Consider the following 144,179-nt stretch of genomic DNA (forward strand, 5'->3'; position numbering starts at 1 on the left):
TTGTGTGTTTTCTTCTTTAGTAAAAATTTCTTCTTACACGTACAGTTTTATTTAAAATATTAAGAATTAAATATTTGATTCTCATATCAGTACAGGAGGTGTAAGCCGATTGTTAAAAAGAAGTATAAATCGATTTTACATTATACATTTATAAATATCCATCCATCAGCCTTTTAAGGTCCACTGCTGGACATAGGCCTCATTATAAATATACACTCACACAAATAAACCCCAGCTTAGACCTGTACTATACTGTACTATAGTATACTACAACGAGAATAGTATAGAAACATAACGTAACAAAATCCATGGTACGGTAAATCTATCTAAACAAGGTAGAATTGACTTTGCATGCATTTAGCATAAACGGGAAACATCGTTAAGCTGTGAGGTTTGGGGATTGAAGATATCTATTTATATATACAGAGACTATATTGGCATGATCCTTATATAGTTCGGACGAGTCTAACTGACGTCATGATTGTTAAAGCTTACATTTATATGGTATACTAGCGGCCCGCTCGCGGCTTCGCCTGCGTGATTATTAATTTCTGTCTCCATGAGTATCTACGTCCTATAAGTGACGTCCATGCAAAATTTGAGACTCCTAGCATTTGTAGTAACGAAGTTTCATACAAACTTTCAACCCCAAAAACAACCCCTTAGAAGTCAAATATTGCAAATTCCCGTCTTAGCGAGCACCTAAGTCCTCGCGAAAAAAAATTTTGAGATTACTAGCACATGTAGTTTCTGAGATCTCATGATGAGTGAGTGACCTTTCGATTTTATATAAATAGATATATAGATAGATTTATCTAGTAATTATATTATCATATAAATTATCTTATTATATTTATATAAATTTCATTATTGTCCTTAGAATATATATATATTTTTTTATTTATTTATTATTAGCGTATACAAACTTACTTACACTAATAATATTATATTACGATCTAGCCATTACGTTGACTAATGAGTAATTTAATCTTAACCTACTTTTATGATAAACAATACTATGCTAAGATTGTGTCCATCGGCACTTTTCTTATTGTCTCTATTTAAGGGGAAGTCACTTAGGTAATGTGTTCCTTTAGAATAATGTCATTGTTTTAGGACGAGCTGGCGCAGAGGTACAGAATCTGACTGCAAACTAAACGGTGATTCCATTTCCATTCAGGAGGACGGAATTTTTAATGTTTTTCGTTATATAAATAATTATAAATATTTTTAAATGTTCGTTCTTTATATTTTTTTTTAAGACTACTCGTATAATGACTCTACTAAAGTGTTTGTTATGAAAGTTTAATCGATAATAAAAAATATAAAATTATCATTCAGAACCTTAGGTAAATTATGATTCTTTCAGATTTTTTTAGAAAACACGTTAGGAATAATGGCAGTATATAAATAAAAACACAGACAAAAGTATTTACTATATTTATTTGTCAAAGTTACCTTAAAACTAACTTTGTTACAGAACCCTTCTTTTTCTCTACAATAATAATTTCGTTATTTGAAACATTTCATAGAATTTCGACACCTTATAAAATATTTTTGTCAATCTCGTACAAGTAAATAACTTGTATATTACCTTAAAACAAATAATTTAGACGTGATTAGCCTGAAGACTAATTTATGTACATACTAGCACAAAGGATTCATATTTTTTTCAGTTTTACACATAATTATGGTAGGCAACGAGAGTGTCATACTCTATTCTCTACTTTTTGTTCGACTTCGAAAAGTAATTCATTGATTGGCGGAAGTCTACGCTGGGCTTTAAAAATATAATTGAATAGCTTTAACTATTTATTCCTATAGTAAAAGCTAGTAATATATTATATTATTTTACTAGCTTTAGCTATACGATGTTTATTTAATATTTAAGTATATTTAGATTAAATTGGTGGTATGATTACCTATACTATTCGTAGTTATGGTAAATAATATCTATTTATTTTTGCTCGCAAAAAATTTTGTGTTAATAGAAAGACACACGTTAACGGCAGATTTTTCCTCGTAAATCTCAATCTCGCGGGAAATCCGGTATAAAAGGTAGCCTATATGTTTGCTCCACTACCTTTTTCTAGTTCTTAGTTAAAGTCCTATAAAAGTCCTATGTTCCGGAGATTAGCAAGGACAAGTAGACAGACAGACAATATTTTTAAACATTAACTATGAAAATACATACTTATCTTGACATCACAGACAGACATTTTATGTATCTATATATAATAATGGTAGCATTTTTGACAAAAATATTTTACAATGTGCCTTTTCATAAGTGTGAAAACAATATTGCCATTTGGAAACAATTATACATTTAAAATTTAATATTTACAATATATTTACAACTCTTATATTAATTAAGTTTATCAAATAAACATTAAATAAATCTAAATACCTAGCAAATGAACTACAATTAATACGATGGTGCTATTTCGAACAGTGATTCTGTGTATAGTTTAGTAGATTAAACAGACAGAGAGACAGACATGTATATACAGAAAGTTATATATATATATAAAAAAATGCAAAAGACTTGATAATCTCGTCGGTGTTTTTGTATAATCATATTTATTATTTAAGTATTTCCGTCCCGTCCCTTTTTAATTAACATGTATAAAAGATTAAAACGTACGAAGTGTGCATATATTTTTTCATGTTAGGTTAGAAATAGAAGGCCAGAATGGAATGAAAATCAGACACTGGCTGTTTTTAGAGTAATTAAATGTGCTTTACACTTCGAATCGTGTGTTTTTTTTTTTCACCCAAAATAACAGAGTGGCGGTGTGCATGTGAAAATAAGGTGAAGTACAGTACGGGCAAAGTGTCGTGGCCGCTGTGTTACGCTTTCTGAAAGTTTGCGCATTATACTCTTCAAAAAAGAAAAATCAAAAGTAAGAAAAAATAATATGTGCTAAAAATTTTATCTGAGCAGTCTTCCATAACTAATTTCAGTGCGGCCACAACTCGTTGACCGTACTGTTTTGCATCTACATGTCCTAACCAACCAAACATAAAGGAATCTACAGAGTTCTAGGTCATGTTTAAAATATAATTTATTATTACCCACTTCATTTCATAGTCTTATTAAAAATATTTCATTATTTGCAACGCCATTTCCAATAAAATATTTAAACGTTATTATTCTTCAAAGAAGAATATGAGAACGAATATGATTGTAAAAGTTCGGCGACATATCAAGTACCCATTATTTCGTCTATACAAGAATATCGAATTCACTATTTAAAATAAAGAAAAAGATATTGTGATCTTTACATTTCTACAGAACCTTCTTGTTGGTTTTTTCTTTGAACTGTTGCCTTTATTTCTTTTTTAGTAAAAAGAACATTATTTTATCATTTCAATCAACTTTTTTTAATTAATTATAAAAAAAATACAGGGTGGAATTGTCAGCACCACTTTAAATGAAAGTACAGTTTTAACTACTCTATAAAAGCCTAATATAATTCAGAAAAAAAATTATTCCCAAAAATGAAAAAGTTATTTTTTCAAACAAAATAAATAATAAAATTATCGTTTTAAAATAAAACGCCATTTGTAAAGTATAACATAGGCACGCACACACTTACCTGTCAAATCGGAAACGTCACACACGTATGTGTGCGTCACACCAAATACAGGTATGGATAAAAATCGTGAAATGAAAAAAAATCTTACGTCCAAACTGTTGAGGTACCTTGATTAATTTCTTAGGTGTGGGTTTGAAATATATTACCCTATATGCAGTTACAATAAAAGAAGCGCTGCCTCTTCCACTCTGTATACTAAGACCTTTATTTCAATATTAAAAAGTTAAAAAGAAATTTAAATTGATAAATGTGTTGCTAAATGTTTCTCAATTAGAAGAGAACTCAGGGACTATATTATTATGAGAATGGAAAATAACCATTTACTCTTCAAGTCTGCTCGATACGTGAAAAATCTACTTATAAAAAAGTTTACAAAATATTTTATAATAATTAGGAAGAAAGTTTTTTTTTTATTTTAGGTTACGGGATACAAAAAATATGATAAAAAAAATTGAGATCGAATCTACAACGCTGTCCTGCTTCTCCCCATCTCCCTCCAGTATTAACAAACTGCAGTAATATTCATATTCTCTAAAATAACACATACATTCGGAAATCCTTTTTAGTTTTGTGAAAGATACGTAAAGCAAAAAGATAAAATGTATTATATTTTACGGGATTGATTTAAAATGTAGCGCCCGTTACGTGTGGTCCATTTTCTCATGGATCTAGTAGACTAGTAGATTGAATTTAAAATATATGTAGCTTTATAAAAATACATTCATTTAGTTCACTTGAAATTAAATAAACTTTCGCAATTTATACGTATTTTAAATGTATTATTTATATTTTTTATTTAACCGGATTAATCACGTACAATTTTGACTATTATATATTTTTGAAAACTCGACGTTTAGAACACTGCAGAAGTCCGTCCGATATTACTGTATTTAGCATACACTCGCCAAAATTAATTAAGGAAAAAGTCACTTTTTATCATTACGTCATTGTTAACCAATAATTTAAAAAATCGCTTATTTACTGTCCTAAGTGATCTATATATTATATATAAAGTGAAAAAATCTTTACAATATATCTATATAATTTACATAATATTCTTATAAGTTTTTGTGTAATTTTCATCTAAATCCATCAATAGTGCTAGTGTAGACAGTCGCGAGGGTGCAGTAGAGGGAAATGAAAAGGTTGACTGACAACGCACAAGGCGATGCTGTGTTAGCATTACCGTGCTGCATGGCGGCTGGATGTTCACCTGGAAGAAAGAAAAATATGTATAGAATGTTCAATGAATCTAATAAATAATTATTATATTAATAACATATTAGTTCCGCGTACCCAAAAGGCTTAACCAATAAAATATACTCCATTTTCATCATAAGCTCTTAGAATGTTTAATTACTTGCAATTATGTAGCGTCGTTATATAAAATGGTGCCCGACTCATTCGTAATGGGCTCATCTTCATTCGTTATCTTAAAAGGAACAAAATAAACCTCGCTAATGCTGTTTGCTATAATGAACGTAAAATGAATTGAAATCCGCGATTAATTTTGACAGTGTTTTAAAATTTCAATTTAATTTTCTTCTTGGGGATGTCTCCGGATTTGGCATTTTATGAGTGTAAGTGCATAAATTGGTAGTAAATATCTTTATATTGCATATATTTTTAATCAAATTAATATTCATTTCTTTTCACTTTTCAGCACAAAGGATTGGATCAAGGAATTGTTTTTGAATTATGGCAGATTGTAATATCTCATCTAAGATTATAGTTAACTAATTATAGTACTTAGATTTTCAATAATATAAATGTTAACTTTAATATCTTCTTCCTTAAATTATAAGGATTATTCGTACTATGAAGTTAGATTTTTGTGGTTTCGAGTTAAATTTAAAATATTGTAGCAACCATGCAATCAATATCCGCAAAAATAAACATTTTAACGAAAAAAAATACAAAAAAAAATCGGAAGGATTTTCAACGAATCCATCCATCAGGCGTATTTGATTTTTCAACATAAAACATTTTGTTTTGAAAAAAGCTTACAGACCTCTACTGTGTAAAATCCTTTGTAAAATTGTCGAATTTCCCACCTATTTTTTTTCTACAATTCGTATTTAAAAATCTGTCTGTCTAACAAGGTAAAGCGCGGCGTTAAATTCCGCAATTCAACACACAATGGAAAATTCAACGAGAGAAATGAAGTGTCTATGCACTAGGTTCGCCGTACATCGTTCCGTTAGCTCAGCGTGAAGCTAAAAAAAACTACTCTACTAATATTTTTTCCATACATTTTTCCATACAATATAATAGTAAAATATGTTTCCCTTAATATCCTTACTATAAAACTTTTACCGGATCCCGAGGAAGAGCGTAAGTCTATTTCGCAAGTTCCATCACTCCACTGACTTTGTGCGACGTAACTTTTATGTACTTATTTCTTACAAAAGACATCGAAGATATTATATCTAAAGTAGTTTATTTATCAGAGACGTATTTTGCGAACAATGGGGGATAAGTTGGAGCTCTCAGTTGTAAATAAATAAGGGAATTTTCTTGTTATAATTCTTTATAGTAATTAGCATAAAGCCAGTCAAATGTGCCAAACGTGTGACTGTAAATACGACGACTGTAGGTTCGATATCCATTAAGGGGAATGAATTATTACTTATTTCAATTGTCATTTTTTTAGCTTTTTGATTGAATAACAAAATATTTATTTGTGGTTTAAACAAATAAAAGTCATTTTAAATAAAAAAAATATTGAAGAAAAAAACAAAACTCGGATTGAATAAAAATAAAAACGAATAAGCAGTTCATTGCAAATATCTACTTATATACTCATATAGTAAAGCTGAAGAGTTTGTTTGGTTGAAACTAACTCTAATCTAATCTCAATCTAATCTCAATAACTACTGGTCTGAATTTATTTTTTTGTATTAGATAGTCCATTTCATCGAAGAATGCCATAATAGGCATATACATTATTAATTATTTCCATTTGTCCAAGCGGGCAACGCTACATGTAAAAGCTATAGTATAAATATAAATATTTACAAATTATATTTACCATTTATAACGTGAACGTTTACAGATGCCGCTTCAGCCATCGTCGGCACGCAGCTGTAGTTCCCGCTGTCCGCTGGGGTTAGTTTCTCGATCATCAAACGAGACGTTAATTGTTCAGTCCATTCTGTTTTAAGTCTTAGCCTTGGTTCTTCGACCACTTCATTTGCGTCTACTTCCTTATATTCTATTAGTTTTGATCCTGAAACAAAAATGACTATGTAATGGTTCGTTATAGTAATCTTAGCTTTTGATTTTTTTTTTATTGTTTAATTTTAAACCTTTCAAACAATTATTTAAGTATATAAAAATTGCGTTTAGTATAGATATTTATAAACACTAGTAGTTTTAGTAAGTTATATTTTAGTTATGTACCTACTCGTAAGTATCCTATGAAGTATTTTCTTATAATCTGTCAGTCTCTAGTCGAAGTCGTAGAGATCGAAGAAAAAAGTATAATATACATTATTTTTATATGCTCATTTACATGTATTCTGAATATCTATATATATATAAAATCGAAAGGTCACTCACTCATCACGAAATCTCAGAAACTACATGTGCTAGGAATCTCAAATTTTGCATAGGAGTTACTTATAGGACGTAGGTGCTCGCTAAGACGGGAATTTGTAATATTCGACTTCTAAGGGGTTGTTTTTGGGGTTGAAAGTTTGTATGAAACTTCGTTACTAATGACATTTGTCTTTGTCATTCGTTACTAAATGCTAGGAGTCTCAAATTTTGCATAGACGTCACTAGGACGTAGTCATGGAGACAGAAATTAATAATAACATAGTTCACGCGGTTGAAACCGCGAGCGGGCCGCTAGTTTATTTATATAATAAAGTTAAAAGTAACACGAATAAATAATTGACTTCCACAATACAGCCTAAAAATATTTTATAACAAAAATTACTTTTCCATCGATAGCGAACATGATATTTGTTATAGAGAAATAACCAATGCTGTAAGTGTTATGATTCATAATAAAACGAATTGGCGAATGAAAACGGAAGTATTGCAGACAATTGAAAAATTGTTCGTCTGGTTAAAGCGTAATAGAGCAAGAATAAAGAATGAATCTACGGTAAAAGGAGAACATTTTATAGATAGTAACTGATAGGCAATTTGCCAGAAGATACGTGTTTCCGTTCATTTAACGATCTAGAAGAATCATTTCGGTTATAAAAGTGTAAAATGGATTAAACTGGAATCGGAAAGATACAATTAAAAAGAAATCATAAGGATTTTCAAATTGAAATTGGGTCAGAGCATTTAGTGCCTGGTCATTTTTGAAGAGTAATTGCGAGTTTCGCAATGGAGTTTTATTGCTAATTTATGAAGTACAGAAAGGAATATAATCATAAATATTCTGCTGGACTTAAATTCCCAGCAGCTTCATGTTATACCAGCGTAGACAGAGAAAATCTAATTTTAAGACACTCTGTTCCCCAGTTTCCGACAAATTTTCAGGACATTTTTTCACGTCAGGATACTGCGCTTTGGCTTGTTGGCTAGAGCGAGAAAAGGGAAATGAAAATAATTTATTTCCCCGAGAGGGAATCGAACCCACAACTGTCGCGTTTCTAGTCAAACGCTGTGAAACCGTGAATCCTCCAAAGCCTCGAAATCTTTATTAATCTATTTTTTTAATGAATTACGATAGTTTAGATTACCTGTACATAAAAAAGAGTTTCAAAATTTTTGCAAATTTAGAAATTTACAATTAAATACATAATACATTATTTTAGGCTAGTCTGATCTCCTTACCTTTATACCAAAATATGGTTCCTAAATCATGTGGACCCTGACTCAGGATGCATGTTAGTGAAAGTAAGCTGCCCGTTTTGACATACAAATCCGCTGGACCGAGGACTTTGGCTTTCGCTTCTGAGAACAAAAATGTTCTATTATATAAAATATACTTATTTAGTTTCTCAATATGTTAAATAATAGAAAAAAGAATTTATCTATAACCTTATGTAAAATAACAACATAGATAATAAGAAATGTCTTTGATTGTTAGTGTAGATATAAAAGAATATTTAAAAGCAGGTTTTTTCTTTTGAAAATTTTTGTAAATAGTCAAAGCACACACGTATGTATAAATTAGATAAGGAATAAACTACTTTATCACCAAATATGTCAACATATACTAAGGATTAATCGATTCCTAAATCCTAGATATAACCAAAAAGATTTATTACTCGCTATAAATATTTCTAATTAATCTTTCTCCCAGAATTAATGTCCTCGCCGTACAATAACCTTAAGAAAATAAGTACTTTATTACACTGGAGCTGGTTTAATATAATTTTGGGTTCCCTTTAATATGTATTTAATAAAGAAGAAAGTTATTAAAATACGTTGTTTAATCTCGTAAAGCACGTAAGAGATATAAGGTAAATAATATGCTAAAACAAATTTCAGATTAAATCCAAGTATACAACGGCCTTCAACATTTTTATTCGGAGATCTAATCTTCTCAGTGCCTCCAAGAATGCTTTCGTGCGACTTTTGTAATACCTTTAAGTTGATAGCTATTGAGGAATCTGAGAAAAAAACGAAAATGGTTTTTTCGTGTATCAGCTAGTTTGATCGTCATATTCTTGTCTACGTCGACATGCTGGTGTAATAAGTTGTCTTATTAAATGTGATTTTTGGGTTCGATTCGATTTCTTGGAGTTAGGTGAACGTTTATTTCTAGCAAGATAACTAGGGTGATTACTAGACAACGGGTAACTGAAACTAATGGGTAGAATCTGCCAACGGTATGCTCGTAGGTTCCTTTGAGATTCTAGTAATAAGTAATAATATTTCTTAATATTCTTACGGGAAAAAAGTCCAATTCATAATACGCAAACGACGTTACAGACATCGATACGATTTAAATATTTTTGCCTTTCCTGAATTTTAATCATTTACATGATGTCATTTCTACGCAATGGACGGGAAGCTGGCCAAAGGGAGAATTTAATTAGGTGGATAGACTAGTCTCTTAAAATAGCGAAATTATATTTGGCTATGGCCTCTTACTAGTATCAAATGCTCCGAAAAAAAGTTTTACTAAATAAAATTTAGCTTTTAAAATATTGAAATATTGAATAAATAATCAAACAATAATTTTAAATTATACTATAGGCAAAAATTATGTAAAATATACAAGTAAAATCTTCTGTTACTGTAAAACCACTTCTTTACCAGATATAGAAAAGATTACACAGACACAGCAATAACACTGTAGCGACACCACTCGTTTAGTTTTTATTGCAATATAATATTATTCTATGAACCATTTTATTTTCAAGTAGCAACTAAGCGTACTTTAGATTCTTATAAGATGACTTTAGTTTTTCAAGGGTTATATGAAATATACATAAAATTTTTTTGCCAATAATTGGACCACACAAAAGGCAATGCCTCCATAATTCGGCGGAAAATGGGGAATGTCTTAACACTCACACCTCTGCCTATCCTGCTTTAAAAAATATTTTTTTATAGAATACATATAATAACTTAGACAAATAGTTTTAAAAACATTATTCATCTCGTACAAAAGGCTAGACGCCAAGTAAGGAAGCTGGTAAATTGCAAGTAAAGACGGTAGACTGCAATTATGGAGTTTGCGTCTTTGAACACAATGAGGCTTAAGATTTAGTCTAAAAGTTTTAATGGTTAGAAAATTTTCGTTGTAATTCATTCCAGTGCTCTTGTTAAGTTTCCAGATCATAGAAATTAAGTGATGTTAACATAAAAGGATCCAGAATTTAAGCTTCATTTGTTTTTTAGCTTTACGTTGTCAAGACGCTAATCTCTCCACTTTGTGCCCTGATGCTGCTAAATCCCACACATAGAGAGTAGGCAGAAAGAAAATAGTAGTAAGAACAAAAAGATGGAATATGCTCAAAATAACTCTTTAGTATTAAATGTAGGTATGCTAAGAATTTTACTACAAACACATAAAATCTTAGAAGGAACGTGTGCACAGACGATGGCCGTATACGAAGAATTAGTGGATGTTAATATGTTCTTGCAAAATATTTTAAGTAATTCAGCTATTTTATGATGTACAATGAAAAAAAATAGTGTTATAAAGCCATATCTAAAGGAGTTGCTGTGTCTATTCCTACTTTTAAGCTTCTTCGTTATGGTAACGGGGCAAAGCGGCGTTGAGTTTCGCTAATCACTATTATATAATGCCTCCGGAAGGGAAAATTCGCCTTCAGCGGAAAACTAGGTTCCCAGATATCTCCCTGCCTACCCTGCTATGTGAGGGATACAGAGTGAAGATAAAAAAGCGTGGCGTTGAGTTCAGCAACTCAAAATATAATGCCTCCAGGATCCAGCAGAAAATTGGGAACGAAAGTGTCTCAACGACGGAGTGACTTCCCACTAGGTTCCCAGAGTTACCTCTGCTTAACTCTGCTATGTTCGGGGTAGAAAGTGAAGCTAAACAAAAAAAATGAAAAATTATTAGTTCCGAAATTTGTTCGCAAATTTCTCTTAGCAGTTACGGTATGAGATTTCAACATAACAAAGTAAATGATGTAACTGCAACAAGCGAGCTTGCATTACATTCCGCATAACGACTTCTGAACTAACAGTGCATAGACCATATTAACTTTAAGTTTTATATCGAACTTTGTTTTCGCAAACCGAGAAGATTGTATTTCAAATCATTTACAATTATACGAAGTTGCATAGGTTTTTACAATTTGGAAAATTTTAGATTTTATTTTTTTTTCCATTTTGGAAGATGAAAATATTTATCTAAAATATTTCCTCGAATCAACGAATTGAACCCACTACCTATTCAATTTACAGTCGCAAGCTTGTGCTTCTGGGCCAGGACTACCCTCAAGATCCAAGGTGCATTTAATAGCAAACAAGCAATGTAAGATATCGAAGTCTACCTACCGTATAACGTTCTTTTATCACAAACGACTTTAACCTTCGCCCAGATAAAGCTAATCTAAGCCCTATACAAGGTAAGACGCCGGCCGGCATTAATTAGTAAAAGAATCAGAGTAAAGTGCCTACTTGCAATGTCACGCTTTTACAAATCTGGCTACAAAATAAATTTTAAGGCCGTCTGGCACAGTGGCACGGCGTGTGGGTACAATCGTGACGGTTATGGGTTCGATTCCCACTCGAGGAAATATCATTATATAATTTCATCTCTACGCTCTATTGATAAGACAAAGCGCGGCTTTGAATTTCGTCACTCAACCATCTCTTGAAAACTCGGCGGAAATTGGGGACGGAGTTTCGAAACCCTAGTTTCCCTCTGTCTTTCCTTTCCTCAATATATTATATTATTATATAAAATTGTATTAAAATTGTATTTTAGCATTACCGCAAAGGCGTTACACTTTTAATTATTCATTTGAAAACATAGCCTGGAGCGAAATGACCTGATATAGCTCGTCATATTTCCTAAAAGGGATGTTTATTCAAATCCAGGCTATCTAAATTATTCAGGTTATCTTTGCGGCCTTTGACTTTTTAATTACTTTTACACTCAAAATGCAAATACTAGTCCAGTGAAAGGAACATCATGATAAACTACTGTACTCGTACTCTGTCACGAGACCACTATACAGTACTAACGAAATAAATAATATAAAATTTTAGACATCGAATTAATGACCTCCTAAATATAAATTTTACTATAAAAATAAAAATAAAATTAAAGAATCAGCTTCACGCTGTATCCCGCACACAGCAGAGTAGGCAGAGGGAATGCAGTGTTAAGAAACTCCGTTCCCCACTTTTCTCTGAATTTTGAAGGCATTGCGTGTTGAGTGGTGGAACACAACGCTGCGCCATGCCTGTTGAGGTTGACCTAGTGTTGACTAGAGCTTCTATCTACGGGATGTGTGCAGGATACAGCGTTTCAGGTTTATATAACTTACCAACAACATTGAGTTGGAATGCTAATGACATCTTGGGTTCAGTATTCACTTGACACTCGTATATACCAGCATCCCGCTCTTGCGGAAATTTTATTTGTAGTGTCCAGTTTTCTGATTTGTCTGGTCTAATTACCTAAAAAGAAAATCCAATATTATAATTATATACAAGTATTTTTGAGGTTTTACAAAAGAAAATTTATAATGCTTAATGGCCAGATCTTTGGAAAAAGGTTCAGATCACGTTTTTTTAAATATTTATACGTTTTCTAAAAAAAACTCGCTCCTCTTTACCCTCTTTTGCAATAAAAAGTCGTCTTACATTATATAATTAGATAGAATAAACTTTCATAAAATAAATATATGCATTAGTCTTGATAGGAAAAACCCACAATTGTTCCTTCTAAAACATCAGCGTACAAACTCAATTACGCCGATAATTCTCGTTAATATTTGACATATCGAACAGCCAACTGAAAATGTTTCCAATAGTTCCAATAGTGAATTAATCAAATAAACTTTTTCAAAGTGAATTTTAATTACAATAATGTGAGCAGCGTCATTCGACATGAGTTATACTCTTCATATTAATTCACATGGCACACTCTACTTTATAAAACAAAAAATATAGAATTTTTATTTATACCGTTTTTTAAATTATTTTTGATGCCAATATAGGTAAATGAGTACAGGTTTATGTCACCATACGTCTAATTTTTTCTACGTTTCCTTAGTATGTTACTTTAAAAAAATTTAAAATGTTACACGAAAACTGGAGCTTTAATTACCATGTTAGTTTCATTATAATGATTCCTAATTCTACTCTTCGAGAATATTTCAATATGTCTGTTCTATTCATTGATTTTGGCGTTATGAGCGTGCCAATTGAACACTAATCAATTCCCTAATGTTATGTTGTATGAAGAACACACAGAAACAGAAGAAGGCAGTACGGTAAAAAGAGAAATTATATTTGTCTAGAAGAAGAATGATAGCGTGACATCAGTTGACGTACTCTGTGATCCATAATATTTTTTATAAATGCAAAATGCAATAAATGATACAGTAAATGAAGGGTTGTAAAATGTGCGTTTATTTTACCTGAAATCTTTGGTCGGATGTGTAAGTTAGAATTCCGGCTGTTAATATGTGAAGATCTCGTTTTCTTATCCATGATACCTGTAACAAATAGAAAATTCTCTTTGATTTTTCTTCACTTTAAAAATATATTTAAAAAAAATGTGGTAGTAGTGTGTTTCATGTTATCAATAAATTTCACATACATAAGACAAGAAGGTACGTGTTTCATACAAATTGTTTTATCCTAGTAATATTCTTAATGTGAAAGTAAGTGAGAATGGATGTTTGTTCCTCTTTTACGCAAATATTACTGAACGGATTTTGATAAAATCTTACAGTAATATAGCTTATACATCAGAATAACATACAAGCTACAATTTATGTAAAAAAATGTATCTGTAAAATCTGTAAATTAGATAAATATCTTTATATATCTAAATTAAAACCAAGATTACCTTTCATCTCATAATATATTTTAGCATAATGTTTTTGTTGCAGTATAATCGTCGGGTAATGACCGTTCTTTCAGCGGCAGGAAGTGGAGCGGAAACTCCTACCTACTTACGTACAGATAAACTATTGTAACGTCTTTGTTTGACGTCAATTTATAAGTCATATTTTAAGTAATATTTAAGTTAAATCTATATAGATTTAATAATTATAGATATATACTTATAATAATATTGTAATTGATCGATGTCTCCACTAGAAAATAATTAAAAGGAAAAATGAAAGTTCTAAAATCAAATCTGTGCAGCTATCTAAGGTTAGTTTAGTGAAGCCACAACTCGTCGGCCGTACTGTAGCATCATATGAAGTTAGACCATGAATTGCAAGTAATAAGGCCACTTAGTATTTACATACAATTTTGTAGTTATGTCACATTGCAAAGTAAACGTAACATAGATGATAGCTAAAACGATTTTTCAAGGAAAATAGAAAATGGTATTATGTTATTATATTTCGAACTTCATATTTTTACTTTTATCCTATCACTAAAGAGAAAAAGTGATATGCTTTGTTTATTTAGGACTCGCACCCTTTTTAGTTGAAATGTCACTATATTTCTAATATTCTTTCTATATATTTCTTATAGTTTGTGAATAAAATAGGCTTTTTTATCATATTAAATTTGCCTATTATAATTTATTATATACCCATATCAATATATATCCATACTTTCGTATATCCATATATATAAAATCGAAAAGTCACTCACTCATCACGAAATCTCAGAAACTACATGTGCTACGAATCTTAAATTTTACATAGGAGTTACTTATAGGACGTAGGTGCTTGCTAAGGCGGGAATTTGTAACATTTGACTTTTAAGGGTTTGTTTTTGGGGTTGAAAGTTTGTATCAAACTTCGTTACTACAAATGCTAGGAGTCTCAAATTTTACATGGATGTCACTTATAGGACGTAGGTACTCATGGAGACAGAAATTAATAATAACGTAGTTCACGCAGGCGAAGCCGCAGGCGGGCCGCTAGTAATTATATATAACATTGGTTTCTCTATATAATATCGTACAATGTACGCAACACCACAGTCCCTTGCTTTATAAATTACTAACTATGAATACTTGAGTATTGATCATGAGCTATTTTCGACCGTCACCGTGTACTAAAATAATAAACTTACCTATAGCTGTTTCAAAGGTAGCTATGAATACATTATGAACGTAAATATTCCTTTAGAATTAATCTATTATACTTTGTATTGTAAAATTATCCAGATGTTGTATTTTCCGTGTCATTAGTAAGCGAAAACGTAAACTTTTACGTGTTAAGAATATTTTTTTTCAAAATCAAATTATTTGTAGAATTCATTTGTAGAAACTAGACAGACGAGAAGTGAAGAACAATGTATCCCAAGGTCTTTCTCTGTTTATAAAAGAAATATAGATTATACGTGACTACATAAAAAAACGTTAGGTATATAGTTTATCCAAAAATCTCCAGATTAATTATAAGTAGTAACATATTTCAAAACACATAAGGCTTACTTACCGCTTTATCGCCAAGCTGTTCAACCCTACAATGTAAGAACGCGGTCTGTCCGACCACGGTCGTCACATTCCTGGGGACGTTGTACTCGAAGTATGGGAACGAGCCCACACTGTCCTCGCCGTAATGCGCCGAGCCTGCAACATGAGTAACGTTGTTATAATGTTAATAGACTCATTAGTCCACATCGCTTGTACTTCGAAAATGTTACCATCAAATTTCGAAGTAAATTTTAGCTTAGAATATGTGTGCAATTTCATAAAATACTTGTTTAGAAAATAGTCTATTTAATTTTCGGTAAAAGCTAAAGCTTTCTGGCCTCTGGTTATTATTATTATTATTATAGAATCATTACATAACTCTACACGTTGCTAAGAGAATTTGCTAAAATACAATCGAAATTAATTTCATATTTTAAAAAAACCACGGAATAAATATAAATAACTACAATTTAGACAATAAATACTATAAGCATTATCAGTAAAATCATTTGTGTCCAATAAAAATTAAAAGCATCATATTTCACATACAGTCCGTTATTTAGCAGCGGATTAAAAATGCAATTGGAAAATTCATATATAAATATCCAATAACTCCGCGTACATTGTACAACAATTAAGGTGACGCTTCTCGCGTTATACATAAATAATGTGACAAAGCTGCAGCGAGGGTAAATCTGAAAATAAATTTCCATACATGTTTGCAAACCATTTACAAGGCAATGTTTTTTGGAATTCCGTTTGTAGCTGAGCCCAAATAGAATGGCAAATGACACAATTAGCGTAAACAAAGGTGAGTTGATTAAGAAATTATTCGGCCTGCGACAACATCTGAGCTCTAATGTGGGTTGCTGGCAGAATACTCCCAAAATTTAGGGGTTACAAGACCCCTTTTTACATGGAATTGATGGCAGAAACTTTGGACACGGCAAATGAGGGTTGACTCAATTTTTGTTTTGACTTTTTGCCCTCGAAATTTGAGTTTGTACATTCTAACTTTAACTTTTAACCAAAGTTTTGTAAGCAAAAATGAAATTAACAAATTAACGCTACAGCTGTACCTCGTTTTGTAACCATTTTGACACGTGAATATGTTTTTAATATTAACCTCGTCCAATAATAACTAAGAATATTTTTTCGAAGAATACCTATTTGGATATGTAAAACATTATTAAAATACGTAAACATCAAAGATTTTTCAATAGAATACATAATATGAACGTAAAATTTCAAGAATTTGTCTCATCGCTTCTACAGGTGACAAGCTGCCTCGATTTTTGCTCGAACGGCATTGGGATTCAAGAGAAACGCGTAGCGCGCATACTTGCTACCGTTCCACGTATAGGTAGACTATCTGCACAGTGTATAAGAATGTCTATTTTAACTATGTAATCATATATTATATATTTTTTTTGTACTTTATAGATGAGTGGTATAGATTTTTTTAATAACATTGTAATTTTGTGGTAAAATTACATAGCAGTTTATGATAAAATAGTTTCACTATATGGCTTGTAATGTTATCGCTGATTGTAAAACAAAAATAAACTAAAGACATTTTTAATATATATAAAATTTTGTTGTTTCATTAATTAAATTGCAGTTAAAACGATGCTGCTCAGTTATTTTAACGGTACACCGTAATATTGACCCAGGCTTTTTCTATGATATACCACAGTAACTCTAAATAAAAGAACTTAACATAAAAAACAATACTTCAAGAATAGCATTTCTAGAAGACAAAAACATATATTTTCAGACATTTTTTCTCATTTCATTCGCTATGAATTCACTAGTCCGTAATCGCTGCCTTTTCAAAGCAAGACAGAAGATAGAAGTGAAGATTTTAAGTGGCAAGTATGCAATTAGACTGCAATGTCAAGAAGGTCAAGTGGGGACGAGCGTGGAACTAAAAGAATGTTTCGTAATGACGATTAAACGTATTATGAGAAATTTCTTTTCATTATAATTTCTAGACAAGATTGTAATAATTAAAATGGATATAATTGATACAATTTTGGTGATTATTAATAATTATCCTATCCTATCCTATCCTATATCTTATAAAACAAAGTCGCTTTTCGTGTCTGTCTGTTGTTTCTAACTCTTCTTCTTCTAAACCACCCAACGGATTTTATTGCGGTTTTCACCATTAGGTCGAGTATTTTTCGTAGAAGGTTTATATATAGTTTATTATTTGTACATTCTTATGTAAATTAACATAAATACGAAAAATATGAATAAAGTCCTACCCGCTGAGACACTTTCGCGCATGCGCTGCTTTAATGGTAAGTACTACATGAAAAAAATGTACTGGAGTATTGTTCCTCTCAATGAGATCTACAAAAAAGTCCGCGAGAGCATATTTTTATCTTTTAAGGATAACGTGTAGTGATCATATTTCTGTCTAAAAATAATAATTTCAATATATTTTTTATTGTGAGGGATATTTTTCCATAATGGTATTAATCCTTATCCTTTAAAATACTTTATTAATTTTCTACGTTAAACGAAGATAAAATTTGCTTTTACACAATTTCGAAATTGCGAATAGTTTAAGAGAAAAACGCATTTAATTGTTGACACATCACGTCGTTGACACTTCAGCAGTATCGACTCAAGTTTTACTTATCCCTTACTCTCAGCATATAAATAAGTATATTAGTTACGTTGGCCATTTAATGTAGATCAAAACTGTCTTTACTGTTTTTCATTTTAATAAGTACTTTAGAAGTTGTTACAATATCAAAAAATCCTTGGTGCGAAACGGCTCGCCACTCGCCATGCGTCCGCCGCGCCCGCCTGCCTTACACGCATCGGTGGTTCAGTGGTAGAATGCTCGCCTGCCACGCGGGCGGCCCGTGTTTGATTCCCGGCCGATGCATTCTATTTAATTTTCCTCACAGGCAGCCACGTAGTGCTTGCTTTTCATCAGGGACACAATACCCTCTTCAGCATTAACCACAAGCAAAAAAAAAAACCCGCCTGCCTTTGTAGCAACGAAGATTTAGATGCGTTTGCACGTATTGGATAATTAGAGTTGAATGTATTATTTCAGCGCGATATATTTTTTGTAGTAGTTATTAGTAGGTAGGCTTTTGTTTATAATTTCTTCCGTTTAAAAATAGTCATTTAACTATCTAAAAATAGTCATTTAAATATATTTTAATAAGTACTTGAAAAGATTAGTAGCACAGATTTAAAATTACGGTACCTACTAAAAAATCCTTGCTGTGTAAAACAATTGGAAAATACTTATTGAAACTACGGAAATGCGGGTTGCATTAGGGTTTAATTAATTTTCACATTATCTTAAGTGCTTTGCAAACATACATTATATGAATAATCCAGTAGTAAAAGCGGGCGAAGCCGCAAGGGGGTCGCTAGTATATAATAAGACTATTAAATTTATCATAAATATTTAAAAAATGTACTTTAGAAATGTTAAAAATATATATTTATTGTAATGCTTCTTTTTCAGGGCAAGACAACTTCTACTATTTATCATATAACTTATATCCCACTAAATGACTGTTTCTTTTTTTAAACTGAGACAGTATCCAACTATAGGACGTTACTGATTCAGACGAGTTTTCTATGAAAGAAACCCTAGTACTCGTACTTGAATTGTTTAATACTTCCATTTATGGTCAAAGAGGTAATTTCACTCAAAATTCGTAAATGACTAATAAAAATGCTAATTTTCTATACAATATAAAATGTACATACAGAAGTTATGTCAATATTAAGCACAACAAACTAACTTCCCCTACAGCCATCCAAGTTAGACATCAGCCTGTAAGCCACCGTCATTTAGCCAAATTGTCAGACTGGAATCGCGCGGTTCACATCTCATTTACCCAGTTTTTACGATTTCAGAGGTGTTTTAAAGGGCACCTCGAAAATAATAGCCATTGTCTCGTGAAGTATACTTTTGTGGGATTTGCTCGTTTTCATCCGTTTTATATTTTACGTTGTTGCTTAAATGTAATATGCATTGAGATTTTTATTTAGATATTAAAAATTATTTGGTTGTAACATATTTGTTTTTTTTTCTTGTGTGAGATAAAATGCTTTTTTTTAGTTTCACGCTGTATCTTCTCACTAGTATTCTTATCACTAAGTTCCCAGGTTCCCTGGAAACTTAGTGATAAGAAGAACTCGAATTCTCGAGGCATTATACTGACCTCATCTATATATATAAAATCGAAAGGTCACTCACTCATCACGAAATCTCAGAAACTACATGTGCTAGGAATCTCAAATTTTGCATAGGAGTCACTTATAGGACGTATGTGCTCGCTAAGACGGGAATTTGCAATATTCGACTCCTAAGGGGGTGAAATAGGGGTTGAAAGTTTGTATGGATTTTTTTTTAAATCGCCACCGATTATTATAAGATTTGAAATTTAAACTCTTAAAATTATTTTATTGAACACGTGTTTCATGGTTTATTAGGATTCACCCCTAAAATTGCAAATAAGCGGGCGAAGCTGCGCGCGTCCGCTAGTGTTATTATATTTTGATTAAGTCACTAAAGCAATTTATTCAATTACATATTGCACAAACTATTAATGTAGGCGTAAATATAATTGGCCAAGTAACATGAAAAGAACTGAAAATAACATTTCATTATTAAAGCTGCTATAAAAATGCTTACAAGAATTTTCTTAGCGTTTAAAATAAACAACGCTGTGTAAAACCGCGAAAGAATTTACTTCTTCTAAACGAAATTAATTAAGGTGGTACCTTAATTAATTTGCTAGTTTATTTACATACCTTTAGAGTTTTTACTGTGAACTAAAAATAACTATCCTACCTATATATACATTTAAATACTGGGAAAATACATGCACAGTATATTATAACATTATTGAATATAATGATTTTTATTATTTCTTTATACGATTTTTGATTGCAAGAAGCGATAGCGATATAGCGAATTGCGATTACCACTAAGAAGAATAGATGCAATGAGTATCTTCACAGTAGTTTTAACTGCTTATCCTTCTGTATGAAGGATGCAGCGTAAAGCTGATCTCATAAGCTTATGCATTAAATAAAGATTTTTCATCAGAAAAATTCTAGTTGAGTTTTATTTATTATCGTCCTTCTCTGCTTTAAAAATTACAGCAGAAGAAACATCTCATGAAGCATATTACACTTATAGTTTCGGAAATGAAATGGATATGCAAAATTAAAAAAATAAATAAAAAATAATGGTAATATTGTTACTAGTAATTTTATAACGCTAAAAGAAAATAACCAAAATCTCACCTCAAACACAATTCAGGTTATTTGCACAATAATGTAAATTTAAACAAGTATAGCAATTAAACCTTATTCTAGTCCAGCTAATTCCCTTGTGCCTGGATTATGTGGGCTTTATTTTCCACTTGCTAATCTATTCCAATAATAACTATGTAATACGGACTCTCATGGCATGTGAGAGGCGTAATTCGTATTATTATATTAAGCATACACTACGCTTAAGGTTGTGAGTTCAATCCCCACTTAGGGAAATGAATTATTGTTTTCATTTCCTAGGTCTCTTTCGTATGTCTTGAGTTGCGAGAAAAAGAGTCTTTTGTCACTAGATCTTCTCTCTTCTTATCTTGCTATATACAAGATAAAATGTGAAGGTGAAGGTGAGAAGGTGTTGGAAATAGAAAGCGGTTAACGTTCCTTTTAAAAAAACAAGATAAAAACACGTATCGTCTATATGTTTCTAAATTGAAAGAGATTGTGATAATATATATGAGTTTGCTAACAATAGTATTAAAATATATATTTATTTAATACTGAAAATAGTACATTAGTTACTCTTTTTAAGTTCCACAGTTCAGGAAATACCGATGTGTAAACAAAAAAAAATCTTAAATAGGTTTATCCGATTTGGCCACTTGGCTATTTTATGTTATTCCCAAAATAAATTTTAAAATGTACTATGAAACCTTATAACATTATGTTAGTATTTGCAACCAATATTGAAGACTATACTTACATATTATATATGTAGGTATCTTTACATATTATGTATGAAGGTATCTTTACTTAAACACGTCTAAGAATACTCAAGATTACACAAAGCGTTTTAACAAAGCAGAACACTAAAATGAGGAGTGGATCCATAACAAAAGGAGCAAAATGTAAGCCAAATGAACCGTATCTGAAAAACATTACAAATTACCATTTCTTTCCTTGGATTATTCAAAGAGAATAGTAGTAGTTAGAAAATAGTATACAAAATAATGGTTATTGCTTGTCATTCTCATATTTTTACTACATTAGTAGCTCCACGCTTCTTCCCAGGGAGAACTTGATGTTAAGACACCGTTCACCAATTTTCCAAATTTGGGAAATTGGTGAAAGGTTTATTGTGATAAAAATATGACACCATTGTTGAAATCTATAGTCCATCTATATTTGACAGTTCGAGCGTCATTTGGGGTAGTGTTTATATTTGTATTATTACCATTATCAATTTTGATAAGACGAAGACATAGAGGCTCAATAACCAACATACATTTTATATGACGGAAACGACAATAAGAAAACAGAGAAAATCAACACTGTATCTAAATATAGTGTTTTCTATATAACATTGAAATATTGCTTCAGAGAATGCATGAAAAATATAGTTTGTTATACAATACTAGTTCCCATTAGCCAAGAACACAAAGAGCTAACGTTGAAATCGGCCAACTTCCAAGACCTAATCGGCTTAGCGGGTCAAGTGGTGCGGCTTCTAAGCCGGCTAGTTACATTATACACGCACTGCGCTCATACTGTATAACATTTTATATGAATTCGTAATATTTTTAACGTTTGGCTAAAAATTAATAAGTACGTAGGTAATTATATCATCATCGAGAAGTTATAGTGAAACTATTTAAAAGTGAAGGTAATAGATTTAAATTTAGTACGGAAGGATTGAGATACGGAAGAAATTGTATGGAAAGATATATATGTTATTGATGACAATGTAGTTTCATATTTATATTATTTAAAGTAGAAGTTTGCCATAAAAATCCAGTTAAGTGCGAAACGTACTCGGACATCGAACCCATAACCGTCGCACCTACAGTCAAATAGTCTAATATCGTATAAGTGATATTAAAATATTATAACTAATATTGATATAATATGTATTTATATAAATATGTTGGTAGATTTTGTGAAATTTTCTATGGGGAAGGAAAGTTATAATTTAAGCAGTTTATCGCTTAAAGCGACGTGGTTATAATTTATTTGTAGCTATTTAACGCTTGCTCTAAAGAATTTGCTTTGCAAGATTTTGTAAATGAAATAAAGTATTTTAACGAAAATTTAGTAATAAAATTAAGCTTGTTAATGTTAAAAGATAATGTTTGGACGAAAGCTAAAATAAAATAATTTATTTTTTGATTATACAGAAATGAACACGAGTGGTGACTCCGTATTCTAATATCTCTAGTGGGCACAATGTACAGAAGAGGGATTAACACATGTGTGAAATAGTACCTACTTTTAAAAATCGTCCTCATTAATTCCTGTTTTTTACATTTTTTTAGCTTCATGCTGTATTCCGCATACAGCAAGTTATTTATTTCCTCAATGATAGACACAACCCGGCGAAGAGTTCTGCCACTAAACACGAAACGTATAGAAAATTCCGTTTAATTTTCTACACTATTAATATTTGCGGAATACAAAAAAAAATTTTTGTATTAGCAAAACCACTAATTCCAATTCCACTAAGTGTATTACGCCAAAGTTGCGTCTATATATGATAATATAAGCTAAACTTCAATAATTTATTTTTTTAGATATTCAGAAAATAGCAAAAAATATTTTAGTACAACATTTATTAGTATATTTCAAGCCGGACTGACTTCATTGAAATAGTTCTAAATTAGGGCGCCTGTCACACTGCGGTTTTAGTTTGAATACTTTGTTCTAGAAATTTACAAACTAGACTACAGCTTCGATTTTATAACAAGTGAAACACAAACACACACATACATTAATATATAATAGTGAATCAGCATATTGAGGCCAGTCCTGGCGCAGAGGCAAAAAGTGTGACTATAAACGCGATTGGTTGTGGGTTTGATTCCCACTCGAGCAAAAGAAATATTTATTTCAATTTATATTTCCATTTCCTCGCTCTGCTGTCAAGGTAAAGTGCGGCGTTGAGATCCGCCACTTAATACATAAGATAAATAAACTTTCCTTGCTTCCTTCTCAAGTTTTGTGTTACACAGCTTTGTCTAGTTGAAGCTAAAACTATTTCCGACTAAAACATAAGCAGCTTAATATTTAGACAGTAATGTAACTATCAGCACTTCCAAGCGGTTATGCTTAAGGCTAAATCAGAAAGTCATAACGAAAACTGAATATACGACTGAAACATTTGAAGTAATCAAATGTTGAAAATATACGATTGTTAGTTATGCTATTATTATTAAAAATCTTATTATTATATAGGGTAATTTGAAGGTCGCCGAAGTCTGGAGGCATCTAGGCAATGTCTTCAGAATTTAGCGGAAGTGGAGAGCGGAGTGCTCCCTCTGCCTATCTCGTACATATTATACATACTAGCTCGAATTTAAACTTTGTCATTTTATTTTAATATGTTTTTAAGGTCTCATTTGTAAATAACTGGTAATTGTAACATAATATTCATTGAAAATAGCTTTCTGCCATAATAGTATTATTTAAAAAATACAACCTACCCTATATGAATGCATTATAATTTGGCAAAAAGGGGGAATTTATGAATATAATTTGCAACCCTAATTCGCAACGAATAAGCCTTTTCCATTCAGCATTGCGTGTGACAAGCGACGAATCTAATCTCTCTACATCAAGGATTTTACATGAAAAATATTCTGGTTTCTGGTGACATTCCAATGTTTGGATGATTGATGGTGTATTAAATCGGACAAGCCATTCTACATGACATGTTTAAGATGTATTAAGAAATATTATCTTTTAAAAGAATATTATTATGGAGGTTTCCATTCAATTTGGTATTGATAGTGATATAATTATGTACCTTTACTCTCTTGTATATAGCAGAGCAAAGAAAACTCTACACTTTCCGTCAAATTTTAGAGAAATTACGTGTTGATTAGCAAAACTTAATGCCGTGCTTTGTTTTCAGAGCGAGAAAATTAAAATAACTTGGTCCTTCGAACGGTAATCGAACCATTATCTTCGTGTTTATATTTATCCTCTGAGCCGCTGCGCCATAGCCTGGCCTCATTACAGCCTAAGTACATTTGTATTAATTTTCAATTTAACTACCACATTTTGAAATGTGGATAGAGAAAGTTCATCTTTAATATTAAAATTTAATGTTGTCTTTGTTTAATCAGATCGTGTTGCTTAGGTATAATAGTAAAAAAAAACATATTTTTTACTCAAATTTAACTTTATCTACAGTACTATCTATAACTAGAAGAATAGACGGATACATCTAAACTGTACCAGCTCGATAATCCATATATTATATTCACACTCACCAAATATATGCCACGACGTAAGCATAAGTTAAATTTTATTCCCAAGACTTCTATTCCTTCGATTTTATTGCGATGTTTAAAATATGCGGAAATATGTGCAAAGAATTTCCATAGTATTACATTGTACATATTTCAAGAAATATATAGAATCGAATCGAATGGAATGGAAAAATAAGGTATCGAGTAAATGAAAATATAGCATCAAAATTTTAATATTAAAAAAATATATTAATAGAACAGAGAAAGACTTTATTTCTTAACTATCTATCATCTCTATCATCTACATTAATTATAATAAGATTTTTTTCACTCGGGAAAACATTTAACTATTTTCATTTCCCTAATCTGATAGATTAAATAGGATGTTGAGACGTTGACGTGAAGGAGTGTCTTAACACTATACCCTTTTCCTACCTTGTTATGCTACTGAGAAAAAGTGTGAAATTTAAAAAAAATAAAGCCAATAAGTTACAGTTTCCATTTATTTCAAATAACTAGCAAATAAAGTGAGTACAGCGCTTGCACCATACATCTTTCTGTCGGTACTGCATTATCCTTGGCGTATCGTTCACTCGTTGACAGCAAGTGTCGGAAAGGGATGTCGTGCTTTCATATAAAGGTCGTGACTATGAATAACGTTTGAGAATTCAAAATGATATTTCAAGTCGTTTTACAGAGATATGTGATATATTTTTGAATGAGTTTAACTTAACTTGGGTAGATATTTGTACTTTTTACCTAGTGTTCAGACACTCCATTCTACATTTTGGGTCTAATATGACTGTTGAATCTCCATGCTAAGTGACTAAAATCAACAAGGCAAAGAAATAAAAAAAAAAAATCAGAAATCTGGAGCAATAAACATAAAAATGAGAATTTAGGAGGGTCTTAAGCTAATTTAATTAAAACTTAATTAATATAAAATAACAATATTTCAGTTTGTTCTATCAAAAGCATGAACAATAACTAAAACATTAAAATGAAACAAATTCATTATATCACCCCAACCACCTTTCTGAACGCCAAGCGACCCACAAACCAGCCAGTACACTGCTAATCAAATAGGAGTTGATTGGATTTCTCCAAGTGACGATCGACGACTATCGCATTTACACTCAGAGCCTGCTATGATGGAACATATTATATCTAGTTAATATATTAATATTATCTATATATTAAGTGATATCTTATGGTCCATCATAGGTAATGTAGCATTAAACTTTTTTTATCAGCTTCACAGTATGTCCTGGGTAATCAGGGTAGGCAGAGGGAGCCTAGTGTTAAGACACTCCCCACTTTCCGCTGAATTCTAAAGGCATTGCGTGTTCAATGGCGAACGACACCAGAGCGAAGAAATAAAAATTAAATATTTCATATCCTCGACTACAAATCGAACCCACAGCTTGCCGCCTCATCATCAAACTTTTAAACTCAAAAAATATATATTATCGCTGCTACTATTATTTATTCTTTAAAAAGGGTAATAAAAATGAACTAATTAAACCAAAATCAATAACCGTAACGAGGTCCATGAAAGAGTTCCAGCAAACTGTACCGAAGTGGATATACAACGATTAACCGGTCAAGTGGAACAGCAGCTCTATGAATGTTACGCGCCGTACGTGAAGTTAAGCGAGGAAACGTGCCATATCTTACACCGACTACATTTCATTTTGTTTGTGTTTTTCAAAGAAATTATGTGTTTTTATTTTGATAATTGACTGTGTTATTTCCTTTTGTATTGAAATGAGTTAATATTTATTTTCAAATAACCTTTTCAAAGGCTAGGCTTTAGCTCTAAAAGGAGAATTGGCAGACCAAAACGGAGATGGCGAGACGAGCTGGACCATTATAAGCCTGACTGGTGCTCGATAGCGGGAAATAGACCAGAATGGAAGAAGTGGAGAGAGGCCTTTGCCCAACAATGAGATGGTGCAGGCTAGGGAAAAAAATAACCTTTTCAAAACATTTTTATATTTTTTTTCTAATATTTATTTCATTACCAACAGTGTTTCTTAGTATTGTTTTTTCATTTTTGAAAATAGCATTAAATATAATCGAGGTTATTGTAGAACAGGCTCCAAATGCAATTGCGTTTTTATAGTTTCAGGTCTTACTTGGTAGACGTTGAGTCCCGCCACTGTATGTAATGTGTGGAATCGGAGAATCAGAGAGTGGAGAGTCGTGATAGGTAATTTCTGTTTATCCCTATTTAATACATTATAAAGTGTGAAGCTAAGAAACATTAAATAGAGTTAAGTTAACATACGGTGTGATAAACGTCTTGGTGGGATTGTTCGCGAAAATATTTCTCTTTCTCCATAACACACGGTAAAATGAGCTTTTCGGTAAGCTGGCGCATAAAATATTGTATAATATGCGAAAGATGAAAATTTTTAATATATTCTTAAGGAGACCTAAAATTTTATAAATAAAAGACATTATTTTTTTTTGCTTGTTCTAAAATATAGCTGCTACAGTATTAATTATGAATTTTAAACGAATATAAAATTGAGGCCGTTATAGCGCAATGGCTTAGTGTCACCGACGTGTGAGTGTATCGCGACAGATTTGGGTTCGATTCCTGTTCAGAACCATGAATTATTTCGATTTCATCGCTCTGGTAGCAAGAGATACGAGGATACGAGACGTTGATTCCACCACTCAACACGCTATGCTTCAAAAATTGTGCAGAAATGAGAACAGAACGGCGTCTTAGTACTAGACGCTACATATAGACTAAACATTCTGATGTCCTCGTTTTTAGAAAGATTTTTTCAGAAATGAAAGACAGATTTTTTACTATTATAATTAAAATTAAATTAGAAAACTTGATGTAAAAATGACAAAGCATAACTAAGTAGTCGACTTCGACGATCACTCCATATATTACTTTCAATTACTCTCATATTGTTTTCAGAGAGAATAGCGTCAATACTATCTGTTCTCCACAAATTTTAGTCTCTAATTAAATCAATGCATTGTCCAAACAAGAAATAACAATTGCTACCAATATAGATTCAAGAATTTCTATTTAAATATTGTTTAAGCTACTATTGTATTAAACAGAACCAGGCTGATGGGCAGTAAAACCAGAATGGGGACGACAGCGACCGCAAGACGATTGATCGTAAAATACTTAATGTTTGGGAACCCCGCCTTGGAGTAAATGTCCAAAGAACTTTGCATATTCGATAACTTGATCTTGTTTTCTACGTAAAGCGATTTATGGTTATTGATCCTCTAAATTTATTAGTACATTTAAATAATTATATGTTTGAGAGGAAAATGTTAAGATAGTAAGTTATCTTTTAATAGCTTTAATGTTTATTGATTTTCTAAATTTATTAGAATATTAAAGACCTAATATAAGCAACAAAAAATCAATAAGTTATATAAATAGTTTTTTTTATATTCAAAACTTAAATATTTTACTGCTAAACTACATTCAGTATCAGAATCCATTATTTACAGACAAGGTATATTGTATTAGTACAAATTATTAGAATACGATATTAGATGTTACTAGTTTCATGTCAATTAACTAATAGACAATATGAATGCCGGCACTACACAAGTCTCTATACAATTTAAAATAACCTATAATTTAATAATAATAATAATAATCCCAAAAATATATTAGGCTTAACGCCAGCTATATCTCAGTGGAAAGTTAGCCTAAATGTTACATAATTCATGCCTAAGTAACCTATTACAGTTCATAAAAATCTAGCTTTTGTAGGTTAATGCCAGCAACTCATTGTTGCCTGAACTTTTACTGTTTGTTCTATATTTATGCTTTGGAGACCAGCACCAGGCATTCCTTGGGGACACATTATTTTTTTTAATATTACAGCCATTTATTTCACTACTTTGTTAGCTTTATTTGGCAAGCGAGTTTATGATTTTACTTGATATTTGAATAGGATTTGGATATATATAGTTCTTGTTTATTTTTTGTTTTCTTTGAAAATACTGATAAAAGTCTATTTGGATTGCTTAAAGTAAAAAGAAGCACTTCGTTTTTTTATACAGTGGTTGTGATTTGATAAAAATTTAAATATCGAGTTTCTACGTATTTTATTTTATTTTAAAAAATATTTTAGGTACACTAAAATTATAACATAATTTTTACTGTAATATAATATCAAATTGGATTATACATAATTATACACGTTAAAAAGTAACTATAAACCAGTACTAAACACTAATAAATATTTAACATAGCGACGGAAATAACTTGGAAAACCGCGGTTCACGAATCAATTTTGAATTGCAAACCACGCGTGTGCGTACAAATTTCACCATTGCAAGCAACTATTTGAGCTACATTTTACCCATTTAGTATTTTGTTCAATTTGTGGGTAGAGAGATACTATATTTAAGTAATATTATATGCAAATTTACATTTGAGATTTATAATTTAATTTTAAATTGATGTTTTTATTTTATAAGATAACACATAGCAGGATATATAGAGGGGACCTGAGAACCTAGTGTTAAAACACGGCGTTCCTCAATTTCCGCCGAATTCTGGTGGCATTTCATCGAGTGAGAATCAAACCCACTAAGTTACAGTCGCACACTTGAGCCCCTGCGCCTGGCCTGACTGGCCTCATCTTCATAGTCGTTACAGTTTATAAGAGACACAAGATTAAATCTTAAAATAACAAGCTACAACTACATAATAAAAGAAACTTTTTAATCGATACTAGCACTCGTGAAATAATTAATCTTCTTAAGAAGGCACTCAAACTCTATGAAGTAGTTTGTTAACTTCGGGATGGGCTGAACCTATCTATTGATGTCGACGTTAATTTATTTTCCTTTATTATTAAGTTTTGGTAACTATGCGTAGTTACTATAGTGTGTGAATGGATTTGGGCCAAGGCGGTATATTTATTTATAGACTTAATATGGGCAGTGGGTCACCACCCCAAATAAAATTTAAGAAGTCTTTCTTAATTCTCGATAGTATGTAAATATGCTCCTAATAACTAAATGAGAGAAGTGTTGTGTTAAGACATTAAAAAAAATACACTCTATAGAAGATAAGATTAAACGTTGTGGTTAAACGGGTTTAAATTGGAGAACTTTGAAGAATATGTCCTTAATAGATGGCTCTATCTTTGGCCAACTTTAGTTAGAAGTAAGAGTCGGAGTGACTCCTACCCAATAACTCAATTTCCTCTGATGGCTGCAACGGGTGGACGTGGACGCAGTGTGTATCATGGTAGATACTATTTTAATTACTCCTTAAACACTAGAGGCTCCATTATAAGAAATTATTGCTTTAAATAAAAAAAAATTGGGTTCCACCAGTTACTTTCCAGGCCAACGTCAGGCACCAATATAATTGAAGAGCAAAAATTCTATTGTTTTTATAAGAATTCTAGAATTTCGTCTGTCACCTTCATTAGACCAGCTCGATAATATGTCAATTGCCAATTTAATCAAATGATCACAATTTAGTTTCTTAGATTTTTATTTTATTACATAATTGAAAAGCAATGCTTCTAAAATATACGGAAATTGAAGAGAGAAATGATATACCAATCGGAGCCCTCTATTTCTCTATAAAGCCAATTGCGGAATATGGATAACCACAAAAATATTTTTGTGGCTATACTGTAATACCAAACCAAAAAAAAAAAATTTCTAATTAATATTAGAAATTTTTTAACGTTAATACGTTGTAACCGATTTTTCATACATAACTAAAATCGATATTATATTTAATGAACTTTCACACCAGTATCACATTCCAATATGCGCGATTAAAAATAGAAATGTAACCTAGATATTATCTGAGAGTGACTCGGCTAAAATGATATGTCTATATATAAATTTTAAATACTTTTTACTTCGTATAGAAAAGGAAATGACAATTAAAAAATATTTTACTTGTTATTTTTACATATTTATTTAATAAGTTAAGGTTAAGGATCTTTAATAACAATAGCCGGATATAATTATAACATTTAATAGTGGGACGTAAATTTAGAGATTATGTTCAGATAATTAAATAATTTAATTTAATTTGTAATCACGATGGTTGTGAGTTCGATAATCAATTGGGGGAATGAATTATCTAATAATTTCCTCGCTCAGATAACTGGACAAAGTATAAGTAAGTATAGCGTATAGCTAAACTACTCAACAAGCATCTTCCCGAATTGTGAGCAAAGTGGAGAATATAGTGTCTTGTCACTCTGCCACCACTGCTACGTGTGAAAAAAATCAATAAACAAAAAAACTGATCATATTGTATAATATATTCAAATATTAGATTTTTTACAAAATTCATGTCGTCATCAAATTAATCTGTCAGATCTGCGTTCACCAAATGTTAATATAAACATTTAATAATATCACAGTATAAAATGATAATTACCACACATTACATTATGACCGGCTGTACAGCGTCAATTTCGCCTCTAATTAAGATCATCAGATCGAGATAAATATGTTTAATACTATACTATAATACTTATATTGAAATATATTATTTTAGGAATCTACATTTATTTTATTATTTTTACGAATCCCCTGAAGATATAGTGTTAGGAGAGTCCGTCGTCACATTACGTCCGAAGTTGAGCATTGTGTTTAGTTGCGAAACTCAACGCTGTGTTTTTCATCATTTCATCAAGCAAAAATCGAACCCACAAACATTCCGTGTACTTGTACAGACAGATACAAGCTTCATTAAATAAAAAAAAGTTTAGATTCGCAATTGTTAATTGTTGATTGTTAATTTGTTAATATATTCATATCTTTAAATTTTCGCCTTCATCTTTAGAGCCTAAGTTATAGCGCTAATAGTTAGCTTCAGCAATATATATACATATTGTTTTATTAGCGTCTACATTACCTCAAAGTAAAATGCCATTTAACATATTACTATGAAAGTAGCTATACGGCGAACCGCTTCCACGTCAGTTAATATTCACATTTTTTTAACCATGAAAGCTACTGAGCTAAGCCTACTCGCCAACCCATCAGTTTGAGGTCTACTGACTCCAGGTTATTGGAGTCAGTGGTGATACAGAGAAAAACCATATATTCAGCAGGTCCCATGGCTTCATCATTAAAGAAAACATCGGCTTTAACAATTTTTTCAATAGATAGTTAATATCACTAAATCTTACTGAAATTTACTGTTTACATTGTCATATACATTCTGTTGTCTTTTCATTTTAAAAATCAATGAAGTATCATCAACCTCATTTGTACATATTTTAATAGCCTAAAGACTAAAAGGATAGTACATCACTCCAGAGGATCAAAGTAACTATTTCAGCATAAATTAACCGCAATAGTCAAATAATTTAACTATTACCGTTAAATTTAACTGTGAAACTAGTCATTGTTAGTGTGTCAGACGATAGAGCAGCTGCCTCAAACTTTGTTATTCAGATTTGCATAGTAGCGGTTGAATTTAAAAGCGCTTTAAGGCTAATGGAATATAACACGTAGATGATTTAGTTACCTGCATGTTCTAATGTTCTACTTGAAGTTAGTTAATTATATTTATGATATAATTAAACAGCTTCTCGCTGTATCCCATATGTATCTGGAAAGGCAGAGGGTTAAGACACTCCGTTCTCCACTTTCACATTCTGGACGTATTGCACATTGAGAGGCGGAACTTAACGCCGCGCTTTGCCTCGATTCCGAGGAAATGATTTTTTTAATATATTAAAAATTTATTACACAGAACCTGGAGTTTTGGTGTCGAGGCAAAGCGCGGAATTAAGTCAAGTGGGCATCGAACCCATAAGCTGTCGCGTTAAATTTCATTTGGTCTACAAAGACTGTGATACAATAGGTCTATTTTTTGGACTAATTTAATGTAATACGAAAGAATTAAACTCCTACAAATATTCAATGTATTATATTATTTTTAACCTAAATAATTTTGTTTCCTTAAGATTTGTTGCTGTAAAAAAATACAGCTGTAAACTGGAAACAATACAAGATAATTAAAACTCGAGGAAATTTCTAGAATTAGCTGTGCCATTGTCAACTTTACTCCTTTTTCAGTATTATGTCGGGGACTAAAATAAATGGAAGGAACTGGCTTAGAAAAAAAATGCAAAAACTAGCTTAGAAAAATATTGAATGAACAACATGACAAAAGGTAAAAGCTATTTTTTTTTAAGTACACATAACGTAACACAATTAATAGATACATTATAAATAACGTGTAATTAGACAGTTGGTATGAGATAATAAAGTAACTAAAATAATAACCAAAAAAATATTATTAAAAGTTATATTATCGGTATATTTTATTTATAAAAAAGTACATATAAAAAGTCAAAATAATAATTATTGGTAGATATACTGTAGAAATATATATAAATAATATGTTTATTAATTTGAAATTAATTTTTCAAACAAAGTTATAAAACCTACCCCAGTTTTTATTCTAATTTTAGCATGAACATTTTATTCTTTTCACAATTATTCCACGCCTCAGACACAGAATGTATCTGACAGTTTCTATTATTTTTCAACTACCGACAATTCTAACTTTAACGTAACGTTTTCTGACAAACGATTGTGAATTCTCGCTAACGAAACAATTTTGAACTAAGTTACTATTAATATAAAAAAAATAGAAAATTAAATCAGCTTCACGTTGCATCTCGCACACAACAGAGTAGGCGGAGCGAACCGAGTATTAAAACACTCCGTTCGCCATTTTTCGGCGAAACTCAACGCCGCGCTTTGCCTCGACGACAGAGCGAAGAAATGGAAATATTTACTTAAGTAAATATTTAATTTCCTCGAGTGGGGATCGAACCCACAACCGTCACGTTACCGCCACGACGGCTAACTAAAATACTAAAAAAAAACCCCCAAATAATATTCCACGTCACTTCTAGACATTTGTACATCGCGGTGTGTTTTAATGAAACACATTAATAACATCCGTGCACTAAAACGCCCTTTGTTTCTTCCACGATTTCGTATATTGTATCCTATTGTTCTTTAAATACCTTCTATATTTCATATATTTGTAGCTAAGCTTAGATTGAATGTAAGTGATAAATGCTTAGACATTTTTCTTTTAAAGATACTATTTATTTTGTATGTCTAAGATTTGTTGGCTTTTTTTATTTATTATCAATAAAATGTAGAGATAATTTGTTTTTTTTTTCTGTTCTAACCCCTATTTATCCTAAAAATGTCATTTTTTTTTCTTTATTTACACTATAAGTTTCACTTCTTGCCCAATTGTAAACTAGGACCTCCGAAACAAGGTCTTGACACACATACAGACAGACGGTCAAAAAAATTATGATATAAAAATCCATTTTATTTTAAATAGAAACCTAAAAAACCCTTCAATTATTAGTAGGCAACCTCAATTGCGCTAGCACCATTCAATTAACCTAAACCACCATTCCATTGATTACAACGAAAAACTAGCACTAACGTTAATTTAACGCTTCGAAGCACTGGTAGATATCGATCAAATATTTGGGCAGCCATCGGTTATAACATATTCTGTTATATGATAAATCTATTTTATACATGTAATCGCATTAGTTGATCAAACAATTGTTAGTAAACATTATTTGGAAGATATTTGCTCTATTATGGTGTGGATAAGGGAAATTTCTCGATAGAAGGTAAGGTTTTGCATGCACGCCTCAAATAGTTTAGACAATGATTTTTATAGAGAAACAGCGATTGTTGTTTTTGTTTTAAGCTATTCAATAGATATAAGATAATATTTATTTGTAAGTATATTTATTAATTTTGCTATGTATATCGCGTCAGCTTCGGATGCTGAACCTATTGAGCAAATTCTCAGGAGAAATTAAGAAGTTCAAAAATAAACTATTAGTATATCTTTATTATTAGAAAGTTATTACAATTTCTACTTTGTGAAATGAAACATAACGACAAATTCAAAGGTCTTATCAGATTGGTGGAACGAAACTTTCTCTGCCCTGAGAAGTAATTGAATCCACAACCATTATATTTACAGTCAGATCTCTGAGTCTTTCTCTTATTCTCTTATTCCAATTTCTGTAATAAATGAAATAATGCATTAGATGGGGCTCATGTGTTGAAGCAGAGGAAGCGAGATAAGTGGCGGCTCTGCGTCTCTATAGGTTAATTACTTTTGTGCAAAAGGATTAAGAGAGAAATTTTAAAGAAATATTTTAAATATAATTAGAAAATTCCTAATAATCCTACTAACATTGCCATATTTCATAAAATATATCAAGTAATTCTACATAGATATATAAGTAGGTATAAAAGTTTTCTTTTTACCAGTGCGAGAAAATGAAATTCATTTCCTCGAATGGGATTCCAACCTTAAACCAGTCGCATTTACAGTCGCACGCTTGCCACCCCTGCGCCACGACTGGCCTCAAAAATAAATTGATTTAATTTTACTTTACGCTTGAAATTTGTTGAACATATTTTTTATACATATTTTGCATTATTTTGTTCAAATTTTAAAAGCATAATTTTATAAAATATTATAAATTGCTATTACAATGGAACTCCTGAAACCACTCAATTTGCATTCATTGGCCCATAGTAAATTGAGTAAAGGTTAAACAACTGTTCGAACATGATTGTTGTTTTAGTTTTAATAACTAGGTATATTTAAATTTATTTGAGGCGTTGTAGTGCAGCAGCACAGCATCTGACGCGATAGTTGTGGATTCAATTTCCGCTCGGGGGAATTTTTTCGCTGTGGTAAAACTGTGGGTTTAGTTCTGTGGGCGGTATAATTGGGCGGTGAGTAGAAGACAGAGTGAGTCGGTCGACGGACGGTTTTAACGAGAGATCAAACAATTAGAATTAGTTACCTCTAGAGTTAGTCTAAATGAACGTTAAGGCGTTTAATTTCACTTTTAGGCGCTTAGTTTAAAATAAAAAAAATAATAATTTATAAGAGGATACCACCAAAAGGATACAAAAATTTCTTAGGGAAACAATTGTTTTTCTATAATGAATCATAATTATTTCGCACTATCATTATACATAAAGATATTAAAATATTTATAACAGAAATAATCCGATAAACAAATACACCGACGCTTTAAGACAAACGTTTCACTTCATTTTAATCAATTAATAACGACTTAATAAATCCTTTGTGTATAATTATAGCCAAATCAATAATTGCTGTGGCAAGTCCTGGTCAAGCTCAGTTTACTTCCTGTTTTAATGTATGAGATTATATACATTATTATCTTTGTGGCCGTCGTAGCACAAGGGCACAAGGGTGTGCCTGCAACGCGACGGTTGTGGGTTCGATCCTTACTCGAAGGAATAAATTATTGTAATTTTTTCCCTCTGGAACCAAGGCAAAAGTTGCTCGAAAAATTGGGCGTAATGTGGGGAACGGAGTATCTTAACACTATGTTCTATTTGCCTACCCTGCTATGTGCGGGATTCAGTGTGAAGATGATTTTTAAATTTACTAAACTTTTTAAAATTTTATTGAGAGCACTTGATTTCTTCCTCTCTACCTACTTTCCTACCTATTTTGTAAAATACTCGTATAGATTTTTTCGTACATCTTCCATGTACAGACAGCGATAAATTACAATTTTATTATATGTATATATATTTTATTTAACAAAATTTGATCCCACTATCAGCATAGTTTTGATTTATACCAACTGCGCCGCTATGGAATGTCATACATACTCGTACAATACAAAGTAATATAAAGGCCGCATATTGCGAAACGGCCGTTTAATATTTGCTTTGCTATCGCTTTACCCTTTAAAAATCGGGATCAACGATAGTACTGTGCAATAAATGTAAGAACAAAAATTGTATACATATAGGTTTATGAAGGTGTTTTTCCGTTGTGGCATAGCATCAGGCTGTAAAGTGATGGATGGATTCAAATCATTTGCATATCTTCGCCCTGATGTCTAGACAAAGCGCGCCCTTGACTTCCGCATATGCAGGAATTGGGTGAAAATTTAAGAACAGAGTTTTAACACTAGTTAAGTCTGTCCATATAGACTTCTTAACTGTTCCATCCTAGTAATTACTTATATGCTTATCGATTACCATACAAATTAATTACCATTCGTTCTAAATATATAAAACATTTCATGACGCTAAACTAAGCGTGGTCAGTTTATAAGCACTAACTAATAATCGTGGTCCAGTTAGCAGTTGCAGCTAAGTGAATGTGGTCGTAAAAAGGAAGTAATGGTCGATATACGTCCTATTGCCAGACCACTAATAAGGCTTATGCGGTATTCGCTAATATGAATAATGATCTTTGTTTTTGATTATATATGAATGTGGATATGTTGGTAGTTTGAACTGTATGTGTTTTAGATATTTACTTCACTTTGTCTCCTATGACAATTTCAGTGTTCAACTGTGTTTTTTAGTTTTTCGTTTTATTCCGCACATAGTAGGGTAAGCAGAGGGAATCAGGAAACGTAGTGTTAACACACTCTGTTTCCATTAAGACATAAATGGTTATGTCGGGAATGGTCCCGACATAACTTTCCGCCGAATTCTCGAGGTAAGTGTCGTGTTGAGTGGCGATTTGGCATGTGCAAAGTGGGGGAAAGTGATGTATTAACATAAGGTTCCCGATACCTATCCTGTTATGCGGAATAAAGCGTGAACCTTAGAGCTTATAAATATTTTGAATTTTAATTGTCAATTGTAAACTCTGCTTCCAATATAATAAAGTATTTTTAAGAGAAAAATAAAGTAAGCTCAAAAGAAATAGAACCGATGTGAAATATAAAGCATTGAAATGAACATTAATAGGTTATGGCCGTTTCGTGATCCGGTTACCCCTAGATACTCTTGAGGATAGTACGGTTCTTTTTGCAGCTGCTGTATTTTTAACCGACTTCCGATAAAAAATATGAAGTATAATGTATTTTTATGTATATGTTACTATACTGACTGTATAGTATTTAGTTATCTACAAAAATATACTTAAGTTTAATTTTAACAAATTTACACATTCCTATTAGTGATATATTTGTTCTCCATTTCCCGTCCATTATTCATATAATGTATTGATAAATTGTGTATTCAGTAGAGCATGTCGAGCTATTGTTATCAGAACGGAGAAACAAATATTATATGAGACGAAGAAATGATAGATTAAAATTTCCACATTACCAAATACATTTTCATCATATATGCAAAATAACGAAAAAACATTAATTCATATATTATAAGTCCAATCCAATGAACCAATTATGGTGCAGGAGCACAAGTATGAATGTAAACGCGACTGGTTGTGGGTTCGATTCCCACTTTGAGTTCCGCCGCAATGCCTTTAGATTTCGGCAGAAAGTGTTTATTCTGCTTACCTTGCTGTGTGGGGACTAATGCGTGCAGTTATTGAGCGAGTGAGTGAGTGAGTCACTCGCTCAATGAGTGAATGAGCGAGCAGAGTGCGTTTATTTTATATACAATGAAAATCTAAAAAAAAAACAAATATATTATATTGGCTTACCTTGGCTCTCGTTAAAAAATCCTAGCACCATAATAACGATAACCACGAGGCCTATCTTCAGGCGGTAGCCGATGAGACGCGCTGCTCGCATCTCTGGTAGCCAAGTCACCGCCATGCTAGCTCTGTGATGGCCATCCGCTATGGAAAATGTACGGCGGGTTGGTTTGATGCATTGTCTGGAATAAAAAATATTCGTTTATTTAGACCTCTTTAAGATCTGATTATAGACGCGATGGTTACGGCTTCAATCTTCAGTTTGAGAAATGAATAATTTTCTTTTTTCCGCTCTGGCATGACAGAGCTTAGCGTTGAGTTCCAACAACACACAATGTCTTGAATTCTCTGTCTAGATCTACTTCCAAAGTACCAGAAATTCAAATTCAAAACTTTATGTTTCTATAGCTTACCAATATCTAATTCATCGATTATATCGTAGTATGGTAATAAAACCCGCACCTACCACTAAAATATACAATTTTTCTTGCAAAAACAAAACAAAATCTTTGAAAAATTCAATTTTCAAGTAAAACTGTTACAATTGTATTAATATAATTGGTTTAAGGCGCTCGTGTTGCAATGTTGACACTTTAATGAGAACTTCCCCGACTCCAATACTCATTGCATTTTAAGACATGGTTGAGGGAACTTTAATTAAAATTCGCTATAACGATGCAAATGCTAAAGTGAACATCGTTCTGGAGGTCTTGAGGGGACCTATTGTCAATTTGGTTGTATTCTATCGCGGGGTTGTGATGCGATAATTTATAATTGAATATTGTAATGCGATTGACGTTGTTTTTCTTTTTTTTTGGTATTTTTTTTATTTTTTTCTTATAGCTTCAAGATTTAAATCGAATTCAATGTTAAGATAATTCTCCATTTTCCACCCAATTTTCGAAACATTCCGCCCTAAATGGTGTTTCTCAACGCAGCACTTTATCTACCAGAGTAGGGAAATAAAAATATTTTTTTGAATTATTATTACACCGAGTGAGAATCGAACTGACAACCGTTGGATTTACAGTCATATGTTGTCACTGCGGTATGAACGCTTCAATTTTTAAAATAATTTATCAAAAAATAATTAATAAACTAGTACTGCACTAGACATCCAATATTAAGTAGGTACTATTGTTGAGTGTAGAGCGTTTTACTTTATTTTTATTGGAAAATGTTAAAATTTACGCTCGATCAGTATTGTTAATTATAATTGACGTGACTAATAATTGCCAGATATTATTAAATAGTTTAGGCTGGAATGGTAGGAGTAGGTAGCGGGATCCTAGAAAACTAGTGTTAAGACACTCCTTTCACATTAAGGCACTTCCGTTTCCCACTTTCCGCTAAATTCTGTAGTCTTCGCGTGTTAAGTGGTGGAACTCCTTACTATTTAGCCTCTTATTGGCCTCAAGCTGATATATATTTAAAAAATACCTGAAAGAAAGCCTTAAAAAGTTCCTTGAGCAACTGTAAGCATGAAATATTGCTCGTTATCGAACTTGTTGAATGTTACTGGAATTTAAATTTATGAATATATTTAACGAATATTTACTTTTATTTTTGGACTTTTTATATAAACATAACCTTGACTTTAAATTCTATTTCTTGGATTGTTTATTTATCTAAAAATTTAACGTAACGGATAGCTACAACTATTAGATATAGAGAGCTGAAATTCGATAAATGAGTTCCTTGGGAATTGTAAAGGGAAACTAAAAGAAGATTTCTCGAAATTTCTAAGGTAACGGGAACAACGGATTCATACGTTTAATAGTCCGGCTTATACGGAAAATATGACATTTTTGCGAACACAAAATCAACGTCAAAAACAGTAAATTATGCACATACGTAATTATTTTGCCTTCCTTCTGTACGATAGTAAAGCTCTTATTCAGGAATAAGATGTGATTTAATATGTAAATCATAATAAATGTTACCCAAATACTCGAATACGCCTCGGAGCTTACTTCGTAAGCGTTACATTCATTATACAATTTATAGACTTTGTTATAATCCCTTATTTTCTATTTTGGTAATTTGGTAATTTGGACTGATATCTTTAAATATTGCCTGGAACTTTGTAGCTGATAAATTAAAATACACTTAAGTATTTTATCTAAAATTAATAAATTCAGCACGAAAAGTTTAGTGGTGGTGCAGGAACGCAACCTCGTAACGAGATAAAGCGCAGCGTCTTAGTGGGAACGGGGTGTTTTAATATTAGATTCCCAGGTTACACAGGTCCCTGTGGATAGAGAACGGAGTGTCTTGACACAAATTTATCTAGACCCTGTTATGTGGAAAAAGGCGTGAAGCTGAATAGTTTAAGGGTAATAAGTAGGATAGATAAAAAGAAAGGATGGTTTCGAGATACATATAAATTCCAAGGAAACGAAAATTATATTTGTACTTTAAATAAGTGCATATAGGTAATATAATAACGGGTCTATTGCATAATACTTTTTTGTTTATATTCACAAAATGTCTCATATATTACAGGATTGGCACAGAACCTAATGTTTTCGTCCATTCATTTTTCACTTTCCGCCCACACAAGAACTTTACATGCTAGATGACAAAACCTACGCAATTTTGTTCAACGAAACCTTGAAAATAGATTTATTTTTTAAATTTAATTTTAAAATTTCTTTCTTTCATAAGGTTATGAAGTAACATTTATCATAAACATATTGTAGACATCCAAGAGACAGTATAATTGCGTCACTATAACAATACAAAATGTGTTTTTTAATACAATTTATAAGTAACTTATTTTAACACGATAAAATTAATAAAATATAGTTGAAAATTCTGGTAATAAGGCAAACCGCAAACCTCAAAGATTTGGCGGAAAATAGGGACCGGAGTATTTTAATACTAGCTCCCTCTACCTATCCTACTACATGCGGGATATAGCGTGAAACAAAAAAAAGGGTAAAAAAATAAAGATAAATATAGTTTAATTTCAAAGAAAATACATACACTAATGATTTATTGCGCTACAAAGTCCACGCTGTATGGAAAAGGCCTCTTATACTGCAGTAGTTCAATAGTATTTAAATCGGGAGCAAGTGCGAGCCAAGCCATTATTTCAATTATGTCGTCCTCTTATTTTCACTTTAAGCAGTTTGCTCACAGTAGCCAGCAAGATTGTATCGCTCGTTATCTCATTAAAATTTAATTATACTACTGCCGTTTAATTTATAAATGTCCACTTCTTTATAAGTATGACGGGAATGCATAAAACGAATTATTACTTAAAGGAACTAGAAAATTGTAGTGTGATATTGGGGGTTGAGTTCTTGGTAATGTATGGGGGGAATGGAGTGTCCTATCACTATCTATCTCTATATCTATTATCTGCATATGTGCAGGTTGAGCAGGATGACAACGAACGCCGGGATTAATGTCAGGAGAAAGAAAAACCGTGCTATATGCGAGATATAGCATGAAGTTAAAACCGCTTTGTTAAGACAACCGAATTTTATATACGTTAAGGCAAATGTAACGAGCCTAAGTTTAAGTCCTCCTCGCGAAGGGAAAAGATTATGAGAAGACAAATCTGTGATTTTTCCAATAGGAATACTTTGGCGTCCAATTTTTATTTTGATGATAAAAGAATTAGAAGTAAGTTACTTTGGGCTTGATTATGGATATAAATTAGGTAACACTTATGCCTTAAAAAAGGATTTACATATTATAAATAAGTAAATATTAACAGTCCAAGAGTCGGTCTGTGCAAAATTCACAGTTTCATCAGCCACGAAAGGCAACTTGCTCCCCAATTTTAAATACAACTTCCCCCAAACTTTCGGAGACGTATACAAATAAAGTTTTTCACCGGCCGTGACCACAACAAAAGAATTTTTTAGAAGACATTAAAACTTGCACGTTACCAAGTTGGGATGATTCAAAAGCATTTTAATGGTAGACAGAGTTCTAGAACTTTCTGGGAAATAAACTTACTAATTGAGAACTTTTGCGAGTGAAAAAAAAAAACGACAGAAACATGACAGTTAAGATTCGGTGGAGTGTAATAAGGTTGTTTTTTAGAAACGCTATTTTTTTAAATTCAATTAAATGGAATGGAAAGGAGATAATTTTTTGTTACTTTTTCCAATAATTGTTGACTCTTTGTTGTAAAGTTTGATGGAAGGGTTGAATTTTCTGTAAAGCGATAATTCCAAAATTAAATACACAAAAAATATTAATTTTGAACAATTTATAAAAAGTTGAAGAAGGTACTCCTTGATTTTGTTAGAGAATAAAGTTAATAAATTTATCTCTGCTTATTTATTATTATAATATTTTCATAAGAATAGGTTTAATACTTCTGAAATAGTAGCGTGAAAATATATTTTTTTGTTTGATTCCCCTTTGAGAAAGTGAAATATGTAATATTATCATTTCCTCGCTCTGGTAATGATGAAGACAATGTGGCGTTGAGTTCCTTCACTCAACAAGCACTCAACACTTCGTGAAAAGTCATTTTGCTCTTCATCTTCTAGTTAAAAGCAGCTATTGTGGAATCCAACGTCATGCTTTATCCAAATTCACCTTATTTGAACCCAGAACCATAACGCATAGTCCAGTTATTCCCAACAGACCTACGCCATATAATTTCAATAAGTCAAACTTATCGATGAATATTATTTAAGCGTTTTACTTTATAACCTATATCGTGATAAATCATAAAAGGCACTGGGGAAAGAACTTCTAACAATGATGTATTGCCATACATATTTTATAGGATGGAAAAAGGATGTACTGAAACATTGTTTGGACTTATTTGAGATAATGTCAGTATTAAAAATAAAATTTTATTATGTTTTGTTTTTCTTACTTTTTTACTTGGGTTTTCAATAAAAAAATTGTTTGAATCTATATTTATCTTTTAGTGAAAATCCCATAACAATCGGTTCAGCTGTTCCGAAAGTTAACTTAGACAAAATCCATACCTATATTATAAATTCGAAAGTAACTCTGTCTGTCTGTCTGTCTGTCTGTCTGTCTGTCTGTCTTTTACGCAATCAGGGCCAAACCGCTAATTTAATTGTGATAAAATACTCATATAGAGATACTTGAGGGTCTCGGAATGAACATAGGATACTTTTTTTTCTCATATTTGTAATATTTTCGATATATACCCATATATTAAAATACTTATTAATTTGACATGCAATTTATTCCGCCATGTTAATAACAACCGTCGCATTGCTAAGCAACGATTTGCAAAGTTTGTTATTATAAAACGTCACCCAAAATGAGCTTGCTTAACGCATCTCTCTATTGAAAACTGAAAAATAATTTCATAAATATATTTAATAAATATTCGTATAGTTTAAGCGGGCGTAGCCGCGTCCGGGTCCACTAGTAAAAATATAAAAAAATTTTTTTTTTATGTTTTAGTATAATGTAAATAAATATGGTTAAATAAATATGCACTTGAAAAAATATGGTTAAATTTAAAAAAACATAAAATGTGAATGTAGCAGGAATCGAACCCTTTAAAAGCCTCTTGAAAACCGAGTCTGTTCCCCACGTCCTGCACCTGCACATTGTTAAAGACTGCATTAAATTAAGTAAGAATACTCAACGCCGTATTCCATAAAACCAATTCGAAGTAAGCTGAAGTTTCCACATGGATGTTTTTAGACAGATTTTATAAGTCATAAATATATTTAATGATAAACCTAGATTTTGGTAGGTTTCTATGTTTATTTGTTTTAAATTCTCCACAAAAATACTTTGCCATAATATCTTGAATAATCTTCTATTTAACTTACAATTACTTTGCAACATTTAGTATATTTAATGATAACCCTAGGTTTTGCTAGGTTTCTGTATCTTTGTAAGGAATAATATTTTCTATTTAACTTAGAATTGTTGTATCACTTTTTAGTTCACTAGACCTATGAAAGTTTTAGTCTTGTTAAAGGATTTATATGACGTCTATCTTTTCACATTTGTCAGGCACTAAGACCTTGGCGCTCTTTAGGGACTCGCTCGTTGAATTTTGGACGAAAGTTTATTTAACATTTTAGATATCATACTACGTTTAATATCTTATCTTTACTTAATAATAACTTCTTTATTTTTAGCGGCGCGCTTTTGCCTCCGAAATTCGGCGAAAAATTGGCAACAGAGTGTCTTAACACTAGATTCCCTCTGCCTACCCTGCTATGTGCGGGATACCGCGTGAAGTTTAAAAAAGTGAATAACAGTATAGATAACTATATTAAAATAAATAATCAATATTCTTTAAATAATATTAAATAAATATTCGTATAGTTCAAGCGGGCGATGCCGCACGGGAGTTGCTAATCGATAATAATAATTCAATTTCAATATTTAATAAAATTTCAAATCAATTTCAAACAAAATAAGGTACTAAAACTAAATGTTCACCTACTAAGAATAATATAAGGAAAATTCAAAAAGTAATAAGAATTCTGTAACCAAAGAGTCATATAGTTCATAAAGAGAGCAGTTTATGAAAACATAAATTGCAGTAAACTTTCAATGTCTTATTCAAAGTCCGTATGTTCTAAGACATAAAGGTGATTTTTCTAAATATATTATTATTTGCTAGTGGCGATAACGTTTGAAAGTAATACAGTAGCTACGAACAATGTATTGCAGGCGTGTGGTTTCTTAAGGAATTTTATACTGAAACTAGTAGTTGCCTGCAACTTTCCTTGCGTAGACTTTAAGACATAATTTTATCGCAATTGTTATTTAATTACATTATGAAACAACTCTCTCACTATTTAACCTTAAACATTATTTAACTATGAAATAGACAGGTAATAAGTACAATAAAATAATAATATATTATCATCATCGGTGATCCTTTGAGAAAAAATCTTCTTTAACAGTTTTATTCTGTATCAAAAAATTGTTTTTGTAAAAGTAGAAATATAAAGTCTACACTCAGCTAGGATTAAATACTAATTATCCTCTAAACAGGTCTTACCTTAAGGTACACTAGTACTAGGAATTACGCGTAATTGCTACTTGAGATATTATTTATCTACATACTTTCCTTTTTTTATTTTTTTTTATATAAGCTGTATAAGCTTGTTTACGTGACTAATAAATAAATTGAGTATCTATTGTTATTTCTTATTATACATGAAAGAAATAAGTGAAATAAGCATATGAATTGGGTGATTTCGCAACTTATATTGTTATGTATAAAGAGGCCGTCGCAGAAGAGCAGAAGGGGCACAAGCGTGGAGATTCCTACTTTAGGGAATTAAATATTACATATTTTATTTTAATGCTCTGGCAACGTGGCAAAGCGGTGGTGGAGTGGTAAGATAGCTTTCTGCCACTCAAGACCCAATGGCTCAAGAATTTAACAGTAAGTAGGGAACGAAGTGTCCTAACACTAGGTTCTTAGGTTTTTTCCACCTACCCTGCTATGTGCTGGATACAGCGTGCCGCAAAAATTGTACTTATATCTAAAATTTTTAACCAAATTTAAAAAAACCCAATAGAAGAGCATACGGCTGTAAACACGATGGTCGTTGGTTCGATCTCTTCTCGGGAATTAAATTGTTTTCATATTTCTGCTTTGCCATTTGACACGAAATATCGCGAACTCTGTTTTGTTAAATGCATTTCTACTACGCCACGAGGATATCATCATTATTTTAATTTAACAAATATAAAGATTAAAATAGAATAGAATTTCACAATTGCATTCAAATAAGCTCGTATGGAAATGCTGGAACTTTACAGAACAGCTGTTTAATCTGAATAGCAAGTACTTCCTAAGCAGTTCAAGGCGGAATATCGAATACTCTAATACCATGTGTTTCCATGTATGACCGAGTTGGATGAATAGATTTGGAACTGTTCGTGTGATATAATATTTAATGAGTAGTTGAGCTATGATGGCTCAGTGAAACGCCGTTGGCCGTAAACGCATCGGTTGTGGGTTTGATTACCGCTCGGAAAAATATTTATATTTAATTTCTTTTCACTTTGCCTCTTGTAGACAAAGCGTGGCGTTAAGTTCCGCCGCTGAACACTCAATGTCTTAAAAATATGAATGTGGGAAAGTGTTTTAGCATTCTAATACAATAAGTAAGTTGCATGAAGCCTGTAAGTATTTTGGCCTAGCGTGATAAGAACGTATGGCTTAGTGGTCAGAGCGCTTGGGCGGTTTTCAAGAGCCTCGGGTTCAGTCCGGCGGTTAAGTGCAAGTCGGACGCGCCCACCGAGGCTTCCGTATCAACTTCAGTATTGTAGTTCGCTAACTTAAGTTTGTTTGGACTATGCAATAATTTTTAAATAATGAAATAAACTACAAATATAAGTTTGTTATGACTTTTTTCTATGAAATACCTACAAATTTTCATTTCTTCTCAGAATTTTTCCTCTATTTATATTATAACTTTTCACTTCGTGGCGAATTTCATTACTGTAAGTCCACAGGAAGTATCCTATAGGTTTTGATTACATCCCAAATTCTATGACGATGCTATTGCTTGCGTTGACTTAGAAGCTAGATTTTTTTCTGTGCTTTCAGGGATTAGACCTGCATATTTGATGCTCCATGCGATCTCGGCCGTGACGGACGGACAGGCGGTCAAAAAATTATCCTACAAGGCTTCCGTTTTTACCTTTTATCATACGGAACCCTAAAAACGAGTATTTCGTTATATAAAATTTATTGTTTTCGCTGTTATGAAAAAAAAAAGATTTTCACATTCACATTTGATGGACAGCAGCGTCAGTGGATTGTTATTGATCTACCAATCAATTTGTAAGCTTCGTACTGCATGTCGTATAAAAACCAAACATATTATTTTTTTCTTCATTTTTCACCGAAAAACCCCTTTTTGATTGCATTTCCAATTGGTCAATATAGTGAATAGTTGTTTTTTTATTTTCTATAAAATTGTTTTCCTACTAAATACGTGTTATTTTTTAAGCGTGAGCCTTGTATAAACTGTGAATATTTTTAAATAAATAATAATAAAAAAAATCTCTAGATAAATATTATTGTTTATTTTAAACATATATTAATAATTGAATATTTTGTATAAGTAAATAATTATTTTCAAAAAAAATTAAGATATCCGGTTGATGTATTTATTATGATAATATAAAACTGTATGTTTATATAAAATTTATTTTCGTTCTAATTATGATATAGTAGGGCAAAAGTTTCTCTCATCGAGCCACCTTCACTTGATATGTATTTCGCTATAATTATGTATTATTTCGCTTCTGTTGGCCGTAGTACTATAGAATTTATCCCTTAGCCTTTCTCATTCTCTTCTTAAATTGTAACATACAGTTTTTAAGATTAGCTTGTTTTAAGCAAACAAACTCTTCTGCTTTGTAATATTAGTAGAGGAGCCTCATACATCCTACACATCATCTGCTAGAGAATTGTAGTCCAGTAGAGTTTACTTTATTTGGATAGGATTTTTATTATTATTTTCCATTAATATTAAAGTATAAAATATCAACGTATGAAAATATTCTCCAAATGACTTCTGTAAATCTAGTCCAGTACAAACAATTGGGCTAGTTAAGTTTTTGTTTGGATAATAAATAAAAAAAATATTCCATTGCATAATACTTAAAAAAATATTTTTAAAGCGAAATAGCAAAGTAAATAACAGTTTTGTGTGAAATGGATTCGATTAACAGAGAGTTGACGTTTGTTTTGTCAATACATCACATGTGTTACTTTCGCCTATAAGCTTTGTTCAATTAACGTTGTTTGATGATGATGTTATAAAATGTATTCAAAATTGTAGTTGATTTTATATGAAATAATTATTATTACTCAGAAATTTTAAAGGTTGTTATTTAAAAAAAAAAAGATGGATATTTTGATTTATTATACACACAACAACAAAAATGCGGCGTTAAGTTTCGCCATTCAACCCGCAGTGTTTCGAATTCTTGCAGAAAGTGATAAAAATCCACCGTCACATTTATAGCTTAATCACATTTTTTTCGGGTTCCGTGGCGAGATGGAAAAAACGATACCCTTATAATTTCGCTAAGAAACGATGTAGTGTAATTTTGAAAAATAAAATTATTAAGAGTAGCAAAGTATGCCTGTAAACGCGACTGGTTGTAGGTTCGATTCCCATTCGAGAAAATGAAATATTTATTTACATTTATATTTACAGCACGGCGATGAGTTCCGCCACTCAACACGCAATGCTTCCAGAATTCGGTGGAGAGTGGAGAACGGAGTGTCTTAACACTATGTTCCCTGTACCTGCCCTGCTAAAACTACAAATATTTGAAATTAGCTACAAATTGAACGTCCATAATGAAGTTGGCTAATTGAGGCACTGTCAATAATTTATTTTGGAAACTCGCTCCGCCCAGCTTTACCTTCACTAATAAACCTGTTTGTCCAATTAACAAGTTTAGCATTTGACGGAACTTTGTTTCGGAACCAGCAGGTTTTCAGTAAACATTAATAAAAGTTCATTTAAAATAGGTAGGTTCTAGTAGTTAATAATAATTATACGCGTAGCTTTTAATTTGGAATAAATATATAAATTTGTACTGATTAGGTAAATAAATTTAAATATTTTATTTTTTATAGCAGAAGTAGGCAGAGGGAAACTGGTAACCTTTGGTTAAGACACTCCGTTCCTATTAAGACATTTCCTTTCCTCACCGAATTCCTCTCCGCTTTGACTCGTTACTAGAGCGAGGAAATAAATATTGAATTTCATTTCTTCGAGTGGGAATCGAATCCACAACCTGTTGAGTGTACTCGACTCGCCTGCTCCCATGACCCCACGGCTGGCCTCAAAATGTGGTTTATATTGTTGTGTATGATTGTTTATATTAAGGTTTGACAGAATTAATAAACTAAAAATAAAAGTATATGCCTAAAGATGTATATAGACAAAATATATGAAGACAGCTATATTTAATTTTGTTTTCTGTTCAGTAATATCTTTTTAGCATATAACGGGGTAGGCCCAGAAAATATTGCACTGGGGACATTACGTGGTGAGTAACGGAGCTCAACATCGCGTTTTGTTTTGTTATCGAAGAAATCGAACCTACAACCGTCGTGTTTACAGTTAATCGCTGAACCATTGCGCTATAAGAATTCGCCTCCAGAATTGATTAAGTCGGTATCAAAACTAAATATAGAATTCACAATTTCGTATTACAGTTTCAATATTGGTTCGACTTTTCCAATACTGTGCAAATAACAAAAAAAAAAGGAATCCTGTCAAGAAGTCTCTTTTGTTAAAAAGAAGAAGAATTCGAAACACAAGAAACAACAAACAATTAAACGACAACGCCATTTATTGCATTCTTTCATCCGTAATCCCTAACGAGGAAAAGCGAAGAGATAATCTAAAAAATCGGTCAAAAACAAATAACCCAACATCAAGGACACAAACGGTGGTTAATTATAAGGCAAAGCCCCATCAAATCCCAGAATTGTTAATTGGACAAACAAATTTATTAGGGAAGGTGAATAAAGTGGAACTTAATAATCGTCAACGCTGTTAGAATTGAGTTACATTTTTATATTATTTCACAGAAAGAATAATTGATTAAATAAGGAAGGACTAAAAATATTAGCTTTACGTTGTATCCCGCATATAGCAGGGTAGAACCCCCTACCCAGTTATATTATGCGGAATACGTGTGTAAACAAGTGGCGTAACTTAACGCCATGCTTTACTTTGCTAAAAGATATTAAACACGTACGTTATGATAGTAGATTATAGTTTTTAGAGAATAAAATGTAAATTTACTCACACTATATACCTCATAACCTTACATTATATACCTCATATCCTCACATTCGCAGGGCATATTGTAAAAAAAACAATATATTATGTGAAAAACATGTAAGAAAATTTTGTTCTATACTTCCGATACTCCTTAATAGTATTTAATTGAGGCACCAATCCATTTTAAAGACACCGATAACAACTAGTAATTGTCAAATTTTCCAAAGCCTACAATTTTACAGTACAAACAAGGCTTTAAATTACACATAATTCCACTATAAGTGTTCCAAAGTAGCAATGGTTGTAAATACACTTAAGTTAATGTGTTTTCTTCCGCTTATATAGGAACTTTATGAAATTTTCTCTCTATGTAAGGATATTTACTCAGAACTTTACAAATTTGCTCTAAACTCTATCTTGTTACTTCGAATGAAGACAGTAAAGTAATTTTTGTAAAACCCCTATTGTCTGGTATGAGTGTTTCATTATATAATGATGAACTGGTTGAACGCGAAGAGTTTACTCATATTTAAGGATCTGGATCTCTGTTATAAGGGTTCTTAGATATTTTTTTAATTTCACGATTTTAGCAGTGTAGGCTGAGTCAAAGATATTTAGGTAGACTTTCCACTTTCCATCTTATTTTCTAGATCGTGTTGAGTGCCGTAATAATTGTAATAATTAAAATATGTCCAAAATCATTATTGTTATACTCCAATAGAGATAGACTACATTAGAGTATGTACAATTTTCTTTTTGAAAAATACCAGTGAAAAAGGAAAATGTTTTTTTACTAGTATTATTGCTGGTAAAAAAGATTTACCATATAACCTTCTGAATATTTAACATGTAATAAAAGCGAAAACAGCAAAACAAAGTGATCGATCACACTCTATGTTGCGAAATTCACAAAATATATAGAATATAAACAAAAAATAGAACGCCCCTTTCATATCTTTGAATACGGAAAACAATAAAATACATTCGAAAAAGCAGAATTCAGAGAACAATATTTGGCACTCAATTTTTCTCTATCGACAGCTTAAAGTTGAAGTTTGAAAAGCTACAAAATGAAGAATCCGTTATCCACAATCATTGTTCAGGCAGGAAATTATGATTTATTACAAAACTTTAGAAAAACTACCTTGTTGTTGAAAAGGAATAAGTGGCTAAGTTGTCAGAAGATGAGATTTTGCGGTTTTGAATCGTATTTTCAAAGTTTTTGAGGTTATTATTGAAAGCGTTAGCTAGATTGGCTTTTATTTATTCATATTTGGATACAGTCCAAATAGGTTTCGAGGTTCGTGTGCGATTTATTTACGATGTCGAATATTTTGTACGCAAATTTTGAATGGACGTTAAACAATTTCTATCGAATTTGTAATGTTCAAATAAAACAACTGTTTAATTGATGATTTATAATTTTTGGTTCTATAAATTTAGATTTAAACTTTAACTATATTTCATTAAGTTTTTTTTTTAGTTTCACACTGCACAGCAGGGTAGGCAGAGGGAAAGTTTGAACCTAGGATTAAGACACTCCGTTCCTATTAAGACACTTACGTTCCCTAATTTCCGCCGAATTCAGAAGGCATTGCGTGTTGAATGGACTCACGACACGCCTTGTCTCCAGAGCGAGAAACTTAAAATATTTAATATTTAATTTCCTCGGGTGGAAATCGAACTCACTACCTGTCGCGTTTACAGTTGCTTGTGCCCCTACACAACCACTGACCTCGATGTAACACAATGAATTGTTCTATTATTAGTACCTTCCTACCTTGAACATTAACGTTCACCCATGCTTGCTTTGAGGCTCATGATTATTGATTTTTGCTAAATTTTCATATATTATATCACACAGTAGCACTTATGCACGAATATTAGCATGTTTCAGCTAGCCATTGAGAGCACTTTAAATTTGGGACACTTTAAACTTAAAGCAGAACGGGCGTATTCTTTAGAGACTAGCTACGATATGAGTAGGTACTCGTACTTAACCAGATACAGATAATATTTTAAAAATAATAACATTTTGCTTAAGTATTTTAGTTATAATTTTCAAATTTCATTATTAAAGCATGTTAGGCAGAGGTAACCTTGGGATCAAATGTTTAGATATTCCGTTCCCATTAATACACTCCCGTTCCCCGTTCTCCCTTCGTCCCGGAATTGGATGTTGAGTGGCGAGTTACTGAGGCTGTTGTTGCGATAGTTGTGGTTTCTATCCTCACTCAGGAGAATGATTATCTGGATATTTAATATTTACTGGTAAATAAATCACATCTTTAATTTTATGCACACGACGTGTCTAAAATTGATTGGAAAGCTAACTCAGTCTATCCTGATATACGGGCAAAAGCGTGAAACTTAAAAAAATAAACTTTAAACTTTTAAACTAAAAATATTTCACAAGCATTTATTCAAATAACAAAATTAGTTCACCCTAAATAACTTGCTTCTTTGTTTTTCTCTTGAAACATGATCTGTCCGCTATTTTGTTAAGAAAACTTCAAACGATTTACTCGAAGTAATCGCGAGTGAAATCAGAATAGCGACTCAACAGCCTCTAGAGCTATTTTAAAGTTAGGCATTTATCTGTTCATCTCGCAAACTCTTCTTTGATGCAAAAACGCTGACGTAATTCTTGATAAAAAATGTTGACGCTATTTTCCATTATGATTTCGTGGCATAAATTAAAATTTTCTTGTTTATTTCATTATGGGAAATCTGTTTTGTGATATTAATATTATATTTTATCTTGTATTTTAGGGTTTGTTTATTTAATATATGGAATATGAAGCAAATTTCGCTTTGCCTCGTAAGCAGAGCGAGGAAATAACAAAAATATATTATACTTACTCGAGTGGGAATCGACAATTACCTGCCGAATTTACCATCGTATGCTTATGCTCGTAGGGGAATCGAACCCGTTATAAACCACGTTTATAAACACAAACGCTGTGCCGCTGCGCCAAGACGGCCTCATATAATATATAATAATATTAAATTACATATATTCCATTTGTGTGTGACAGAGCGTACTGCAGGTGCGGAAGTTCTGCATGAATTCCCTTTGGGTTCGAGCAAATCGATTCTATTATTTCGGTAAAATGCTACGAGAAATCGAATGCTTAATAGATTTAGGTGTGTTCATTGATGTATGTCCATATATTTATGTACTTCAATTTATTTTTAACATTTTTTAATACTGTTTTATGAAATAATAATGTAAAAATTAAGCAAAACGAGAAATAATTCGGCAGACTCTTATATACTTGTTCAAATAAGCTATAGAAGAAAATGAGTTATTTTTAATATATAAATCTTTCTTCATGCGTGATTTTAATCTATATGTAAAATATGTTTTTATTTTATGTATTTAAAAAGCACTATGTTTAATCATTATTCTTGTGATGTTAATTGAGAGGAACCAAATCTAACATCTAACTAACTTTTATTAACATTTTAAGCCAATTCAAGTAAAACATTAGACGCATTGAGAAAACAACATTAAAACGTAATTAAAAAAGGTTACACATGAATTAACGATATGAACTTAACTTACGAGTGGGTTAGTTAGGCTCCGTGGTTACCTCCCACTCAATCCTACGCGTGAACACTGGTGTTACATGATAAAATATGCATGCGATTAGGTCGAGCCTTCGTAGCTAGAAATTGGAACAAATTAAATACTTTGAAATAGGTCGCGTTGTAAATATTTCAAAAATGTTGAATTATGTTGTCATTAGTTTTCATGAATTTATTATATAATATTAATTAACCCATTAAAGTTATGTTTGAAATTTAAATATTGTATGGTATTTAATAAGTTGGTCACCGAGACCGTCGTGGCGCAGCGGCAGGGAGAAGTTGTGAGTATCGATTTTCAATCGAGGAATGAGTTGTTTTCGTTTTCTTGTTTTATTTTGTATCTTTTTCTTTTGATAAGATACAGCGCGGCGTTAAGTTGCTACTCAACACGAATTGAGACGTAAATAGCGTAGAGAGGAACGGAGTGTCTTAACACTAGCTTTTCGTTGCTTAACTAACTATATGCAGAATTCAGCGAGCAACAAAAGAAGAATAAGATATATTATGTTGATGCGTTTAAAGCGTTCTGACTGGTGGTAACACGTGGTGGTGGATATGTAATAATTGCAGAGTATACAGGATTGTATAATTCACTTTACAATGTCTTGTAATGTCGAGAAAGTGGGACATGAAATGGCCAGGAGTAGGACCAGGAGTAAAAGTGCGCAAAAACTTACAGGTTTTTGGAACGGAAGTGTCTTGATGGGAACCGAGTTTTTTAACATTATTTTCCCAGGTTCGCTCTGCAATATGCGGAATACAGCGTAAAGCTAAAAAATGGCAAAGTAAACATCTTTATAATTCACTACTATTATTTACTAGTTGAATCGTTTTCTTTCAAACCGCTATGATGGACTAAATTTAGAGTTACGAAAGAAAGTTACGTTTAACCCTTAAGAGGATATAAAGTATTACAGAAGTTTTGAAGGAAAACTTTTGGTGCCTTTGATAAAATAGACAAAGACTTTAAATAAATATTAATAGTCCACATATGAGTATATATATAAAGAAATAACTAAAGTTATTTAGGTTTATTTTGTTTTTTTTATAATTTGAGTAGAAATTAAGTTTAGCAAGGATAACCTTATGTCATGACACTATTCTCTATTTTCCGCAGTAATTTGAGACATTGGGAGTTGAGTGGAGAAATTGAACGTTGCACATTGTCTTGTTCTTATCATAGTAGAAAAAAATATTCTCCCGAGTTGGGAATGAACTCACAACCATCGTGCCTAAAATTAAATCAAAATCTTGTACGGAGTAAGATAAGACACGTCCTGAAGAACATATAAAAGTGCTCTATCTCCGACGAGACGAGACGAGAAAAAGTATTCGAAATATGAATAAGTTCGAAATATGAAGTTTAGTAAATTGACTAAATAATAGTTCACGAAAGTTTTCATCCAAAATTCTGAAATAATCCTCAAAATTTGGCCCAATCTATATATAGTAGAGTCTTCCGTTACTGAGTAAATTACATAGAAAAGACAGACGAAACTACTGGACTTAAAAATTTAAAGTTAGGAAAGCACCTTTTCATTTTCCATCTCAAAATCAACGCTAACGAAGTAAAGTTGCGGGTGAAAACTAATATTTAATAATCAAGTAAATGTAAAATATATGGACAAAACTAAAATCCAAGTTGAGCAAAACAATGAAGCTGACAGGTCATCCGGCCAGTACAATAGAGTCAAATGGCAAAAGAGCTTTCAAAGGATGAGACGGAAACACGAGTAACTATTTAATAAACTATTTTGTGGAATATGTATAAAGCCTGTTTAATAACTTTGAACAAGCTTCGTTAGTAATTATAGCTAGGTTTCTCTACATTCTGCTTACTTCTCCTAAAAATATTTCGTTATCTTTATAAAGACATTTCAAGGTTTATTTTATTCAAATGTAAGCTCCACAAAGACCTAAATTTTTACACTACAACATTTATTTTATGTAAAGCTATCATTAGATGAAGAAATTTAAATAAACTGAGAAAATTATTAATATTTTACAATAATAATATGTCATTTAGAAAATTACTCGTATACAATAATCATTTTAAACAGACAGTGAAAAATTGCTAAGATATGATGGATGAAGAGAGAGCTGGTCCGTTTAAAAAACGTTTTTCGATACTTAATTTTTCTGTCGGTGTGTGTCGGGAGTGATGGATCGTGCTTCTAGAAAACAAATTTAGTGTGAGCGTTATTAGACAATGCAGTCAAATTGCTGTTATTTTAAAAACCTAAAAAAATCCCTATAAAAAAATATGAAATATTAAAAAAAATCCCCTATAAATAATATTTTCATTTAATCGCTCTAATAACAAGACAAAACGCGTCGTTGAGCTCTGCCACTCAACTGGCAATGTCTCGAAAATTAATCGGAAAGAGAAACGAGTCTTTAAGAACTAGGTTTTTCTTTTCTGACTTGAGGTTGATACTTTTAGCCCTATTGACCAAAAGTGTTGATTAGGTTCCTCAGGCCTTTCCTGCTATATGCAGCAAAGCGTGAAGTTATTTTATATTTTAGTATTCAGAATGAAATAAAGTAGTAAGTAAATTAATCTAGTCTAAAGGAAGCGCTAAGCCGAATTTAACGAGGTCGCGGCACTGGAATAGCGGCATAGATAAAATGTAAACTAAAATTCAAATTTTGATAAAGCAAAACCTGTCTTTTTCTTCTTACCCTACTGGCGACCTGTCCTTATTTTTAGTTATGACAAATAGAGAAATATGTTTCTCAAACAAGTTTTTAATATTAAAATATGTCGAGATTATTATGTAGACTAAGACTTTATAAACATTTTTATTAAAAAGTATAAACAGGTGAAGTTTAGTTAAGAGGGAGATGTGTTATCGACAGTTTTGTTAGTTTATTTGAGTTCATTTTATATTTTCTTTGAAAGATTAGCATTTTAATATATACTAACTTTTAACGGCGACTTCGCCCCAGCTTTTTTATATGTTAGGTTTAAAGAGACATTTCCTCGCTCTAGTAACAGTGTAAATCGCGGCGTTGAGTTACGCCATTAAGCACGCAATGTCTCAAGAATTCAGTGAAAAATCGTAAACAGGAGTGTCTTATACAGGTTTAACTTCCCTGCACTGCAATGTAAATGAATAAAATTAAAAAAAAAAACTTTAAAAATGTTATGTATAAATAATCAACGTTATTTAATACAGAATACAGGCTTCCTGAATAATTGGACTTTCCAACACATAAATATTTCTATTCGAGTTAGTAGTTCGTGGAATGTGCTTCAACCAAACATACTCTTCAGCTTTTGAAAGATTGATTGATTATATATAAAAGTATAAAACTACACATTTTATTTTTAGGTATGTCATCAGAGGAGGATAAAAGGAACCTCATACTAAGATACTTCCCAACTATGTTACGTAGCCCTAAACATGTTAATAGTCAATCTGATGATGGCTGCAATATTATATTACTTTTTCTTAATTTGTAAATTTCACTACATTTGCCTAAAAATTACCTATTAAATTAGAATAAATGTTTACTTTTACAGCTTAAAAATGTTTGCAATACTATTACGACATTGACTTCCCCATATGTAGATGCTCGTAGGTACATATTGAGAAGTCCTTTGCTGTAGAAAACAGCGCTATTCAATCCAATTGCTTTGCACTACATGTTTTCAAGGAGAGGATTTTAAAGTACAATGTTGAATATATTTCCTCTACTGGGTTTTCCTCTACTGGGTTTTCCTCTACTGAGTTTTCCTCCACTGGGTTTTCCTATACTGGTTTGGGTGATTGCGAACATCAAGCCTTGTAGCGTCGAAAAGGCGTTGTCTACAGTAGCTTTACGGTCGCAATTTTATAGTATTACTGGCGATCCACTCTCACGTCCAAATTATGTTTTTGAAATATAGAAATAATAATAGTGTGAGAAAATTGTTACGTTTAAAAAAATATTTTTTATTAGCCTTGTAGTTCCAAATCTTTTACGTTTCGTATGATTACTTTTCTATACTAATATTATAAATGAAGAAGAGTTTGATTGGTTGGGTGAGCAAACCTCAGGAACTACAGGATCGAATTGAAAACTGGAGAGCTGAAAAGCTTCCGTTATTTTTGTGCGCTTGGCCTTTGTACCAGAGCGAGGAAATGAAAATATTAAATAGATCATTTCCCCGAGTGGGACTCAAGCCCACAACCATTGTGCCCCCAGCCACTGCGCCACGACGACCTTAATTAATAATTTTAAGTCTTTTAAGGCAATGCTCGAAATAAATAACTCGCTACTGTATCACCAGTCATAAATTTTACGGATTACAAATATTCAGAGGGAAATGTGGAGTAAACAAAATCATAATTTTTACATAACGAGTTCTATGCAGATAGGTTTGAATAACTTATATTTTATGTTTTGAAATACAAAGTTGTAGAAAATACGGGTTTATTTTTTCATATTCTATGCATTCTGCTTGATCTTTTTCTAATGTATATATATATATATATATATATATATATATATATATATTGTAGCCATATAATAAATATGTATATAAATACACATCAAAAAGTTAGTGATATTTATTTATGTACGTAAGCATAAGTTAAATTAAAGTTTAAATTAAGTTTAATTAGTTTAAATTAAAATTTTATTGTTTTTTCAACAAATTCTCATGTTTTGCCAAAAAGATAGTTATTATGAATACTAAAAACTTCATTGAATACGAGTGTAATTGTTTTTTAAAACCAAACATTAATAACACATAGTAGAATTATTCACGCACGATATATACATAGATCCTTACATTTGTACGTAAATTATGCGTATATTTTTATATACATTTTGTTTATGCATGTATAAAAATATCTTTTGAACCTTTCAGGGTTAGGTTTTTTATCCTCGTCTATTTCCCGCATTCTGTGGGGTACTCTACGGTTTCGACTGTCCTACCTTTTAGAATTATTGTGTGTGAAATATCAGAATACTTTCTTTTATTTAGCATCACGCTCTATTGCGCATATAACACTAGACAGAAGGAACTTAGTTTGTTAACATATTCCGTTTTCTACTTTTCGTCCGAATTTCGCTGAAAACTCAAAGCTGTGCTGTGTCTTATCCACAGAGCAAAATCAGACGCTGTACCACTGCGTTATAACGGCCTCAATACTAAAATCAATATAAAAATTATCCTGAGCGGAATAAGAACCCATAATCATTGCAAGCAGATTGAAAATATCAAACTATGCACGATGGCAAATAAGATTTCCAAATATGAAATATAAAAAAAAACTAAAACAGTGTTCAAACTAGCAAAAATGTAGATATATCCATATATTTCAGTAGTAACATAAAAATTTTCCAGTGATGACCCAAGCTACTGATTATCACTGTCAGAGGAAATTGTCCTTACTCAAATGTCCCCCCAAAAACTTTCATACATAAATGAAATACAAAAAAGGGTATACAATATACATACAAAGAGCTAAGAGTATAGCTTACGATTCAGAGTTTCGGGGAACAATTTCCTGTGATTCTCTTTATATTGGATAGTTCTTTCAAATCCATTATGTCTATGTTCACGTGAACAGAAACGGAACGTACATTCAATAGATTTTTTTTGACCTACAGTGTAGATGAGAAGTTTTTATTAGAGACTAGATGAAAGATAGGTAGTTTAGTTTATGTACTTTTGAGTATTTTATTTTTTATTATTAATTTTACCTTGTAATTTTGTTAGAATATAAATAAACAATACAATTTTTGAATTACGTTCGAAAAGGAAACAAATTTGCCTCAAATCGATATTGGACAATTTTGATTTGTCTATCCTTAGAAGAGCTGCTATGTCAGTTCATCCGAAATTCAACAGAATTATATATACGTATATAATATAACTTTTCATATACATAGGGCAAGAGCTTGACATATTTCTGAACATATTTGATTTAAAGAGTTTACTTGTGAGCTAAAATTTAGAACACACGAGCGTTCGACCCATTTTTGCCAACCTTTAATATCGAGTTATATTTAAGTTTTGTATAAAAATATTGTTTTAAAAGTTTAGTTTATTTATTTTCTATAATCTATAATTTACATAAAAATGTCATTTGTAAAAATAATATATATTGTATATAAAATAACTAAAAAAAATGTATATTGTATGTTTCCTTTTTCATTAAATTAATCGATCCATATTTTTTTTTTCCTTAGATACATATAAATGTAATTTAAGTTATTTATAATATTAACACATTTTAAAATATTTTGGACCTATGTCCAATATTCCTACGATTATTATAAAAAAAAACTTATATTTTTTTCACTGAATTTGAACCCACATCTCTCAAACAAACAGTGCAGTACAGCCTTTCAGCATTTTTACTTTGCTATTAATTTGCTCGACAACTTTATATGTAAAGAGCCAGGAGCGAAAAATATTTAAAAAGTTTATGTTTGATATAAAAATGAGTAAAATACCGTAATGGTGCTGTTGGGAATCGTCACAGTCATAATATTATATTGAAATTTGACACGGGCGTTTTTAACATGAAAATGTAACTAAGATTTCATTTTTCCAATTAATATTATTGCTTTAAAGAATAAATATTTAAAAAATTAAAAATAAATAATGAAATCTGAATTATATTAGGCTATACCAGGAAATACTTTCTTTTTATCCGAAAGGAAGAAACTACTAACAAGATTACTCAGTTGCTCATGTAATTAACACTTACAAAGTCAATTTGTTGGTCCTTTTCTTTTACAAATGTCTTATATCTTTTTTAATTAGAAAAGCAATATCTTTCTTATCTACAAGTAAAATCTAAAAATATAAAATGATTATATATTTTTCTGTAACTTCACATATAGCAGGGTAGACACAGGGAACCTGGGAGCCTAGTGTAACCTAAGATACTCCGTTTTCATTACGACACTTCCGTTCGCTACTTTCCGGCAAATTCTCGAAGTATTGTATGTTGCGTGGCGGAGCTCAACGCTGCGCTTTGATTCGTTACCAGAGCGATAAGTGCAAAATATTTTACTCCCCGGAGTGAGAATAAGACCTATAAGCGTCGCGGTTAAACACTGTGTTATCTTTTTTTCATCCAAGTTTTAGATACTGCATGATGATTTCCTTAAACTTAATAATCTGTATGATTATAAAACTTTCATTGAACTATGAAAATTTGTATAGGAGTAAAATCATTTTGATTAGTTATCCATTTATTCTCCTAATGCCTACTCCGTTAAAGGCTGCCCGTTACCTAAGCCCTAAGCTACTTAATTAATATTATTGGTTTTAGATAAACCTTCTTATCAATTCTTTTATCATAATGAATCTTTGTGACTGACTTTACAGGTTGTGGATTCGATTTCTACTCGAGAAAATTTAATATTTATTATTTCATTTACTTGCTCTGGTAACGAGGTAAAGCACGATGTTGTGTTCCAATATGAAATGCCCCCAAAATTCTGCGGAAAGAGGGGAACGGAACTTAATGGAAACGGAGTGTCTTAACACTACGTTTCCAGGTGCAAATATGTTACAAAAAAGTATTTAGTTAATAATTAAATTTAACTTAAAACATAACTGGAGCATGTTGAAATCATTTTAAATATTGAACTAAGAGTATTTAGATAGAAGGAGGTAACAACATTCTTCAATATGCAAATCCAATCCGAAGTTTAAATTACATGGCCTTTACGCTCTCAGGGTTGTTGAATATATCGTCATTTTGGGAATATTCTGTACACATAATGAACATATTATGTTCATTTACCCTAATGGTGAATCACTATTTTCTCAGTCATTTGATTATTTTTGTTGGGTGACGAATGTTTTCTTTAATTGTAGTTAAAATTAAATATTATTTAATTTGATAGATATTTTTTTAGCTTCACCTTTACCATATATAGGGCAGACCAGAAAGAAAATTAAGTTAGTTCAGACACTACATTTTCCGCTTTCCGCCCGAATTCAAGAATTGACGAGGGTGGGAAAAGGAAAATAATTAATTATATTTACATACTAGCGACCCACATGCTTGTTATTTATGTTATAGCTAAATTATACAAAATCTTGATTTATATTAGGTAACCTTGTGTGTGTGGAATGTTACTGTAAACTTTCATCTAAATATGTTCAGTAGTTTTTGCGTGCAAATCGTACAAACATATGTCCTCACAAATTTCGACATTAATAATATTAGAAGAGAGTAGAATAAGTAGAATTAATTTTCTATCAAAAATAGAAACATACAATACAATAAGTATAACCACACACTAAAATGAAAAATTCGTGAAAAATATATATATATATATATTACACAATGTATAAAAGCCACTTCCGTTTATGTTTTTCCTTTTATAACTTCACTTGTTATCTGTCAAAAAGTTTTAGTATGGAAACAAAGGATTACCGACGACGATACAAACGAGAACTTTGGTACGGATCGTATCAGCTTGCGTTTGATGTACTTTTGTTGAGGATTAAACAATTGTATGTAAGTCTACCGAAAGTGTAGAATGGAGGGATTTTCTCCGCCTTCTTTCTAAGATGGGGGGGGGGGATAGATTACAATAACAATAAAATATGGGTTGGTAAAAAAAAATATCTAGACCAGGCACAATCAGTTCGCTTGTCCAAGCGTAAATGGCAGGTTGTCAATTCGATTCCCACTCGAGGAAATGACGTATTTAGTATTTCCATTTCCTACTGAACACGCAAGACGTCGAGAAGCGGAAATGTCTTAATTAGAATGGAGAGTTTTAACATTAGGTTTTCAGGTTCCCTGCTAGATATAGCGAGAAGCTAAAAAAATTACAAGCATGACGATTACTAGTACTGTCTACTTAATCCACATAATATAATACAAAACATATAAATATATAAATATCAAAAAACCTTCTACTCTCAACATAACCCCTATCTAGTTTATTTAAATATTCAAATAAATTAAAATGAGCGTAGTTAGCTAGCGGTTTACATTCTAATTGTGAATGGTAATTAAGGTTAATGAATAAATGATGACTTAATTATGTATCCCTTTACACCCGAAGGTATTTTTTTTCGAAATCCTCTATGTCATAGTTTTTACTGCTTTCTACATAGTCTAAATAGTTAGAAAAAAATAGTAAAAAAAAAATTTGGTTTATAGTTAATCCAGGAGTTAACCCTCACGATAGTGAGTTTCAGGTACAACTTGATCTACTCAAGATCGTGAGGGTAATGTAAATTGAACGTTTAACTTGGTGTTTGGATAATTAATAAAACATTTTTTTATTCATTTAGGAGCTTAGTACTTTAATCAGTCATTTTGTTGTCAGTCATTATAAAAAAACTTACGATATAAACCTTAAATCAACATTTGTACGGCAAAGTTTATAACTTTTAACAAAAACTTTCAAAACTTAACTAGTTTGTACTTTGTTAACGACTATTAAAATTATTTTTTTTGGTGATACGGTTTAAAACAGTCTTTTCCACGTGCAATACATAGATACGTATCACATTTTTCGCATCGTATATTCGTGCGACTGCCACAAGATTCATGACGACACATTCTTGGAGCTTTTATTTCGTCAAACACTGGAAAGTTATCGTACCCATCATATCTTTTTGCATCAGAGGGTCTGTCTGCCGGTCTGTAGTGTCTTCTAATAGGATACTCATTTTCCATTGGTGGATTATATTCAGTATTACTTGACATTCGGCGTTCTCTGGATGGAGTACTCGATAATCCGTCAGCTATGTTCAAACGAAAATCCAACAAGGGTAAAATGTCTTTCCTGGTTAAATTATTTGCTTGACAATCATTGCGATACAGCCGCCAAGAGTTTACAATGGCCAAATCAAGAAAGTGGATGAGTACCTTCAACGTCCATTTTTTAGTTTTAATTAAAGTTCTATAGTACTCCATCTCCTGATCGAGTACGTCCACACCACCCATGTGCTGATTGTACCTTTCAACTACTTTCGGAGCAGAAACGTCTACGTATCTCTCAGGATCTAGCTCAGGTTCTTGTTCAGGTTCCATGCCACAGAATAAGTCGTTGAGGTCACCCATGACATTTGGTGCAAAATTATCGCCGTCTTCATCAAAATCCTCAATTTCGGAAAGGTTGCCATCGCCCAAAATTTGCAATATTTGATCGTCATTTAAGTTCCGTCCTAAAAACAATAAAAACAATGGTATTTTTGACTAAATCCAGGCAAAACCGACAAATAACGGTTACGTTGTTTAAATTTTTTAATATGCATCTACAACCGAAGCCACACGATCGTAGCAGACAAACTTTACTAATAAATTGTATCGAAATCATAACGAAATCAATCAAATTAAAATAACTCACTTATTTGGTGTTTATTTAGCTTAAAATTTACTAAATAATATAATACATTACTGAACAAATAATATACGAGACAGGTACTTACCCGTGACGCTGCGAGGGTCAAAAAACACCGCCATGTCCCATCGAGTCTCACAGGAGACTGATCTCCCGCCCGCACCCCACGATTTACATGTCGCATCGAAACATCCTCACGGACGATCGAAGCCGGTTGCGTTCGCAAAATAGTAAATGGTTTGGCGGCAGAATTTTTTTAAAGTGAAACTCACGCTCGTATAAGCGCGGGTGTAAAGGGGTATAGGCCTAAAAAAATATATATTTTTAGTTCAAATATTACTCATCTAGCTTTAGTATTGGATAGTTTATATGAAATTTCAGTAAGCTATTTCTTTCTCTATATATAGCTTAGATTTTTATTTCATCTATATAGGAAAAATAAGGCTTCCGAGAAATTAACCTAGGTATATATAATATTTTCAATAGTAAAACTACTAGCACTACTTTACATATAATAAATATCTATCGACAAAGCTTATTCGCGCTTTGTCGGCTCTCGGTAACATTAGAAAATGTTTTAAAAATGAAGAAGGGAATGAATAGATCATTTTTCATATAAATGTTCCGTTTTCAACACATTAAGTTTGAGCCTTTTGTGATTTCGAAATTATCATATATCTTTCGCCTTAGTGGTTTGCACGTATTTGAGCAGGAAAATCAATAACAAAGCTTCCCCTATACGAAATCGAACCCACCACCAACACGTTTACAGCCAGGCCTTTTTGCACTACACCACAATAAAGCTTAGATAGATAATTTTCATAAAAAACCACTTAAAAATGCACTACAATAATAAAACTTTATTAATGTTGAAAGAAATTGATTAAGACGTTGATGTATCGAGCAGAACGTAATATTACAAAGGAGCGCATTTTGGATCGTTTTCTAATACAATTTTGTAATTCACGTTCATGCGAGAATATTTTTTCATTTCCTCGCTTGAGTTCCGCTACTCAACGCGCAATGCCTCAAAAACTCTCAAAACTTAAAAACGGAAGTGTGAAAATGTGAAACAGAGTTTTAACACTAGGTTAATGTTATTAAATTCCTTATATTATAATTTAATGCACCACCCACCACCTTCTTTTTTATACAATTCCAACAACCAAAGGTTGCCTGGAAGAGATCGCTTCAAGCGATAAGGCCGCCTTATTGTACATGTTTTTGTTAATCTATATATATAAAATCGAAAGGTCACTCACTCATCACGAAATCTCAGAAACTACATGTGCTAGGAATCTCAAATTTTGCATACTAGTTGCTTATAGGACGTAGGTGATCGCTAAGATGGGAATTTCAAATATTTGACTTCTAAGGGGTTGTTTTTGGGGTTAAAGTTTGTATGAAACTTCGTTACTAATGACATTTGTCTTTGTCATTCGTTACTCAATACTAGGAGTCACAAATTTTGCATAGACGTCACTAGGACGTAGCCATGGAGACAGAAATTAATAATAACATGACGCGCGAATATAAACACAGTTCACGCGGGTGAAACCGCGAGCGGGCCGCTAGTTTTGTATATAAATTGTGTAAAATTTTGTTGTTTTTGTGCAATAAAGGATATTGTATTGTATTGTATTGTATTGTAGGTACCCAGGTTCCCTCTGCCTACCCTGCCATTCTCGGAATACAGCGTGACCCTCAAAAAATAATAAATATATATTTAAAAATGTCCATAAAAAATCGGCAACACGCTATCTAGTCCTAATGGAACATCATACAAATATACAGGTGTGACGTAGGTGAGCGCTTGATGTATTATCCACGAATGCGTCTGACAATATCTATCCACATCATACAACGATTTACGTATGCTAATGTAATTTTTGTATTTTTCCTCTGGAAGCCGAATGAAATTGTGTAATTGAAGTGTGAAATTATCTCGGGATAAGTCTCGAGACGGTGGACTTTTATTGTGAAAGTTATAATCTTTTTGCTTCCGTATATTAAGTAATGTTGAGCTATGAATGGGTATAAAGATTAAATTTATTAATTTAAATTAAGATTTTTTAAATTCGTTTCTAAATATGATTAATAAAAAAGTAGTTTTTTCTTTATCTCTTTTAATACCAAATATTAAAAATCTATAATGAATCGTATATCGACTATTTTTTAACTTTACTAATTTTTATTCAAACAGAGTCAGAAGTAAAAACGAGTTATACAATAAGCCAGCTTAATTTTCAATAAGACGTAAGACCTATCGAAGCGTGTTTATAGGAGAAGTTAACGTTGCATGTATAATGTTTTAAGAAAATAAGTATCCCATAGTGTGAGGGTCTTATATCATCATGTTTCTTATTTCCGGCTTACGACCGTGTACGGTTATTATATTTGAAAACTTAATATTCTATTTTATCTAATATTTATGAGAGAGATAATTGTAAATTCAACTTCATACCTCCATGCCATAAAGATTCCGCTTTTTCATTTTGATGTACGGAACCCTAATAAACTTACGTTGAAAGCTCATTAAGAGAAACCTAATTATTAAAATACTCTTATTTTCCAATTATGCAACTTCCAAATTATTATTTGAACAGAAATATCAATAATAATAAATTACTTAAATTATCTTTAAAATGTACAACTTAAACATAATTTCAATTAATTTCACGATTTATCAGTAATTATCGGAAATTATACCAAAATTACCCTCGTGTTTTAATTTGTGGTAATATTTCAAAAGGATAAATAATTAAACCTTTTGTGATGTAAAAATATTTATTGCAATGTATTTAATGTTTTATACTAGTACTAGAGGACTCGCGCGGCTTCGCCCTCTTAAACTATATGGATATTTATTTAATATTTTTATGACATTATGTTCAATTTTTAATAGGATTAGCAAGAAAATATAAATGTAAATATTAAAATAAACCGAAAAGGAATAAATAATAAGTAGAAATCAAGGCAGAGGGAACTTGGGAAGTGTTAAGACACTCCGTTCTCAACTTTCAGCCGAATCCTGGAGGCGTTACGTGTTGAGTGCCGGCACTCAACATCAGAGTGAAGAAATGGAAATATAAATTTAAATAAATATTTCATTTCCTCGAGTGGGAATCGAACCCACGACCTATCGAACGAACTCACTTCAAAACTGGGGAACAAAATTTATAACACTGGGTTAGTAAATATAAAAAAAGTACGTTATAACTATTCTTTTATCAAATAGAAAATGCTTTAAGCGACTTTAGCTTAGTTCTAAAAGCAGAATTTTAACGTTATACGTTGTATAGTGGGTGAAAGTAAAACTTTTAACAATGTATAATAGACTGTAGATTTTTAAAGCTAAAACGAATATTTAATTAAGTTAAAGTTTAAAATGCTTCAAATGTATGAAACTGGAAGGCATTAGGTATATACAGGATGTCCCAGAAATCTATGTATACATTAATATATTTAATTCTGTGATTTTCCAAATGACAAGGCTGGTACGTTTTCCCAGATTGTGATAAAGAGGTAAATAGGCCAAGAGGGAGATACAGGGAGGAGTGCCAAGAAATGGGACTATTCGTACTGTCTAGGTATTTTTTTGTACTTTTGTTCTCATTCTTACATTTTACAGCCTTTTGTAAAAGATATAACAATTTAAACTGCAATTTCTAATTGACTTAAGTTTCTTTTCATATTGTTAATGCATTTTAGAGTGTTTTTATATTTTTTTTCTTTTTGTTCTGATATAAAACATATTTATATTTTCATTTTGCCAAAAGAGCAATGTCAATTTACTCAGCATATTACATAGATTCGAAGATAGAAAAGTATATTGTAAATTTTTTATCAAAATCGATTATCTATAAAAATATTCCCTTGTCACAGCGAACCTAGATTCAAGAAGTTATTGTGGTATAAAAACTGTTTTTAAGGTTCCTTCGGGAGATACCGAAGGCGTTACACAAATATAGATATTTATAGCTTCAGTAAAACTTGCAAAGTGTTAAATAAATAAATATTGACGTTTTATTTAACTTTTACGTATTCGTTTTGACCTGAAATAATTTATATAAAAAATGTTTAGTTTATCAATATTATAAACTAAACATTTTTATATAAATAATCCGCGACTTAACAAGACTATTTTTTTGAGGCCAGTCGTAGCGCAGGGGTCGTATGCGTGCGACTGTAAAAGCGACAAATTGTAGGTTACATTTCCACTCCTGGAAATGGAATCCTATATCTTATAAAACAAAGTCGCTTTTCGTGTCTGTCTGTTGTTTCTAACTCTTCTTCTTCTAAACCACCCAACAGATTTTGATGCGGTCTTCACCATTAAGTCGAGTGTTTTTCGTAGAAGGTTTATATATAGTTTATTATTTGTACATTCTTATGTAAATTAACATAAATACGATAAATGTGTATAAAGTCCTACCGGTTGAGACACTTTCGCGCATGCGCTGCTTTAATGGTAAGTACTACATGAAAAAAATGTACTGGAGTATTGTTCCTCTTAATAAGATCTACAAAAAAGTCCGCGAGAGCATATTCGTATCTTTTAAGAATAACGCGTAGTGATCATTTTTCTGTCTAAAAATAGTAATTTCAATATATTTTTTATTGTGAGGGATATTTTTCCATAATGGTATTAATCCTTATCCTTTAAAATATTTCGAAATTGCGAATAGTTTTACAGAAAAACGCATTTAATTGTTGACACATCAGCTGTATGTTACTCAAGTTTCACTTATCCCTTACTCTCAGCATATAAATAAGTACATTAGTTACGTTGGCCATTTAATGTAGACCAAAACTGTCTTTTACTGTTTTTCATTTTAATAAGTACTTTAGAAGTTGTTACAATATCAAAAAAATCCTTGGTGCGAAACGGCTCGCCACTCGCTATGCGTCCGCCGTGCCCGCTTGCCTTACACGCATCGGTGGTTCAGTGGTAGACCGCTCGCCTGCCCCGCGGGCGGCCCGCATTCGATTCCCGGCCGATGCATTCTATTTAATTTTCCTCACAGACAGCCACGTAGTGCTTGCTTTTCATCAGGGACAGAATACCCACTTCAGCATTAACCACAAGCTCGAAAAAAACCCGCCTGCCTCTATAGCAACGAAGATTTAGATGCGTTTGCACGTATTGTATAATTGGAGTTGAATGTATTATTTCAGCGCGATATATTTGGTTTCATATTTTTTGTAGTAGTTATTAGTAAGTAGGTTTTTGTTTATAATTTCTTCCGTTAAAAAATAGACATTTAACTATCTAAAAATATTCATTTAAATATATTTTAATAAGTATTTGAAAAGATTAGTAGCACAGATTTAAAATTACGGTACCTACTAAAAAATCCTTGCTGTGTAAAACAATTGGAAAATCCTTATTGAAACTACGAAAATGCGGGTTGTATTAGGGTTTAATTAATTTTTACATTATCTTAAGTGCTTTGCAAACATACATTATATGAATAATCCAGTAGTAAAAGCGGGCGAAGCCGCAAGGGGGTCGCTAGTATTTAATATTTTCATTACATACATAGGGTGCAACATAATAAGCGGAATACAGCGTGAAATGAAAAAAAAAATACACCGTCGTGGTACATTTGTATTATATTCGGATAGTTCCACACTATAGTCGTAGGTTCAAGTTTCGCTCGATACACAAATATCAATATACACCTTGTCAGTATGACCAGAAAAATGCTTTTAAGTGTATTTTCACCTAATTAATGATTCCTGTACTCACTTAGTGAAACATTCAAAGGATCTATTCGTTCTTCCATAATGAAATTGCCACCCTTACATCTATGCTTTTTGTGACCAATTTTTTTTACAAAATATATTCTGAAAAGTCTTTAGCACTTTTCTACTAAAAATAAACATATAAATAGAAAATAGAGATACAACATATATACAATCAAAACTAGCGAAAATAGAAAAAAAAAACAAAGTTGACATCAAAACCAGACCGATACATAAATACAGCGGAAGATGTTATTTTTTCCGCCCACAAACACTTGTGAAACTAAACTTGTCAAAACAAGAGCTGTTACCCTGAAATATCCCCTTCAGGACTCGCGTCATTTGTCCAATGTTTGTTTTGGATGCTTATTTCCGGCCATCTCTCGGCCTATTTAATGACCGGAGGTAAAATATGGACGGCACTTACAGTCGGCATTGAGGAATTGAGTGAGTGATTTGGCACTGCCACTTTTTCTAGTAGGGTAATGTGTCAGTTCGAACATTTGTATAGGGCTTTACATTTTTCGTAGAATTGAATAAACATTTTGGTGATAGAAATTTGATTTTAATTAAAAAAAGATTCTGTATTCATTTTTTGTATATTTTAAGCCGAATAATATATATGATGAAATATACTTATAATTTAATAAATATAATTAAATCACAACTTAACACTTGTGTCCCTGCGCCACGACTGACCTCATTTTGCAGGATAGGCGGTGAGAATAGATTCTTTTACCTTCAACTAGGAGTAAAAATGACCAATATTTACATTTATTCTATACTTTTTTATGTTTGTACTAAGTTCCATGCTTAATATTACTTTGTTACTTTTCAATTTCCTACGCTATGTAACTTCAGAGTAAGAAAATATTAAATATTTCATTTCCCGAGTGGGAATCAACAAGAAAGCTCACAAACAGAAACAAGTTTGAAGCTTGACCCTGGAGCCACGAAAAGCCATATAACCATTTTTCAAAATATATACCTATAATAATAAATAATTACACACAAACAAAAAATTCAATTACATTTTTATAAAGAAATCAGTTTTATTATATTTTAAAAGCAATATGTTAGCTTTAAGACTAAAATTATTTATGAATAAAATATATCTTTTGTTATCTTAAATTTAATCAAATATAACAAAAGATACTAGAAAAGTATATTTTAAAAAAACGCCTTAACCCATGTTATAATATATCTGAATTAAATTTATGATAAAGATGTTTTAGACATACTTTTATTAGATTTACGTATCCATCTATCATTTAAGTAACTTCATAAATATAGAGACGAGCTTCAAAGAAAACTTCAAAGTTATATAAATATCATTATAAGTCCTTCAATAGTCTACACATATTATATTTAATACTTAAATATATATCGGCCAGTCGCGGCGCAAATGTACAAGTGTGTTACTGTAAACACAACAGGTTATGGGTTCGACTCTGGTGTAGAGGCAATGCAAAAATATTAAATATTTTATTTCCCTGACTGGGAATGGAACCGACAACCGTCGCGCTTGTGCCTCTCCGCAACGACTGAGTCAAATATTACTCTCATTAATGTCGATTGAACTCGTAACTATCACGTTTACTTTCAAATACTGGCCCATTGCGCGACTGACATACTTCAATTTCTTTTTATATATACATATTGCTTTACCCAAAGAAAAATATTCTGTGATACATTTGAGTAAATCTCCGCATTTTGTCCCTTTCGCCATAAAATCGTATAAGCTTACGTTTTTCTCAAAAGAATTGCTGAATAGAGTGAAAACTAGAGCAAAGTAGCGTTGTATATAATGTAATTCTGTATATCTTACCTTGACTGGGCGACTATCTGACGGAATTGTATAGTAAAAATTTTACCGAGGTCACAATTTCGATATCCGCGCTAAAACTTTTACTTACAATACTGACAAAGTTTCATCTATACTATTGAGTCAACTGCATTAATGGAATAACTTTCTATAGTCGGTCAATTCGATATGTAAGTAAATAGGGAAAGTATTATAAGTTAAATTAAGGTACTGTTAGATTAATATTGAAGCCGTTGTATCACACACACAAAACCACAAATAAAAACTAGTATATAATAAACTTTATATTTTATATTCAAATTTCTTCGCTCTGGTGTCGAGGCGAAGCGCGGCGTTAAGTTCTGCCACTCAACACGCAATGCCTCTTGAATTCGGCAAAAAGTGGGGAACGGAGTGTCTTAACACTAGGTTTCCTCTGCCTACCCTGCTGTGTGCGGGATACAGCGTGAAGCTAATTTATTTTGTTTTATATAATGAACAGTATAAATACATATTACATACGAATATATGAGAGTCAGCAATAAAGCTAACACAGTAATAGTACTTAGTATAATACAGTGTTATATAAGCATCGTATTTTACGCCAGGGTAGAGCTAACAAACAGTCAGTATATTTACGTGAGAGTTTCGAGATATTTCGTTATAGTACATAGGATTACACTCAACGGTTCAGATTTATTTAAATCAAACCAAAGGAATTACAAACTTTATCATTTTCGGGTTAGTTATTGGGAAACATTAAATGTCGAAGTTGGTAAATATTTTCGTTATTGCCTTGTTATTATTGTATTTCGAATAAATTCGTTTATTTGTACGGTTATATATTTTTCTCCTCATCTCTGTAGAAGATAGTGGAACCTTCATTTGTCCTGCCTATAGCATCGTCCTCGGCGTCTGTGCAGTAGATGCATCCTTTTATGTTTTTGTGTCTTGTTAAGGTGACGACAGCGTGTGATATGCTGTACTGTAGGACGTTTTTGATGGCCTTAGTTTGGATGATTACTCGTATGTAAATCCCTGAGATTCGTTTATAGTCAGGGTACGCGATTTAACCCCCCTTCCGTATCCTTTTTCATAAGATTCGCCTTTTTTGCTTGTGTGTGGACCAGAGTGTTGGGAGAATCTATTGGGCTGGAGATGAGCCTTTCTGCAACACTTTTTACCAAAATAGAGGTGATCGCGCGGACTTTGGTCTTTGCGTCCCTTGTATAACTAATACTGATCTTACTCCTGAGGTCATCGGCTGCTTGAATAAGACGCTTTATCTTAAAAAGGACAATAATAAAACGTTGATTTTCAAATTCTGCCATATTTAGATTTTATTTATTCTATTCGAATATACATTCATCCAAATATTACCAGAACCATATAGTATCGTGCATAGTACCTATTATTGCATAACCAATGGTCTAACGCATGTAAGCATGGATGATAATATGGATGGTAATGTCAAACTTAAATTGTATGGCTGTTGCTCTCAGTGGCTCAGTGGATTACAATGTATTTCAATTTAATTTGAATATAGATATTAATATATGTGAAACGACCTTTGGCTTAAATATATATGAAGAATTTTTTTAAAATAAAATTATTTATATTTATGATTTTTTATAGAGGTAATTAGTGGCACAGGGGCACAAAGGTACGGGGGTTATGAGTTCGATCCCCACTCGAGAAAATTAAATATTTTATGTTTTTATTTCTTCGTTATGGTAACTAGGCAAAGCGAGGCGTTGAGTTCTGCAACTCAACAGCCTTCAGAATTCAGCGGAAACTATGGAAGGGAAGTCTTTTTTGGGAACGGAGTGTCTCTCAGGTACCCTTTGCCTCTCCTGATATGTGACTTACTCATTCTCAACAGGAGAGGCAAAGGGAACCTGACTTCCTTTATACAGCTTGACTCTCCAAGAGTGGACACCGTGAAAGGCCACGATGGCTTCAAATGAATCAATATAAATTATACAAAATGATATATTATTTCGTTAACAATACCCTGTAATCAAACTATTAAATAATTGCCTTTGTCCGAGCCCCGTTTAATTTGCGTTAAATCATTAATTACGTTTATTTTGTTGGTAGGTATATGTTTACACAAGAGGATAACATAATTATGTATATTATACGCACATAGACAGTAGAAAATCAAGTGATAATAATCAAATTGATTTGTGTTTGATTTCACTTAATTGGCCTTAATTATTTGATATACAGATTAATAATTATAGTGGTGATTAAATAAAACATTATTTGTAAAGTAGGAGAAAATTACGTGATATATCTATGTTATATACGTGATATGTCTATGTTTTTTATTGTAAGTTTTTTTTTTACAGATTTGCGATTTAATCCGACATAACTAAACAGAATAAAAAAATGATAATAAAAAGAAACTGGTTAAGTGGATATGTAGAGAGAATCTAATGCTAAAGCACTCCATTTTTAAACGGTTTTATTAAACGGTTTTATTTAGCTCACCCCGTTTGTTTGTTTGTTTGGGTCAAATTTAGTAATTGAAATTTAACCCTCTTCCCGTTAACCGATTGATCTGAAATTTGGTATACGCCTTTGATCCTGGTGACAATACAATTATCCATATTCAATATTATTGTGAATCCAAGATGGCCGCCGCTACAAGATGGCGGACAACTTAGTTTTTTTCAATCCCATCAATATGGGTATCAAATGAAAGGGCTTGTCAATTAGAATTCAGTAGACTATACAAAATCAAAATCCAAGATGGCCAACACTACAAGATGGCGGACAAGTTAGTTTTTTTCAATCCTATCAATACGGGTATCAAATGAAAGGGCTTGTCAAGTAGAATTCAGTGGACTACACAAAATCAAAATCCAAGATGGCCGCCGCTACAAGATGGCGGACAAGTTAGTTTTTTTCGATCCCATCAATATGGGTATCAAATGAAAGGGCTTGTCAAGTAGAATTCAGGGCACTATACAAAATCAAAATCAAAGATGGCCACTGCTACAAAATGGCGGATAATGTAGTTTTCAATCCCATCAATATGGGTATCAAAATAAAGGGCTTGGTAAGTATAATACAGTATACTATACACAATTACAATATGAATCTCCCACCTAAGTCAAGATCTGGTATCCTGTCGAGGACTGTGTGGCTATAGGGTGCCTAAAAATCAGACGTCGCTAGGGGTACACCACCCAAGGTAAAAGGTAAAAGCGCGCCGAGAACTGTATGGCACTAGGTGGATAAAAATGATATGTCGTTAGCGTTTTCCCCTCAAGATTCAGGCACATCTTGTTGTACATAGCCTTGCTCCTCTATTGGACCTCTGGGGGGTCGATCGTAACATTCTCCATTAACCTTGCAATAATGAGGCACTCAACGAATTGAATAGTAGGAGAAATAAAAACTAAAAACTTAAAAATAAAAAAGTAAAAAAAAAATTTTAAGTTAAACGGTTTTATATTGCAGATAAATGTACTAAAAGATAAAAAATAATTTCATGGAAATTATGATTACTAAAATAAAATCGTGGGGCACGTCCAATATCTACAATCGAAAGACATGGCATGAGACTTCACCCACCTAGTGGTAAGTAGAAAGTGTCCCCACGATTTTATTTTAGTAATCATAATTTCCATGAAATTATTTTTTATCTTTTAGTACATTTATCTGCAATATAAAACCGTTTAACTTAAAATTTTTTTTTTACTTTTTTATTCAGTTTTTTTCCCAAATTAAAGACTACCTTCGCTCTGAAGGATGAATCTAATACAATAGTGTTTAAAGCCAGATGCTGTTTCACAGCGCCACGAGCGTCTTTTTATTAAAATATTTATTTTTAGTCTTATGCTGTATCAATCTTATAGCAAGGTAGACAGAGGGAACCTGGTAATCTAGTGTTAAGAAATTTCTTGCCCCATTGAAGTGTCTTCACTTCAGTGTCACATCGAAGAAATAATAAAAATAATCTAAAATAATTTAGATTTCTTTCCCCAGATGCAAATTGAATTTATACTTCCTAACTAATATATTTACACTCTTGTTTCATTTTAATATACGTGTTTCAATACTGAATCCATTCATTATTGTACACGAATAATATCTCATGCAAGTTGATGCATGCAGTGCAACTTGGTAATGTTTAGTAATAAATTTCACACAAAAATATGAGCCACTATTACTTTTCACGTAAAATATTTGTTCATTTTTAGTATGTCAGAGTAGTTTGTGAAATTGAAAAACCTTTATTTTATGCTTTTTTTTGGAATTTTATTTTAGTTTTTTAATAAATTGTGTCAATGAAACGTTATTATTATGTTACAATATTGTACATGAATAAGCAAATTTGTTTTTATTACTATTTTTAAACGCGAAAATAGTAAAATAATTACCTTATATTTATTACTTTATTATTTGAATTTGCTTACCATCTGTATATAAATGGGTAGGCAGAAGGAACATATTGTTCCGGGGAAGACCACATTCCGCCCGATATTTGAGACATTGTGTGTTGGCTAGCGGAATTCAACGCTGCACTTTGTCAACGAAACGTAAATATTGTAGTATATTTCTGATGTAAATACATAAGGATGGGGAATTGTAAAAGTTTTTCTATTTTAATTTTCCGGGAAGGTAGGCCACCGATATATTTTTGTAAACAAAATCTAAAATTAGCTTCTATCTAAATATTCTAAAGATATATACTATATAATAATATATTAACTAAAACTTAAAATAGCTTATTTTAATAATAAATACATAAGTTTCTCATATAATTTTCTGCTAACGTTTAATTTAGCTTAAAATGTATATTCAATTTACGATCAAAATACATTTTAAAAGTATGTGAATTACTTATGAGGGAAGCTTTTACAAACATATTATCTAAGATTAAAGTGCTTAATTTTGAAATTCATTAAGTCTAAGCGAAACGAGGACCGGTCATTAATTTGAGTAATAAAATTCAACATAATGTAAAGTAGTGTGTAAGCCTATTTGATGTCTAAAGCCTAATAGCTGTCTTATTAAATTATACATATATGATAATGTATATTTATACTTTACATTTATACCAATTTTGTTGTATGAGTCAGTTTCACGCTGTATCCCGCACTTGGCGGGAAAGGATGAAGGGACGTGGACTTGGTTGGAAGCTTTGCGTGTTGGCGGAACTCAACGCTACGCTATGCGCCGATACCAGAGTGAAGAAATGAAAATATAAATTTAAATAAATATTTCATTTTCTCGAGTGGGGATAGACCCACGACCAGTCGCGTTTACAGTCACACACTCGTTTTTTTAAACGGTTTTATTTAGCTCACCCCGTTTGTTTGTTTGTTTGGGTCAAATTTAGTAATTGAAATTTAACCCTCTTCCCGTTAACCGATTGATCTGAAATTTGGTATACGCCTTTGATTCTGGTGACAATACAATTATCCATATTCAATATTATTGTGAATCCAAGATGGCCGCCGCTACAAGATGGCGGACAACTTAGTTTTTTTCAATCCCATCAATATGGATATCAAATGAAAGGGCTTGTCAAGTAGAATTCAGTGGACTATACAAAATCAAAATCCAAGATGGCCGCCACTATAAGATGGCGGACAAGTTAGTTTTTTTCAATCCTATCAATACGGGTATCAAATGAAAGGGCTTGTCAAGCAGAATTCAGTGGACTATACAAAATCAAAATCCAAGATGGCCGCCGCTACAAGATGGCGTACAAGTTAGTTTTTTCGATCCCATCAATATGGGTATCAAATGAAAGGGCTTGTCAAGTAGAATTCAGTGCACTATACAAAATCAAAATCAAAGATGGCCACTGCTACAAAATGGCGGATAATGTAGTTTTCAATCCCATCAATATGGGTATCAAAATAAAGGGCTTGGTAAGTATAATACAGTATACTATACACAATTACAATATGAATCTCCCACCTAAGTCAAAATCTGGTATCCTGTCGAGGACTGTGTGGCTATAGGGTGCCTAAAAATGATACGTTGCTAGGGGTACCACCCAAGGTAAAAGGTAAAAGCGCGCCGAGAACTGTATGGCACTAGGTGGATAAAAATGATATGTCGTTAGCGTTTTCCCCTCAAGATTCAGGCACATCTTGTTGTACATAGCCTTGTCCCTCTATTGGACCTCTGGGGGGGTCGTTCGTAACATTCTCCATTAACCTTGCAATAATGAGACATCGAGCCTCATTTCAACGAATTGAATAGCATGAGAAATAAAAACTAAAAACTTAAAAATAAAAAAGTAAAAAAAAAATTTTAAGTTAAACGGTTTTATATTGCAGATAAATGTACTAAAAGCTAAAAAATAATTTCATAGAAATTATGATTACTAAAATAAAATCGTGGGGACACTTGCTACTTACCACTAGGTGGGTGAAGTCTCACGCTATGTCTTTCAATTGTAGATATTGGACGTGCCCCACGATTAAATTTTAGTAATCATAATTTCTATGAAATTATTTTTTAGCTTTTAGTACATTTATCTGCAATATAAAACCGTTTAACTTAAAATTTTTTTTTTACTTTTTTATATTTTTACATGAATAGTAAAATAAATCTAAGTAGTATTAAAATATATTTTTTGATAATAATTTTAATTTAAGGCTAGGTTTGATTTTCACTCGGGGGAATGACATATTCTCATTTCCAAGACAAAGCGCATTGAGTTAACCATTCAATGTCTCGAAAAATGGAGAACGGAGAGTTTTAACACTAGGTTACTGTCTACCCTGTTATAAATGTGTGGGATACGGGGTGAAACTAAAGAAAAAAACGAACGGAGGCCAAAGAGCACTATAGCTGCTATTACACTTTTATTTTAACTCTCTCTGAATAAACCAAGATTCATATCAAGTTCTGACAAGTTGTAGATTATCCTACATACACAACAATACAAATATATATAAAATGCGCTTCAAACATTATATTAATATTCACAGAAAAATGAAAATGAAAATTTTCACTACATATATTTGAAATTTCGCAATACTTTAAAAAAACATTCTCTATTTTTACAAGAACAATTTATACTGAAAATTAGTGCAGGCGAAGTATTCAGAAATATGTTCGCTGCAGAGAAAATACTTTCCGCTGCACAACTTTAGTAAGGAATTGCTATCGCGTATTTGATGACGACGCCAGCTGGCTTAATATGTTACAGCCTATTCATTTGTGTTCTTAACGGTTTTAAACAGATTTAAGGGTGCAGGTTCGATTATAAAACCATAAAAACTTACATTTACTAAAAGTTAATAATTAATAACATATATTAATATTATAACGTTCCATTTAATACTTATTAAGGAATCGTATAAAAGATTTAACCGTCTTTAGACAGTTTCCAGGAGGATCGGGTTCAAATCCATCCGTCACTCACTAATCTATATATATAAAATCGAAACGTCACTCACTTATCACGAAATCTCAGAAACTACAAGTGCTAGGAATCTCAAATTTTGCATGGACATCACTTATAGGACGTAGGTAATCATGGAGACAGAAATTAATAATAACGTAGTTCACGCAGGCGAAGCCGCCGGCGGACCGCTAGTTAATATATATAATATTCTATTTTTCACCTAATCTAGTTCTTACCCCGTTTCAACGTAACATCATTAGCACCTATCCTCTCGTACTAACCCTTAGCAATCATTATTCATCATAGCGCTGGGATCTTGACTCACTCCTAATATTATAAGCTCCCCATATTATGTATAATCACATCCAATCTTTATAAAATTAGCTTGGTGAAAATATATTTACTCAACCACGTAGTACTGAGGCCGTCGTGACGCACGGGTACATAAACGCAACAGTTGTGGGTTCGATTCCCACTGAGGAATGAAATATTTTCACTTCCTCGTTCTCGTAAGCAAAGCGCAGCGAAAAGTTTCGCCATTCAATGTCTCAAGAAATCGGCGGAAAGTGGAGAATGGGAATGTCTTAATTGGAATGAAGCGTCTTCACTTTAGGTTTCCCTGGTTCCCTCTGTCTATCCCGCTATGTGTGAGGTTCAGCGTGAACTTAAAAAAAGTATTTTTTTGGATAGGCCGAGAAAAAATTAATGAAAAGGATGTTGGTTCGATGTCCTCTTAGGGTGGTAGCAAAAGTTTCTTTGCCTATTCTTCTATATAACGAATTAAGCATGAAGTTTTATTCGTTTTTCATTTTACTATAGATGTTTCAATAGTAAAAGTAAAATTTAGAGAAATATTCCAAGCGAATAATTTATATCAGTTTAAACTTCCGAGCAATTACGGTCCGGTTCATTATTCCGCAATATTGAATTACTCGTTTCTCAACAATAAATTAGTGAAGTTATAGTTGGGTTAGTATACATTACGAGGTTTGGAGTGGTCATCGTTGAAGGAAACATGCGTAGCTGCTTCCAAATTCTGTATTTACCTTGTAGCGCTGAGCAAATCTTATTAATTTGACAAATATTTGTGTCCCAAATTCGTTTGCATTAGTCAAAGCTTAATCCAACTTCTATTTATCAAAAAATCAAATTTATATTTATTAAAGATTTTTTTTTCATTTTTTACTTAATAAGATATTTTGGAAATGGTTAAAAAAATTAAATAAAAATAAAGCCATTTTTAATTTTATGTTTTTTTAATGATAGCATATCAGTCTAGGCTTAAGAGTGAAACCTTATGTCAAGATATTGGGTTCTCCGCTCTCCGAACTAATTCGAGATATTACATAATGGGTGGCGAGTTATTAATAAGTTATTATCAAATAAATCATGAAAAGTAACTAAAACGTATTAGAATTAATCCTTTAATTTCTTTCATTCCTTAAATATATTGCTTATATCGAAAAAGCAAGTACTTTGCCAAGTAGGGCGCGCCTTATGCCAAGAGACAGATGATATTTTTTATGGTTTTTACTGCGTACAATAGATATGAATAAAATTTCAAAATATAATTATGTCAAATAAAAATAATGGTATATAGTGATTTAATATGAATGTGAGTATTTATGTAGGGAAATGTCACTACGTAACTTTCAGCAGGGATAAAGGTAGTTAAATTAAAATTTGAAATTAAATATTAATTTAAACACGCTTTTTCCCGTATGGCAGGGTAGGGAGATGGGACCTAGTGTTGGGCTCATAACCATGTGTTGATTGGCGGAATTAAGCACTGCGCTTTGTCCTACTAAATCAATATATAATATATCATAATTCAAATATTATGGAAAAGATATAGACAAATAGTTCTTAATTTCACGAAACCCTCGGAACCTAATCCGGAAAAAAAGTAACAAAAAAAACAAGGAGTAAACCTTTATAAACAATGCCTTCATTAAAATTATCTCAAAATTTAGAACCGTAAACAAAAATCACATTTCCCTTCCAATTTAAAATAGAACATCAGATCTTGAAATATTCAAAGTGACTTAATTGCTCTTTGGGCCGAGGTCGTGTAAAAATAAGACAATGCTTTCTCAACAAACAAACTGGATGCCTTCTATTGTGGCGGACAAATACTTTACTCGGTATCACTGACAGAGTCAAAATGTTATTTTTCTTGAAAAAACGTTGACGACTCCAAGATAATTGCCTTGCGTTAAACAAGATATATTTACTTATCTTAAGGTTGAATTCTTCAAGACCGAAATGGGTAAGCAAAACAAGTTTCCACTGTTTTGTAGAATTTTCAATTAAAATTCACTTGAAATTTATGATTTTTTTTTTCATTTAAAATGTCTATTGTAATTTCTGTGTATTTGGTTAAAAAACAGCATTTCGTTTTACTTTGAAAATTTGGATTTATTGTAGAATATTATCTTTCCTTTAAGTATCTTTGTTAGCTTTGAGCCTCATGATGTTTCTCGTATAGCAATATTGGCTGAATATATATGCATTGCCAATATTAGACCTTCTTATTTTACCCCCACACAGAGTGGAATTAAAAACATATTTGAAGAAAACACAATATTAATAACTTGCCTTTTGTGTTCTATATAAAAGCCAAATCAGTGGAAGAAGAATGCTTCCCAAAGTACACGAAAAATGTAAGTATTGTTACAATTTTGTTCTTAAAATTTTTAAAGAACGCATTCGATGCTTTATACGAAGCCGGATTTGAACAAAAAATCTGAAACAAAAGGGAATGAGTATGTGTAATTTTTGCTTCGAGATAATTAAAAGAGAATAATAAACCAAGAATATTAGCATGAAACGGTAATTAGACCGAAATTTCTCTCGGAAATCAGCACTAAAAGCCTTGTACGCTATTAAGGACGCCGTAAATAGGTCGGGAAATATGAATTTTATATACTCACTAGCGACCCCCTTGCGGCTTCGCCCGCTTTTACTACTGGATTATTCATATAATGTATGTTTGCAAAGCACTTAAGATAATGTGAAAATTAATGAAACTCTAATGCAACCGGCATTTTCGTAGTTTCAATAAGGATTTTCCAATTGTATTACTCGGCAAAATTTTTTTTAGTATATATTTTATATTTTATATAATACATTCAACTCCGATTATCCAATACGTGCAAACGCATCTAAATCTTCGTTGCTATGCCTCTATAGCGGGCAGGTTTTTTTTTTCGAGCTTGTGGTTAATGCTGCAGAGGGTATTCTGTCCCTGATGAAAAGCAAGCACTACGTGGCTGCCTGTGAGGAAAATTAAATAGAATGCATTGGCCGGGAATCGAACCCGGGCCGCCCGCGTGGCAGGCGAGCATTCTACCACTGAACCACCGATGACTGCTCATGACGCGCTTGTATAAGCAAAACGTCGCGAGGCGTGTTTCGCAGCAAGGTTGTTTTGATATTGTAACAACTTCTAAAGTACTTATTAAAATGAAAAAAACAGTAAAAGACAGTTTTGATCTACATTAAATGGCCAACGTAACTAATATATTTATTTATATGCTGAGAGTAAGGGATAAGTGAAACTTGAGTCGGCACAGCTGATGAGTCAACGGCGAGATGTGTCAACAATTAAATGCGTTTTTCTCTAAAACTATTCGCAATTTCGAAATAATGTAAAGAGCAAATTTTATCTTCGTTTAACGTAGAAAATTAATAAAGTATTTTAAAGGATAAGGATTAATACCATTATGGAAAAATAAATAAAATATATTGAAATTACTATTTTTAGACAGAAATATGATCACTACACGTTATCCTTAAAAGATAAAAATATGCTGTCGCGGACTTTTTTGTAGATCTTATTAAGAGGAACAATACTCCAGTACATTATTTTCATGTAGTACTTACCATTAAAGCAGCGCATGCGCGAAAGTGTCTCAACGGGTAGAACTTTAGACACATTTATCGTATTTATGTTAATTTATATAAGAATGTACAAATAATAAACTATATATAAACTTTCCCTGAGAAATACTCGACCTAATGGTGAAAACCGCATAAAAATCCGTTGGGTGGTTTAGAAGAAGAAGAGTTAGAAAGTTCAGACAGACACGAAAAGCGACTTTGTTTTATAAGATATAGGATGTCCCAATAATATACTCGTACGTCCTCTTAAGATAAAGTCAAAGTCAAAGTCAAAGTCAAAATATCTTTATTCCATAAAAATGCTTAACATTCACTTGGACATGTCATAAAAGATAAAAAAATGTAGAACAAAATAACCAAAAAAAAATGTGCAATTTTGACTTGAAAAAAGCCCGTTCAAATGGTTGAGCTCATGAGAAGATACAGGCAAAGAAACTCATGGCCACTCTTTTTAAATGCCAACATTTGTTACAAATTACAATTAACAATTTTAACTTAGAAATAGAGCAACTCATTTCCAAACATCTTTATCGCGAACATAATCTTTAACAGAGTAATAAGCTTTTTGGCAGAGCCTGTGCTTTACCACTTTTTTAAATTTGTTCAGTGATAAATTAACCACGTCGTTTGGAAGTTTGTTATAAAAGTGTATACTTTGACCTACGAATGAGTGAGACACTTTATGGAGCCTAGAGAAGGGCACAGCAAGCTTATTTTTATTTCTTAAATTATATTGATGGAGGTCACTGTTTTTATTAAATTTATTAATATTCTTATGCACATATACTAAGTTGTCGTAAATATATTGGGAGTGTAGTGTGAGGATGTTAAAGTCTTTGAATTTATTCCTTAGTGACTCCCGTGGACCCATTTTATAGACTGCTCGGACAGCCCGTTTTTGGAGCACAAAAATGGTATCTATGTCAGCGGCACTACCCCAAAGTAATAGGCCGTAAGACATAATGCTATGAAAATAGCTGAAGTATACTAAACGCGCGGTGTCAACATCGGTCAGTTGACGAATCTTGCGGACAGCATACGCTGCCGAACTAAGTCTACCAGATAAAGTTTCTATATGCGGACCCCATTGTAACTTAGCATCTAATGTAATGGATAAAGATATGTTATTATTAAAATATTTTATATGGAAATTTCTTAAAAAAATAACAAATGTATCTAATTGGTTTCTTTGAGGGGAATGTATAAAAAAGGAAAAAAAAAACTAAAAATATTTTTTGGAAACAGAAAAAACATACGTTTCAACTGACGATACTATTGTCATAACTAATTATGAAAATATACTAAAATAATGATATTTTCAACTCGTGTGCTAAAATCACCAAACTAAATGAGGGTATATCATAATGTAACGAGCGTGTTTGTGCAGGAACAACAAAAGCTCGCCAGTTACGCAATTTCCCCGTGGCCAGCTTTCGTGGTAATCATTGTACTCCTGTACTCTACATTGAGCTAATAGTAGCTAAGAACAGCTTTATGGCAATATCTAACTGAATCCTTTGAAACTCAACGTTTATCAAAGATCTATTTTTCCATTTTCTCGGTCTATTGTGGGGATACATAGAAAAACAAAAAGTTATCTGTTTATTTATTTTTTTTTCTTTATTTACTTATAGGCAGGCAAAGGAAGCCTAGTGTTAAAATACTCCGTTCCTTTTTTTTCCACTAAATTCTGGAAACATTGCGTGAAGCGTGGCGTAACTCAACGCCACGCTTTGCCTACCCATCAGATCGAAGAAATGAAAGTATTAAATATTTTATTTTTTAGAGTGGAATCGAATCCACAGCCCGACACGTTTACAGTCACGGCTGTGCCCCTACGCCACGACTGCCTCAACATTAACTTACATCTCACAATAATAAGATGTAAAATAAAGAATCGTCCAATATATTGCAAGAAAATAAGAAAGAATCTTGCAATTTAATCAATCTCCTGTCATAATATCGATATTATTCATACCATAAGGACGTAAACAACAATCAATTTAATCAACACTAAACGCTCTATCGTAAAATCTGGACAGCAAACAACAAACAACAAAGGGGCGATAAGTAGTTATAATTTATATGACTTACCTTGAATTATTAATAGTAATAATTTACTCGGCCTGACTTGTGCCTCTGATATCCCACCCTTTGTATACTACTTACTTAAGATGATTTGTAGGTGCAACCTAATGCTTCCTTTTGATAATTCTAATGTTGCACGGAGAAATGAACTTTATTTTCATAATGTTTTGGGTTATTTTTATATTTTTGGTCAAGAAATAGATTATTTATTAATATTTAGACTGTAATGCCTTAAATATAAATATGTTATGATCAAGTCGGTTTGATTTAGTAAGGAAAAAGTGATTTTTGTATGATTAAGATATATTATTTTGTTGAAATTGACAGTTCTCTTTAGTAGGTATGGTTTATTCATAAAGTAGATGTAAGATTCAGTTTTTAAAATATTTGTTATTCGCATACATAAATTAAAAATAAAATATAATATCTTATTTTTTAGAATTTTGTAACAGGAATCTCTAGAACCATACTCTTATAATATTTTCCAATAACCTATAATTAGTTATACGTATATATCTCAAGTCACGTCTTAAGGTTACTGCTCGGACGGTTTCGACGGCCTCAAGCCCATTCCCGGTTCGATTTCCGCAAGAGACGGCCTTTCCGCCAACGACCCTCTCTCAAGCAGCCGCTTAGAGCACAATTGCCTCTATTCCAATTTCTCTAGGGCAAGCCAGTAGGGAAACTAGCTTATAAGGAAAAATTGGGTAGAGAGGCAGAGGTGGTACAAAATAGTCATGAGGAAAAAAATAACAGTAGTCTTAACAATATTTTGCCTAATATAAAATAATGGTAACTTTCATTCTGGTTCTTTTCATTGTATACCAACAGTATAAAGTAGGGAAATACGAGAAGAAGAAAAAAATCTATAAAAGTAAGACTACTTTGGATGTTTGCCAACAGTTTTTCTTTTTATTGCCATCGACTGATATTTTTGACTTAAGAGCTCATGACAAATACGAGAAGAGCTTTATGAAATGGCGAATTACGGAACAGAACAATGCTAGAGAAATATCGAGGTGCTTAACTTTCTTATAGAGAACAATTTAAATATTCTTTTGTAATATTAATTAAATAATAATTGAACTAAATATCGGCCAAGGTTCTCTACGAAAGAATAAAGACTTTTTAACTTTTCATTGTAATCAAAGATTGTTCAAAACGAACTGGAAGAAATACCTTGCCTTTAAAGTAGCGCAACCTAACGCAACCCATTATTTTTCATTTCTTATACACAAGATACAAATATAAAGGATATTAAGAAACAGACATACTTTTAAAAGATCAAGGATAATTTAAAAGCAAAAATTTAATTTGTATTTAGATGAAACTAGAAAGATGTCCGAGCTCCCTTATTAAAGTTTTAGATTACAAAATTTTACATAGAACTAATTTGTCCAAAAGTCTTTGTAGATGACAAAATATTTCCGAGAATAAGAAAAGATTTTAATAAAATGTTGTAGTCAAAGTAAACGTAAAACATTCTTTTATACCAAAAATAATGAGAATGTATTGAAATAAATAGGTTTCTTACTATAAAAGTAGGTATTATATGCAATAAATTTAGGATTTATTGTGATTGTATATGTATGTGTTTAGGCCAATCAGTTTCTTAGATTTTTTTTTTGAATTGAAATATTAATATATTCACATGTAGCAGGGTAGGCAGAGAGAGCCAAGTGTTAGGACACTTCGTTCCCCATTAAGGCACTTCCGTTCCCTACTTTCCACTGTATTCTTAAGGCATTGCGCTTTGTCTTGTTACGTACCCCGAGTAGGACTCGAACCCATAACCATCGAAGCACACGCTTGTACCCCAGCGCCACGACGGCCTCAAAAAATAAATCCTCCACCAAAAATATATAAACCAAATACATTTTACTTATTTACTAAAAATATATTTTCACGGAACATAAAACACAATTGTTATCTCACCTAGTCTCTCAATAGAATTTTCTTTCTAAAATGTAATACAATTTTACAGTGGTACAACGTACCTACATATATGATTTATGGCAATCGATTAGAGGATGCAGGCGAGGGTGCAAGTGTAGTGATCGACGTAATCTCTCCTCCGTACCGCTTTATATATTGTATGCCTGTCAGATTTCGTGGTATAAAAGATTTTTTTTCTGTTATTCTTTATATTTTTTAGGGTGGATTTACATGAGTTTTTTTTTTTTTGATAGGAAAGTTATAAGAAAATTAATTCAACATGCAATGCCTTGGGAATTCGGTGGAAAGTGGTTTACCCCTTAACTCTAGGTTTCTGGAAAGTGGGGAACGGAAGTATTTAAACACTAGATTCCTAGGTTCCCAATGTCTATCCTGCTATGTGCGGGATATAAAAGAAAGCAAAAAAATTTAAAGATACTGGTAAGATGTATGTTGGGAAGCATCAAGGCGTTGAATGCTATAGGGAATTTTCCATTCTCTAGGAATATAGACTAAGCTTTGAAATTGGTATTTTTTTATTGAAATATTGTCGTTTTCTTTTAAACTAAGTACTTATCTACACTGTTTGATTTTATCATGCAATATGTACGTATACAGGGTGGAAGAGGCAGCGCTTCTTTTACTGAAACTGCATATAGGGTAAAATATATCAAACTCAGAATTAAAAAAAATAATCAAGGTACCTCAACGGTTTGGACGTAGGATTTTTTTTTCATTTCACGATTTTTATCCATACCTGTATTTCGTGTGACGCACACATACGTATGCGACGTTGCCGCTTTGACAGGTAAGTGTGTGCGTGCCTATGTTATACTTTACAAATGGCGTTTTATTTTAAAACAATAATTTTATTATTTATTTTGTTTGAAAAAAAAACTTTTTAATTTTTGATATTTTTTTTTTTCCGAATTATATTAGGCTTTTATAGAGTAGTTAAAACTGTGGTTTCATTTAAAGTGGCGCTGACAATTCCACCCTGTATATGTTTAGATGGAACCAAAAGATGAGACGAATTGGTGTTCTATATGGGGACGGATTGTCTTAACACTAGTTTCCCGGGTTCCCTCTGCTTACCCTACCATGTACAAGATACAAAAAAGAAAAAAATATATAAATAAGTATCAAGACTGATACAAATTACCGTACGTATATCATAGCGTGTAAGCGAATTTGCCTTCACTAACACTTCTAAACAAGGAGCTAATGTTCTCTTTTACTGAGAATGTGAAGAAAATGGAGTGGGTCACGTCTAAGCTAGGCGAGGTGTGACACAAATTCTTGAATAAAGCTTAAGATTTCTATAATATACAGTAACTTGCTCGCTTCGTAGGTAAAGAAATTTAGGTTATTTGTTTAAAAGTTATAATAATAAAGATTTTGGACTACAATTAGGTCTAGTAAATTTTATAAGTACCTTGTTGATATTAAATAATAATTAATTATCCTTGTCGCTTACTTTAGCATATTAAATTCTTAGGCGCTTGTAATTTATAAGGGTTTAGAGGTGGCTGTCAGTGTTTATAATATTCTCAAGAAAATACGAAAAAATTGAGCTTTTTCATTAAATCGAAGTTAGGTACTATTTTTAATATCTTAATTATCTAATAACTTTCAAAGTAACCACCACCCAACCCATACTCCAGAAACTTTCAGGCCTTACAGAACAACGAAGGTGTGGCTTGTTTTCGCTCTAGGGTCAATATCTATATACCTACTATAAGAAAACTATATTCTTTACGTCTGACCATCGCAGACGTGATTCAATCAAACTGACACGTCGAATATAACACGTATTACTATTTAATGTTATCTTTTACTTGCAGACGGGAAAATGGATCACGAGCTAGCGACATGCTATGATGATGATGAGTACTTTGTCAAGTTTATCTTATTTAATGATGAGATTCAGATTAGCTTCACCCTGAATCCCGCATATTGCAAGGTATGGAAAGGGAAGTGTTAAGGCACTGTTCCTCATTTTTTACTCTATGATGGTGATGGTAATGGAGGTATTATATGTTTGCTGCTACAACAAACATTCAATACCGCCATCATCACCACCAATATCTCCATCACCATTACCAATATCCATTACCAACATCATGACAAAAAAAAATACAGTCGAATTGATAACTTCCTTTTCTTACAGAAGTCTGTTAAAAATGATATAGTATATATTAAAAAGCAGTATTTCAATATTAAAAAACGTACTCTATGATAAAATAAAATATTTAATTGAGTCAACATGATGCGTTATTCCTTTGTATTGCATAATATTTTTAATCTGGTCAAGTGGCTCTATAGATAGTTTTATTGTTTACCACAAACATGGTGCACCACTCAGTACACAATGTACCGACGTCATGTCTCGCTTTGTGCATTTTGTATAGTAATTTTAGACATAAAGTATATTTTTAGTAGGGCTTCGCCCCCTTATACTATATGAATAGACCATGCGAAGCCAGTAGCACAGAGGCACAAAGTGTGCCTGTCAATGCGACTGATTGCGGGTTTGATCTCCACTCGAAGTAATGAAATATAAATAAAGGAATTTCGGGATAACAAGGAACCTACGAGTATATGTTGCTTCCAGTGAAAGTCCCAAAAACAAATACATATATGCTCTTGAAGTAGAAATAAAATTTTGATATCACAGAATGATTTTCTTTTATATGTATAGATGACATATGATGTGACATACCATTTTTCATTCTGGACACACCTTATAAAAATACCTTATCATTTCCCTGAGTGAGGACCTATCCCCTAACCGTCGCGATTGAAATCCGCTCTGCCACTGCGCTAACAAGAAGCAGTAACTTCAAAAATAAATAACTTAACTTAATTCTTTATTTAATTAATTGATTCTTAACTAAATTCTCTTTGTAAAATAATAAAATTATATATTCTCTTTCGCAATCGGGTAATAATTTATAAATAAACTAGCGACCCCCTTGCGGCTTCGCCCGCTTTTACTACTGGATTATTCATATAATGTATGTTTGCAAAGCACTTAAGATAATGTGAAAATTAATTAAACTCTAATGCAACCCGCATTTTCGTAGTTTCAATAAGGATTTTCCAATTGTTTTACACAGCAAGGATTTTTTATTAGGTACCGTAATTTTAAATCTGTGCTACTAATCTTTTCAAGTACTTATTAAAATATTTTTAAATGACTATTTTTAGATAGTTAAATGTCTATTTTTAAACGGAAGAAATTATAAACAAAAGCCTACCTACTAATAACTACTACAAAAAATATGAAACCAAATATATTGCGCTGAAATAATACATTCAACTCCAATTATCCAATATGTGCAAACGCATCTAAATCTTCGTTGCTATGTCTCTATAGCGGGCGGGTTTTTTTTCGAGCTTGTGGTTAATGCTGAAGAGGGTATTCTGTCCCTGATGAAAAGCAAGCACTACGTGGCTGCCTGTGAGGAAAATTAAATAGAATGCATTGGCCGGGAATCGAACCCGGGCCCGCGTGGCAGTCGAGCATTCTACCACTGAACCACCGATGACTGCTCATGACGCGCTTGTATAAGCAAAACGTCGCGGGGCGCGTTTCGCAGCAAGGATGTTTTGATATTGTAACAACTTCTAAAGTACTTATTAAAATGAAAAAACAGTAAAAGACAGTTTTGATCTACATTAAATGGCCAACGTAACTAATACACTTATTTATATGCTGAGAGTAAGGGATAAGTAAAACTTGAGTCGGCACAGCTGATGTGTCAACGGCGGGATGTGTCAACAATTAAATGCGTTTTTCTCTAATACTATTCGCAATTTCGAAATAGTGAAAAAAGCAAATTTTATCTTCGTTTAACGTAGAAAATTAATAAAGTATTTTAAAGGATAAGGATTAATACCATTATGGAAAAATATCCCTCACAATAAAAAATATATTGAAATTACTATTTTTAGACAGAAATATGATCACTAAACGTTATTCTTAAAAGATAAAAATATGCTCTCGCGGACTTTTTTGTAGATCTTATTAAGAGGAACAATACTCCAGTACATTATTTTCATGTAGTACTTACCATAAAAGCAGCGCATGCGCGAAAGTGTCTCAAAGGGTAGGACTTTAGACACATTTATCGTATTTATGTTAATTTACATAAGAATGTACAAATAATAAACTATATATAAACCTTCCCTGAAAAATACTCGACCTAATAGTGAAAACCGCATAAAAATCCGTTGGGTGGTTTAGAAGAAGAAGAGTTAGAAAGTTCAGACAGACACAAAAAGCGACTTTGTTTTATAAGATATAGGATAGGATACGTAAAGCTACCACATTACTGTCTATTTAAACTAACAGCCGCATTAATAGTTCATAGCCGCAATAACGTCATAGAGTAATTTGTTTAACGCAATCGTTGATAGACATATTTGGAAAGTTGGCTTAGTGGTTGTGGATTCGATGCTAGATTAGGTCAATAAATATTTTTGTTTTATATTTTTCTATGCTTGGGAGTATATTTATCTATTTGAAATTGTACTGAAATATACATATGCTCATAAATTAGATAGTTCTGAATGGACAAAGAATATTTTGTAAGTTTTTAAAATGTAACTTATGTGTATTTCTTTGCAATAAAAACGCAACACTAAGTTCATTCTACTCTGCTATGTACGTAGAGAAACATGGAGATGGCATAAAAGCTTAGTAAAGACATGTCAGAGTGAATTTCTTTATAGAGAAAAGTTCCTCATGATTTGCCAAACAATTTAAACGGGTAAAAGTGAAGTTCAAAACGACATGATAATTAATATAATTCCATAATTTAAATTCCCATTCGAGAGAACCAATTATTTTCAATTCCCCGTTCTAACAATAAGACAAAGCGCAGCGTTGAGTACCACCACTCAACATGCAATATTCTTAAAATTAGATTCAAACTGGGGAACTGCTATATACGGAATACAGCTAAGCTTAAAAAATAAGACATTATTTAATTGAAAAAATAAATAATTGGTTGTTTCCATATTTCCTGGAATGACAAACCATGGCTGGCGGAATATACGTATACAGACAGAGTAAATTTATTCATTACAGGTAAAATTTTCTTGCTGATAATATGATAATAGCGAGTATTGTTCTCATAAAAAATAATGAGAACCAGTCGTAAGTATGGAAATCGGGGGCTTTTAATTAAGGAAAACATATTGGTACAATTGTATAAAATTTTGCTTTCGTCTTCTCTTATTTACATATTTGGTTATGTGAACTCATTGTTTTTTGTTGGTTAAGCTCCTTAATGAAGGCAGTGGGAATATAGTTTAATAGGTCATAGGTTCATATGCCGACAACGTTTTTTATGTACTTAAAGTAGGTACATTAGGTACTTTATTTATAGGTATGACATTGCTAAGAGCGTATGACACGTATGTCATTACAATAAATGTATGTACTAACTTTATAATATCTAACTTTATAATATCAGTATAGAAGTCAAATAAGACTCACAATGTCACTGCATTAGGCATTAGACTGTCAACAATTAATAGAATTCCCTTTATATTGTCACGTAACTAATAAATGATAGGCGAAAGCCCTCCCAAAATAGTTGGGTATAACTCAAACACTAATATATATATATATAGAGTATAGATCGTATTTCCAATACGTACATTAATTGTCATCTTAAAGCCCACAGCTTACCCGGCGCTTAAAACTAACCTATTCAGAAACTGTCCAATATATTTAATATATTGCATATTTGGGTAAAAGTATCCTTATTTGGGTATTAGGTTATTGAATGTACGGGTAAAATTATATTGATATTTTATATTGTGTTTTAAATTTTGAGGGCGAGGCATAAGCGTGCAACTGTAAATGCGATTTGGTGGGTGTGAGTTCGATTCCCACTCGGGGGAATGAAGTATTTAATATTTTCATTTTCTCTCGCTCTCTAGTATAGTATGGTCTGGTTCTCAATAATTCGAGGGGATATAAAGAAAAGAAAATCGGTACTTGGTCAAGTACCGATAATTTAATATTATGATTTTTCTTGTATTAAAGTGTTGCTATAATTAAAAAATATTTTATTTTTGACGTGCGATCTAAAGAACTGTTTCTCAACATCTTATACCAACTAAAATTTCACTAACCCACAAGTTTCAGATGAAAATAAAAATATATATCTGTATTTGAATTAATCTATTCAGCATACATTATGTTTCATTTGACCCATGTCTCGAGAACATAATCTCTTGTCAGTAGTAAGCCATTTATTTAATTAAGGTATTGTATGCTTCAAAGTGTAATATACAAGACGTTAATCTTAACTTTTGATGTATTTTCTTAAAGATTATTCTCTCTGTCTTTTCGCCCAATTTTCGGTGTTTTACCGCCATCTAACACGCGTATGCACACGCAACGTCTTGTAATTTAGGCGGGAAATGGGGAAGGAAGAGTCGTAACACTAAGTGACATGGAGAGTTATGCTAAAAAAGATTCCCCCCCCCTTAAATATCAAATATAGTAACAAATATGTTTTGAATATACATTTTATGACCCCTAATTATATAACCTGCAAGAATAATATCCAAATTTTTGTCTAATAGTTCGAAACTTTGCAACATTCTCATATATTAAAATCATATTAAATACATGTCGCATAGTTCAAAAATGTATGCAAGAAGATGAAAATAATTTTGACAACACTTTCTTGCCGTTATAATGAAAAATAGTTATTTATTGTCTGTGTTGCCAGAGTAGTTTTATTCTCAAAAAAAAAAATAGAAAAAAATTAATATCAAGATAAATATATTTATAATGTTTAACGCAAGTAGTTTCATTAAGGTTAATGGACTAATTTAGGTAGAGAACAAAGAAATTCACCACAATAACCTCGATAAACTAAAAATATGTTACACTAGGTTCCCAGGTTCCCTCTGCTCACCTTGCTATGTGCAGGATTCCGTGAACCAAAAAAATAAGTCGATAAAACAACGTCACACAACATTGTTAAATATTTAACCAAAACTATAATGTTATTCAGTAATTTCCACTTTAACCTAGCATATATTGTATAATCTAATACAATTCTATAGAATAAATATATTTCGCTTTGTGTCAAGATACCTTCGAACAGCGGATAGCTAATGAATGGTTTGATAGATCTCATTGAATTACAATACAGTGCTATCTCTATAAGATGAAAGGTGTATGCTATAATTAAAACATAATAGTCAATCTTAGTTTTAATATTTTGACTAAATTTGTTTTGTTTTATAGTTGTTGATAGTAATTATTTGGCGGAACTTAACGCCTTTCTTTTCACTTATATAAATCTTGAATCCTAAAATAAAAATAAAAAAAATCTTAAAAACAAATTTAAACTATACAAAATCATGAATATTAGCAATTTTGTTTCACCAAACAATATTTTAATAAGTACTATTTAAACAAAACATTTAAACGATTATTTTGCTGTGCTCATTTTATTCTCGCAACAACTTTAAATAATTGCAAATTCAATCCTTTTAAAAAGTCACGTAGCGAGTTTTAAGCGCTTCAGAATATTTTTATAAAGATATAAAAGGTTAGGTTTCGTTGTCCGGAAATTGAAAAAAAAAGTATATCTACGTTAGACATCATAGTTGGTATATGGTCATCCTGTGAAACAATATTGTATAGAAAATTTTCATAATGTTGAAAATTTATATAATAAGTTTTTTTTTCTGTCAAACAGATATATTACCTAAAAATATTTTTTTACATATACTGATAAAACTGTTCTGTTCCTGACTGACCGATACTGCGCGGTGTTTAATTAAATAAAAAAAATAGCATGTTAGGTTAATTTCCCAAATTTCTACGGCAACGGGAAAAAACTGAATTTAAGGTTTTATAGTATGCGCAAACACAGTATATGTAAACGAAAGGGTTAAAAGTTTTTTTTGGAAAATAGATTCGACAAAATAATAAATTAATATATTTGCTATATAACAATAAAAACCTTTACAAAACCTAACCAAGCTAATAAAAACCAAATGAACAAATACATCAAATACCGTATATTATTACTTAACTAGCACTTCTAAATGGAACGAACGCTTAATAAATCCACCATTATCACGAGATAAGGAAAACATCGATCTATTCAGCCACACAATTAAGCAACTTACTGTAGAATAGACGATACGAACCATCCATCTTTGATTTGAGTTATGATTTGGACCCATGATTCTTCAGAAACGCAGAGAAATAGGTCATTTCCAGAGAAAAAAACAAGGAAAATCCTGAGCTAATATTTATAATCAACAGACCGTCTCGTAAACAAAACCGTTTATCCATCACAGGATCAAGTATTAGTATACGTTCGGCAGTAAAAAGTTTTCCTGATTAATTCTTACTGGCGTCTTCCTGCTATAAAATATAAGTTACGGCAATGCGTTTGGGTTGAGAGGAGTTTGGAATTATTGAATGTTCTTGCTGGTGACAGAGTTCTGTATAATCGTGGTAATATTGTATTTCTTCATACTCTGTTACATTATGTAGGTACGTTTATACACTTTGTGTATTGAAATATTTCGAGAAGTATATATAAAACCTGGCTATTAACATTTTAAACTTAATTTAGCTTCACGCTGTTCCCACTGGGTTAGTAAGAGAGAACGGAGCGCCAAACGCTACGGTCTCTCCATATCTCTTTCGCCTCGTCCACTGCCATCAACCTCTTCATAAATCATACTTATTATATGACCTTCTTCCAATATCTTTGATACTGTGTTTTCGAAAGTCAACCGTGGTCCTCCTACATCTCTTACTGCTCACTTTTCCTTCATATTTTTTATTGCCACTCTTTTATCGCTCATTCGTTCGTGGTGCGCGAACCAGCTTAACACGTTCTTCTCCATTGTCACCGTGACATCCTAGTACCTACTATTCTGTGCATCTCTTCGTTGCAGATTCGATCAGCTAAGCTGACTCGCATGTCGTACGAGGGTATACGGTGTTAGGGCAGCCACCCAAGACGCCATGTCCAGAACGGCGGAAAGGGGAGGACTACAAATAGCTAGCATTGTGCCATATAAGGTGAATGAAACAGATCGTTTAAAAAATATTTTAAAGTATCTTCACAACTCTTCAAAATGATCAAATATAAAAGAAAGAAATGATCAATTAAAATCATTGAAGTATTCCATTCCATTCAAGTTCGTAGTTCAATAGGTCGTAATGACGAGTGTATTTGAAGTTCTGAGAGAAAGCTGTTGGGCTTGTATCTAGAATCCACATTTTCATATTACAAGGGATATTATTTTCACATATCATCTGCATTAATTGTGTGATGGCAGAGAAATTCTATATTTTCTCTCAATCGTAATACTATTGCTTGGTGACTCATTTCTCCATTTAACACTGCTTCTATTTTTTAGTGTTAAGTAATTTAGTGTTGAGTGGCAATATACAATTTCAGTCGTTGAGTTTTGGCACTCAACAATGAGTCGTATCTTGGCGCAAAATTTTGTCATGACATTGGGTTGTATCTGACTTCCCTGATATAAGCGAAATACTTCATGTAGATGTAAAAATAAACCTGAGATCTATGTCTTTTCACCATTCACCATTCAACATATCATAAGCGATAAAGAAATCATTTTGCTCCAATAAATTAATTTAAAGCCAGTCTTCAAGAGCTAACATAAATCAATTACCCATTTCTCCAGGCCACAATTTTAATTATATAGCTGTCAAAATTTTATATGCCTCCAATAAAATACCTTAGGACCTACTAAATTTATGAGCCAATAAAGCTGTTACTCTTCACATAACCAATTTAATCTCTATCCTTTGATGGGCACTCGATTCGCAATAAAAGGGATTAAGATGAGTACTCGGAAGACGTAAGTTTAATGTTCAAAGGTCATTTTGATATATGCGAAAGGGTTTCGGATTAAAGTCAAGCTAGTTATTTATATATGGAGGAAGTCAAATGATGGACGTTTATTCTTTTTTGGTAATATAAATGGTGTTTTGTGAATTATTTCTCTATCTAGTTATAATGTTTTTTTTATCTGTCTGCCTGTAGGGGGAACCTGGGAACCTAGTGTTAAGATATTGCATTTCCCACTTAAGACACTTTCGTTCTCAGGCGGTACTAAACGCCGCGCTTTGCCTCGTTATCAGAGCCACGACAGCCTCTATTTTTATGCCATATTTGCTTATCTCTACTGGCTAATTTCCTATCTCTCCATATTGAAATTTCAATATACTGCCTTTGAAATAGGTTCTAGATTTATGAAGTGATTGTTCAAGGTAGGCCGATTACACGTAACGTAACATTCTCGTACATGATATTTAGTATGAATTTAGACACATTCTAAGTAAACCAAAATTGTTTTAATAATATTTCAAATTTACATCAACTTTTACTGAAATTATCTATTTGATTATTAATTCCGTAAAAAAAACCCAAAATAAAAATACAAAAATACAAATAAATAATTTTTTGTAAAAACACTCAGTTTTACCTCGATTTCTATGGGCATGAAAATTTTTCACTTTTATATACTTTACAAGCTTTTTATATAGTTTACAAGCGATGCTCCTCGCCGGCCCCGTGTAGCTATAAAATTATACAGCCTACGTGCTCTGACTTTGATTACTTTGATACGGGTCAAATTGCCTTCAAAAATTTGTCTTGAAATGATAAATAATATTACTGTATCGACAAACTGTAAGTACTATACAGTAACCTAATTGTAATCATGTGGTCAGTAAGGTTTCTTACTCTTTCTTATATTTTTTTTAATTTGATTTTTCTATATATATCTCAAATATAGAAGATATCGGGAACCTAGTGTTAAGACACTCCACTCCCTACAGTCCGTCGAATTCTGTAAGCATTACGTGTTGAATGGCGGAACCAGGTTGGTAACAGAGCGAAGAAATGAAAATATTAATCTATCCAATCACACGCTGCCCAGCTACGCCATGACGGTCTCATAATTAATTATTAATATAATTACTTCTGTAAAATACATTTTATAAAACAAAAATTGTCACAGTAAAGTAAAAAGCGAAACAATATGAGAAAATTTAACACAATTTCACTAGAATAAAATCAATTATAATGTTACAAATGAAAAGCTCCCGTGAGATAAAGAATCAAAAATTTATTGGGGAAGTTTTATTAATTAATACGTACTCATATTATATTTTTCGTTTGAAAGATTGAAAATTAAAATATTCCTCAATTAAATAGGTAAAGGTTTTTTTTTTATTTTACCCTTAAAATGTTAAGAGTTAAATATAAGAACCATAGGTTAACACTAGAAGCGCCGCCGTCCCATTTTTGACCCAAACGCAAGTTTGATTGTATATAACTTTTTTATTTGTTAATTTATGTAGATGAATTTTTTTTATTATTACCAATTTAACACCTTTATTTAATTAAAAATATAAATAATTTTATAGCAGTCATACTTTTTGAAAAAAAATGAGATTTACCTAGAACTGCCGCTGGGTCATTTTTGTCCCGCCATTATAATTTTATTATTTGAGGGTATAATTTGACATATTTTCATGCCTCGGGGACGAGGTGGAGGGGAAAGGGCAATGCGGGGGCGGAAAAAAATTGAATAGTAGGTTTAGCAGTGAATGCCTAAGTTTTTAGGGTTCTGTAGCTTTTTAGGAAAAAAAACCCTTATAACATCATTTTTTTGTCCATCCGTCTGTCTGTGCCTTTATCTCAGGAATGCTTGGAGAAATCGAGTTGATATTCATATGAGTATATGAATATGAACTATATGACGATCTACAGTCCCTTGATTTCCTGAAAAAGCGCCCTTAAAAAAAGATATGACTATTTATATAGTAAAAAACATGTATTTCGACACTATAAAGGGAATCAAATTAATAAGGTACTTTCAGTTAACTTAGAATTATGAAATTTGGCAGCTAGCATCTACATGTAGTACTAGTACAGGAAAAAATCTGAAAACTATACATTTACGTATAAATCTTAAAAAATAATAGCCTGAAAAGTGGGGTAAAATTGGTGTCAATACTAAATTTTACCGCTAGTCCAAGTGAGGTATCAGATGAAAGGATGACTAAGCTAGGCTTGAATTTCAGAAAAACACTTGATACCAAATGTGGGCAATTGTAGGGTAGGTAGAGGGAACCTGGCAACCTAGTGCTATGCACTCCGCTGGCATTTTCCGCCGAATTCTAGAGGCATTACCACGCAATGTTATAAATCATCTGTGATGTATCACTGATGAAGAATATATTAATGCATTACTTGGCCTAATAATAATATTAACTAATTTCAATAACTTATAATTTTGTAAGAGTTATTCAGTTAGTTGTCACGACCTTAGAACGTATTTGAAATATTTGATTCTTTCTTTGTGTTTTATTTTTTGGTACTTTTATGTTTGTTAAAGAATAAGAATTGATTATTAAATATGGTCTACATATTTTACGAATTATTTTAATAATATTTTTTTTGTATTATACCAACAATCAACATAATAAGTAGAATGGGACAAATTTGTCACGACGGCGGTTCAAGGGGGGTATCAATCTTCGGCACTTATAGTGTTAATACAGAACTGGTGACGTTGAAGTTACGTGTGTTTCATTAAAAAATTGCTTCATGCTGTATAGTAGCAGGGTGGGCAGTCTTCCTCGACTCAAATCATTGTTTTGAGTGGCGTCTGTCTTTTTACCAAAGGGAGGAAATGAAACTAATTTATTCCGCCGATTGAGAGTCGAACCCACAACTATTACGTTTACACTAGTAATTTGCTTCAATAATTTACATATGCTAGCAAAAGGTATTAGGGAAAATGTGATTAAGTGGGGTTTCCAGCATATTGCAAACATTAAAATAAACTTAAGCCCGTAATGATTACGAGTCAGTCAAATAAATTTTATCTTCGCTAAGATGTTATAGATATAAAACAATACTACGAATAAGCTTCGATATATTTCGCTCATCATATATGTAAAGGGTAAGCAAACAAAAAATGTACCTACCCTGGGTACTTTTTTGAAAAATCCATATAAAAGCATAGTTGCATGTTGCATAGTTTATTACTTAGCTCTAAGCTACGACGGAACATTAAAGTTTTGAAGAATGCCCGTATTTTTGTGGCTAGGTGCCATTCAAAACAGGTCCCTACATCCCTTTGTTAAGACATTCTACGATGTTTTATAAAGGGGTATAACATCTTACTAACATATTTAGTAAGTAAATAAAAAAAGTTAAAAGTTATTGCCTTGTCGCACTGACACTCAAGCCTGTGACTGTAAGCGTCGCCACGCTTCCCACGAATAGGAATCGAATCCCCGACCATCGTCGAGTATTCGATTCCTATTTGTGGGAATGAATTAGTAAGTATTAATATTTTTATTTCTTCGCTCTGAAAGCGTGACGTTTAGTTTCACCACTCAACACGTAATTCCTCGAGATCGAGAGAAAGTGGAAAATAGAGTGCCTTAACACTATGTTGCCTCTGCCTACACTGACATATACGGAATACAGTTGAATAAAATAAAATAAATAATTACGTAAATACAAGCATTTTTTACCCGAGCGGGGATCGAATCCAAAACAAACGATTGTATAATCACATATTTAGCTACTTTGCTCTAAGGTTGTATGAATAATTTTATACCAATAAAAGTTTATCCCCTTTCACGATTGTGCTAATTAATTTACAGAGTTTCAATGAAATACTCTTTTGTTTGATTTCACTTTTTCGATTACTTTTCTTCGAAGAAGCGATAATTAGTTCACCCTTTCAATGAAATTAAGTATATTTATTAAATGTTTTTAAACTAATTATTTTTGTTCTATAAAAATAAAGCAGTTGAAAGTTAAAAAAGACTAGAATTGGAAGTTATAATTAAAAATTATGAATCGACTCTTGATTTATACATAAGTAGTTTAAGTTATAGTACATAATAAAAAGTTACGGTGTAATTGGTACCTTTAGAATCTTAAAACTTTAACAAAATTTATATTAAAATTGGAGTGGCCGAATTCCAAGAGGTCCAGGTTCCAATTCTTCTTTACTAATTTTTAAACAATATTTTTGCTTAGATAATTAGGATATGATTTAACTTTTTTTATTACGTTATAGTTTAGCAACTTTCTATAAGAACATAGAAATATTTTTTCTAAAAACATATTTTCTAATTTAAAATAAAGAGCATCGAACCTATAACCATGTCACTTACATAGCAACTGCACCAAAATAGAATCTAATATAAACAGAAACATAGTTATTTTACATTTTTATACAAGCTATCACTATTTATACATAGATTAAATTATTATAATAAATTTGGACGAGAAGATGCAGTCATTACAAATTTATATGTAACTAAATACAAGAGTAAAGTGTATCTAGCGGTTAGTACACCTTAGCAAGACATATTTGATATTGCTGTGTAAGCTTAATTAGAGCTTTGAACAATAATATTTACTTGATATTATATAGTGCGAAATATTAAATAGGAATTCTTTAATATTTGTATGTGTTATTCTACACTAGGAAAGTAATATATGTACATATTTTTCTGTAAAACGTATGAAAATTTAAACGTAGCTTGGAAATCATCCAAGAGGCGCGGGTTCGAATACGAGCTACGTTCAAATTTTTTTTAAATATATATAATAGTTCCCTTAATTATATTTGAATTTGTTTTTATTATAGTAGAAATTAAGAAAATGCTTATGTCTCGGTTCTTCTTGCTAGTGTGTGATATTTTACAAGTCAACACACAATTCTCAAGTGAGCGAAAGGAAGAAAACTGAATAATATTAGTTATTACATCTTCTATTTCTATTTAATAACATACGAGGGATAAGTGAATATAAAAAATAAAAGTAGCAGCAGCTTAAATAATAATAAATCTAGATTTAACCTCTGATAACTAGGCTTTAGTATAAAAAAAAGAAGATATTTTCATTTTCTACAAGACAATAGTCTAAGCACTCGACAAATATTTAAAAAACATGATTTTTTTTAGTATCGTATTATTTCACTTGAAAATAATCTATAATCTATAATAATATATAAAAGGACTTGTCCTCACTGACTGAGGTAAGACGCACGCACAGCCGTAACCGCTGTGCGTAGAAACGTGTAATTTGGACCGATGTTTACTTTCGTAATCTGGACATCCACTAAAAAGGGATTTTAAAAAATTATAACCCTAAAGGGGTGAAATAGGGGTTGAAAGTTTGTATGGAAAATCTTCAAATCGCCACCGATTTTTATAAAATTTGAAATTTCGACTTAAAAATATTTCATTGAACACATGTTTCATGGTTTATTAGAATTCACCCCTAAATAAGCTAGCGAAGCTGCGCGCGTCCGCTAGTGTATCTATAAAATTAATCACGCACTAAGATGTGTCGTAGCAATTCGCATAAACTATGTATATAGTTTGTAGGTATGAAAAATATTTCTGAGCATACACGTTTATTATATTTCCATATTCCTAGTGTTTTAAGGCATTATCTAGAAAATATTATTACATATTTTAATTTCCAAAGCCACTTTCTAATTTATACCAGTGCTTATTCACTCTGTCCGTAACATAAAAGAGAGCGCCGGTACCAAATCCCGCCACATTTTTTATCTCGACACATACCTGACCTTTCAGAAACAAATTTATAGGAGACCCAGTTTAATATTTATTTTTCTTGGCTTTCTCAAATAAGCTCCTATAAAAATCTTTTTTCTTCAAACCGCTTGCTCTCTGATTGTCTCTCTATGAAGGTAAGATGAATATTTGATTTCCTTTGCCCCTTATTTTTCTTCGCCATCCAACTTTGCAAGAGTAACGAGTTTAACTAATGCGGGTTGAGATGTTTATTTTGTTTTGTCTTAAGTACGTTACTGGAAATGGGTTCGTTTGGTCTTTATTTGTAATAGTCAATGTAAATATAGCATTTTCTAAAAATTCTAATTTAATAGCTTGTTAGATTATTTTAAGCTTTACACTGTATCCCACACGCAAGCAGAGGGGAACTAGCGTTAAGACACCGTTCCCCAAGAGAGTAGTTATGAACACGACCAGTTGTAGGCTCGATTCCCGCTCGAGTAAATTCAATATTTAATATTTCCTTTTCGTCGCCCTGGTGTTGAGATAAATCGCGGCGTGGAGTTCCGCCATTCAAACGCAATACTTCCAGAATTCGGAGAGGCACGGAGTGTAAGATAAGTAACTTAACGTAAACAGAATCATTGATGTTGGTCTTATGTGGTGCTCAATTACATCTTACAATCACGAACAAAAATATTCTAATGCTATCGTTATCATTTCTACGAAAACTCTAAACTCTTTATAATATATACATACAACTAAGTATAAGTTGGTACATTTATAGAATCGATAAGGAAAAGGAAAAACTTGGAGCCCATTAAAACAAATATAAATGATGCCGTATTATTCTGCATATAAGAGCAGACTTTACTTGAATTGTATTCTCAGTTGGGGTCGTTTTTTTTGTTATTAATTAAGTTTAAAAAATGAATATAGGGGAAAATATCTCAATATTCAAATAATATTGGATAGTTGTGGCGTAGGGGCTCAGCCGTGTGAGCTACAAACGCTACAAACTGTGCGTTTGATTCCTATTTCGAAAAAATGAAATAATTAATATGTTCATTTTTTCGTTCTGGCAACGAGGCGAAACGTAGCGTTGGGTTCCACCACTCAATGAAAGTAAAAAGAGGGTAGTTGAAAACGGAGGTGTCTTAATTAGAATACAGTATTTTAACACTAGGTTCCCCCTGTTTACCCTGCTTTGTAATATAAGGTGACGCTAAAAACAAATATCTCAACATTTACTCTAACTTCCCTTGAACGCGAAAACATCGGTATCGAGAAAAACCATTGACGAGTCCGACATTAATTCTCAATGTTCGAAAACCGTTAAGTCATTAAGATAAAAAGAACTCACCAAGAATCAGCGTAAGAGAAACCATTTATTATTCCGTACTCTAACAATTATAAGATTTTTCTGTACACAAATGTATATTTGAATGTGGGACAAGGTCGCTTTCAGATTTGAGACTTCATCAAGAGTATATTCCAATTATTTTGGTGGATGGCTTTTAGTGTTGCATTTTGAATAATTTTCTCTCTGGATCCGAAAGTACTGGAATTAGTGTTCTAATTATGTAACTATTATATAAAATTATTTTACTTTTTTGATAAGTATATAGAATTATAACTATTATTATATTTATACGAATACTGTGTAAGCTATTATCGAATATGGTGAAAAATATTTTGTTTTTCAAGCCACAATTAATATATTAGTAGAATGTTCTATAAATAAGTACTTAATAACTTAGGCTCTTAGAATTGAATGATTTCTTATCACATGACTAGAAATATCTAAATGTTTAATTTAAGTTTGTTTCAGTCTTTTGAATAAAGATAATGTGTTTCAAAAGAAGTAAGTTATTGCTACACCTACTTCATTTAACTTAAAACTACTACTAGCTGGAGTTTAATATAACTTACTTAGCCTTACAGCTTACACCAGAGAAGAAATGGAAATATTTCACTTCCTCGAGTGGAGATCGAACCCACAACCGTCGCGTTACAGTAACACCTTTGTGCCGCTGCGTCACGACGGCCTCAAGAAAAAATAAATATGTGCTATTGTTTAAAATCACCTGTGGTATAATTTCTGAGAGCTAGTTCATCCACTTAATTCCGTTTCTCGAATACAGTGTAATTAAAACTAGCATAGTAGAAAAGAACATTAAAATTATGCTTATTACTATTCAAAACTTTTAGATTTGTATACGTGGTATTTATATCTTTTAGAAATAAAGACATATTTATTTTATATTAATTAACATAGAGGCTTCGCCCATTAAGACAATGAACAAAAATAAAAAATCCATTTAATGTCGATAAAAATATAGTCGATATTATTTTATATTATTAGTTTTTCTATATTATAATTTATACAAATATACAGTATCATCATGTATATATATTCGTGAAAACCACAATTAAATCCTATTTAGGCATATCCTAATCCTATTATTGACTTTGATGAACTGTATATATCTTAAGTTAACAAGACAAGAAATAAAAAAAAATCCCTTTTAATGGTCCGAACTTACAACTCCAGCTGCTTTTTAGTATATGAATAAGCACGCAGCAATATACCACTAAGATAAATATTCTCCCTTCTAAAAATTTTCTTACAAAAAAGAAAATTCTCTCAGAATTTCTTAAAAAAATTCTACATAAAGTTGAATATTATTAAATTAAGCATATTTAATTAAAACTGAGACTAAAATATCATTTCCGGAAGTTTTTTTGTATTATAAGTAACTTTAATATGTACCTACTTTCCAGAGCCAACAGTATCACTGACAAACTTTCCGCGTAAAGGAATTAAGTAAGATGCTTCTATAAAGCTCCTATATTTGGATACTAAAAGTTCGTACACAAATTGAAGCCAAGAACAGTTCGGACCGCAAGATAAACTTCAACTTCTGAACTCATTCATCAAATTCTTCGATAACTTCCAATGTTTGATTGATGAAAATGTATAAAGATATATTTTTTTGTATATATTTATTGTGAATTATCAACACTGTTTTGGTGATTTTGTTCAATATTTTTATAATATGGGAAAGTGACTGACTTGTTTAGGTAGTCAGATGACACTCCGCTCTCCTTTTTCCGCCGAATTCTGAAGGCACTGTGTGTTGAGTGGCGTAACTCAACGACGCGCTTTAGCTCGACGCCAGAGCGAAGAAATTAAAATATGAAATTAATTTTCTCGAATGGGGATAGAAACTATAATCAATCAGTCAGTCAGTCAGTCTCAAAATAAATAAATAATCATAATTAATTCATCTTGAGAATCTGTTGTTCATGTTGGAAGACATTCTGTTTCACAATCTCGTTTTACAAATCTATGACTTTGGGCTACACTTGCACTTGCTTCTTTTCACATCTTTACACATTTCTAAAATTTATTAAAATAAGAAACGAAGTGATCCGCTACTAAAATAGAAATGGGAAAAATGTTGCTATCTTCCATATCTAACTAGGTCAGATGTAGTAACACTAATGATGGCCATATGTTGGTACATTGTAAGAGTATTGTATTGCGTACGTTGCAACCGATGATTTCATTGAACACTATATAGCTTTGAAACTGAAATACATTCGTCCTTTGTCTGGTCTTTGAAAAGGGTTTCTCTGTCAATCTTTATTAGGCTCTAGGTAACTCTACGTAAGTTGAATTTATTCTAAAAACTTTCTATATTCTAGGCCTATTATATTATACACATAAGTTAAAATATACTTAAAATAATATATATAAGTCTTATATATATATTATATATATATTATAGTCTTATCAAAATTCTGCAATGCATAGACGACAAAGAAAGAACAAAATTACTTAAAATCAAGTAGTATTAATCCAGATTATAGTTACATATGAAGATAAGGTCTCGAAGATCATATATAGCATTATTTTAAATGAATCCGATTCAGCAAAGCTAAATTCAATATATAAAACTTTTCGTTTTAACATGAGCATGATAAATGAATCAAAAACACACAATCTCGTACTTACGTACTTCATACGGAAACGGAATCTTTAATCAAAAGAAGTAAACAAAATCCACTTCTATTTCAAAGAGACGAGTCAAACGCTTTCTAGGTACAAGTGTATATAAATTATAATAAGTATGGGTTCATCATAAATTTAACTTTTAGGGACATATAATATTTAATAATAAATGGATATTAAAAAATCAATATTATATGATTTTTATTGTTTTACTAATGATTATTTATATTAATTACATACATATAGGTATGTACATAAATAAAAATAAACAAGAACAAAATATGAATAACAGCATAAATGAGAAATAAATATGTGATTTAAAACACGTCTTCGCTATTCACGTTATCACGTATAGGGAAAAGTAAAACTTGATTCATAATTAGAAAATAAGTGTTCATGAAACTTTATATTCAAATAGAAAATTAATAATTTTAACATAGCAAACATGGTAAAAATAAAAACTTAAATTTGTTAGATATCTTCTATTTTTATTTCTATAAGGAAAATGGTATAAAATATGGTGTAAAAATATATTTTTTTTAATTTCATCGAGTGGAAATCGAAGCCTCGACCGCCGTGTTGTAGTCATACAATTGTTCCACAATTGGCCTCAATAAATAAAAGTTAAATTTTAATAATGGTTATTAAATAGAGTTAATTATTTTAAAAATGCATTTTGTATAATATCTCTTATCATAATCTAACCCAACGTCGATAGCAAACAGAGAACCCCTGATATGAGAGTTACTTTTTTTTCAAAGATAAAATTAAAAGCATTTCGGAAAGATAAGGAACTTTAGTACTTCAAAGATGGCAGGACAGAAAGGTTACTTTAAGGAAAACCCAATTATCGGAGTAATTTTTCGGGCAGTCCGTAGCTTATTGGCGACTAGAACAGATTGAAAAGGAGGTACGATAAGCGTAAAATTAGATACCTTTTATTAAATTGAATTGAGATATTTTAAGAATATCTTTTGTGAATTTTTCATCAATTATTGTAATTGAATAAGTGAATTCAGTTACTTTTTTTTATAATATAATCAATGTCTATAAGTATTTATGTCTAACGCGGTACAGAAACGCTCTACGATACAATTATACAGATAAAAAATAATAAAAGGCACATTGACCAAATAAAAATGGAGAAAATACGGAAAATATATCTATCATTCTGCTTATTTTTCAGAATAATTCGTAATATTATGTTAATTATAGTTTCCGAACAAAAATATCATTATACCCTCTTATAAAATAAATTAATGGTACTTAATCTTATCTATATATACGTATTCTCAATTTTTTATAGTACTTAATAAGATATATTTTTATTAATTTAATATTTAAATTATATTAAAACTTACCTGTCAAAAATCCAAAAAAATATTAAAGTTCTCGGCTGAAAAACAAAATCACACACTTCACTGTAAAAACAATGTTTATTCTATATACCACGAACTTACAAGCTTCATACAATTTATTTAAAAAAAAAATCTAATTTACTTAATTCATAAAACACTGTTATTCGTAGTTCATATTTCGTTTCACTTATAATATAACGGTAATAACGTCCTACCTACACCGCATTTAGTGGGAGACTAACGTATAGCGCCTTCTAGGGTGATTTTGCTATAGTGTGCGTTCCTGTACGTATAGTGTCCATACACGAAATTTTATTTGTATGTGTGCATATTTTAGACGCTAGTGTAAGTGCTTTCAGAGTTTCTGCTAGTCCAAGATTACGAATGTGTAGGTAAAATCACCTCAAACTCTACTTGTGTGAGTGTACTGCCGGGAAAAATGACGGTTTGCGCTTGCGTACAAAAATCATGTTTCGCGGTACTTAAATACTGATTTGAAGAGCAGATTATAAATATTAATCTTGTATGTTTTCGGTTATATTTTGGTATTTTATGGTATTTTGTTTAAAAACTGAAGGAAAATTGGGAGTTTTGTATTTGATATGTATATATATATTTTTCTTATTCTATAACACGCATAACTTTTTATTGCAGTTTCATTTTGATAATTGTTAGTTTGCATAACGTCCTAATATAGATTGAGGTAACTACGAAGGTCCAAACAAATGTTCAAGAAAACCACCCCTGTAGAAAACAGGAGATGAATGACTGGTAACTCAGTGATTTTTATATATTATCACGAATAACTTTTTAAAGTCTGTATAATATAACGTGTGCTGAAATATTGTAATAATATTTATTTCATACTACAATGCAGTTAGCCATATTTAATATCAAATTGAAAACATAAAATAAAAATTAAATCAACTTCACGCTGTATACCGCACATAGCAAAGTAGGCAGAGGGAACCTAGTGTTAAGATACTCCTTTCCCCATTTAATCCGGATACTGGATGCATTGCGTGTTGCTTAGAACGACACCAGAGCAAGAAATGAAAGTATAAATTTAAAAAAAAAATCATATCCTCGAAGGAAGATCGAATCCACAACCAGTCGCATTTACATTTACATTGTGTGAGCTACGATTGGCCTCAATATCAGTTACATAAATTTCTACAAAATAGAAACTCGTCAACAATGTTAACATAACCAAAATACTGTAATAACACATGTAATAAAGGCTTCACAATAGCATAGATATGTCATTCATCTAACAAATGAACAACAAAGCTGATTATAACAAAGTTGGATTTACTCCAAACGTATATTCTACAATCTACAATGGTATTGTCACCATTCGTTGGGTATTTGGGTTGTTTGAATGTAAGCGCGATGATTCTAGGTTCGATTTCTGATTATAGGAAATACTTATAAAAAATAATTTTCTATATCACGGTACAAACAAAAGAAGTATTAAGTTTTACTATTTACGATTAAATTTTAAGAAAATAGTAAAAAACGGAGAACGGAGAGTTTTGGTATTAGTTGATCTCTGCCTGAAGTGCTGTAAGTGGGGTATATGTGAAAATAAATAAGACAAGTTATATTATATATGAAGTTCCTTTAGAAATTTTACGCCATATCTTATGGTATGGCGTAAAATTTCTAAAGGAACTAAAGCACTTTAAAGAAATATTTCTACGAAATATTTTTTCCAGCTCTTAAACTATTATCTGCTATTTTATGAAGCTTATTTTATTATATTAAAATGATTACCTAGTTATGAAAACCTTTATATTTGTATTGTATTTTTTCTTTGAAGCGAAAAATTCAAAGTAAGTTCTTGAAGAGAACAAAAAATTGCAATAAATAAGTTATTTTACATTCATATTTCCCAACCTTTACCCGCAAATCTCAAGAGTGCAAGCCGAGAGGCTCTCGAAAGTTACCGCAACTAAGTGTTTTGATTTTAGAGATAGCAAATGTATTGTGATGTAAAACGAAATCGTTTGTGCTGAAATTCACTTTAATAATGAAGTTCTTTGTAAGTTTAAGATCGGAAGGTAAGATTTTGTATTTTCTTTAGTCGGTCGTAGCGCAGTGGTACCAGCGTGTGATTGTAAACACGATGGCGGTTGTAGGTTCGATTACCACTCAAGGGAATGGGAATTTCATATTTTCATTTCAACGTTCTCTGCAAGAATAAGCTTGGCGCTAAGTTTCACCATTTACACGCATAAAAAAATTGGCGGAAAGTTGGGAACGGAGTGTCTTAACACTAGATTCTCGCGTGAAGTTAAAAAAAAGTCAATAATAAATGCAATGTTAATCATGATTTGTTTTATTTTATAAGATAGAGCCTTAAATCTGACAGGGCTTAGAAACCTAATATTTATTTATTTTTATGTTTAAAAAAAAAATCTGTTTCTCATTTTCATAATTTAATTCACAGATATTAAAGAGGTTTCGTTTATATTCATAATTCTAATATGATAAATGTTAAAATTTAAATAATCTTGTATGAGACGAAGAAGACAGAGCTTTTGATCTTACTTATCTGGGGTAAAGGCTTTATTATAATTGAAATCGCTATTCTACGTGGTATGACATTTATACCCAAAACTGCCCCATACAGTAGAGTACATGTTAACGCCAACTATTATAAAAAAAATTGGAATGTTTTTGTGTTCTTTCGTGTTTTGTTTTGTAAAACATATTGGGTGGACTAGGCACAACTTAAGACTTAATTGTATATAGTAGACTATGACGAGATAGTGTACTTTAATCAAATTGAAATTTATGTCTGTTATAACTACATGTCCTTTCATCATTAAGGGTATGCTTGCCATGAACTCATAATCTTCTATATATGTTTTGATACTACGTTCTCACTGACTTTTCTGCTAAGCGGAATACACCGCGAAGATAAAAAAAATGAAAGCTAATTAACACCTTAAACACACGATGGTTATAAATAAGGTTTTCACTTGTTTCACAAATTATATCAAGAAAAATGTATTTATTTATCTGATCTAATTTAATCTTTTTCTTTTCAGTTTCCCTATGTATCCCACATCTAGAAGGGTAGGCAGAGGAAGTCCAGTCCCATCCGCTTCCCACTTTCCGCCGAATTCTCGGGGCATTGGATGTTCTTTGCCTCGACACCAGAGCGAAGAAATAAAAATATTCAATATTTTATTTCCTCGAGTTCCCACCGATCCCACAACCTGTAGCGATTACAATCACACGCTTGTTTTACCCCCGCGCCATGTCTAGTGTCATATAAACATAATATTTTTTTAAAGGCACAAAAAAGAGAACGATGTGTCTCAATCAAATCTGCTAAATAGTAAAAACATTCCGACAAAAAAATGATACCTTATTGAACGAAAGAAAAATAATTTTAGAATAGCATTCACCCCATAATATAAAATCCATTTTGAATATCAAGAAGTTAATTAAAATAAATCTTATAAAATTTTCAAAGATATGAAAAGTTCTAAAGCTAAACCAAACCGGACCGAAATGAAATTCATTTCAAATCTTACTTTCCGTGTTTGCATAGATATTGTTAAACACGAGCGGATCAATTTACCTTTAATGTTACTTAAAGCTATCTTTATAAAAGTGGAGAGCTCTTAATTCGATGAAAAATATTATTTAATGTTACAGAAACTGGAAACGCTGTGTAAGGAATGAGAAAAAATATTTTTTTGTTATCATGCCTATAATTATTTCTATTTTTTTAAGTCTTAAGGTAGGAAAAGTTTGAAGAAAGAATTATTTATTAATATTTTCAAATGAAATCTTCACTCTGGCACTAAGGCGAAAATCCCGACATTGAGTTCCTTCACTCAACACGCAATGCCTCGAAAATTCAGCGGAAAGTACAGAACACTAGGTTCCCTCTGGCTACCCTACTAGATGCGGGATACAAGCTCTGAAAACGACTTTGCCCATAAATAAAACTATCTATCAAGTGTCAATAGTAATCCCACAGAATAGACAAACAACATAATATTAATCATTATTTATGCAAATTAATGAAACATTCCCACAGACGGTATGATGCATGATCTAAATTTGCAATGGCTTTATTAGTCTAATTTAATTAAGTATTATTGAATTTGTGTATTATTGTTAGATAGAAATGTCTTGTCTAATTGTGTATTAATTAATTACTTATAATATTTGTGTTTAGATACACATATAATTTTACTTCCGGTTAGGTGTAATGATTAAATTATATACATGTTTATGTATGCACTTGTTAAACTTCCGGTTTTAGATTTAAATTTCGATCATATTAAAAATTATCTGTATTTACTCATTTATTAAATAAAATATTCTAAATGATTAATGAATTTTGATGTGATCTAAGATTACAAGAATTAAATTATATAATTATCAAGAAAGCTGATATTTAAAGATTTTTTTTTCAGCTTAACTTTGTATCCCGCATATAACGCATACCCTGCGTATGTAGAGGGAACCTAGTGCTAACACATTCCGTCTCGAATTTTTGAGACATTAAGAGGTGGAAATTAACGCCGCGTAAAGAGGACTACTTTTGTTTTTTTTAAATGATTTATTAAGAACACCAATAACAAAGTAAATTTAATATTATTATAATATCTTGATAGCTGGCACGCCATTATAAAATACTAAAGTGTTCCTTTCCTTGAAATTTCTTACTTTGAAATAGCGTAAGCACACAAACCCTTAACAAACTCTTCTGAGAACTTTCTAATATTTTCTTAGTAACTATCGTAGTATTAGTAACTAGCGTCTGTATGTAGAAAACATTTTTATTAAAACTAACGATCGACATAAACGCAATCGAGTAGTAAAAGTACCAATATATGTTTTTTGTTTTCCGCAAAACCGCATGTACGAGGGTTGAGGGAGATTTCATAATTTGTATTAAAGTACTCCTATTTATTATATTTGAATCCCAAAAAGCCTTCCGTTCTCCACTTTCTGCCAAATTCTTGAGGCATTGTGGTTCGATTAACGAAACTAAACGCCACGCGTTCCCTCGTTGCCAGGAAATTATAATATTTAATTTTCTCAAATGGGAATCAAACCTACAAACGTCGCGTTAACAGTCGCACGTGAGTGACCGGGGTCACACAAACACTCTGTGTCATGAAACACTACGTCTCAGGCGCTACGACGGCCTCATAAGTTAGTCGTTCTTTTTCCTTTTTTTTTTGTATAACTTTACTGTCTTTGTAAATGCGACGGTTATGATTATAATTTATTTACATTTTTCCGCCCTGGTAAATGAAGTACGGCGAAAGTAAGGTGGAAAATGGAGAACGAAGTGTTGAATTAACTCCAGGTTGCCTCTTTCTACTCTTTCTATCTATCTGCTAAGATATAAAATATGTTAAGATTCTTCTTATGGAGGATGCTCAAGTGGATTTTCTAGTAGTACAAGATAATCTATAGTTATACAATAGACTACAAATATAATGATGTTAAATTTATAACACCATGTAATCAGATAATAGATACACCTATAATATTTTTAGCTTCATGTTGTATCCTGCATATAGCAGGGTAGGTAGAGGGAACCTGAGAACGTAATATTAAGACACTTTGTTTCTCTTAAAACACTTCCTTTTCCCTCTTTCTGCCGTATTCTGGAGGAATTACGTGTTGAGTGGCGGAGATCAAAGCCACAACTTGTCGCACGTTTGTACGCCACGACTAACCTCTAATTTTCAAAAGTTATAAAATATAAATTTTCACAATGATATATGAATTTTAGCAAATCTCTCGTATAATGGAATATAGAGTAAAAAATAGTGTAACATAAGACAAATATACCTACTATTACAATATATACAAATATTAATATGAAAATAATACAAATATTATTTTCTTTGCCGGTCAAAACTAAGAAGGTCAGTCACGTCTTTCCTCTGCTACGATGGCGTATACATCTTATAAGTGGGTATATCTAAAAATAAAGAACGCTATGCAGCATGCAGTCTCGGTATTATTCCAGTTCAATAAGTATTCCGAGCAGTATTACTTTTAACGAACGGACGCGAGGCATCTTTACTTAAGCTGCTTGAATGGAAATGTAATTATTGTTATAGAAATAATTCACATTATATAAATTAGAAGGAAAATGTGATTTTTTATTAAATAAATACTGGTTTCTGAATAAAAACTAAATAAATGAAAATACCCCGCGCACAGCAGGGTAGGCAAAGGGAACCTAGTGTTAAGACACTCTGTTCCTCACTTTCTGCCGAATTCTGATTTTTTTTTACAATATTCGAACTCACAACCATTACTTTTATTTAGGCATCAACATCTCGCATCTACGACATTATCCATACCTATATTATAAATTCGAAAGTAACTCTGTCTGTCTGTCTGTCTGTCTGTCTTTTCCGCAATCAGGGCCAAACCGCTAATTTAATTGTGATAAAATACTCATATAGAGATACTTGAGGGTCCCGGGATGAACATAGGATACTTTTTTTTTCTCATATTTGTAATATTTTCGTTATATACCAATATTTTAAAATAATTAATTTGACAATGAATTTATTCCGCCATGTTAATAACAATCGTCGCTACGCGTTGCTAAGCAACAGCTTGCAAAGTTTGCTGTTTTAAGAAAACGTCACCCACAGTGACTTTGCTTAATGCATACATGGTGCGCGCCGATATAGATTTATACAAATCTCTTTATTTTGTATAAAGAGATTTGTCATTAACAAAAATTAGATGATTTCTATAATTTGATATTCATCCTTATGAAAATAAATATAATAGTCACTTTTAGCATTTCATCTAGATGGAAATTATAATTTACTGTATAACATTCTAATAAATAATTAAGATGTGACTGATTCCAAATGACCTAGCCTTCGGGCGGCATAATATGAGTATGACCGACGCGAACGGGCGGATGACTTTGATGATTTTGTAAATTTTTATAGATTGTCGAATTACTATTATTTTTTATGTAATTATTTGCTGCTTATAATTAATTTATCTCAGTTCGGTTATCTATACCGATGTTATACACTTAAAATATCATAATTTTAATCATTTGAGATTTTATTTAATATTGTTCGCAAAAATTAATAATTTTTTAATATAGAAAAATGTTTAGTACGCGCGCACAGCAAACTTTAGGTTTTTTTTTCTAATATTAAGAATTTCCTTTAGTTACTTTTACTTCTTTGGTTTGTTCATTTCGGTTACTCAGATATTTTTTCTAATAATAAATCTCCACTTATTATTATTTTTTAACTTATTTTAATGATTTAGGCTTATATTTTCGCGGGCGTAGCCGCGTCCGGGCCCACTAGTATATTATTATATAAATATATATCGTTACTGAATTACTAAGACCGACAAAGACTCGAAAAGTTAAAGTATGGCATGTAAGTAAAGCTAAAGAAGTGTAAGGAAGCACTGAGACTGGATTGAAGATACTTTGAAATTCTTCCAGAAACGGGAAAAGTCAAGATTTTCGATTTTACGACTCAAATTTCACGAAACAAAGTTTCGTTCGAAGACAAGGTATATTCATACAAATATCTGTGCTATCACAATATCGTCTAACAATACATTGTAAAACAAACACAGTCAGTTTCTCTCTGTATTTGACAAAAGGGCTACCGTCAATTACTCTTGAACGCTTTAAAGTTGTTTAGGCAATTGTCACAATCACTGGAAATTAAATTATGTTATTATTTTATGAAGTTTACATCGCTTTTATATTTATTTAATTGTGTATAAAATGTAAAGGTAGAGTTATAAAATTCATGAAAATAGACAAATATAACATTTAGTACGAATTTTTCAACGTAATATTTATTAAGAAGGATTAAAACAAAAACATGTTCTTCATGAGACTATAGTGGTGCAGTACATAGTAGCAAAGATATCTTTTTAAGATAACTGCATATTAGATAATAGCATTCAATGTTTTACTTTATCACACTTTGAAAACACTTACGAGCGTAATAACCTAATGCCACTTAGAAAAAAAAATATTCACATAGAATTTAAACGTACAACCATCGCCTTTAACATAAATTCTTCATTATTAACCAATCCACCACCAGTTACTATGAATATTGCAGTGTTAGGACAAAGTTAACAAACAGCATGTTGTAAACAAGGCATTCCTATTCGACGTGGCGCGTCGCTCAAGGGATTAACGACTTCCTCCCAAAGAAAATTAGGAGTGAGTGCCGGCTTAGCAGGTACAGTCGACCCTGAATACCCCAAATTCAGGGTATTGTATTTTTTTGATATTCGCTATCTTACAAGTTTCTTTAAATATATTTTTTTAACGTGACAACTTCTTATAAATCGATGAAGGCCAGCTGTATAAGATGTATGAGTGCCACCATAATGCAAGATTCATAGTCACGTTCTGCCTGAGCCGACTATGCAAGCAAGAGCGCGGGAAAAACGATAGAGTTAATACACTTCTCTTGATTTCATACTTTTTCTATCATTGCCCTATCCTTAATAGAATAGCGCATATTGGAGCATCTCAAAACTTATATAGTTTTATATTCATTAATATTAAATTAATTCAATTCACAAAATTATGCATTTTGTCATCAATGTTTTCTTCTTATTTATAAATTGCTAAGTAACACATCTCTCTTCTCTACTATTCATGTTAGGAGTTGTATTCTATAAAAGATTTACTTAACCAAACTAATATCCGATTTTGTTTTAATATCAGAGGAAACGTTGCGTGATAACCGCCAGTTACAGTGTGAGTATGTGTTTATAACCAATTCAACCGAGATTATTGAACAGATACAACAAGTTGGGAAAGATATAGGAGATTAGTTGCTAAATAATGTAGTGTTTTAGTATAATTTTTTTTTAGTTATATAAAGTTCTTCTTTCTTCTTTATGTAAAATTGTCTTTATTCTGCGGATTGGACATGAGAATTTTCGTAGCATATCTCTACGAATTAAAAAATCATAATTATAATCCCTAATTACATATACAAAAAAGCGCAAAAAATTATAAAATATTAATTTAATAGACATAGCTTTGTAAAAATCATAAAATTAAATTCAACTTAAATTAAATTTATATAAAAATATTATATTTTTAAATAAACACTCTTAAGCAAATAAAATAAGATTCCATTACAATTATAGTCACAGACTAAAAATTTCAACAAATCTTAACATATTACGATAAAACGACAGACAAAATATTTGCTCTCCTCTCATTTGCTCACGCTAGTGATGTGACACAACAGCTGTGCAAACTGCACAGGCACGGATCTCACGTTACCAAAAAGAAACAATCTGTAGCCAAATCAAATATATCGATCGCATGTAAGATTGACATTGGTTTGGTTTTACTCCCAGTAGTGGCTTTCTATCGAGTTTCGTTTAATCGATTATTGGAAAAAGAAAATTGTTTGTTGGCAATTTTTTTTGGATGTATAGGATATAATAACATCGATTAAAAATAATGTAATTAAAGTGGTTTATAAATACTAAATAAAAAATGTTGAACAATTTATTTATTTTTTATGCAATTTCTTTGTCAGTATTGTACTAAATGTTAATCGATCGATAAAAATAATAAGCGATGTTTTCTATTTCTAGAATTTTTCCAATTAGAACTTCCAATAATATTAGTATAACACAAATCTAAACCATTCATTTAAATCGTTCAAGAAAATATATTTTCCTGTAAGAGTACTTGTATTTTAAAAGATACACCATCGATATAACGCATGATCGATTTGTTTGATTTGGCCGATAGCCGCTCCTTTGTGACGAGAACACTTGTTTCGGCTACATTTGCCCAACCGTAGAAAAGATGGATGTAGAAATTTATAATATAAAATATAAATACTTATATATAAAATTTTATTGTTTACTCTTATGTTTCCTGTTAAAAAAAGAAATTGAAAAAAAATATATATTACCAATTACCTATAACGTTTCAAAATAGTTCAATGTAGCAGACATTATACTCGTGTATTGTCTCAAAATATACATGTGAAGGTATCTTAAACCTAAACTTCCTCTCTCTTCTCTCTTTTATCATCTCAGAGATTTAAAAATAATGAGAAAATTATTAGAATTTAGATGATTGAGAAACTGCTAACACAAATCATGCATGACTTTTTATCCATTTAAAAAATGAGTGCACCCTGCACTGTACAAGACAAGAACATATAATCATTTTCCTAACAGCAAATCGAATCTAACACGATCGATCACAATCTCCCATTTTCCAATAACGTTTGTTCAATATTCTTTTTTATTTTTAGCTTCACACTGTATTCCACATAGTAGAGTACACATAGTAAATACAGTGCTAAAACACTACGTTCCTCATTTTCAGCCTAATTTTTGAGACATGACGTGCTCAGTGGTGCAAAATGAAAATAACTTATTCCCCGAGTTGTAATCGAACCGACAACCAAATATTTACAGTCAGATATTTAAAATATCTAAACGTTGTAATATATCTGTATCTGAAATAATCTTTGACAAAATCCTGTATTAGCTGGCTAATAAAGAAGGTATGCTATTTTGATTATAGTTGATTTGGTAGCGCATGTACGTGACGACTTTTACTTGGTGTTTCTGAAAATTAAAATTTTATGTTATTTGAACACGCAGTTATGTCCATTCATTTACAAGATTAGAAATGGAGATTTTATTAGTATTTGTAGGAAACTATTATTTATATTTATAGTTTATTTAATATGTGTCATTTATATATTTCAACATTGTAATTAATTCATTTATTATTTAGGTACATGACCTAGAAAAAAAAATCACAGCAAAAATCTTTCGTTATTATTATTTCATTTACCTTTATTGATGATTCCTTCACTAACGATAAAGAAATTTACATATTGGGATAAGCTGTACCGTTTTCGTAACAATATCTTGTTTAACATAAAAATGTTGGCTTTTAAAATTGTTTTCAATAAAAAACGTTATATAAAATTGCGTTTAATATTCTCCCGTTTTGCTAAGCAATGAATATTTTGCTATTTAATTAATTTGTCTTGCTGTTAGATCGCTTTGTGTTTTCTCCATTCCTCTATATTAAAATAATGTCAAGGACCAAAGGATAATTTAATCTTTTCTTATGTTTTTCTGTATTAAATTATTTTACACAATGATTGTGAGTTCCTATACTTTTTTAGGGAAAATTAATATTTGTCATGAAACTTCTTCGTATGTTTTGTGATGATTTTGTCAATATTAAGCAGTACTAAGGTCCGTTTCCTATTTTGTATAAATAAAAGAATAGATATACTGAAAGACTAATATTTTTTTCTCGGTTTACTTACAAAAATTCGATAACAACAATAAAAAGCCCAGAAAAATAGTTTATAGTTACTCCCTCCATCACTTCACTCCCTCCGTTCTTTTGGGCCGTCTTGTTATTTATTATTTTCTTTAGCAAATTTGTACGCTACTACACATATATTCGCCCTAACTTAATTCGCTTTATCAAGCTACGGGCGACTGACATACGTCAAAATTAATTACTTTCGATACGAGGGACGTCAGAGATGAGGATTATTGAGTGAATGACCAAACTACTATAACTTTAATCAATCTACAATAAAATATATTGTTATTTTTTAATATGCATATGTTATTTTTTTATCCCGCACGTAGCATGGTAGACAGAGGGAATCTGGGAACCTAGTGTGTACATGACTTTTATATTACGACTCTGATGTTTTTGACCTTCCGTCGAATTCTGAGGCATTGCATATTGAGTGGAGGAACCTAATTCCGCACTATGGCTCGTTATTAGAGCGAGAATATGAAAATATTAAGTATATTATTTCCCCTACTGGGAATCGAACCCACAATTATTAATTATGGATATGTGGCACTCCACTACTGTGCGGTTTCGTAGAAATTTCCTTCCACGCGCCACCGAACTGTGGAATGGTCTACCCGCGGCAGTGTTTCCAGGTCGGTACGATATGGGTACCTTCAAGAAGCGTCTATCTCCACCTCAAAGGCCGGCAACACCCCTGTAGCTCCTCTGGTGCTGCACGGGGTCGTGGGCGGCGGTGATCACCACCAGGTGACCCGAACGCTCGTTTGCCTTGTCCTTTTTCCATAAAAAAAAAAAAAAATATCGTGCTTATCACACACACTCTTGTGCGATTGTGATATTACATTTATGAGGTTTTAGAAAACTTATAAAAATTCTAATGCCTCTACGCCTCTATGAAACCGTCCAAGCTCTCTGACCACTAAGCCTTGAAAAGTATCTTTAGTTATGAAATACTCGTATAGTGACTATATTTATATAGATCATGAAAAAAATATTTGCAATTATTTTCTTTCTTTTTCAGGTAAAAAAAATAATCCTTTACTGATTCGTACATTCCAGTATAATGGAATAGCGCAGATTTTCAAAAACATATTGTTATAATTTTTCATGTACAACATTTTTTTTTTAAATTTTTATATCAATGTTCTACGGAGAGAATAGAATCTATAATATTATTTATTTGTAGTACTTATCTGAAGAATTATTGGATTAGTAATAAAAAATCGTTAGTATACATTTCCATTAAATCGAACAATTGTAATATTACAATGGTGGGTTGTCACTTTTGTACCAATGTTGAAAAATGATGTTCGAAAATCAATACATCCCTAAAGTGTTAACAGAGGGCACGGTTTCTAAGTATCGAACAAGGGTTGCTAGCCCCAAGCCGGTTAAAATTGTTTATATAGAATGTATATTTTACATTTACTTTACTATTATTATTTCAAGAATAAAAATATATATTCATATCGAAATTAACAGGTTGTGGATTAGACCCCGCTCGAGGACATGAAATATTTAATATTTTCATTTCTCTGCTCTAGTAACGCGCAAGGTAAGGTAGAGCGCGGCGTTGAGTGCCGCCATCCAACGTGCAATACCTCCAGCATTTAGCGGAAAAAAGAAACTGAGAACGGAGTTTCTTAACACTAGGTTCCCAAGTTCCTTTTGCCTACCTTATTATGCGCGAACCTATAACCAGTCGTGTTGACAGTCATTCAAGCTATTTTTTATTAAAACACAAAAAATCTATGATTGTATAATATTGTAACAGGAAATGAAGAATTTTATTATATTAACAAATATTAACACACCTCTACAGCTTACGGGTGGGCAAATATGGAACGGGAAGGGTCAAGTATATTACTTCTATTATCATTCAAATGGCTTAATAATATTATATTGGATATATTTGTAATAATATTTTAATTTTTTTAATAGATTTCCCTATGTTTATTAAATTGCTTAATAATTTCCTTAAAGCATTGTTTCTATTTCTTGTGTAAACCACACTGCACTAGAAAACTCACGTCTCGAATTTGAGTGAAAAGTGGAGAACGGAGTGTATTAACTAGGTTTTCTCTATCTACCTTGAGTTCTCTATCTACTATGAGGGAGAAAAGTGAACGTCTAAAAGTAACTAATAACTATGAATACCGTACTACCAAAATATACACGTGCATAAGTTTACCTATTTCACATTTTCCTACAATTTTTATATTTAAAAATTATTTACTATTAACTTAGTTTCCGCTTAAAATTGAAGCTAAAAGGTCGGTGGTTAATGCTTCTGAGGATAATGTAAAAGAAAAACAATTTGTTAAGTTGCTCTTAACAGTACAAAGGAATTGTGCATTATAACTAAGCTTACTTTTGTTCGTTTTTTAATGTTAGAACCTGTTAGGTATAAGTAATATTTTTTAATGAATTAATTATGAATAAATGCGACCATCGCGGCTGAATTACCAAGAAACTGCATAGGCGATAGATGTAGGTTCAATCTTGTTAGTTAAATCGTGGATTTTAAGAGGTTTGATGAGTGAATAGCTTCACCTTGTATCCTGCACTAAACAGGGTAGGCAGAGGGAACCTAGTGTTAAGACACTTCGTTTCCCATTTCTCTCACTATAATAGATAAATATTACCAATAAAATAAGTAAAATATAACGCAAGAATTATATTGTAATAGGTTTTACATGTAATATCTAGGCTAATCACATTCCCTTGATATATCTATTACAAATGTACTTAGGTATGGGCATGGCAGCTATTATTAAAACCATATCATATTTCCCACATTCATTTGCGTGTTATTTAAACTAAATCCGTCTGCACTCTATAAAAACTAAAATCCAATTAAAAGGCTTACACAGGTCTATTTCAAGCTTATTTGATTAGAATTAGCATTAGTACTGCATTCGACTTTGTTTTACTGTATTTATAAATATTATTTATCCTCATATTATCTAACTAGCGGACGCGCGCAGCTTCGCTTGCGTATTTAGAGGTGAATTCTAATAACCCATGAAACATGTGTTCAATGAAATATTTTTAAGAGTCTAACTTTCAAATTTTATAAAAATCGGTGGCGATTTAAAGATTTTTCCATACAAACTTTCAACCCCTTATTTGCACCCTTAGGAGGTGAATTCTAGAAAACCATGAAACATATGTTCAATTAAATATTTTTAAGAGTCTAAATATCAAATTTTATAAAAATCGGAGACGATTTAAGATTTTTCCCATACAAACTTTCAACCCCTTATTTTCACCCTTAGTGGGTGAATTCTAGAAAACCATGAAACATGTGTTTAATTATATACGTTTAAGAGTCTGAATTTCAAATTTTATAAAAATTGGTGACGATTTTAAAAAAACCTATACAAACTTTCAACCCCTTATTTGCACCCTTAGGGGGAGAATTCTAGAAAATGATGAAACAAGTGTTCAATTAAATACTTTTAAAAATCTAAATTTCAAATTTTATAAAAGTCGGTGCCGATTTAATTTTTTTTCCATACAAACTTTGAACCCCTATTTCACCCTATTAGGGTTAAAATTTTTCAAAATCCCTTCTTAGTGGATGTCCAGATTACGAAAGTAAACTTTTGTCCAAATTTAACGTTTCTACGCACAGCGGTTACGGCTGTGCGTGCGTCTTACCTCAGTCAGTGAGGACAAGTCCTTTTATATATATAGACTAGCGGACGCGCGCAGCTTCGCTTGCGTATTTAAGGGTGAATTCTCATAACCCATGAAACATGTGTTCAATGAAATATTTTTAAGAGTCTAAATTTCAAATTTTATAAAAATCGGTAGCGTTTTAAAGATTTTTCCATACAAACTTTCAACCCCTTATTTGCACCCTTAGGGGGTGAATACTAAAGAACCATGAAACACATGTTTAATTAAATATTTTTAAGAGTCTAAATTTCAAATTTTATAATAATCGGTGGCGTTTTAAAGATGTTTCCATACAAACTTTCAACCCCTTATTTGCACCCTTAGGGAGAGAATTCTAGAAAACGATGAAACACGTATTCAATTAAATGCTTTTAAAAATTTAAATTTCAAATTTTATAAAATTCGGTGCCGATTTAAAATTTTTTCCATACAAACTTTCAACCCCTATTTCTCCCCTTTAGGGTTAAAATTTTTCAAAATCCCTTCTTAGTGGATGTCCAGATTACGAAAGTAAACATCTGTCCAAATTTCACGTTTCTACCATCAGCGGTTACGGCTGTGCGCGCGTCTTACCTCAGTCAGTGAGGACAAGTCCTTTTATATATATAGATTACGAGTATATCGTCGTATAAAAAAAATTCCGATATAAAATTATGCGAAGTGGAGAAAATCTGAGAAACGAAATGTTTTAACACTATATTCTCTTTGAAGTATATTGAAGTAAAGCTATAAATTACTACAAAGATAAAAATTACCAATTTGTACAGCTATACTTAAAACTAAAATAAAAATATTTTCGAAAATTTTTATCTTTAATAACTTAATGAAATTAAAAAGTTATATAGCTTTTATCTCTATAGGGAAGCATAATATTTCGCAAACAAACATACGTATGTACGAAAATTCAAGCCCCTACTTTGAATTAAATGCTAAAACAGTATTCATTAATTTCGAAACAGGATATGATTACATAAACTTTGTACGTAGTGCAATACAAAATTTAGTTTTGATATATTTAATCGGACTTACTGTATCGTTTTCAGTCTAATTATTCTATTTTTTTTGTATTACGATGTATCCCGCATATAGCAGGATAGACATTTGGAACCTAATGTCAAGACACTCCATTCCCCAGTTTTCACACAATGTGTGAGAAAATAGTGAACGCACTGCTTTATTAATCATATTTTTCCAAAACCAGAAAAGGAAAATAATGAATTCCTGCAGCCCAGCTGCCTCGTTTATATACTTAAAATAATCTTTAAAAAATGTTGTCTGTGAGAATTCTTAGTCTCCTGGGAAATGTATTTTTTTGTTGAAAATGCAACAGTTTCGAGTTGATGCCAGTCGTAGGCACAAACAAGCGTATGACTCTAAACGCGACAGGGTGTGGGTTCGATTTCCATGAAATATTATTCATATATATCCACGAATATATTCCATGAAATATTTAATATTTTGATTTTCTGTGCTCTGGTATCTGGCTCTGGTGTCTCCAGAATTTAGCGGAAAATAGGAAATGGAGTGTTTTAACACTATAGGTTAGGATCCCTCTGCCAATTCTATTGCGTGATACAGCGTGAAACTATAGTGAAAAATTAATAAGTGAAATAATTAAATAATACACTTCTATTATTTAATTATTTCACTTATATTGATAGTACCTATTTAATATTCAAACACGGCATTATGAAAAGTTTAATCTTAGCATAAATTGTTTAACTTAGTAAACTCGGTAATGGGAAGTTAATCGTGCTGAAGAATCTTTGACGTCTTGTTTTTGCAACGTTGTTGTCGCTCTATGAAAGGCAGTCGGGAAGTTAGTATCGAGGAATTGTGATCTAGGAGCTTCGTCGATTGCGTCTTTTGAATTTATCTTAGTTTCCTATCTAAGGAATACTTATAAATTGAAATACTTATAATAATTATTAGAAAGACTTATAGTTTTCTCTTTCTCTACGTCCATTTTTTGTAGTAAATATGTAAATGAAAATACCATAGCTATTTCGAAAATTAAACATAATAAACAATATTTAGCTTAGCCATACACAAAATACTGTACAAACAATTTCTATAATCACTGTTTTTATTAATAACATCTAAAATACAATCAACGTTATTTACTTTAACCAAAAAAGCTTTTATAGTTTTTTTAAACGTAAAATAACAATACAATATACATATATAAAATTTTATTACTCTATCACAGGATAAAACTCGGTGTTTCCATTTTATTTGTGTATATTTAATCGTCGATCGAACTGATGTGAAAATTCGCTATAGTAAAATCTCTATAGGTGCAGTGTTGTCGTAAAACTCAAATAAAAGTCAATATACTGCTAAAAATATTTAAACATTCTACAGCTATAGTAAAATATACTTTAGTGGTATGATATATCACTGGTGCTATGAGGTTTTAAATTTTCAGTTCCTCGTGCTGGTGACAAGACAAAATGCGGCGTTGAGTTTTACACTAAGTTCCCTTTGCCTAAGCTACTTTTACGGGATAAAACGATAAACATAAAATAAAATTTACAGCAGATTCTCACCAGGAGCCTTTAAAATGATTGTGCAATTGCATCGTCTCTCCACAATAATACAAGTTTGACAGATGGAACATAGTGTTGTGACACTCTGTTCCAATCAAAATATTTGTTGAAATATGTTTCAATATAATACTAAAGGCACAAGCTGAATAACAGTACGTTGAAATATGAACTAATAGAAACTAAATTTTCTTATTCGTTTTTACATATTTAGATTCTTTAAAACCTGTGAAACGTACTTAATTTTTTAAACGAAAAATATAATAACTTAAATATGTAGAAATTAACCTATTGTTGAACCGGATCTTAAAAATCATTAATCATTAGAAATCTAACCAAAACGTATTGCGGTCAGTCCCTTCTAACATAATAGAGCTATTTGTTCATTTAATTTAATATGAAATTATGGTGTAAAGCTTTTATCAGGATATGAAAAATTTAAAAGTCATGAGTTATTAAAAAATATATATTCGAGCTCTTGGTTTTTCTCGTTTCATATTCTAACGAATTTTGTATTACTTTTGTTTTTTTAACCTAACAAAATTAATCTTCTCACTAGGCGTAGAATACAGCGTGAAGCCAAAAAAAATGGGAACGTAATGCCCTAAAACTAGGTTCCCAGGTTCCCTCTGCGTACCCAGTATAGAATACAGCGTGAAGTTATATTATATTACAAGCCTATTTCTCTTAGTTTATAAGTACTCGTATCGTCTCGTTAAGCAAGTTGCTCTGTCTACATTTAATAGGCATTATTTCACTTAATGAGCTCACACCATAACAGTTTGCATGTGGCGTTCTCACTACGGCGCTGCGATTTTGCGTTTACGTTTATTGTTAAAGTAAATATGTTAATTTGCACTACCTACTGTAGTATAAGTTACAAATTAAGTTTTAGTTGGCAAGTATTGGAAATAGTATTTAAAATATGGAAATAAAGAGAAAAGTAAGGAAAGTATATTTTGTAAACACTAGTTTCTTTGCCTTATTATATGTGGTACATTTTTGTTAATCACAAATATAAATAATATTTATTGTTCTAGTTATAAAAACAAATAAGGCTGGTGCTTTGTCCATCTTCCCTTGGAAGATTTTGTATGTAAAGTTACGGAAACATAAAAAAGAAAAAGAAACAGGATATAAAATCAACTCCAAGTATCGTTTTCTCAATGCAAAGAATTTCTAGTAATCATTTTTGGGTTTTTGGGTTATGAGAATGGTTTTGGGTTTGATTTGACTATAATGTTATTCATATCATACAATTTAAAAAAAAATAATTGAATTTTAAACATTTTACTGATTGCTTAAGAATTTAAAGCTTAAAGCTACTAATTTTCAGAGAAGTCAGTATAATACAAACATTGTTTTCAAAGCTACTTACTTGTGGCACATTGCCAATTTAAAGGTTCTTGCGTTTAAGCCATGGCTTGTTAGTGGAAAACAGAAATTCGACTTGTATGTTAACTAGTTCTGACTGACGAAATAACAGTCACATATATTTTCGTTGTATTTTCGTATAAACTTTAATTTAAAGTAAAAAAGTGCTTGTTTCAATTAGTAGTCGTGGCGCAGGGGTGCAAAGTGCGATTGGTTGTGGGTTCGATTCCCACTCAAAGAAATAAAATATTTATTTTCTCTGACAAAAAGACGGCGTTAAGTTTCGCTGTCGCTTTCGTTTGCATTCAGAATTTTCTGAGGTTACACGAGGTTCCCTCTGCCTACCCTACTGTGTGCGGGATACAGCGTGAAGCAGGAAAAAAAGTATTAGTAGCGGTTATACTAATCCACTGCTAGTTAATGCGCTATCGAATTTTCTTTTGTAATCTTAGATTTTAACATTTTATTGAGGCAACAGGAAACAACGTGGAGATGAAAAAAACTCCACTTTATAAAAATCACATACCTTAAAAAATTATACGTTAGTAATACCTTTCAAAAATATTTAGTGTATAGGTAGGTAGGTACCGATGATTCATGCATATTTCATTTTATTTATTTACATAATTTCTAACACACCAAATTGGCATATATTTCGAAAGTAACGCAATTCGATTTGTGTAAATACAATTTAGATTTGATTTGAACGTGATAAATTGCAAGCTACATAGGATTTTCATTCATCACATTTTGTTTGACTATTCACTATAAATGAGGCGTTTTTGGGACCATGGCGCAGTGGAAACGTTGTAGGTTCGATTCCCACTTGGAAGAAGAATTATATTTAATTACTTTCATTTCTCTGATCCGATAGAAAAAGCGCAGCGTTCTGTCACTCAACACGTTATGTCTCCGTTCTTCTTCAGAACGAAGAATCTTGACGCTAGATATTTCCTGACCTACCATGCTTGAAGGAAAACACGTTAAGCTGTAAAACTCCTGATAACAACTGATATCTGTAGATAGTCTCATAGCAAGCAAACATAGAGTGGACTAATATGGCCATAAATTATCAGAATATGCACCTAACGTGGATTATTGATCGGTCCTAACTCTGTAACTGGTGTGGCTGAAATAATGACTCTCCTGGTGCCGATTGGAACTTCATTGCACGTGTGTCCCAAGAAATTGTAAGTTACAATAGTATAGAAGTTAGTTAAAAGTATTTTATTTACTTGTTTTTCCTATATCTAGAATTTAGTGTTAGTAGTCAAGAAATAAATACAAAGACAAATACAAGAGAATTCTCGTTATAGATTACATATTTTTTCTAACTTTTTTACGCAATCATGACGCATTTGGGGTCAAATTGCATTCAAAAATATTTTTTTATATTTTTTTTGAAGTAAACAGTAAATGAGCAAACTAATGTATTACTTTAATAAATGCATAAATGATTAACTGCTGTGTGTGTAATACACTTTTTAAACTCGGTACCATTTATGGTTCACAATATCATTACATTTTTTGCAGGGTAGACAGAGGGAACCTAGCGTGAGAGCATTGTATGGTGGATGGTGGAACTGCACACTTTGTCATTTACCATAGGGTGCAAATGTAAATAATGTGGGAATTGAACCCATAAGCGCCGCCCTTCCAGTCAGGTACTGCCTCTACGCCAGAATGAAATAAAAACGGCATTGTTATTTCTATTCCCATGTGGTGCTATAACATCAACATTTTATTCTCTACAATAACCGTTTCATTCACAAATATTTCAATTTATCGACCGAAACTGATGCAACAATTTTATAAGCCTAAAAAGGTCCCGATACGCAATTCAGGTAAAATCATAGTCATTTTAAAAAAAAAATGTGGCTCTACGGTGATAAATATATATGATAGGTTATGAGAAGGTGGAGTTCTTATGATAGCGATTTAATAAGGTAAACATTTTTAAGACAAGTTTTATACAATGTTTTTGTATATAATAATATCTTCAGGTAATTACTTTGTATAAAGACATTTGTATTTAAATATGGTGATTCTTCACCGCAATTATTATCTACAGACTCAAAGTCGCTCAACAAGCCATGGAGAGATCTATGGTTGGCATTTCTCTACGCGACAGAATCCGAATCCGAAAAAAACATTGCATACCATCGCAGGTTCCCGACATAGCTCTCAAACTCTGCAAGCTAAAATGACAATGGGCAGGCCATATTGTTAGGAGGACCGACAACCAATGGGGAAGAAAGGTCCTGGAATGGCAATCACATTTTGGCAGAAGGAAATTTATTTTTTTCAGAAATAGCATCAAGCAAACAAAAATTACATCTATTTACAGATTTACAATGTGTCTATGATTTCTATTTTCTGATCATTATAAAAATAACAACAAAATTTTTATAATGATCAGAAAATCCGTTATATGAACCACCCTACAATAACATGAACCGCTCCGCTAGCCACCCGCGCCGCGGTCGCGTCGGAGCGCGACGGAACCGTAAAGTAAAACCATCGACTTATATTACGATTTGTCATAAAATATCATTCGACATGCGAGTGGGGTAGGTGTTGTAAATTAAAGAACACAAATTATATGAAATATTAGTATACCTTTTATTATTATATTTTTAAGTCATTTAGAGGCCAATCGTGGTGCAGGGGCAAAAAGTGTGACTGTAACGCGGCAGGTTGTAGGTTCGATTCCCATTCGAGGCAACAAAATATTTAATACTTTCATTTATACATTCTGGTAAAGAGGCAAAGTGCGGCGTTGAGTTAAATACGCAATGCCTCCTGAATTGGGCGGAACGACAACAACAGTGGGGAACTCCTCGTTTTAAAGGGTAGGCACGAAGGAAGTGTCTTAACACTAGTAGTATTACAGGTTCCCAGGGTAGCACATAGCTGGGGATATCAGTGGGTATCAAATCCTCAACCATCGCGTTTTTCAGTTGAAAAGAAATGTAACGACAAAAAAAGAGAATTCACCTTGACAAAAAAGAGAATTCACCTTGACAAAAAAGAGAATTCACCTTGAGTAAGGTTATTTATGGGAGAGTCAGCGAGAACACGACTTCGTTCTTTACTTGTTTTATAATGAAAAAAAAACAGGTGAATTGGTAACCTTCTCCTTTTTGAAATTGTTTAAGAATATATTATTTAAATATAATAGTACAAAATATAGAATCAGCGCTGGATGGACAGTTTGACAAATGATTTTTATATAATGTAATGTTCTAGATTCTAGATTATTAGAAGCCATAAATAATATTATATCAAGTAGAACGAATGAAGCCTATAACAAAGCTATTTTCGAATAAATCTAGGCTTAACCAACTACTAGACTAACGATGTAAAATTGCTTTTGTATTATTTTAGAAAAAATATTACTGTATTGAGGGCGTTGTTGCGTAGCAACACCGCGTGTAACTGAATGTTACGGGTTAGACTCCCACTCGTAAGAATTAATTTATTTCATTTTCTCACACTGCTCACAGGAGTAAGTGCGGCGTTGAGTTTCGCCTCTCAATATGTAGTTTTTGGAAACTGTTGAAATAAAATTGTCAAATGTAAATGAAATAAAAGTTATTAAAACTTCAGAATAAGATAATATAATATTGTTTTTTTACAAAAATGAAAACATGAGTTATGATATTTTTTACGATTAATTAAACGATGTCATAATTTTTATTTAATTAAAGTTTATTATATAATAAACTTTATTAAATAAAAAAGTTTTTTAGTTCCAGTATAACATTAATAATAATATATATAATAATATATATATATATTTATAATTAACGTACATAACATTTATAGGTCAAGGAAGCTTAAATGCAACGTATACATAATAATTAGAACTTCCCGTGGCACGCACATTGTTCGAAAGTTTCTCACGAGTGGCATTTCGCCAGCTTACTCGTTTTTGTTTAATATTTACTAAGATTTTATTGTATATTGAAAAATGAAGTTTGCAGCTTCACGCTGTATCCCGCATACAATAACACTCCGTGTTTTGCGTGTTTAGTGGCAGAACTCAACGCCGCGCTTTGCTTTGGTACCAGTGCGAAGAAATGAAAATATTAATGAATTTATATAGTTTATCATTTATTTCAGTATATTTTTATACATCACAATTTATTAGGTAGGCAGAGAGCTAATAACAATATGTAGTTCTTTTGAATCAAACCTGCAATTATCTCGTGTACGGTCAATACATAACAACAGTTACGTATTTAAATCTGTAAGCTCCCCAAGTAGGTCCGCCTTTGTTTTGTTAAACTCTTTAATTAACTTGTATCGCACCTGCTCACTGTGGGACTGTCGAAACTTTGTACAATTGCTACCAAATTGTAATTTTGTGACTGTTTTCTATGTTAATAGTAGATTTTAATTTGAAAAACGAGTTTATTACTGAAATATGCATGTAATAATGTATTGAAAAAATTATATAAATTTACTACATTTGAAACAATTTTCTATTTATATTCCCGATTCAACGTCAACTTAATTATAATGATTCCCCTGATACAATGCGTGTACTATAACACGCTGTTTCACTTCGCCAAGACGTCCTCGGATACATAGAAGGCAGGTACAAAAATGTGGGACTGTAAACTTGATAGATTGTGGGTTCGATTCCCACTCGAGGAAACGAAATATTAAATATTTTCATTCCCTCGCTCTAGTAACCAGGCAAAGCGCGGCGTTGAGTTACGGCATACCATTACGGCACAACGCCCTAGGATATGATTAAAAAGAAATACTCTTATTTTAATGGTCATACATCTTCCTCCGGGACATGTGATACATCATGTAATTTTTACAGTATATTTAAAAAGCATTTCTTTCCTTTATTGTAGCTTGAAATTGTAAGAGCAAAATTTATAATATATTTAAGGAATGCTTTGCTAAATATCTCTCTTTGTAAAATTTGTATTACAATTTCACTTATAGCATATGTTGAATTTAAATGTGTTTGTATAACTTATATTACCGGTGTAAGTCTTGCATATATAAATGGAATCAGTTTAAAATGTTTATAAGTTTTTTTTAAGTCCTTATTATATGCTTTTCAGCTATAAAGCTTTATTTTAAAAGTTTTTTTTGCACTCTTTTTAGAGACTCACACATGCAAAGCTCAGCTTAAACCTCGTGAGCATATGACCTTTAATTATATAAAAAATAATTGTCATTCAAGATTATCACTAGTAAAGTACTCAAATATTTACTCAAAGCTAACTTGAATCCACAATCTGTACCTGCAAAAACATTAAAACCTAACTAACTAATAATATTAGCAACTGACCTAGTAGAGGATTTACAAAAACATAAAATAAATATTCATTAGCACTGTCGAGAGTGACAGTACTAAGAGAAACTTACATAAACCTTGGCTCAGTGTGTTTACTCAGGCGCGATATTAGGACGTACTTAACGGTGACTTTTTAGTTGTATATCTTTTTAGTAGTTGTATGTAAATGTAATAAATAGTTCAAGAGCCCAGAGCCCCCAGACGTACGTCATTTGAGCAAAGCTGAAATTTTGAGTATTATTGGTCTAATATAAAGAACCAGAATTTAACCTATCTACCTAAGAATATATCTATTTGAATGCCATATATATTCAGTGATTTTCAGTTTTTTTCAGTCTCTTTCAGTTTCAACGAAGCTGCTGGCTGATTTCTTCTTTTAGAAACTTTATGAATTCTATTAATAATTATATTGGCTTTATATATATATATTTATTAGGTCGTAAAATAATTTAAAACTATCTCTCCATACACCTCAGAAATAATATCGATACGAAAAAAAACCTATTAATATTTATAATATTTGATAAGAAAGTTTTTGCGGATGGCTGTTTGCTTTAATTTCGCATAATAAATACCAAACGGATTTAGATGAATCTACAGCAATGAAGCTTACTATTAGTATAGAATAGAATAACTAAAACGAAACACCGAATATTAAATATATCTTAGTTGTCGATACTCGAATGCAAAATACGAGTATATCTTAGAATAACACAACATAATCCGTAGTTTATATTCCAAACATGAGGTGACTTTTAAGCAAACATTTCCTACGAGTTAAAATCAACCTCAAAGGAATTTGTATAAATTTTTAAATAATATAATAAATATTACAGATTATTGTTAGAGATTTTGTAGTTTTATGCTTTGTCCCGTTTCTCCACTTTCCGTCTCAATCTGTGATATTGAGTGTGGAATGGCGAAACTCAACGCCGCGTTTCATCTTACAGAGAAGACGAAGCGTAACAAATCTTATATTATACCCCGTTTGAAAATTTTAATTTTTAAATGACTCTTAACATAAACAGCATATATTAGTTTTATATTTTTAGTTTATAATTATAATACTATATTTATAATATGAATACTTAAATAAAATAAGATACTTAAGTAAAAAATATACATAAATAATATATTAAACTGTGCATACATTTATTGTGAACTCTAAAGGAAGGGGGTCGCGTGGTATGCAGGAAATGGGACACCATACCTCCACCATACTTTATGAGTTTGCTTGTTCTTGCCGACCTCCTTGCGAATGTTTGAGGTACATTTGATACTTATCCTATATCTTATAAAACAAAGTCGCTTTTTGTGTCTGTCTGAACTTTCTAACTCTTCTTCTTCCAAACCACCCAACGGATTTGGATGCGGTTTTCACCATTAGGTCGAGTATTTCTCAGGGAAGGTTTATATATAGTTTATTATTTGTACATTCTTATGTAAATTAACATAAATACGATAAATGTGTATAAAGTCCTACCCGTTGAGACACTTTCACGCATGCGCTGCTCTAATGGTAAGTACTACATGAAAAAAATGTACTGGAGTATTGTTCCTCTTAATAAGATCTACAAAAAAGTCCGCGATGGCATATTCGTATCTTTTAAGAATAACGTGTAGTGATCATATTTCTGTCTAAAAATAGTAATTTCAATATATTTTTTATTGTGAGGGATATTTTTCCATAATGGTATTAATCCTTATCTTTTAAAATACTTTATTAAATTTCTTCGTTAAACGAAGATAAAATTAGCTTTTTACACTATTTCGAAATTGCGAATAGTTTTACAGAAAAACGCATTTAATTGTTGACACATCCCGCCGTTGACACATCAGTTGTATGTTACTCAAGTTTCACTTATCCCTTACTCTCAGCATATAAATAAGTATATTAGTTACGTTGGCCATTTAATGTAGATCAAAACTGTCTTTCTGTTTTTCATTTTAATAAGTACTTTAGAAGTTGTTACAATATCAAAAAATCCTTGCTGCGAAACGCGCCTCGCGACGTTATGCTTATACAAGCGAGTTCGCCGCGCCCGCCTGCCTTACACGCATCGGTGGTTCAGTGGTAGAATGCTCACCTGCCACGCGGGCAGCCCGGGTTCAATTCCCGGCCGATGCATTCTATTTAATTTTCGTCACAGGCAGCCACGTAGTGCTTGCTTTTCATCAGGGACACAATACCCTCTTCAGCATTAACCACAAGCTCGAAAAAAAAAACCCGCCTGCCTCTATAGCAACGAAGATTTAGATGCGTTTGCACGTATTGGATAATTCGAGTTGAATGTATTATTTAATGTCATTTAACTATCTAAAAATAATAATTTAAATATATTTTAATAAGTACTTGAAAATATTAGTAGCACAGATATAAAATTACGGTACCTACTAAAAAATCCTTGCTGTGTAAAACAATTGGAAAATCCTTATTGAAACTACGAAAATGCGGGTTGAATTAGGGTTTAATTAATTTTCACATTATCTTTAGTGCTTTGCAAACATACATTATATGAATAATCCAGTAGTAAAAGCGGGCGAAGCCGCAATAGGGTCGCTAGTACATATAAATGAAATGTAAATGTATGTCTGTGACTATAAAATAACTGTTTTGCAAGTGCATATAAACAAATAATTATTTATTTACACGAAACTAAAACAAACCAACAATTTTAATTTTTTTTTATCTGTCTGTCTTTTTGTTTGTTCGGGCTAATCTCTGGAACAGCAGAATCGATTTTTGGGACTTTCAATGGCCGATAAAGAAGGTTACATATTATAGTTTTTGTGGCAATGGCAATCGATGGAGTCTATGTTTATTAAAAAACATTTGCACATCAATAAAAAAATTCACACCTTCAAAGTGTTTTTAGTCATAGTCATAGGTTTTTGGTTAAAGAAAAAAATTATAAATATAGGAAGATTTTATATACCTATATATAATTTTTAGATATTAAAAAAGAAACTGGAAACTTATACGAAATAGAATCTTCTTCTTCTTCCTGGCATTAATCCCGGCTCTTGCCAGGGTCTGCCTTCCTACTCAACCTACTCCACTTTGCACGGTGCGTCCTCGGTGGTTAGACCATTATACGAAATACAATATTATTAATAAATATCATTAATAAAACAAATGGATCCATTTACAATAAAGACGTTATACAGTGTTCAAACTTTTGATAGCCATAAGCTGTATTTAATGGGACTTCGATGATTGTTGGTTTGGAAAACGAAAACCAATCGCTATCCAAAAAGTCTGTAAAGCATCACAATTTGTACGTGAGAAACACGGCCTGGATGATAATTGTGATTGTAATTAACCTACTTTTTCCTATATTTCTATAGAAATATAATATTTCTGTATTAACTATAGTTAATGATAATAACCTGAATAGATTTATATTTAGGTTTCTTTTATTTAGGTTATTCTTTTGTGGCCGTTGTGGCGTAGCGATATAGCGTCTGATTGTAATTGGTTTTTTTTTCTGCTTCCGCGAGAGCCTTCCGCTGAATTCTGGAGGCGTTGAATCGCGGAACTGAACGTCGCGCTTTACCTCGACACCATAGCGAAGAAAAAAATAAATAAATATTTAATTTCCTTGAGTGGGAATCGAACCCACAATCTTCACACGTCACGTCATTCGTTTGTTCCTCTACATCACGACTGGCCTGGTATTTTTATAAACTTAAAATAGTTGATATACTCGTATACGTGATGTCTGTGTGTCTCACAAAAGGCTCTCGATTTCCCATCTCTATGCTATTTAACACCTCAACCAATCGATTTATCGTTAACGTATTACATTTTATATGTGAAAGTGAACCCTCAAATGAACCAATTATAAAATAAGGTTTTTGTTTTGAAAACGAGTTATGAATTTTAATTGGTATTAATAAGGAAAATATTTTGATTTCGCAACGATTTTATCCGTTGATTTATGTAGATATGTACTCGTATGTTTGCTTTGAAACTTGAAATACGCTTAGTCTAGTATGTTTACTTTAATATTAGTTCTGGAAATATTATGTAATTAAGCGTATTATATTTATTAAATAAAAATTTATCTTAAGTTATTGATATCAGTTTAACCCTGTAACCCGCACACAACAGGATAGACAGAGAGAACCTAGTGTTGAGATACTCCGTTCCCCACTTCCTGCCGAATTCAAGCATTGCGTGCTGCAAGCAGTGGCAGAACTGAACGCCGGGCTTTTGGCTTGGTACCAGAGCGAAAAAAAATAAAATAATACATTCCCTCGAGTGGAGATCGAATCCACAACTATCGCGTTATAAATACACACTTGTGCCCCTGGACTACGACGGCCTTGACAGACATAAATAATATTACAAAATAATAACAATTATAAGCTGAAAAAAAATACATAAATACTAAAATATCATATAGCCCTTACAGTCGTAAGCACTTTTCAGTTGAGGGTAAAATGAGCCTCTTCATTTACTCTGCGGTACTACGGCTCTTAGAAAAGTTCAAAACTAAATTCCACCAAATTGTTTGTAATCAGTGAGCGAATGGAAAGAGGCAAGCGACCCACATTCTATATGATTCCTTTCGATCAGTGAAATTTTTTGATTCTATTGCAGTGTTGGAATTTAATACTGTGAACCTGTGTTTTTTTAAAAGTTTTAACAAGATTATAATTTAAAACATGCAAAATAGAAACGTCGTATATATATTTTTTCGGCTTCACGGTGTACCCCGCACGTAGCAAGGTAGGGGAGCAGGGGGAGCCTATTGTTAATATTTAAAAATATTTTACATTTCAGCTTCAAATTGTTTCTTTTCACTTACACTCACACACATTTTTCTCCTACTGAATGAGCCCAGAAGTTGGGCTTATAAAGCAATATTTTGGCATGTTCCTAGGGAAAAAAAAAATATTTCCAAATTTCGTATAGAAATGGGAAAGTTGAACAAATGAAATTGTTGACGGAATAATTCGAATGTTTCTATTGTCTGAACACTAACCTAATATGGCCATAATATGGCCTAAAACCATATTGAATCTACACTTACAATTACCCCCAACACGCAATATGTCCGACATTTAGCGAAGTGTCTCAATACTAGGTTTCCTCTGCCTACATTGCTAGATGCGGGAGACAGCGTAAAACTTTAAGCACTAATAAATAAAATTAAAATTAATACTAAAATTTAGTTAAATAATGAATATTAAAATTAAGTTAAATATAAACGTTTAAAATACGTCGACCTCTAACATTTCATTGGTCAAAGACCGGATACGTCTGCGACGCGTCCGGTCAGATTGCAATCGAATTTCAAATTTCGAATTCGAATGAAACCGCAATCGTACGGAATGCATTTCGTTTCTTTTTGCATTTTCGTGTTTCCGGTGTAGAATAAAATGCACATATATTTTTTTTAGAAAAAAAAACCAATCAAAAAGAAATGAAATGTATAAATCTATATTTTTTTCTTTGTCAACTTTAGAATTAGTAACTCGTATATAAACTATTTTGCTTAATAAAATGATTGCAGCTATGATTTTAATAGAAATAAATATTTTTTAAACAAATAAATATATAATAAAGCTCTCTAATTAATTATGATATACGTTTCTATCACGTCATATATATTTTTTATACATTTCATGTTTTTGTAATCATTTTTCTATATATTTTTTTTGTCTTCACGCTGTATCTCGCATACATCTTTTAGTGATATTGAGAACAGCAGGTTAGTGATATTAACACATATATAAAAATAAGATAACACAAAATTTTATAGATATGATAAAATTATTTCATATTATTTATAAAATATATAAAAATAATCTTTAAACGAATGAGCACTCCAAACCATTCACAATATAATTATCGGAATTTCTACTGAACTTTAGTTTTATAAAATTTAAAATAATTACGTCACAAATGGTAAAGTAAAAAAAAAAGTATAATACATATATAATATAATATTATATGAAACATTGAATTGTTTCAAATACAATAGGTGGCCTTATCGCTAACTGAATGACTTCTTGCAGGCAGCCTTGGAATAGGGGAAACAGAAACTTAAATGAGAAAGGGTATACTTAATATATTAATATACACATATACTATATATATATTATTATTGTTAATTTTGTTATGATCGTCTGCCTGTAAGCGCTGTGGTTGTAGATTGACATGAGAAGGATGGAAATGAGGCCAGTCGTGGTCAGAATTAATTTTGTATTATTAGAATTTTAGTATTGTGCATTCCGAATTCAATATTATACTACTTGGAAATCTGATATCTTAAAATAAGCGAAAAATGAAGACAAGAGTATTTTAAGACAAAGTTATCTTTGGCTATCCATGCAAAAATACAGAATACACACACGTGTGTTCTTAAAATAAATAAGTAAAAATAGTAAAATAGGCACTCAAGTGAAGTGAAGGTAGTCGTGGCGCAGGGACACAAATGTGCTTTACACGTGATAAGGAAGGAAAAAGTGACGAGGCAAAGCACGGCGTTTAGTTCCGCCACTCAAAACGCCGAAAAGTGAGGAACAGAAATATCTTATTAATTCTCCTCTTATTAATGTGAACAGAGTATCATATCACTAAGCTCCCAGGTTCCCTCTGCCTCCTCTGCTGGAAGCGTGAAACTGAAAAAAAGAAACTGGAACCGAATACATACATAGCTAATACCCATTGTTCTTACGCATTTTACTTGATCACGTTCCGTCCGAGCAATCATCAAGTCAAACGGCCCGCACTCGTCCTCGTACATAGTAGGAGAACGTCGCGTCGCTTATACATTATAATAAATTTCATATGAATATTACATATTCGTCTAAGGGAAGAGCAAAAGTATGTATAAAGTAAATGTAAATTTTAGCTTTAAAGATTTAACACTCTAAATAAACTCTCATATTTTTTTTCTTATCTTTTAATTACAACTAAGAACAGTTATTTTTCATATCTATATTAAAATTAAAAAACTGAAGAGTTTGTTAATCTCATGTAATACTGGTCCGAATTGAAAAAATCATTTTGTATTGGAGAGTTCATTGACTGAAGCAGGTTATAGTAAGGACATATAAGCAAATTAATAATGAAAAATGTTGCAAAAATTATCTTAAGAGCTTCTTAGTTCATTAAGCATAACTCTTACTTATTTTATTTGACCAGTCGAGCGAAGTCAAAGGTAGAGCTAGTATAATTGTAGTAAAACTGTTATTAGAAGCCAACACAAGTGTGCGATTGAAATATTTAATATTTTCATTTCTTCGTAGTAAAGGCAAAGTGCGGATTTGAGTGCCGTTGACAGAAAGTGAGGAATGGAAGTGTACCAATGTGTAACGGTGTCTTAACATTAGGTTCCCGTGTTTCCTCTACTTATCCTGCTATGTATGGGATGCAACGTGCTTAAAAATATATATTATAAAACAATTATTAAATTTTCTTCTATAAAAATTCTACTATGTTAATATAACAAAATCAACATATTGGAGCCATATTCGCTATTATTGCTAAAGCATGAAATGTGTATTTTAAACTCGTCCTAGCACAGCGAATGAGTGAAGACAGGAATAAATAAGTGATACACTACGTCAAATGCAATGTAGGTCTTTGGGAGCGTATTCCATAAATATGAACACATCTAAATTGCAAATGTCCGCTACAGAAAACTTTGTGAATAAACAGAGATGTTTCTAAAGGAATAATGAGATCGAACTAAACTTGTGGTTGATTTAGAAAATAAATAAATACAAGGATCGTACGCGGAAAATTTGAATCGAATATTTTCTAAAAGTAAATATTTTGAGGGAAATTTAAGTAGGTATATCAAAAAATTTCGAGGTCATACAAAAACCTAAACAAACTGGTGGTATTGAAACAATCCCTTTTGAAAAAGTTTGCTGTAAATATGAATTCTCATGTACGAATTCATTGTGTATTAGGCTTTATACTGACCAAACTTTTTTTTTTTAGTATGATAATGTAGTACTGTTAGGTTTTTTATTAAGTTATTTTTTTTATAGCGACACACTTTTTTTAAGCTTCCCAGGAGATAGGGGATTTTTGAGATTTTCATGTTTGAGGGCGGAACTCAACGAACTTTCCGCCTAGTGGAATTCGAATTCACAAACGTCCCTTTCACAGTTTCTTAACTAAACTTTTTTTTAATATAATATGCTAGTATCAAACATTATTTGTTAAAATAAACATTATTATGTAAACATACATTTACATATAATAACATTTTATTTCCTGTACAGTATCTTTTGTTTTATTTGAATTTAAAGATATTTTAAATAGTAACAGTTCCAGGCGTAATAATTGCACAAATTTCAATTCACATCCGTACACTATGCATGGAATATTTGCATAATGGTATTCTTAACACTACTTAACTGTTTCCGGAGGAAGCTACGTTCTTTTCTAGTGTAAAAATATGACCAACATAAAGTTAAGTTACTTTAAGATATATACTAACTATATATAGAATAATACACTGCTAATTTAGATTTTTTTTTAATATCATGTAATTCTTATTTTTTTTTTAATTAGAAAGGACCAAAACAAACTATAATGATAAATACTGACTGAAAGACAAAAAAAATTAAATAGGTGTTTAGAGATTACTGAGGCTGGGAAAAAATAAAGATGAGACTAAAATTAGATATTAAAGATGAATGCAGAATAAAAATAAAGATGATAATAAAATGAGGTTAAAATAAAAAAATATATTTATGTCTCCTAACGATGTCTATAAGACTATTAGACAGAAAGTAGAGAAAGGAGCATCTGAGAACTACATTTTTTAATTCCGTTTTAGCTGCACGACATTTCACGCACCTAGCACAGTCAGTAAAAGGGAAGGCGAACCTAGGTCGACAAGACAATTCTAAGACAAATTCCCATTAACACACTTCTATTTCCCACTAAATGTTGTCCTATTAAATGCGGGATACATCACAGTGTGAAATAACAAAAACTTAGTAGAACACTCACACAAACAAACACTATCTTAGACTTACCAAGACTCCAGTACAAGAAATGGCCATAGTCTGTACGTACATCTAGCGAGCACGTCAGCAGACGAGCGAACTTGATTACTTCCCGTGTTGACACCCTTTAATCCGACATATACTGACGCAATCCCACTGCATTCACGCTATACTTAATGGATGATTTTTTAATTATGTCCGATATTGTTTGAAAGCGTGATAATTATAGAGGGGTAGTGATGTGCTTGTAGTGCACGCGTGCTTGTGAAGTGCTTTAATCTTTTATGTCATTTTGTTTACGTTTTTAGATTTTTTTTTTGCTTCACACTGTATCACGCACATAGCAGAACCTAGGAACATAGTGTTTAGATACGCTGTTCCATTGTATTGCCGTCCCATGTTATTAAATATTTCATTGCCCGGAGTAGGAATCGAACCGCCGCTTTTACAGTTGCACGTTTGTGCTCCTGCACCACGATGACATTTTAAATCAATTTAATTAAGCAAATGAATTAAATGAAAATATCATAGTGAATTCCGCGGGATAATGAAATCCATCTTATATTATTACACACACAAATTCTTTAACAATTTTTACTAAAAATAATATATATCACCTTGAAAAATAAGTACAATTATTTAATTTCTGTATTTTTTAATATGTAACAGTAATTACTGATTGATGTATTCATATTTGTTAAACACTATTCAGATATTTTTTATTTAAAATAATTACTCAGTAGACGTGGAGTTACCACCGCATTTGACCAGAGCATGGAGATGAAAATAATATTATTATAATCGAATTCAGAACAATCTTGTTTACACTTGCACTGTTCCATTACTGTCTTAAATTGCAGTATAATTAATAAATGAAAAAATAATTACTTAATAAATAAGGCATATTCAAAGTGAAAGGATGAGCGGGTGAATAAACTAAAAATCCTTTTTGTAGAATTAAAAATATTTTGTATTGCAAAGTGTTTTTGAAATAAATATTTCATAGAAACGCTTGTCTGTAGATTTATATTATTTGGCAGCGAAATAAAATTATTAATATATTTTATACGTACAATAGAATAATTTTCTTTCTCGGTGTAAAATGTTTGAATATTATGTACAACTAATTGTTCATCATCAATCACCCTGACCTCATCGTATATCGTCACCTTATATAGAGGACGTCCAAGTTTGCTGATAAAATTTATATTTAACCAATCTTATCCTTTATAGCAGGGTTGATAGAGAGAACCTAATGTCAAGACACTCCCACTTTTCGTGCGAGGAAATGAAAATCATTCACTACTCCAAATGGGAACGAATGTAAAACCATGTTTACAGTCAGACACTGTCCCACTGTACTACAAGAGTCGTTAAGGTTAATTTAAATTCAATTACTGATAAATTTCCAAATTAAAACATAAACAAATCTGTTACAAATGAGCATTAATTAAACATTATTTAAGTATATCCTTCTAGGATATTATGAAAAAAAACCTAGCAACAATTAAATAGGTAACGTCGAGATGCTTTGAGATGCCAACATTGCGGTAAATATAAAAATAATTTTAATGTAATTTATCCACTAGTGCACTCAGTTTACTGGGAAGTGGATGCGTCTTGTTTTTTTTTAATATTACAAAGTCGGCTGTAGAAGCATGTCATTATTGTAATGAAGTACTACTTAGGTTGCTTTGCGTTTTAATTTATTGCTATTTAAGCGTTTAAACGTTGTATGCGAATGCTTGTTATAATTTTGTAGATTTTTTTTTATTTAAAAAAAACTGTTTTTGAGGCCGTCGTGGCATTAGGGCACAGCGTTTGACAGCGTTTGTAGATTCGATTCCTACCCAGACGAAAAAATAAACGTCACGTCAACCTAATGGTGACAATACGATAATTATAATTATATTACCATTAAGCTGGTCTGGTTATAGAACCAGATGAATAGTGGACGTAATTTTTAACACCAAATTATTTGTACCTAGTAGAAATAATTCGTTGTTAGAAGTCTTTAAAATGTGAAAAATATGAATTTTATTAAAGAATATTTATTTCGTTTCATAAAGTCAAACTTTAATATTTGAGTTTAGAATTTCTTTTTTACTGCAAACTAACTAACTACAAACAGGATTATTACTCCTTCACGGTTTTTTCAGTCCTTAGTATTTTGACAAGGCAATTTCTTTCTCTTGCAAAGCAAAGAATACCCTTTTCAGCTGTCTTACTGCAACAGTGACTTGAAGAGAATAAAGAGAATCTCAATTACAAGCTTTTATTATTCCATCTTATTGTTGAAATCTAAAGAACCTACGTATCTAAAGATCCGATCGGCATTTAGAGAAATGTGTAACATTTTATTAATTTTCTCGCTCAGATAGACAAAGCGCGGCGTTGAGTTCCGCCACTCAACACACAATCGAAAAATAGGCTTTGCGTGGGAAACAGAGTGTCTTAACACTAGGACCCCTCTGCCTACCCTGAAAAGCATGAAACTATATATGAGAGAATACGGAATCACTATTATCGGCTTAGATATCTATCAGATGCTCTCCCACCGTCCCTTCATCTCCTTAACATACAAGATTACTGTATCTGTTAAATTCTATGTAATATTCTGAATACATTTCGTCGTTAATCCCGATTGTCATCGACACAATAAGTAATCAATCAGCTATATAATACGTTACGACGTTATTATAGCGAATTTGTTAAGTATTTGGACTGTACGCGCGATGATAGTCGGTTCGATTTTATTTGTGGGGAATATATTTATG

The 144,179-nt window shown here is 31.7% G+C and overlaps 1 protein-coding gene across 1 annotated transcript; it reads right to left on the reverse strand.

The window, feature by feature from the left end:
* Positions 1-1,425: 1,425 nt before the first annotated feature.
* On the reverse strand, positions 1,426-108,371 carry LOC146535211 (zwei Ig domain protein zig-8-like). Its single transcript, XM_085191253.1, has 8 exons — positions 108,150-108,371; positions 38,629-38,804; positions 15,632-15,765; positions 13,640-13,717; positions 12,542-12,674; positions 8,397-8,516; positions 6,631-6,828; positions 1,426-4,812 (listed from the first exon to the last, which is right to left on the reverse strand). Exons 2-8 carry the CDS (start codon positions 38,741-38,743, stop codon positions 4,679-4,681), a joined length of 912 nt encoding a protein of 303 aa, XP_085047379.1. The 5' UTR covers positions 38,744-38,804; positions 108,150-108,371; the 3' UTR covers positions 1,426-4,678.
* Positions 108,372-144,179: the final 35,808 nt, after the last annotated feature.

The sequence above is a fragment of the Heliconius melpomene genome, chromosome 10 (genome assembly GCF_056956725.1).
Source record: "Heliconius melpomene rosina isolate 202511_hmr_F chromosome 10, ASM5695672v1, whole genome shotgun sequence".
In the NCBI taxonomy this organism is placed as follows: Eukaryota; Metazoa; Arthropoda; class Insecta; order Lepidoptera; family Nymphalidae; genus Heliconius; species Heliconius melpomene.

What these genes read in the sequence shown, in the direction of transcription:
- LOC146535211 (XM_085191253.1), bottom strand. Translation starts at nt 38,743, where the DNA reads ATGGCGGTGACTTGGCTACCAGAGATGCGAGCAGCGCGTCTCATCGGC. An exon ending in AACAGCTTGGCGATAAAGCG is followed by an intron (nt 13,718 to 15,631) that starts GTAAGTAAGCCT and finishes TATTTGTTACAG; the next exon opens with GTATCATGGATAAGAAAACG. An exon ending in AAACGTTCACGTTATAAATG is followed by an intron (nt 4,813 to 6,630) that starts GTAAATATAATT and finishes TCTTTCTTCCAG; the next exon opens with GTGAACATCCAGCCGCCATG.